At 38.9% G+C, this 109302-nt stretch overlaps 1 protein-coding gene and 1 long non-coding RNA gene across 2 annotated transcripts; one reads left to right on the forward strand and one right to left on the reverse strand.

Moving 5' to 3' along the window:
- Window positions 1–5116: 5116 nt before the first annotated feature.
- Window positions 5117–102184, reverse strand: PHEX (phosphate regulating endopeptidase homolog X-linked). The gene is made up of 22 exons (XM_027645828.1): window positions 101637–102184; window positions 97418–97486; window positions 96087–96248; window positions 81108–81194; window positions 79264–79490; window positions 75984–76052; window positions 73680–73796; window positions 69266–69349; window positions 68470–68615; window positions 62094–62187; window positions 56842–56970; window positions 53230–53331; window positions 37129–37206; window positions 35434–35537; window positions 28921–28979; window positions 18055–18109; window positions 14854–14921; window positions 12964–13094; window positions 9959–10024; window positions 9757–9861; window positions 7909–7985; window positions 5117–5466 (listed from the first exon to the last, which is right to left on the reverse strand). Exons 1-22 carry the CDS (start codon window positions 101746–101748, stop codon window positions 5364–5366), a joined length of 2244 nt encoding a protein of 747 aa, XP_027501629.1. The 5' UTR covers window positions 101749–102184; the 3' UTR covers window positions 5117–5363.
- On the forward strand, window positions 38762–41404 carry LOC113948331. The gene is made up of 3 exons (XR_003528105.1): window positions 38762–39010; window positions 40035–40097; window positions 41225–41404. It is a non-coding gene; the product is annotated as an uncharacterized LOC113948331 (long non-coding RNA).
- Window positions 102185–109302: the final 7118 nt, after the last annotated feature.

Genomic DNA, 109302 nt, shown 5'->3' on the forward strand with positions numbered 1-109302 from the left:
ATGGGGCACTTAGCCCAAAAAAGCCAAGTTGGTCATGTATAAGGCCTTGGCCCAATCCCTGTGCCCAAACAGCCCTTGACAAGTGCCCGGTCAGGCTCATGAAGTACACGGTGTGCTGAGCTGAAATTCAAACTCAGGTATGGCACAAGGGCTACCCTATCAAAAACGCTTCAACTGAAAAGCAAAGAATGGGCTGAGACAGGCATGGACTTGGGGAAGGCTTTCTGGCCTTCTGCAATTTTTTCAGCATGTATACAGCAGCTCATCATATGTTCATTTTAATTGCCTCCAGCAGGGTAATGAGGGCAAGTAAAGGAGCTTAATAAACACCGGCTGAGGATGACTATGCAATTCTCTAAGTGAGGAGGTCCTTCTTAGCCTGTCAAGCAGTAATAATAGCCTGGAGAACCTGGGGCCACATCATTATGCTTCTTATTACATTTTGTTAAGACAATATATTACAGAAGTAACATTGTAGAGTTGGACAGTGCCAAGCCAAGCAGCTCTTGCCATACTGTGAGCATAGGAAAATTCTTCATCACTTCAGCTTTTATTGGCTAACACAATTGTCTTTAAAATGGTCAATCAATACAGTATGCAAAAAGAAAAATTAAAATGTACAATAGGTTGACTATCAAATAAAAATCCAGATTCAAAAGAATTAAACAGAAAAGGCCTTTTAACTTTGTATAATTCTCCATATAATACTCAACAAAAAGTTGACATAACAATGCATATAACAATAAAAACTTATATGCAAACCTATCTGATTATTTTATAAATAATTCAACCAATTAGAGTCATGATAGCATTTCAACATAAAGAATGGTGAAGTCCCCCTGCACAGGGCATGAGGCAGAGCTTTATAATGCACCTGAATTTTTTGGTCCTTCAGCATCCAGACCCAGCTTGGACATTGTTTATGTACCTAAGCAGTTTACACGGGTGAATAGTACAGCTGCCTTTTCAGAGAGCAACTCGTGTAAAGCTAATTCCTTCACAATAGGATCATAAGAAATACTCACAGTGTATAAGGTGGTGGTTTTGCATTTCAGGATTAATGCAGAAAAAGAAGGAATAGACTAGACTAAACTAGAATAGAATAGAATGTTTCCATATTTCTAGGACCTGAAGAAGGGGACATGGGACAGGAGTGGAGGTTGTTTCTTTATGTATACACAGTAGAAAAATATCTCTTCAAATTTACACAGACAAAAATGTTTTGTTCATAGGTGATCCTTCCCCTCCTGGTCACTGAAATAGAAGATTATTGAGCTAACAGGAAGAAGCATTTCACAATATTACTGGCAATTGAAAAAATTAACAATTTAAAAGCTCTAGAAAAAAAATATGTATAATAAGTGAACCTGAGTGCAACACAGCAAGGCACTGATAGCATAGACCCAGGAGGCACAACAGGAAAACAAAGCATAGCCAAGTAGTCTGATAAAAGAGAGAAAATGGGAAGAGCCCTCACAAACCATCACTAATGTCTTGGCTGTCCTTGGTGATAAAAGTTTTATCACGTTTAATTACCTTCTGCTTTGCTTTGCAAATGATATGAAAGTATCTTACTTCAAAGTGAACTGTAAATTGCATAATCAGCGGTTTGGTTTGAGGTAAAAAGCAGGCAGGTGAGGCAGACCAGGATCCTTGTGTGGACATATGCAAGACCTAAGCCCAAGGCACCGAAAACCTGAGTCAACAGCAAGGATTCCCCAAACTAGGATACTACCAATGAATGTGCCAGTCAGCAGCAGGGACTTCTGACTTTCCTGGCAGTGTGTAGGTGCCATCTCAACTGCTAAAATCAGGGTACAAAATCTGGTCATATGCTTTCTTCTTCTCTTCTAGTGCATTTCCCTCAAACCCTTCAGCTTCCCAGAACCTGCCCCCTGCCTCCTACAGGAGATGTCCTAGCAAGGATGAAAGAGTTTGCAGTGATTCCTTTGCTGTTGGGAATACACATGCCACAGTTCAAAAATCCTTGGTATTAAACATGAAAGACCTGAGCCTAGCAAGGAGCAGGAGGAGTGACATTTAAGGCAAGAAATGTCAGACATTTAGAAGAAATCACTATCCAATACAGAGAAACAACCCTATAAACAACAAAAGACAGAATCTATCCCACTGGAAAATAACCATGAGAGAGGAGTTCTTGCAAGTGCATCTCTGATTTGAGAGATAAAATTAGAAAATTTAAAGTCAACTGTTGTGAAACCATCTTTGCATAGTCCAATAATTTAGCAAATTTAGATAAGTGTTTGAGTTGATGTCCTGACTTTTCTGAGGACAACGACCGAATTGGTAATACCTTTAATGGGGCCAGGATGTCGACCCTGAACTTTGTGCTGTTGTTCCAAAGCAATCAACATCAAGTTGTGTCAGTGTTCATATCAGCACAGAAATGAAGTCACTACAGCACTCAATTTGCTAAGGAACTTTCCCATTACCAGGCAAACAGTATCCCTTTGCTGAAGACCAATACCTGCTTGTTTGAGGAAAAGGTCTATGAAAATACTGCCATCACAATTTATGTTAAAAATATCTCTAGAAAAAGTGGCAATTCAAGTGATAAATTGTCATCCATGGAACTCAGGAACAGAGCTAGCATGAAGGAAGCAAAAATGCTTTTCCTCTTAAGAAAACTTTGACTTTTTCAGGGAAAATTGATAAAAGAATGTTCTGATTCCAAACCATAATATTTTGTTTCCAAAAAGGGTCAATAGATCCTTGAGTTTAGGAATGTCTGCTTCTTTCGCACTAGAAGGTAGTTTGAAATTCTGTCTTTTTCCATAAATTATGTTTCCATTATGTCCCACTTCTTTCTAAAGAAACATAAGAAAATAATCCCTTTTTTTTCAGTTACTTAGCTTCAGTAAACCTTCCTCCACCATGATTGATGGACAATCATAAAATCATAGAATGGTTTGTGTTGTAAAAGGCCTTAAAATTCATCTAATTCCAACTCACTACCTTCCACTAGACCAGGTTGCTCAGGGCCCCATCCAACATGACCTTGAACATTTCCAGGGATGCAGCATCCACAGCTTCTCCTAATATCTAATCCAAAATTGCTTTCTTTCAGTTTGAGACTATTCCCCCTTCTCCTGTCACTAAATGTCCTTGTAAATAGTGTGTCTCTATCCTTCTTGTAGGCTCCCTTCAAGGACTGGAAAGCTGCAAATAGGTCACCCCAAGGCTTTCTCTTCTCCAGGCTGAACAATCCCTATTCCCTCAGCCTTTCCTCATAGCAGAGGTGCTCCAGCCCTCCAGTCATATTGGTGACTTCCTCCGGACTCGGTCTGACAGGTTGATGTCCTTCCTGTGCTGAGGACTCCAGAGCTGGATGTAGTTCTCCAAGTGGGATCTCACCAGAGCGGAATAGAGGGACAGAATCCCCTCCCTCAGCCTGCTGGCAACACTGCTTTGGATGCAGCCCAGGATACAACTGGGTTTCTGGGATGCAAATGCACATGGCCGGGTCACGTACAGCCTCTCACCCACCAGCAGCCCCAAGTCCTTCTTGACAGGGCTGCTCCTGATCTGTTCATCCTCTTATATTGATAATGGGGGCTGCCCCAATCCAGGTGCAGCACCTTGCACTTGGTCTCGTTAAACTTCACGAGATCTCCATGGGCCCACTTCTTGAGCTTGTCCAGGTCTCTCTGGATGACATCTCATCCTTCAGGTGTGGCAACCACACCACTCAGTTTGGTGTCATCTGCAAACTTGCTGCAGGTGCATTTGATCCCTTTGTCTATGTCATTAATTAAGCTATTAAATAACACTGGTCCAAATATGGACCCCTGAGGGACATCACTTTTCAGTGATTTCCACCAGGACTCTGATCCATTGATCACTACCCTCTGCATGTGACCATCCAACCAATTCTTTATCCAACAATATTTGACAACTCCTTGTAAAAAAAGTTTATCTTACTAACATTTCTATACTGATAAAATAAACTTTAAGCATATAAAAGAATTTATATTTTTTGTATATATATATATATATATAAAAGTACGTACACACAGAGACCTATATGGATTTGCAGTAATTAAATCTAAAGAAATTCCACCATGTAAAAATGAATTAATGCACAAGGTATAAATATATATCACTTAAATAAGTATCTTTCTGTTAGAAAAGAAAGAGTTGTTTTGTGTGTGTGTGTCCCCCAGTAACAGTTATGTGTTAAAGTTTTTCTCTTCAATAAAATGTGTTTTCATGAATATTGTTAGAAATCAAATTAAAGACTCAACTGGCCTGCATTTTTAGTGTATTTATAAGTCCTCTATTCCTAAATTGCTCTTTTTATCCAGACAAGTCAAATGCTGCTGGTAATCTGTTTTTCTGTCGCATATTCTTCTTTCTTTAAAATCACAAATCATCCTGCTCCATCCAGAACATGAGGGTAAAGATGCACACTACTTACAATCCTCTGTAAGACCCAACACCAAAATACCCGTAACTTACAACTGGTATAGTAATTCGGGCTTAAAAATAGATGTAGGTAAAGCTATCTTCAGTACAAGGTAAAAACCACCCCCGGGAAAAAAACTACCCACAGTGTGAACAGGAATACATGCTGCAATATTCATGAGCATCATGGTGTTGGGAATTCCCTCTGCAAGCCTTTGATTTTCATCATACATTGATTTTTATCATAAGCTGTTCTAAAATTAGAGGAGGCCACGATCTGACAAGTATCCTTTGTGTTTTAGTTGTAGCAGATGGATACTACGAGGTACTTTCTCAGCTTGGAACTGTTCCAAAACCTGAGGTGCTAATCTGACATATTAAACTGAATTTATATAAAGTCTTGGGTCTTTACATCACACAACATCGTTTATGGCATGCTGGGCTGTGACAGTTTAAGTTATGAAAATGTTGTATCACTCAGCAGATCAGATCTGACTTTATGGCAGGTCTCATGAATTTCTTCATCCGGAAAGAATAAATTTTGTGTAGGAGCATTCTGCACAGCACCCCTGCAGAGCAATAGATTAAAACTAGATTTTAGCATTTACCTCTTGCTCAACTATAAATCAGGAATTAGAATTGATAATGGCAGTTATCCATCAAAAGCAATGCAACTGCAGATGAGCAGGAGTAGTTTTATGGATAAAATGAGTTACTTTTTATTATTATCATTAAAGGAAACCTCTTCTATTTGGAATGTTTCTAGGCTCTAAACAGGGATGATTAGATCCATGCTGGTCATCAACATGGATAAGGAAGATGCATTTGAAGTAACACCTCTCCAGGTTTCAGAACATTATTCTGAAACTCTAGCAGTGGTCTTGAGCTCAGCAGTTCACATTGTAGACTCCTGTTGACAGAAGACCTGAAAGGGACATCTACCACAGCCGGCAGGATTGTGCTCCTCGGTTCATCGTCGTATTCCTCGGGCAATTGAAAGCTTTACGGAACTCTTCAAAGTTGCTCATGGCTCCAATAACTCTGCAAAGAGAAAAGGGGTGACCATGCAGCTTGCCTTCTGTTAAACACCACAGGTCTGCAAGTGTTTTGGTGTGTTCACTTCAGGTTGAATTTTCAGGCTTTCATATAATTTTTCCATAAATGGAACCAAAAAGTTCAGGAGAAGCACTGCCAGTTAAAGCTAATAGGAAGACAATCTTATTTTGTTTGGTGCTTTGAGAAGCATCTTGCTTTTCTAGAAACTTAATGAAAAACAAATGCATTTTGTAAGACTATGTCCTCTAGAACAATTTTCTAATCTGACCCTTGGCAGCAAGGGTGGGAGATCAGCAGTAGCCTTGCACAGTGAAATCCTTCTTCCAGCACCCGCCAGATGCTGCAGTCCAACAGGCATGTGCATGTAAGCACACACTGAGGTTATGCTGGCAGTGGTTTCATTTGGATCACGTCAGCCAGCTTCCCATAACAATGCGCTCTGCCCACCATGGACACACACATACATTGGGACTTCACAGCTGGAGGGGGAAATTAGACCCTCTTATTGGGCAGCTCAGCCTCACACCCGTCAGCATCTCAGCTCCTCAGCTATTTTGGAAATGCAATTTCTGAGCCTTCTGCTCTGACCAGCTTCCCATGCTCTCTTGCTTCCACCACAGGTGGTGTGGTACTGAAAGCACAGCACATCTCTGCCTCACACAAGATAGACAATGTGTCTGCATCACAGACTGGCACCTGCAGGCATAGGGGAAGAGCTTGCTCTTTGTACGCAATCATGGCTCCTGCTTTCATGTCTTCATTATTTGATGCTCTCAGAAATTATTATTTTACCATTGCTAGATTAAGATTGCTGCTTTTTCCTATGCCTTTAAACAACCTGGAACTTACTAGCCTGAAATTTGCGATGGTATTAAAGAGTTTTCTGAGGTAAGAGCAGAAAAGTATCTACTGAACTATTAATTGTATGCCTTTCTATTGTCTTTGTTAGGCACTGAGAAGGAATTTTTCTATATTGCAGACAATCAGCTTCTCAGCATAGCACAGCATGGTATAAAACATTCTTATTACATTGATTAGACTTTCAATGAGTAAGAAAATTTGCAGTCATCTGGCACAAAAATGTCTAAAAGTCATTTTTGTAGGGAGGATTACAAAATGAGGATAGGCTTCAAACAATATATACAGTTTTACTGTAAAAATATTGCAGATACATATTCAGGGACTGGAACAGCAAGAGCTGGTCATGCAGAACAGCTGTTGAAGTTGGTGGGAATTCTGTCTGCCATGTCAGGGATTTCAAAGTGAAATTGGCCTCCAAAAATAGCTAAGACACATGTTAATACTGAAAATCTGCCAATTAAAAAGAAATAAAACCAGAATCTATCTAGTGAAATATCTTTATGTGTGCATGCATGCCACTTTTCTACCCAGGTTTGATATTGCCACACATTAACTGTAAAATCAGAGTGGGCTGTCTGGATTTCATCCCACTGAATTACAGTACAGGCACCTTTTCCTGAACAGGTTACCCTGAACTCCCTTGGTAATCAATAGAAAGATGTACTTGCAGAGTCTAAGTAATTTAAATTTATTACCTGATGAAAGATTATATATATGTATATATATACATAGAGAGAGAGAGTACTGTATTGGAGACACTTCCACTATGAATCAGCTTGTGGAGTTAAGATCCTTCCTCCAAATAAAGAGGTAATGTAGCACTTGACTGAGGGCAAACACACAATTCTTAGTTAAGTAAATACGACTGACATGAATCCCAACAGAAACAACTTGTTCTTGGTCACACAAACTCTGTGAAGAAGATGAGAAATAAACTTTGGCTTCCTAATTCCTATGTAATCTTTAAAACTTCCCCCTTCCAACCTCTCCTTGGAGTTCATGAGTGTCTGTGGTTAGCGGAGTCTGTGGGAGGCCTTTTGGGGAAAGGCACAGTTACTCTGGACTATCACAGCTCCTTCAAGCAAAGTGTCAGTTGAAGGCCAATGGAAGAGTATAGTCTCAAACTAAATTTACAGGGCATGTTTTGCTTTGCATTATCAATATAATTCAAGGTAGTCACTTAGAAGCTTTTAATGAACTCAGGCAGATTAAATCAAGGATGCTCCTAATATTCACTGTTTTCTAAACTAGAATTGCTTAGGGAAAGAAAGTGATAGATGAGGCATTTTACATACTCAGGCCATGATTACAGGACATCACAGGGATCAGACTGCATTCTGGTTCAAATGCTTTTGAAGGTAGATGCAAGCTCCTCAATTTTACAGAAGAGCATTTGTAACAGTGAAAGACAAGCTAATAAAACCAGTTCAATTTCAATCTAATCCAACAGCACTGTCCAATTTTGTGTTTGCTCTTACTCCCCTCTTAAAATGCTAAATTTCAGCACTTCTGTTCTGCAGTGATTGATTCTGTATGTATACTGAGGAAATACATTATTTGCACTACCTGAATTGTGGAGGGCTGTGAGCTCCAGTATATATTTGCTCCCTCGCAGATTCTGGTCTAAAGGAGTTGCATCTTACCTAATAAAATATAAAAAAAAGAAACAGGTACATTATCTGGGATGACTTTGTAAGTAAAGTAGAATGTAATGTCACTGTTCTTAAGATGCCTATTACTGATAGAATGCATTAAAGGGAAAGACACCATAAATTCCTGCTTTGTCTCACCTTTGCTAACCTGCGGTTTTCTGTTGGTATATTCTCTTGTTTTTCAAATCCTCTAATGGATCCACCCACTGTTTTTCTCTACCCACTCTATCCCATCATCTAATCACAGCCGCTTTACTAATTCTTTTTTTGAAGTTCTCTATAATGGTAGCTTGCTTTTCAGCTTATGCTGCAGCATATCACACCTTAATAATTACCAAGCCTATTTCTTGGTCTCAAAGCTATGTCATTTTTATAAAAGGTACATATAATGATGCTTATCATCTCTAGACTTGAAGATATATTACCTGACATATTTATTTCACGCTGAAATGTCAGTTTCTTTTGAAATTACATATTTTCCACATTTCCATCAGTGTTCCCTAATTCACTAATTCTGATAAGATACTTAACCCAATTGTAACTAAATACAAAACAGGGTGGGCAGAATATTTGCACAGCTGAATAATCCCTCTTATGCTGTATCCATTGCATGAAAAATCTCATTTAAGTTGCCCCTGCCTTACCCAACTCCCTGCATTGAATGTTCCTATCGACAAAATCCTTTAAGCCAGATAGCCCATAGGATTTCAGTGGACTTCAGTGCAATTTTGTCTGGCTGAAGACAGCCCTGACAGTTTGAATAAGTCTATTCAGTTTCTGGAGCTCTGTGGAAATAGGTTGAGCTCAAGGGTACCTTGCATACCCTGCTCTCACTGTGCATGTGCCTCCCCTATGAGGGTCCACTGGACACGTAATTGCTGCAGTGGTCCTGTAATACTCCTACAGCTTCGAAAATTTCTTGGAGAAAAATTCACACAGTATGAAACTTAATTCAGCATAAACTACCAAAGTGGAATCCTTTCTCTGCTCAGTGTTGTCAAACTGAAATTGCCACAGGCCCATAGGCTGCTACACTGACTCTCAGAAGAGAAATGATTTTCATCCCGGACTGGTTGCATTGGGTGCTGTTTCCTCAGTTTGGGATGATTGCATTCCTTCAACTGGTGTGCAAAGTTTTATAGTCCAACTTTTACTTCTCATGTAGGGAGTTTGTCCCAACTTGTTTAACCAAATAAATAATTTCTGATCCTCTCCTGTTCTACATTTTTTCTAAAAAAATCACACTCCTTATCAAAGTTTTGTTACAACATATTTAGTGTACATATGGGAAAAAATAAACTAAGACTCTCTTCACTGCTGCTTAGTTTCATTGAACAACATTAACAGTAACAAATAGTGGTGATACATTTTCAACAGGAATGTGTGGTGGAAGCAGTTAGAAACTGCTGTGTATTGCAAGCACCAGAAATCTGGGAAGTTGAAAAATGGGAAAACTGAAGGAGGCTAAGGACTCAATAGTCACAAGAAGACCCTTAGTGGAAGGAAGTAGCAAGAATAAAGAAAGCTGCTGTAACAACACTGTGCAAACACAAAAATAATTTCAGCAGTTCTGGCACAATGGATAGATGAGGACAAAGAGAAAAAGAGAAAAGAAATAATAGTCCTGTGAAAAGTCTCTGCTTATATTCTGAAAAGTCTGGGTTTGGATCATGTGGATTGTTGAAACAAAGCAGGCTCATCCCTGCACTGCACATTGTGCAGGTTAATAAGTGGGGACTTGGAAAACATTTGTGCTACTCACATGGGCATAACTCAGAAAGAAAAGCTGGTTGTGTGTGAACTCAAGGCCTGGCAGTAAAGGCTCTTCTTCTCCTCCCCTCTTTTCTGTAATCCATTTCCTGTATGCCTGATAAGAAAGAGATACTAAGTGCCTTTCAGCAACATGAAGATAACCACAGCTTTTTTTCATACTACTATGTTTCAGATATTTTTCGTCTGCTTACCCTGAAAGCTTCTCTCAAACCTCCATTATCTGCAATGTTTTCTGCCAAAGTCCTCTTGCCTTTCACCTGACAGAACGAAAGAACATCAGTCATTTGACCTGTTTCTGAACTTCCTTCTTGATCAACTTCAAGAATGGGAAAAAGTAAAACAAGGAGAGAATGACCTCAGCCAATTTCAACAGTCATAACTTTGGTTAAGAAAACAGGGTTTCAATGGGAAAACTGTCAGTAAAAAATTTTCTGTGATGAGTTATCCTGGCTCTGGTCCTAGATCTATGTAGCACAAAATATAGTAGATAAAATGCACTCAAGAATCCAGACCCTGATCTTTGATCTGATCATCAGTAATTTTCCCCCTGAGGACTGTTTTTATCTGGTTATATGTGAGATCCAGTAGTCCCTTTTTTAAACTTTTATCTAAAAGGTTATATTTATTTCTCTACATAACTCTTCATATAATACTGGGATACTAAAATAACTTTTAAGTTGTAACGTAAACAAGCATAATTAAAAATAACTGTCAGAGACAGAATTAATATTGATAGTATATTCAGTGCTCTAAAAATATCTGTGAAGAAGATTCCTGTTGCTTCTCTCTGGTATTGATTCCAAGAGCAAGAGTAATAGCAACAAGGATATATTTCAAGAAGCAGCACTGCATAAACTTTGTGAGAAATCCAGCCTTCTGGCACTACCAAGTGCAATATCACTGTGAAGAAATCCTAATTTCTGCTAGATCAGCATTACCTCTGCTCACCCAACCTACTAAGGTCTTAGTGTTACCAACTGTAATTGTAATTAAGCAGTTTTGCTCTCTATTATGCCTTGAATAAGCAAGATAATTGAGCAGAGTTTTGAACAGAGCTATGAAGGTCAATGCTGGCCTGCAGCTGTAGGCTTTCCCATGCCACAGGGATCAGTATAGTGGGCTCACCTTAGTTCCAGGATGCTAAAAGGGGGGTAAACGGAGCAGAAGAAGTAAAAAGATCCAGGACATAGCTACGTATCTGTGCCCCACCACTCTGTGCAGATGAGCGCCCAGGTTGGCCTCAAAACAAGTGGCTTGATGCCTTGGGTACAATGTTACACCCAAGAGTGCAATAAAGGAGAAAAGGGAGCATTAGACGAAACGCCAGCCCTTTCCTGTCAGCTCTCCCCTCCCCTCAGGAGGCTAGAGATGGAGGTGAAAGAGACGTTTTTAGGAGAAAAAGTGCTGGGACACCAGGGAACTTTCATACACACCAGCTACCTTCTTTTTTGGCCTTTCCTTGCAGTGGGCTTGTGAAGCAGACTGATTTAGAGTGTAAGATGAGAGTAACCTCACAGTGGCACTTGGGCCACAGGTCATTTTAATAAGTGGAAGAAGTCTTTCTGCTGACCTCAGGCATCTCTGGATCAAGTATTTGAGACTAGTCTGTGCAGACAGTTTGTGACAGGGCTCAGGGACCACGATAAGCCCTTTATTTGATGAGATGACTTTGTGTGATTATTGCACTCTGAAGCTATTTCTATATCCACTTTTTCTGTCATTACACTTCTCTTCTCCAGACATTTTTATTGTAAATCAGAAGAGAAGGAAGAAGAGTAAATAGGCTTCTTGACCCATGAAAAATATTCATACAGAGGTAAATACCCTGCAGACTATTGATGTGACAGGTAAAAATAATAAAAAAAAGATCTTTACTTGCATAGCTCTTCATACAAAAGCTATAAAATATGGCAGAAAATATGAGGATTTTTCTATCATCTAAAAAGTTCTTTTGGTTATCCTGTGGAAATGGGATGACAAGGCTGTGGGTAACAGGATCTCTCTAGTAAGCCCATTCATGGACTTCAAAGGCAGTAGCTACACTGGAGAAGAACTTCAGACCTACCTCACCTCAAGAGACAGTGCAGGAGATGAAGGGGATGGCTAAGCCAGTGGCAGAGGCATGGAAAGGGCTCAGCCACACCCCTGGGGAAGGTTTTAATGACCTTCTTTAAGTGGCACTTTTGTATTGACAGTATTTTGTCCTACATATATCCAGGAATGAGCCTGAGAATTTTTATTTGTTGCTGGACTTCAGGCTGGACCATAACACGGCTTCATTTTCTCTGAGACTAACACAAGCAGCCTGGGAAAATGTTAAAATTATTGCTGAGCATTCTATGTGACCTCTCTATCCTTAAAAGGCAAAGATGAAATAGTATTTCTAAAATGTAAATAGAGGTGATAGAATTGAGTGGGGATTTCAGTATGTATTTTTTCCTGAAACTTAAGATTAAAATCATGTCCCAGCCAGCATTACTGGAATTTCAGCTATTCATTTCTGAAAGTCTGGGATTTATCCTATTTATCTTCATTTTGGACATATATATAATGTGTACATTTTCAGGGAAGCCCATAGCTCTGATAAAGAATCAAACAGAAACCATTCGCTTGCACTTTCTTTCTCAATCCTTTTCTATGACCTACTGCTATCATACTCCTTTGATTAGACATACAAATGGGATCTGTGTGCATGCATGGAAGAAATTGCCAGAGTTCAATCTGAAATAAAGTAGGGTTTATGCGTCCATTTTATAAGCACAATAAATAACAGGTAGAAGTGTTAAAGAAATCTATAAAACATGCTACTATATTCTTTCTAAAAAGAGTGACTGCTCAGTTTTCATTACAGACCTCATTTTCAGAAGACATTTAACATGCTCACAATAATTAGACCAGCCCTGCTGAGTGGCTTCATCTTCTTCCTCTGATTCCAAAACAATGTGATGGGGAGAAGTAGTTTAACCCTGTCACCTGGATGTGGGTAGTGGTATTTGACTGGACTAATCAAACCTGACAGACAATTTTTAACACAATTATTCACTTCAAAAAATCATTTGTTGTGAGAAATGAAGTTGGGAGCCTAATATCCCAATACACTGAGATTTATAAAAAGAGAACTTAAAAAAAAAAAAAAAGGCACAACAACCAAGACTCCTAATGTACGACTGTTTTCAGTCACTGGTGGTTTACATACATATAAGCCAGCTCGTTTCCAGTAGTAATTGTTGTATTGATCAATCATGCACTTTGTTTTCTCTTTAAATTTTTCTTCAGAGTTAGTTGTCCACCAAGGGTCTAAGTTTCCATTTTTGTCATATTTCCGACCTCAAAAAGGAAAGAAAGAAAACAAATGTTTTTGCAGGAGAAAACTTTTCCAGTTTAGGAATCTGTCACCTGCACAGAAATGAGAGGTGAATGTCTTCATGCAAATGTGTGTACAAAATGGATAGGATCAATGAGCAAAATCTTGACCCCACTCAAGTAGAGCAGTGAAAATCTGGCATTCTATTTATTGTCATCATTTCCATTTTTAGAAAAAGATAGCAATGACTAATGAGTTCTATAGTACATTTTATAATTACATAGTGTAAGAGGCATTTGAGCTTTCTCGTAAGTCTAATTGTATTTTTCATCCTCAGTTCATATGTCCTTGATTCCGTAAATGTGATGATAACTAATTTATTATTAATTAATTCTACACTTGATCAGAAAAATAACCCATTTCATGGAAAATTCTAAAGTTTCCATTTTTTATTTTGGAACAAAACCAGGACATTTGAACCCTATTCATGGAAACAAGGAGAATACCTACATCCCGTTCCCCAGGCTGATGGTTATAGTACTGGCTCATGGAAGTTGCAGCGTCAGATCCCTGCTCCCATCATTTGCAGAAGAGTATCTAATCTCCATCATGACTCCAGCCAGTCAGACACAAGACATGTTTGGACTTCTTTGAAAACAGGTTTAGCTGCCCATGTGGATGAAGAGAGGTAAGGAGCAATGATAGATGATATCAGGTACTGAAGATGCTTTCTTTCATCTTTTTATTTCTTTTCTTTTTCCCTGTGTGCTCTCTTGTTCAAGATGACAAATTCCCTAGAGATGTGTTTATTTCTATATTTGGAAAGTAAGCACCTGGTAAAAAGTCGGGGTCTGCTCAGGGAATCAAACCTTAGGTTCCTTTCTGATTGGCAGCAAACAAGATGGAGATTAGATACTTACCTACTCAGGAGGTGGGAGTTTATGAAGAAAAATGTCTTCATTCTGGAGTGTTTGCTGACACAAAATGTTGTAGAGCAGTGCCAACAGGATACCAGGATACAAGGCTTTATTTTTGTTTTGGGGGGAGTTGTTTGTTTGTTTTTGTTTGGGGGGGATTGTTTATTTGTTTGTTTTCTTTAGTTAAAGGTGTTCAGTGTAGCACAACATAAGCCAACTCAAAATTTCTCGCTGGAGGAGGTTCATGTTTCTCTCCCTCTGCCCCACCCCTCCCCACCCTCTTTCTCTCAGGAGCCTAATTTTTAAAAGCACTTTACTGAGATAGCCAAAGCTAGATAGTGGTAATGCCCCACTCCATCCAGTTTGTCAGGACAATTGGATTGACATTTTCAGACCATTCTTCTTTTTTCCCCCTCTCTCTCCTCTTTTTTTTTTTCTTTAAATTTAATATTTTTGCAACACCTTTTTTGTACCACTCTTGTTCCAGTATTGTATTTTAAAAGTTTCATATTGTCTTCTGAAAAATGTCAAAATTGAAATGAAAAGTTTTCTTGGAAGTAATTTTTATGAATCGGAAGTTATCCTTTTGCCCTTCCCACCTCCCCCCATCAGGACTTTCTGAACCTGTTGCTGATTTAGTTTCCATTCAAGACAAACAGAAAGAATCAAACTTGTTGCATTTCTTACCAAACAAAATCCAGTTCAGACAAGCAAGATTCTGTGTAAATAAATCTAATAAATATAGCTTTATAATTTTTTCACACAACTCAGCACTGTTAAAAAAACCCCAAATAATAAAAAAACTAAAGCACCTAGAAGTCAGCTTTCTAATCTCTCAGCTCTGTAAAAAAAAACTATCACTCACCATTGCTATCAAATCCATGGGTAAACTCGTGGCCAACAATTACTCCTATGGCACCATAACTTAATGACCTGTAACATAAAGAAAACATTTTCTCAGAAAGTGTCCACACTCATGAACATCAAAGGACAAAAGACCTCAGGAAAGATAATTATTTATTTAAAAGGTGTACAAAAGGAAAATCACACCTGTACAAAATTTTTACTTAAAGTTGTTGAAAGTCTTCATGTTAAACTCTTTCTTGTTTAAAAGAAACATTTAAACTAAAACTCTGAAAGCATTGTGATGTTTCACTCTTCTAACCAAATCCCTTATGAGCATCATATGAGCTCCAAAATATCTCCTTCAGCTGACTGCATTGTGCATATTCTAACTGAGAACAGGATAAAGTTATAGGTGTAACTATTCTGTCAGCATAACCATGAAAAAGAAGACATCAAAAGCGACAGTGGGCTTCCATCCTGTTGGCTCCAATCATTCTTCCCTGGTATGCAACAAAGACTATACTTTGTAGAGCACTAAACAGATCTCCACTCAGTTTTAAAAATAAAGGTCATACAATTTCCTTGCACCTGTCCTGGAACAGGGCATGATACATAGTCAGATTTAATGTACTGGAGAAACAGAATAGAAAGAAATATTTTGTATTCCTGATTGGCAATTAATTATTTTTTCCTTGTTATATCCAAATAAAAATGCATCTGAGAGAAATAGGGATGAAAGGGAGAAAAGTTCAGTCTTTTTAACACCAAATGCAGTGGATATCATGTGTGTAGGTGATGTACTAAATGCATCTTTTATTTGTTAAGTTGGTTTTTATGATTTTAATTATTTCAGTTATTGACATGCTATACTTCAAAGTGTCTTACAGTATTTCTAACACATTGTATTGAAATAGGAGAAAGGCAGAGGGTTTTGAAATAACGTGTTATTACTGGACCTAATGATCCATAGTACACTAGTTGCTCATCTCAGACATGCCCAAAAAGTATTATATCATTTAATTCCCTCTGCTCCCATGACAATCCTTCACTTTGTTTTTTACTTTCATGAAAGGTACTTTCAAGCATGTGATAAAATCTTCGTACTGTTTTTTCCCCCAAGTGCTATTACAAACCTTCTCTAAAAAGTGCTGGTTAAAATTATGTATTTCAGCAATGGAAATATCATCCTTTTGTGCAACAAATTTGTTATTTTGTGTAGCACACAGTGATAATTACCCATAATAAATGCACTATGTTAGACTTGTTTTCCACATCTGAAGTGAAGTGGTTATATGGGATCTTTTGTAGCTGGAGAAGTATAAATATAATGGCACAAAACCCATAATGAGATCAAGAACCAAGCCCTATTACTAAATACATCTTGTTTTTCCTCTAAAGTTCTCGGTCACCATGAGTAGCAGGGACAAAGAACAGGCTGGTGTTCTGGCACTCCTACATCTTTCCATACCTTCAAAAGATGAGGTGAAGTTTGGGGTGAATTTTGGCCTTTGCTTCTGGGAACCCCCTTCAGCATTTTGTCCATCTCAACAACAATTTTTGCCAGCAATTTTCCCAGTACTGTTCATGCTTTTTGCTTCTGGGCACAGTTGGATAGAGATGGAGGGAATAAAGCGCAGCCCAGCAGATACTGTATTAAAGAGGAACTTTCTGGGACTGAGGAGGCTCAGAGAACTGTAAGGAAGCTACCAGGTCAGGTAGTTTGAACTCTCTATTTCATTGTATCTGACAGTGAAGGCTCATAACTATGAATGATGGCATTTGAATGATATGTTATTTCATGTATTGAGATGTAAAAGTGATAACTAAGCTTCCCTTTATGCAAATATAGATGTAACTGGTTTTTGGTGGTTATGCTGGAACTGGACACTAAAATGCCACTAAATGTTAAATATTTTCTAAATCAGTTTTCCAGCAAGCGCTGATGACTTTTTGATGGTTTTTCTGTTCCACTGCCATGTACTCTTTCCTCTAAACAGACAGAAAACATCCAGAATATTTCAAGGACAAAAGCAATCTGTTGTCTGATATAAACTGGCTAAATTTGTTTACTAAATTTCATTTTGATATGTACTCAAGCAAAACCAATTTAAGCTAAGATAACCTTTAAAGATGAGAAATGAGTAAAGTATAATACTTCGAAAGAACCACAATTTTATCACTATGGTAGAAGGTCAGAGTACAGAGAAATCTCTTCAGAAAGCAAAGTTGGAAACAGGCCTGCAATAACCATAACAGAAAAAGGGTTCACCTTAACAAGAAAGGAGTTTCTCCTATCCCCAATTACCACTTAGAAAGTCAGCTGGCTCATAAGAATTCTCTTTGAATGCAAATTATTTTGTTCCTAAATTGAAGTGTCTTTCTACATATATTGCTAAATTTTCTGTTTACAAGGACACAATCCAGATAGCAAGATGACAAACCCAAACTCTTCAAAAAGTTTGATTTTTTTAACAAAGATTTATTAAGGATATGTTTCACCAGTAACTGCCTTTATAAAACTCCAAAATAACTTTCAGAAACTGCCAATAGAAACTTTGCATGGTCTTATCCTGCCCTAAAATAGAAAGTTATTGAACTGCACAAAAGCAGTGATTTTTCAAAATTAAATGTGTGTGACCTATAATTACTCTTCCTCAGCTACAGTAGCACATGGGCCAGCTCAGGCAATCATCTATGCACATGGACATATTCTTATGCACCTGAACAAGCACAAATGAAGGCTCAGTGTTAATTTTAGATATTAGCAGAAAGTGAACAATAAACTGATAATAATTGGCTTCTCAGGGTATTCACGTCTGTTCAGGAAGTGTTAGTTACCTGATTTACAATTCTTTTTAATACCTGCCATGTGCACACTGCTGCATCTTCATGCTACAGCATTGAAACACTTCCACTTGGGTGCACTTAATTAGCAATTCCTGTGAGAAATCAGTCATCAGTTTAAGACAACTGACTGCAACACATATGGCTCCCAAGGGTAAGAAAAGTTATCACACAAAGTAGCACTTCTCAAAGTCAGTTCTTTCAATGGTAAAAGCAGGACACAGCAGGTGAGAACATACAACCAAGGGCCAAGCTAGCCCTACAGCAAGAGTAGCCTTCTTCTCCATGCCCTCTTCTTTGTCCATGTGTATCTGCAATACTTTTCCCTGTTATTCCTCATTCTCAGGTGTATGAGGGTCCCTGGTGCAGAACTTACCTAGGATACTCTGTTCCCCAAAAGAAAGGTTTTTGTAGTTCTCCTGCTGGGAACCCTGCAATAGTAAGAAAAAAAAAATATATATGTATAGTGAGGTCAATTCAGTACAGCTGAATAACTGTCACAGTGCCCAACAAATGACCTCATTTGTTCAGTTTCAGAAGGTGAATCTTTGAGAGGCAGCAGAGATCCTCCTTCCTCCAGGACCACAATGGCAATAAGATTCTGCACTGAAAGAACTTTATTTTCATTCATAGCTACACACATTGTCTGTGTGAGTAAGTCATGTGTTCCTGTGAAAAAAACAGCTAGTGTTTCTTGTGAAGAATACTCAGATGTGGTAACAGATCAACAAACAATATATAGATAAAATGAAACAAGAATTCAAATAGTGTTAGCTTAGTGAGGCTTCAGTGCAGCAAAAACATGAAAGCAATAAAATGCAAGTGTAATTTTATTTAGTCTATGAAAATCAAAGGTAAATTAACATAATTAGACACTTTGGTAAAGGAGAGCTGTAGATTATTAAGGCTATAGAGTCAGTCCAGCTACAGGAATTACCTGGCTGCTTCTGGTAGACTAACTAATTATGTAGGAATCAAAATTGCTCCTCAAATTCAAAGTTGCATGTCTGTTTTTAATTCCAGGGTAATATTTCATTGACAGGGTACTGAAGACAGTGGAGCTGCACGTGGTAAAAGTTTAACACCTCAAAGAACTGCTAAATAAAGCAATCAAAGTTTTTATAACATGGTAAACAGTGCTACCCTTCCAGTCACAAATGTGGAATTTACTGTCTTGGGTCACAAACTCCCATCTGTTAAGCACAGGCACACACCTACTTTGAAGGTTATCCCACACGGACATCACCTTGTTGAGGAAGAACAGATTTCCACAGGTGATTCATTTGTTTTCCCAGGACCTTGTTCAGCCTATGGGTCTCTCTTCAGTAAGTCACCCAAACACTGAGGTCAAAACAAAACCCATATTCATTCCATTCTTACCCTAGTCAATCTTTTGTTGATAGGTAGCTCATGGATTTCTTTATATGTGATAAAGTGTCAGGCACGATCTTTGTCTTTTCCTTACAAAGTCTTTAAAAAACATACTTTGAAATAAAAAAAAAAATTAAAAACAAACAAACAAATAGAACAGTATGCTGAGTGTAATTCATGTCAAATGATGTGGCAAGTGACATGTACTCCAGGCCTGCTTTTTTCTGTTGCTCCTCTGTGGCTTCCATGATTACCTATTTGCAATCAGCTTACAAAAAGCATGTGTTTCAGACTTATTTTCTGAATGTTATTTGCGTCTTTTTCTTTTACTTCTCCAGATGCTACTTTGTTGTTTCAAGAATATTATCATTTGCTTTTCCATCACCTTTAAACACAATGTTACCAATATCAAGTACGAAGTTTTCCTGGTCTAACTCTCCTTGCCTCTCCTTGCACAGAGAAGAGTATTTACTCTGCATGTTTTTAAACATCTCACAGCAATGGTACATCCATTCAAACTGATGAAAATGGCTTGTTAGTGCACTAAGTTAAGAGCTGGAAAGCTAATCTGAACTGGTTCCTTCCAAACACTGAACCTCAGAAAAGGTTTTGGAATTATTAGGTTCTACTAACTCTGAATGATTCAAATGGTCCTTTCCCCACAACAGCAGATGAGAGGAATCATGGCCAAAATGAACAAATGAGCCCACACTGAAAATGGTATGAACCAAGGTAGCACAATCACTCCACAAATCATGTTTAATGATCACACAATCCTGTGTGCCTGTCACCACACCAAGAAGCTATCAAGATCTTTTAAGGAGCTGCAATTATTTTGTTCAGGTATAGAACTGAATATTGAATTTGCACTTGTCTGCAGTAGAGGTAACATACATTATTTACAGAAGGTGTAAACATTCGCTCAGGCTCATCCAGCTACGAAATATGATCAGCTGCGAGTTAAGCCACGAGACAGTTTTCACTGAATAAGTCATGTGAATGAATGCTAAGAAGCTCCAGCGCTGAATCCATATAACAGGTTGGTAATTATTTTACTCAGAATCAGGATCCATTTTAGGTAAGACATCACTGAGCAAAATGCTGGTTAAAGGAGTGGCTCCTGCTTCTAGGTATCTATGTGAAACATCTCTGTAGTTTGATTGCACTAAAGGAAGCTTTGGAATTATTGTCAGGCCAAAGCAGAATGAGAAGCCAGTATAATTTAATACACATCCCAGAAAAGTTCAGGAAACTGGAATATATTACTCCTGAGAGGTTTTGGGGTTTTTTTAAGAAAAATAATTATCTAGTTTTGAAACTAATTCTTTGGCAGCTATTATAGCAAAGGAGTTTTGTTCTCCAGAGGTTAGTAGCACTAAATGAGGGACAGTCTTGTCCACTATCACAAAACTAGAAAGAACAAATTTGGAATTGGCAACACATGGCATCCCTTTTTATGCAATGTCTCCCTCAGGCAAGCATCAACTGCATTATCCTTGGATGGAGCAAGGATAGCAATGTCATAGACCCAGAAAGTCCTTGAAATTGTAATAGGAGATAGATCACCTGACAGTTTCTTATTTTGTGCTGGTTTGAATTCCTCAATTTAAGCAATTCCCTTGTGAAGTCTGTTTCTTTTTTGCTTGGCATATTGCACCTAAAAGAATTAATGACAAAATTCAGAGAGCTCATAGTAGGCTGCATTTGCAATAAATACTAATGGGATTATTTATATGCCACTGGAGTTCAAGCAAGCTAAGAACTGATCTGAAGGAGTAAGACAGACAGACTTCAGATTATTTCACATCTTAAGGAATGGGTACAGGCACTGGGAATGTACTTTGAGCTAACATTTCACCATAAATTTAGTCTTTAGTACACCTTTCTCCCTCTACACAGCCCCAGAGGAGAGACAGAGGCTGAAAGTCTCTCTCTTTGTGCACTATATTGCTAGTGCAGGCTCAGAGCCTACACTAATGGCTATTACTGACCAACAGTGTTGTTTTATTACAGACCCCACACAAATCTACCTGTTATAATTAGGACATGGACTTGCAGAATCTGCCTTGACTGCCCTCTTACAACCTACCTACTTTTGGAGCAATGTCATTGGATATCATTCTGAGAGAGACACTGGTGTCACCTGCCACAAGAGCACTGGTCTGTGGACATCTGAGTTCCGTCTGTCATAGCACAGCACTGGTGCCCTACATCCATGCATCTTACCAGTGGCAAGGTGGCACAGCCAGGCTAGATGGACTTTGTGCCACTGATTGCAACACTTTAGAGCCCAGGTGTTCTGATCAGAGCCCTTTAAGCCCATCAGTTCAAGCAGTTTTCAGTCCACCTGACTATCCACTTGAGTAGCTCACTGTTCAGCAGCTTGAATTTGAGAATGTTAGGGGAGACAATGCTGATATTCCTGCTAAAGAACGAATCACATTCACATCTCTCTCCACATCCACTGAGCTAGTAATCTTATTGTAGAAAGCTGGTCAAGAAAACTGCATCTAGGATTTACTTTATCATGTACACAGAGATTGATGTGAGGCTTACTAGCTTGTAATTCCCTAGATCTTCCTTCTTGAAGATAGGAGTGACATTTGCTTTCTTCCAGTTCTCAGAAACCTTTCCTAATCACCACAACCTTTCAAAGATTACCAAGAGTGGCATCACAACAACATCGGTCAGCTCATAGGTGCACCCTGTCAGAGACCATGGGTTTGTGTATGCCCACTCTGTTTAAATATTCCCTAATCTACTCCTCCTCCACTGAGGGTAAATCTCCTTTGTTACCAGGTTCTCTACCCTCATTCAGCAATGAGACTACATTTTCCCTAGACTTTCTGCTGCTACAGGTACACTTCCGGAAATGTTTCTTGTTGCCCTTTACATCCCTTGCCAGATTAATCTCCAGGGAGGTTTAGCTTTCCAAAGCCCTGTGTCTGGACCCTTGGACAGTGACTCTGTTGAACTTTCCTCTTACTCATCTTACTGCTCTGGAATGCAGGGGCACTTCAAGCAGTGGAGTACATTCTGGCTTACTGCAAATATTTCACTCTGAATTTATGCTGATCTTGTAGCTCTGACAGTGCTCTACCTGCACAGACTACTTTTAATGTAATTGAAGGTTTCTAGCTTCATTTTATCCATTGTATCATTTTCAGCATCTCCCCACAGCAAGGTGCTATAAAGCTTGTTAGAATGTATTTAAATCTTGAAGTTTTTCTTTTTCCAATTTTACAGGGGCTTTACTGCCATTAATGAATATAATGAATACCTTTGTGGTATTATTATACGCATTTTGCAGATGAATAACCTTAAACTCAGTATAATACTGTTAGTTCACATGCAATCACATTTGATCTGACAGTTCACTGAAACAATGTAGACTAATAATGGATGATGTAACTAAAAATATGAGATGACTTGCCATATCATGAGGAAATTTGGAGTTCAAATCTAAATATGAATTCAAATGCTATAGTTCAGTTACATTATGCAGTTATATTGCAAGATGTTTTTAACCGAGCAAGGCAAGATCTAGTAAAACCTTATTCCAAGTTAGTGTCTTTACAATTTCCAATAATTAGATTGGTTTGTTTAAAGTAACTTCTGACAATCTAGTGAATCCCATATGTAAGTAACAGATAGGGCAGACAGCTGTGCTAAACTGTGTGATATACAGGGTACTCTGCCAATTGTTGTACTGGCAATTCTCAGATGTGTTTAAAAGCTGTAATTTGTTTTTTCAAGTATCACTGAAGGAAATGTAGAATTTTAAAGGGATAAGATACAAGCAGAAGACTAACTGCTAGTCAGTAATCAAAGGATATTGAATTCACATATGGAATTAAAGGTGAAGACAGCTAGTGAGTTGGTTAGTTATCTAAAAACAGCACAAAGCGCAGGATACATTTGTTTAAAATGGTTCCACAGACTTGTATTTGGACAACTGAATCTCATCCCAGTGATGGCTTTGCATATCCTGCTTGGCCTCTAGCTGTCAGTCTTGATGGCAAGGGTCTCCTGCAAGTTCTCTCTCAGATACAACACACATGAGAAAACATATCAGACACTATCGAGCACCACAGACAGCTTTGAGCATCTATATGTAGGTGACAGAGATCAAACTCTGTCATAACATGGACCCAAATCCTACACTTAATTTCAAGTTTTGTCCTGTGGACAAGGAGAATAGAAAACAACAATTGTGTAGGAATAGAAAATATCAAATGTGTAAGGCACAGTAACTGTTCCATGCCATGCAAGAATACAAAGCTTAACTTTATGAAGAGTAGTGAATAAATTCATTGAAGAGGTAAAGGGAAGTGATGATCTTAAAGCAAAGGACTCAGCAGCCTCTGGTTTAATTCTTGGCTCAGTTTCTACTTCACCTGACAAGAGGCTTTTTGCTGCTCATGAAAAAGAGAGAACCCAGTATTTCCCAAACGCAGTGGGGCAAACATGAGGAGAAACATGAGGTGGTCTGTGAGAGGCCAATGAATACTTTGTGCTAAGAGACTAGAAAACTTGTGAAAACATCTGTTTTTTCAAGAAATTTTAATCTTTATCTTCTGAGGGAAAAAACCTGACTAGATTCCCCAGGAGGGGGGGGGGGGAATAGAAAAAAGAAAAAGTTCTTCTATTTTATCTATTCATAAATAAGAATTTTAGGATGAAAAAATAAAGAATGGATGTAAGGATCATGTGTCATCTCACCTGTGACCATAATTAAATAAAAGAGAATAGTGGTCATTAGTAAATAGGGAAAATTGAAAATGAGGGCTCACTTAAGAACATTTAAAGCTTACTTAATAACAGGGCTCAGAAAGTGTTCAGATCAAATCCGTTATGTTCATTAACCTCCTGGAAACTAACGGCACACTTGAAACTACTTCATCAATAACCTTCCAATTAGTGTGGTTCTTAAGGGAAGAGAAAGTGCCTCTATGTGCAGGCCCCTTGTCCTCCCCTGGCCACGGCACCGTGTGCTGTTTGCCAACACTCCCCTGCCTCCTGGCAAGATAAGAGTTCTCCCTTGCAACTCACAGCATCAGCAAGCTGCCAGCATCAATATCTACCTAATGCTTCCTGTAAAGATGATACTTACTGGCTAATATGAACTCTCATCTCTGGTTTTCTCTATGGATGCTAATTTGAATGCAATTTTTAAATTCTGTTGTAGATTATATCTCCTTCCTGTAACATGTAATGAAACCTCTCTCTGAAGAGGCCTCTTGACTTTCACTAGAGAACTGCAGTACCAGCACAAATGACTTAGAAGGAGCATGGATATAAACTTACAGAGATAATATCAACATTAGTTAATTATCCAGTACATCTATTCAGACTTACACCTCATGTGTTGCTTATATTTGTCTCAGTTCATTGTACATCTCCTTTTCATTACTGTTCACAACCCATAAATGTTACTTTTTTGATATATTCTAGAGGCATAAGTATGGGGAAAAAAATTAAACACACCAAATGTCTGATGCACAGTTCCCTTCTATCCCTAACATATTCAAGGGGCAATATTTTAGTGCTGTAATGGAATAAAACCTTTTCTTGAACAGAAGTATGCTAGTATACTTTGATCATCACTTGTATCTATTTTCAGCACATATTTGTTGACTGCTCTAGAGTGCATTAAAATAAACTAATCCTTTAGGAATGTGTTTTTGGTGTTCCAATTATGATAATTAAAAAGATAGTATTCATGCTGCTTAGATTATATGAAGTGTACTTAGATACAATTTGAGACTCTAAAAGCAATGACACATACCTGTTGTCCCTATTAAGTACCTATAATTGAGTAGAAATTGACGAGCAAATGAATAGAAAATTGAAAAATTATCCAAACTAGGATTGAAAAGTTATTAACAACCATTAGAAACATGCATAGTAATTACTCTAAGTCACTTTGAATTATGGAAAAAGAGGAAATAAATAAATAGAACTCATGTAAAGAGAACATCAGGACTAAACTTGCAATAAGATAAATTATATGTACCATATTTTTAAACTCTGCTCTTTGCAGGACATCTTACCTAGATACAGATACTTATTTTTCCTTATTTATTCTTTGGAGATATTCACAGAATTTTTGGTCATTCAAGCTATCAACAGTTTAGTAATGGAAATTAAATAAAGTGATAACAAACATAAGGCTGTGTGCACTAAAGTGCAGCAAAATTCAGCACATGTACTTTATACATAAGTTTTGCTGTATTCTCACAAATCTAAATATTTTCCAAAATAATCTAGTTTCTATTCTCTATTAATTTTCACTTTTAGTGAAAAAAGACCTTTTCTTCCAATAATTGAGTAGCCAAGTGGTCAAATTGAGAACACTAACAGATTGCATGTATATGAAGATCAAATGGAATTGTATGGAGATTGTGGTGATTTTTTTAATGCTTATGTCAGTGATACAGACTACAGAGACAGAAGAATTTGTGATCCTTCCATCAGGTGTGTGTCAGAGATCTTCCTGTGCTCTGAGCTCTGAAAGCAGAAGCATCTGCCTAAAGTTCAGAAGTGATCAGGACCTTCAGATTCCTCTCCACCTCTGCAGGTACCTGATGATTGCTCCTTTTCAGAATCCATGGGTTAAGGCACTGATATTGTTTTTCCTCTAAACCCTTTCACAAAGCCTTCAGTGATTAAACAAGTTGGGAGTTGCTGTGATTATGTGGACATTATTAAACAGTACATTTCCATTTTGAAACTAAATAGTCTTAATTTTTAGAATCAACTTTTGCAACCAAGTGTTTTCCAGTCAATGTAGAAACACTGTTTTCCATAATCAAATTCTATTATGTATTTTAAAATTCTTATTTCTCAAATTCCCCTTAGAAAACTCACTTACAAAAAGCAAAAATAGATGACCCTTGAACACACTAAAATCCAGCTGTTAATTTATGAAAGGGCTTCCTTTGTTGTCCCATGACAACATCCAGGTAATAGCACTGGGAAAGAACTTCTTCAAAAGTGTTCTATGGAAATAAACATAGTATATCAAGCATACTTACTTGGATTCTGAATTTCAAAAAAACTCTAGTAGACTAAGAAACCATGATTTTTTTTCTAAAAGAAAAAGCAAAAAGCAACTCACATACTCACATTCACTCTTCACCATTATATCACATGCTTATTCATTCTGTCTATTAAATCATGTTGTAGTCACGATCAGATTCCTTCATATAAGGGTAGAAAATTACTTTTTATGCAGATCCCCATGAATTCTTTTTTGAAAAAAAAAAAGGATTTGACACTTGCCATACCTATTCTTCCTGTGCTGAGGCCACTATAAGTGATAAGCTATACATCAAAGCAGGTTGTTCATCAATGTCATGTCTAAGTTCCTTTGAAATACCTGGAAGAATATTATCTGGTCCTTATATTTGTCACAGTTCATTGTATGAATTTCTTCTACAGTGCCTTCCACTGACACTAGATTTTAAACACTTTCTGGGACTTACCTCTCATAGGAAAAAAGCTCCAGGATTAGAAGTTCCCAAACTCTTCCAATGAAATGAATTATCTTACTTTTATGTCTTAGAAACTTTCCTCTTTCAGTGTATTTGAAAGAAGGTTCTACTATTAGTTCTTATGCTCTTAAAAAGTTGGTCCTCAAAATCTCTGTGGGCTTGCTATATGACAACTATAAATTTCATTTGGTAGAGCTCATGCTTAATTCTTATTCTCAAATTATTCTGGTTAATAGAACTTTTTTTTTTCTGTTGTTTAACTAGGCCTTTAAAATGCTACAGCTTTTGTAGCGTGTGACCAGTCCCTCTAAACTTTGTTTGGATTAGTACTGAAAACACAGCTGCAAAGCAGTAAGGTAGGAACTGCTGGATGTGAGATTTGCCCAGTGAGATTTACCCAGCAAATATATCAGGCAATACGAGTATGCATGGGCTTGCAAACTTCATTCTCCAGCAGAGCCATTCTTTCCCAGCAGCATTAATGGAAACACAGTAGTGATGTGTCAAATATTTATCAGCAGCTTCAGACCTGAGAATGTTCCTCCCACATCTCACAGGGCCTCTTCCCCAATAAAAACACACCAGCCAGCAGTGAAAGACTGTGCTGTGCCTTTCTATGACTCTTCCCTCCTATTGCACATCATTTTTAGGGCATGATTACGTTTGGACCTCTCTCTCTGGTAGGAGAGGGTTTTGCTCAGAAAGAGCCACATTAATCCTTTTCCTCTTTGAAACAGTCGTAAAAGGGCTGTGAATAGCACTGTCCATGCTTCCAGGCCATGTGCTAGCAGAACAAGAAGGTCAGCAGTTGCGACAGAAAATACAATTGCCTCTACACCCACGAGAGATGGGTTACATTTGAAAACTCTCTGCCTCGTGACACTGTTAGACACAGTGAGTGTGAAATTTTCAGTGACCCCAGCCTCTCATTACAGTTTTCTCTAATGTGCCATGGCAGAGAAGCTGAGAGCAGAGCACTGCTGCAACTTGAAAGAATACAATGTTAAAGAAGCTGTAACAGTGATGGTTCTCATTTTGTGCTGACTGGGCTTCCTCTCCACTCACACAATGCATCGGTGGTGTCTGGTGCTGAGTTCCTCAGGAAGAGCAGCTGTCATGCTTCACGGGTACCTCAGAGCTGTGACTGGCTTAGGGGAGCCTCAAGTGCTCCCTCAGATGATCAGCAAAAATGTGACTGCTTAATGATGGCAGGCCTCTAATTAAGGCAGAGCTATCTAAACCTAGAAATAATTTTAATCAAAAGAGCTGCCTAATTATTATACACACTTTACAAATGAGGTCACTTAGACTTGAAAGAATTTGAGTGGTTTGAAGGCAACATTGTTTACAAAAATTGGTAGAAGCAGATACCAGCAGACTAAGATTGTCAGTCCCCTGCTGTAACTTCTTCAGTGTGATATATTAATTTTGTGCCTTTCAAAAACTACTTCTCTTCTACCAAAAGAGATCCAGGAGAAAAAGGGGGAGTCACCCAGCAATTTTTGATAGTCCTGTCTCTGGAAACCAAGATCACAGAGAAGATGGCAGCCAGCTTCCAGACCCTGATGGCATAGAACAAGAAGGCTAATTCAACATCCAAAGCTAATAAGAGCAAAGAGAAGTGCCAGGGTAAAGGTGACTCTGTTGTACACTGAAATACTGGTATAGAATTTTAAAGCCCATTAGAAATTTGCAATGCAAAGTCACATTAAAGCAAACAGAAATGAACATCCAAATCCATACACATCTTTTAAGAACTCTTTTACCTTATATGTTTCCACACCTAAATTTATGCTATCTAAAACAACCAGTAACTAAAATTAGAATAAGATGGTAATGTACACACAAAATAATTTCATCAAACTATAAAGGTAAGAATTTTAAGTTAGCTACAGATACCACTCTTTGTGCTTGAATATCTTGAACAAATCCACTGGACACCTCTTCTTAGGTTTTCTGGTCTATATCACAGTCTCCTCTAGTCATTTATTGCTACATATCTATCAATACTAGAGGACAGAATTGCTATCACTGTGTATTTATGGAGGTATGTATACACATGTTTTTGTTACAGAAAATGGAAGACAGAAAATCTAGGCCTTAACAAAAGTGATTTAAGCTATCATTTGCAATGGAAAGAGCACACACACATAGTCACTGCAACTCAGCTGACATCGAGCAACAGGAGTTCAAATCTGTGAGAGCCCTAAGTTTTACAGAACTATCCTCTCACTTAAGTCTCACAGCTGAATTACCATGTTTGAACTTTTAATTTTCAGTCACAAACAACAAAAATGGTACAGTATTATCTGATGGTTGATACATGCAATCCCAAACAGGCACTTCATAATTAGGCTCAGAAGTCAGATACTCACTGATCTGGTTGGTAGATGCACTATAAAAAGCATTTACAGTAGTTGGGCTTGTAAACCACCTGTAGTAAGAGCAAAAGAATATATCTGTCAGTACACTTACTCATCTCTATAAATAAAAGGAGTAAAGATAAAACTTGAACTCAGTAGAAGGAATCAAAAATATTAAGGATCTAGAATACATTAAAGCTTGAGTATTTATCCATTTCAACACATGCTACCTACACTTTCTAGAACATTGAAATCTACCGTTCACTGAGTTTAAGTGCGTACAGTCAATGAATGCTCAACTGGAGTGATTCTTAAGCTTTCTATTACCTAATCTGTTTAATTTCTAGGTGACCATTGTGCTTGAGAGGTCTGCCGTGCTGATGAACTGAAGTTCAGGCAGCAGAGGCTGCCACACTGACAGCAGCTGTGAAAACTCTCTTGGGTGGATTTTAATCATGTGTGGAGAAACTCCCTGTTGAAATTAGAGAGCATTTTGAAACAAGTGTAGTGGTTTCAGAGGCTTTGCTGAACAACTACTTGAACAATTAGGTTTATGCCAGCAACACAAGCTGGTACTTTCTGGGAATGTAAATTCAAAATGAACAGTTTCGTGTTCTGTACCCTACACAATAAACATGGCCATGAGTGTGCTCCTAAACAAATAAACCTAATGCAAAGAATTTCTTCACGTAGTTTGATTTCTCATACATACTGGAGGAAAACCTAGATTTGAACAGGATTGGACTTTGATGATCCTTGTGGGTCCCTTCCGACTCAGAATATTCTATGATTCTATGAATGGCAAATGGGATTTAAGAATCTCCTTAGTTTAAGCTCATATATATTGACAGTGGCTTCAACCACAGACTGGAAAATCTCAACTGACTTCAGCAAGATCCAAATCACCTCAGATGAAAGCCTGACTTCAGTGAGCCCAAGATTTCACCTCATGATTTCGTAAGGAAGAACTGAGATAAAAGTAATAAAGATGATGAGAATTAGTGGTTAATTCATAATAAATTAGAAGTGAGTCCAGTAAATCTCCAAACAGGAACATCCTGATGTCTTTAGCAATGCATTACTCCAAAGTTTCGTAAAGCTACATGAATGCAATATACTTGCTTTGGAAAATTTCTTTCAAAGAGAAGAGATAGGAGCTGCAAAACAAGGAGTAAGACGAAGGAAGATCTACAAGAACATGGAAAATGTGCGATATCGGTAACAATCACGTACACAATCTGTGTTTTAAAATAGCACCATCAAATAAATGAGTCATCTGTAGATCCTGACTCTTTTTCTGACAACTAATGTCCTCACATAAACCATGTAACAAAGGGAAGAGTTTTAAAATGGCAGCATTTTGTGTTTTATCAATAAATTTAACTGCTTCTCTTATTCTTCAAGCTGAGCAGCTTATTTTACAATGCATCAAATAGAAAAACTAATCGATGAAGGCAACAACAATGCTATCATGTACATATCTTAACCATCCATCACATTATAGGCTCTAATTGCCACAGATGACTCTCCCTGGTTTGTTTATTAGGAGACTGTGAATGGGAGGAGAAGGGTGAAGTTGTTTTCTGGTGTGTTTTCTGTTTTTTTCCATAATAAGGAGATTAAATGTTAGAGGTAATGTAATGAGATAATGGAAAATTGAAAGAAGAATGTGTATGGTGAGGGGATAAAGAAAAAAATTAGGAGGTTTAATCAACTACATTTCAATGTCATGTTTGTTCAAAGCAGCAATTAGCTGAACTGTTTTGAAGGATGCAAGCCTGCCACATATGCTCTGGGACCTGTTCTCCAGGCTTAACAGTAGATCTGGGGGACTGCCCCATTTCTGACAAGAAAAGAAACAATCTGAAAAGGATCCATCTGAAACACTCAACACTTTACATGTTACTGTAAGTCTGATCAAAGACACATAGTGTTCTGACTTCCACCTCACCCTGTTGGCTTGTTCTACCTAAAATAGCCTTTCCGGTCTCACAAACAGCAACTTTTAAGCATGAAAAAGGCTTCTGGAACAGCAAATCCTCCCTTTTTTCAAATTTTTCTTAGTCTTTCATTTCCAGTTAGAGAATCAAGGGCCTGAGACGGACAACAGATACTTCAAAACACACTAATGTGCTTTGCTCTTCTCCCCATCCTCTTTGCTGCTGTAGCCCTGGGGGCTTACCACAGCTAATTGAAGGCAGGAACCACCACAAGCAGTGGTCAAAGAGCTTTTCATTGACAAGTGACACCTCTCTTAACAGGACAAGTTTGCACCCATTTTTATTGAGTGAGGAGCTAGTGACACATGTACTTGTCACCACAGGAACACCTCAATTTGCCCAAGAACAAGAGTGAACGCTGTTGACATTTTGTCCACAGTTACTGAGGGAGGACATCACACCATCCTCTGGCCATACTTTCATACCTGTAAATTCACAGACTTGGAGCTTGTAGACTACCTACAAAGACATATCACAGCATCCCCATCCCGAGACAGCTTCTTTCTTCATGATCTACCACAACAATAACAGAGCCCATCCTGTTTCCCGAGCTTGGTATGAGCCAAAGACCAAGAGCAGCCTTGATTTTCTCATTGTAAAACTGAACTAAGTTCTTCCTAAGTTGCTTTTTCATAACAAGGCCTCAAAAATGACCCTGTATGAAGTTCTTGTCTTTTTAAGCAGCTAGGAAAAAGAGACTTAGGAGCCATACAGAAAGAACAAGAGTTCTCTAGTTGCAAGTAGAGTATAGAGCTTAATTTCATATCTAACACTTTGAAAGGAGCATATTTCCATGCCAGTATTTTGTTGTACCATTCTGAGCCACTCTCAGAAAGATTTAGGAAGTATTTTCCACAAAAGAGTAGAAATAACCAAGAATGCTTCCATTCAGACTAGCAGAACAACTTCACTTCTCATCTATTATCCTCTTTCACTGAGCTGCTTGAAAAGTCTGAGCCTTCAGTGCCACTTCACTGTTTAAAACAAGGTTCAAAGACCAGGACAAGGCTCCAGGAGAGACTCCTTTCCAGCCTCTCCTCTCCAGGGCAGGTCCCACCCATACAATTTCTGAGCTCTCCAGCAGTGTCTCTCCAACAGACAACAACCTACCCAGTGTTTTTCATGGCTGCTTTTCCCTTTTTGCAGAAGGAGCTTTTACACTGTCCTTAACAGCACCCAACACAGCCCCTCTCAGAGCTGCCCTCCTTTGTGTCAAACCAAGAGTCAGGGCTTACCAACAACAGTGTGTGGCGAAGAAAAATAGGAATAGGTCCTGGAGAAGACTCAGGAATCCTCTCATAGCACAACTTCTTTGTGTCTTCTGATAGGGATACCAGATGTCTACATCCCCAGCACTGAAAGCTGAGTGAAAAACGAATGATTTGTCCAGGTCTAAAATCTTACATTATGTCCTCACTTCAAAGGACAGAGATGAATGAATGTTGATATGATGAAGCGGTATGCCCAAGAAGTCCTCCAATGCTTTGTTATTTACAAGTATGATATCAGTGTTAAGAAGGACAGATTCAATCACTGATAAAAAGGTGCATCAGGTGTGTGTTTGCATATACATACACATATATGTATGAATGTGTGTGGCTCCATGGATGGAGAAGCAAATGCAACTAAAACTCTGACTCTCCTTTATTTCTCCCTTCCATATGGCAATCACTTCCCTCTATACTGTCTTTCATTTCCCTCTGCTCTAGCTGTGTCTCACCTGGGTTATAATCATTGTCTTCACACCTGGTGCTCATCCTCCCACACTACCCCCTTCCAGCCTCACCTCGTCCATCCACCCCCTCAATGTAACCAGTGCTGGTTTGTGCACCATATTCCTCAGCACCTGCACAAATCCCTTTTGTTCGTCTCTCTGTTGATACCTGAGCACTTTTTTTCTTGTTCAGTAGAGCCAGCTGTGAAGATGACAGCCATCTCCCCAGCCAGCTGTGACGATGGCAGCTGCATCCAAAGCGGGTGTTGAGGACAGCAAGTTACACCTCCTGCAGCTGTGGAGCCCAAGAGGAACCTGGCTCCCGGGATATGCAGAACAGGCAACTTCAGCACCCCAATACCTTGTCACAGCTCTTTGGTACCAGTAGCTCCCCCACCCACACCCTGAGCAATGCCTCATCTGACTTCCTACATGCTTCTTTTTCCTGTCAGGCAGACAACTGCTAGGGATGGAGGGAGCAGAACAGAAAACAAAGAATTTTGATAATTACTCCTGCTAGGTTGTTGGTTTTTTCCTCTTTTTAGATTAAAAACCTGTTTAATTTCCAAAATAATTAATTTCTACTTTGATACTCACATTCCCCCTTGTTTTATCAAATTCCTTTATCTTGTATCCCCCAGCTCCTCTGTCCATCCCCTCATGGGGTTTCCCTGGTGCTTTGTGTGAACCCTCATTTTGATTTTCCGTTAGTTGACAGTGCTGAGGAAAGTCGTTGCAGTTTGAAATAATATTGTTGAGAAACAAGGACCGTCTGCTAAAAGAATATTGTGGTTTACTTTTTGGGTGTAATTACTTTATTATCTGGTAACTTATTTCCTTAAACACTCATTTTCTTATTTATCTCTTTCAGCCCACAACTTTGACAATATTGCAGTATCTATCTCTAAATATAAATGCTATGCTAAAAGCTACTAAAGTAGGGAAAAGAAGAAATGAACTAAACAGAAACAAAATCCCGAGGGTAATTATCTACTAACACAGCACCAAGCTTCACCAAAAGATCTGTGGTGTTCTATTAAATGTAAAAGTTTAGAAAAACAAAATCAAACAAAGAAAAAGAGAGAGAGAGAAAGAAAGAAAGAGAGGAAGGGAGAAACATAAAGAAAATAAGATGGCAAATGGCTAAAAAGTGGCTGATATTTTTGAGGCCATGCCTCAGACTGGTGAGTGGGAGTCATTTGTTTATTTTAACAAATTTTAAAAAATTTATTGGAGGCAGCAGTGACTCTCATGCCTCGCTACCCCGCAGCAGACAGAGTGGCACCACTTTCAGGGACCTTTTCTATCACTGAGTAGTTGCAGAGACAGAATAATCTCCCAGCAGGAACCCTAATTATTCCTCCCCACCAGAGCTCAGGTGGAATTACCTCCAGTCCTACAGAAGGCAGAGCACATAGGTGTGCTAACAAAGGAAAGAGACCAAAAATCAAACTGCCACCCCCCAGGCCAGAATGTGCCCTGAGGGATGACGAGAAAAGCACAACAAAGGTGATGAGGGGGTTGGCTATTACATGGTCCTGGTAATAAAATGGTAAAGACAAACATGAGAAAGTGTTCCATCTTGGTAGTGAGCAATCGGATAAAACCTTCATTTTTTAAGCATACTCATGCCACAGTTCTCATACTGCAGTCCTTGAGTCAGGGACTACCTACCAGTTAATTTCCTTACAGGGGAGTTTTCCCACCGTGCCAAGAATCTACACAGTCTGTATTAGTGCTGCCCCAATGCTGATTGCGAGGAGGAGGTTGCTGATCACAATTGCCATACAGTGGCAAGTGTTATTTCACTGTTCTCATGGAACTGTTGCTCTGAAGAGAATATACTATCATGATCTAGTCCTGACACCCAGGAAAATCCCTAAAATGATCCCCTGGGATTCACCAGTGCAATGTCAGAGAAAGCTGTGATAAGAAGGTAAAATTCAAAATTAAAATTAAGGTATAAATAGTCCCTTCAATATATGGGGCCAAATTACAGCACTCTAACTGGCATGTCCTGCTAACATTCTCTACCTTCCTCACGAACAACATGGAGCCACCTTCAGAACAAGGTATGGCTCAGTTTCAGTAGGATTTTCTGGAGTCCTAAGGAAATACCAGCACAGGAGCTCAGCAGTAGCACCAATTTCAAAGTATGTGTGTAGATGGAGTAATTTTTAAGTATCATGATTACACTAATTAGATTCTGCTTAGGTTTTAATTTGCATTTTAAGGATTTGATTACCCACCAGTAAAAAAAGAGACTGATTCTCTCATGTATTTTATGACAGTTTGTGACACAATCTGCACTCTTGTGTTTACAAATAAATAAAAATAACATATGTAAATTAAATTATGTTTCATTCTGTACCATTGCTATCAACAGCAGGTAACTAACAATGCTGATTTATATTACTAATAATAACATTCTTATAATAACATTCTTACAAAATTTATTTCATAAATCCCTGCTGTACCATTTCAAACTCTAACTGTGACCAAGAGACATAATCCATTTTTAATTGCGATTCAATTACCCCTTCTTTCATTAAATTAAGTTTAAGCTGCAATAATATGACTACTGTGCATTCAAACAGGGATACCTAGAATTAAAAAAAAAAAAAAAACACACGTCTCCCAGGAGTTTCTGAATAACAGGAGGGTTTGCCCATAGGCTTTTTGTATCATAATATGTTGCCATGTATATAATTCTATTAAAATTAATATATAATACTATTTGTCCTATAAATTAGATAATATAAATTAAAACATTGTTAGAAGTGTATGTAAATTTGCCTTTTGTCTACTCACTCTGTTTTTGGAACTTCTTTTCTAAGCCAGTAGAAATCAGATTGGGCTACGTATTTGCGAGTTTGCATTACATTGCCAAAAAAGTCACTTTCTGTAAACTTCAGCTGTATGGATAAAGCACAGACATTTTAAAAGCATATCCAAAGAAACAAAAGCTGTCATAAAAAGCATAACTTCTATTTTTTACAAGATAATCACCTAATTTTTCAGCAATTATGGAAGCAATTAGAATTTTCACATTTTGGTAGGAAGAATAAATATTTTATGATCTTAGTTAAAACACAGAAATGGAACAGATATACACAAGGGTCTGGAACGCTGGAAAGGCTCTTTCCTGTGCAGAGAGGTGTTGAAGAAATCATAAGCACCCAACAATGGATTGCAGATGGAACTTCTCTTTTCCAGGAGGAAGTAGACTTACTTTTATTTTTAAAAGTGCATTTTAAAACCACTTCTAACAATGTCACAAAGTCCCCTTTCTCAGTTTGCTTTACATTTTATAACAAATACTTCATACTCTGTGCCCTCTGAGGGTTCTGCCACTGCTTTCTTACTGTTTCTCACATTAAATATATACACCCATAGGGCTCTGTGCTTCCATAAATTTCCAAATCCAATAGCAATTACACATACACATACAAATAACCATGCAGGCAAAAGGGATGTTAATAGTTCATAAATCCAGATGATATCCCTGTCATCAGCTTAAAGCAATCCTAGGATTTGAGAGGAAGTTGTATTTCAGATGTAAACTATGGTTTTGCAACCACGATTTTTCAGTATTTTTCACCAGACATTGCCACTTATCTGGGCGAATGCTTTGTCTCATTACACTGTCTTCACAGCACCAGCTCACCATATACTTCCCACAAACAAGGACTAGGTTGGTAGAGTTGGTTCTTCAAAGTTTTCTCAATAAATTAGGTCTCTGTTTAGTGTTTGTTCATGTGTTCTGGCAAAGATGACCGTGTCTCTTTGTTTTACTGGCTCAGGATTGAATTTATGGTTCTATTTTGCTTGTGACTTTCAGTAATACAATTCATCACATGCATGCCACAGTCAGAAAATGGTGACATATATTGTTATTGTTGTCACTGATGATGATGATGATAATAATAATAACAATAATAATAATAATTTGCCTTCCTGCCTTAGGCTGAACAGGTCAGGAAGGAGTCTCCCCATAGTATCTTTGCCCAGCAGCCAGCACAATAGGCCCATACATTGATTAGGACATCTTGACAAAACTATAAGCAACAATCATAAATAAAATTCATAGCCTGGAGAGCCTATATAGGGCATCATAAAGTGTGATATTCTGAGGTAAAATGCTTGTTGTGTTTTTGAAGACCATTATTTTGAGAAGAAATGCTTTTGGTTTGTTTCATTTTTACAACTAAATACCAATTACAGTGTATGTTTAACCTTTAAAATGCTTATTATCAGGAAGGTTCTTTGCACCCAGGTGCATTTTACTCCCCACAAGCCTCATGATCTCATTTAGGCATGCCAGCATTGACAATTTAGACACGAGAGCTAGCACACTTAATTAAAAAATAACACAAAAATAACCAGGCAAGCAAAACTCCAGGTGCATGCCAAACAAAAGACAAGCTTTGATTTTAGACAGCAGTGAAACAGAGCAAAGAATAGCTGCAATATGTAAATGAAGAAAGCAGCAAGTCTGACACTTACTGTTTTGATGTCTTCATTAATATATGTGTCATTCATTATAAACTCAGGGTAACCAACTTTCGCCATAACTGCTTTTGCCTTTGAAAAAGAAAATGAGAAAAAAAGTGTTGACAGATAAAACCACTTATCAACATACGGCTTTTTTTTTCCCTTGCTCTGTTTCCATTTTGCATTATTATACTTCCCTAGAGGCATCTTAATTTAACTTCAAATCAACTTGCCTACAAGGTAAAATTGGTGCCACAAATGAGCTCGGCATCACAAGGCAGAGGGTCCAGATTCTGTTGTCAGATTATCACAGTGGGTCTGTTGTTGCCTGCAGAGCTTTTGCGTAGTTACAGCTATGTGAGTGCAAAATCTCAACAGCTGACTTTCCCTACCAGTTTTTGTGTTAATCAAATGGTCAAATGCCTGTTTTTACAATGTTTTCCAAAGGACAACAGAAAACGGTCCGTTTTGCTATGGCACAGTAGCTGGTACACATTCAATGCTTAAAACAGATTTGATACACAGATGTGAATGAACCTTGGTCCCAGCAAATGCAGACTGATGTATTTCTACTGAGGGCCATTTCTATTTGCATCTGAAGATGGGCACACACTCTTCTGAAGGACATTGTGCTTTCCTAAAACTACAGGACTAATATTTGCCCTTTCACTAATGTTAGTAAGGGTGTTAAAATAAAACACTTCACTTTTCATTAACTTTGCTTTTTTTAACTCTTTTAATCATGACTTGGTCCCAGTATTTATGCACAGCCTGTGTAAACACTCCAGTGTGAAGTGATAGTAGCTGTAGATGAGTATTACCACTTTGTAAATCGTGGTGTGAATGTATAAACAGCCTGAGCATTCTTCTCACAAAAACACCAGCAGGCCACCCTTACACCCAGAATCTCTGTGGAAACAGAATTTTCCAGAAGAAAAGCAAAAGGATACAAAAAGATAAGACTACACACCAAGATGTGAAATGTGACAATCTGTAAAATAAATTAAAGCTATGATGGACTAGGGTAGCGCTAAGCTTTCATTTTGTATGTTTTCAGGATGTTGAGTGTATTTTCCCCATAAGTCTTTGGAATTTCCTCCACCCCTCAAAAAGCACTCTTCTGGACACTTGTTCTTCAAACTCAGATGTCAAAACTCAAATGAATATTGCAAGATATGAAATGCAATAAATTAATTGGCCTCTAAACCAACTGCAGACGTACCAACCCCGCATTCTGTTCTCATGAGCAGAGCCTGGACCCCTCTGGGGTCAACCAACTTCCATTTCCCTCTTCAGAGGGTGACTACTCAAAGGAAGATTCCCCTTCCTGCACAATTATATCCTTTGTCCCTTCTGCCCCTCCATAGTATCTCAATACAACAGGGCAGACAGCCAGAATTAGAAATGGCTGTTCCACTACTGTAAGAAGGAAGCTGATGGAGGACTCTGCCCATTTAACCAAAATAATTCTGTCTCCTCTTTTATTTTTCAAGAAGAAAGGCCTCTTTGCTTCTTCAAACTCCTTCAATTTCTCAATCTCATTTCCAATCCAAAATCATAATCCTCCATTCATGACATCACAATTAATTGTGGTTGAGATAATTAAGATGTCACAAACAGACGATAACAACTTCAGGTAGGAAATTAGCAGCAGGAGTAGATGATCTCTTAAGCAAGAAAGATCCCATTGTCATGCAAATTGCTCTAGTGATAAAGAAAGCAATGGAAGAAAAATGCTGAATGGGAAATATGAAATGAGCCAAATAACCTCTCAACAGAATGTTTTCTCAGTTTTCTAGAAGGTTTAGCAGTCTTTCAAGATATTTTAAATGCTGTGGGGAGGAGGGAGAATAAAAAGCTGGGGAGGGAGCACTGTTCATCTGCAAGTTTGTAGGTAATGAGGAGTGTCTAATTTTTTTCCTAGTAGTAGTGTCAGGTCCAACTGACTGAACTTTGCAAGGAACCACAAAATTTTCTTTACCATTTCCGATGTTTAAATCCCAGTTAAAACTATCCTTGAAAAAGGAAAGAGCAAAACTCATCAGTTTTAATTTCTGCTAAGTCAGTTGCTTAAATGAGTTTGGTGAATCTCATATGTTCTGCATGAGTTCCAGAGTACCTGTCTGAATCACAGTAACCTTTGTGTGGAATCTACTTAATTGAACACCTTAAGATTTGAATTAAACACATTTAATTTAAAAAATTGCTTATATGATGAAGAATAAACCCTTTAAAAACAATTTATAGTGCAACATTTAAAAAAATCAACAGTGGTTTTAAATCAAATATAAGGATTAACTGTGTCAGTACAATGGCATTTTACTAATGATTTAGTCAGTACAATGTCGATCAAAAATTTTTGATCCTGTTTTGGCATATAAAAGAACATTTTTTGTTTAGAGCTAGATTACATCCTTTAAAAGTGCTCTTAATTTGTATACTGTCTTCCAAATAGAAGCAAATAAATTCATGCCTTACTGGCTGTAAACGCAAAGGAGTATAAAGCCGGCCTAGATTTGGCAGTGCTTCTTTGCTAAGAGATGGGCTCTGCCCTTAAACACATGGTGCTAATCGTCTGGTTGTTACCAAAGTAATGTCCATCTCCACCACATGGACATTTTGGGATCTTTGTGGAATATCTGCCACATCCCTCTCACTCTCTTCTTCCACAGCAGCCCCCTGAGGGCAGCAGCTTGGGACTGCCAAATTTTGGCCCTTTTAGACCTCACTCTTTAACCAAGCATCTCTAAGGGTGAAGATGAGGCCTCCAGGCTCATTAATAGCTGGTCTAACATAGGTTGAGCTAAAGATCAAATATAATCACATAATCTCACAAGTAACCATATAATTAACTTTTTTTAAATTTTATTTTATTGACACTTAAACCCTTTACTCTTTTCATAGCCCTGCTGCATTAGGAAAGGAAGATGGGAAGACTTCTTCAGCCAGACTGCCTCAGGAGAGCTGGGCACACTTGTCAGGTGACACATACTTTTGCTTTGTGACATGAAATTGAGATTTCTAAACATGAGAATAAAATAGTTGGGCACTACTATACTATGAGGTATTTTTTTACAAAGGCTATATAAAACCCTAGTAAATAACAGAGTTTGTCTTGGAGAGATTTTTGAAAGTAAACTCAAAAGGTAATGCTGCTTCCAGTACTTTGATGTTTTATCAACGTCTAAAGCTACCTGTATTTTGTAGTATAGATAGATAGATAAGGGGAAAACGTTATTTTATTGCATTTGTTACTTAAAAGTTCTTAGCACAATATGTGTAGTTTAGAGATCTGAGCAGATAAGACAAAGCTGATGCTGACAGCGAAGGATGCATGGCTCTTGGTTGGGGAAAATGTTTCCTATGGCCAAAGCAAAACCTATGAGAGGACACAGGAAGCCCTCTGAAGTCCTTGATAATCCCTCCAACTGGGATTTCTCCTAGGAGCTTTGCATCAGGTGCAAACCTGCTCAGCTGAGCCCCACACACAGCCCAATTTATTTACACAACTGACAAGGTAGAAAGTACCATACTGGGAGCAGGTTTCTGAATTTGCATGTTGGAAGTCTTGTTTCTGTGCCTATCTTCTCTGTTCACTTGTGTAATATTTAACAGCAGTTTGAAGACTCCTTATTTATACAGCACAAGAAAGTGGAAATCTCGTCTACAATTGGCTTGCTCTTTGATAATGATGTCAGTATTTTCCCCTTGATAAGATTAAAAGTATGTTTAAGGGACCAGCATTCCCAGAGGCATCCATATGCATACAGGGAACTCAAATGAAATGTGACAAATGTACAGGAACCAGCCATGTGGCAATTGCACATGAATCCACCATAAACACACCATGCACAGTTTTATGGTGTAAAGGCTCATTTAATTCCTTTTTCTAATTTGCATATTAAATAGCCACATGTACAGGAAGAAAAAGGGTGATGGGGTACTTCCCCCAGCTATTGTTAAGCGCTCAGCCTAAGTTGGGCTATTGAGTAAATTAAGAAAACTCATCACTGCAGTACTCTTCTGTCACTGACAGCAAGAGGCACTCACAGGGGGTGACACAGAGAAGCAGCTCACTTTAGAGTAAGTCATGATAACTGTTTTCCAGCCCAGCAGCCAGAGAGAGCAGGCTCTGAGGCAGAGGACCCAGAGTGAGATTATTCCCTCCACCTCTCATTATGCATGGAAGTTTCCCCACTGACTTCAACAGAGCTGAGATTTTATCATCAGTGCGTCTTTCTGTCACAATGAGAGCACTGCTATTCAGTTTACTACTGAGACAATATAATAAAAGACCTTTCACTCTTGACTTAACAACTTGCCAGTGTGGGAATGCACAGGTATTTCAATGCTCCAAAGCATCCTAGTTTCCAGTCTATTCAAATTCTCACTTGACAACCAAGTGTGTGAGCCATCTGAGAGCCTTTTTTTGCCACGCAGAGTATGATCTGGATATTTTATATGCTAGCAACATTAAGTACTGACATATTTTACTTACTGTAAAGAAAAAAAAACCCGCAACACATCTCACCCCTGACAAAGTTTTATGAGTCTGACACAGATCTTTTGTATATCAACTTGACTCAAAATAACTTTGTGAAGATCATTTTCAAGCTTCTAAATATATAAAAAATTAATACAATTACAGTTCACTGAAAAATTAGCATGAAATACATTCTGAAAGCTAAAATCATTCACGGCAAAGTAATGTTCCATTTAATTACAAAGATTAATTCAGCCTTTATGTACTTGTCTGGTCATTTCATTTTCCATTGAAAACAGATAATTCAAGAGCCATCTGGTAAAACTGCTGCATAAATACTACTGTATCTAACTGGGTCTCATGTATAGAAAAACTAGGAAAATGGAGTTATGGATCTTGGCAAAACACAGAAAAGTTCCAACACAGGGCTAAAGCCCAGTCCTACAGATGTCAGTAAGAAGTGACCCACTGATTTGACTGAGAGATAGACTGGGCTCACCTTAATGATGCATAGTATTTCCTTTGTGGGGCCACATGAAATCTCAGGGATTTGCACATTTTCAAATACAATCAAAAGTGAAGTGGCAATTCAAACATGAACACTTGGCCTGAAATGGCAATTTTTAACAGTACTTGATCTGCAGTGAACTGTCTGTAATCCATACTCCAGAATATAGATAATCATTAAACTATTTATTTTTAAACCTTGGCTTTAACTGTCCTCTTTTATTTGCATGTCACAATAATAAAATAATAGAAACTGAGTAGACTTTTAAGGAGCTAGTGTTTCATTTAATAATAATTCACATACCACCACCTCACACTGCACCATAACCATCCCCTATGTACTACAATAATTGTTTTGAATGCTCTAAAATAATTGATTATGAAGACAGAAAATACAGTTCTCATTCCATTCTTGTAATAGCTTGAGGTCGGGGAAAAAAAATATATCTAGTGACTTAAGTGAATAATGACACCCATCACATACACATAAAATTGCTTTCAGTTAAATACACATTGTAGTTTCAAAACCGAGTCTAAATAACAGCTTTGTGCTACCAAATGAAAAAATGTGTTAGTCCTCACCCTTCTTCCCTGTTCCTCTCATCTCTGTCCATACTTCTGCTCATGCTGCTTGCACCCACAGCCTCCAAAGGCTGCCTCAGCTCCTTGCCACATCTTTCCGTGAGACTGCTTTCTGTGAAATTCACTACCACAGCAGGAATCTAACCAAATATTTCCCCAGCTAATTTTCCATCAGATCAGTGAGCTGAATTACTCACTACTGCATGGAAAGACCCAGCAAGTGCTGGAATTGCACAAGAAAATTTCTGGGGACACACGATGTGGGAAAGGGGAGAAGACTTATGTGATACACTAGTTACCTCCTCCTCTGAATCACATTTTGAAACCAAAGCCTCACTTAGAGAAAACTTACTGACAAGAAAATACTACCTAATACACTTAAAATACCATACAATACATTATAATCCTAGGAAACAAAGAGGAAAAGGGACACAGCAATTCCTAAGCAAACTGTTCACTGGGATTATATGTTCAGTCATAATAGCTACTATCTAGCAAGACAATATTACTATTACTAAGCATAAAGATACAAGCACTTAAAAGTTTAGTAGGACTATCATGGACAGAAGAGCCAGAAAAAGCAACAATCTACCTCCGTGACACTCTTTCCTGTCCTAAATCCCTTTCGCTTCCGGCTCTCTGGAATACTAAGACTCAGTCACTGGTTCCAGCACTGTGATGATAGTTTCACTGGAATTAATTTTTCAGTTTAAACTAATCCCACATTAGATTATCTTTTCTTTTTTTTTTAGCAATAGAACTGGACCAAGTCACAGAAAGTGTGAAATTAGTATATTTATTTTGGTTTTACTGATATAAATATACTAATTGACTGTGATATTTTCACAAGCGTTAACTCCTCAGTTCAATGCAGCAGTACAATTAATAGACCTACTCCTATTTTCTCCTACCATCTTGGTTCCAAACCCATTCTGCTGCCAGCTTTGCTTTAATTTTGCTAGGAAAAAGAAGTCCTTTGCCCATTATATTTGAATGCCATTTTCCATTTGTAACCTCTGTATGACAATAATGATGATTCCATTATTTTGTACAGAATATTATATATAACAGACATAAATTCTGTCTTTCATTAACATAATCATAAGTCTGTAAATTAAACACCTTTCTTTGTGGCATAAAAGAAACACATAAAATATCTTCATCTTTGATTATACAATACATAAGAGCACTTATACTGCAGACCATGACAACCAAGTTCCTGGCAAAGGATGTGTTTAACACCTTATAACACCATTCCTGTCCAAAGCACCTTGGTCAGTTTTAAGGGTCTTTGGATTCTCAGTGGAGCTGAAATGATGTTCATGGTCCAGAAAAAAAGGATGATGTCCAGATATGGAAACGACTCAGCTATGGCATCATGGCACCACACCAGTAGTGACAAGTCTGCTCCAGCATGGGGATTTCTGCACTGGATTCCCCTCTGCACACCTGTGGATCACTTAGGGCATGCCTATGTGTGGACAGCTAGGAGCTCCTCCAGCTGCACGTCAAACAAGCCAGAAGCAAGCGTTGTGGTCTGAAGGCACAGACTACTGTTAGCATCCTGCTGGTATATATATGTCTCATGGTATATGCTGCTAAACTGCCTTTGACAGGGCTCTAACAGCTTGTGCACCAGAGCTAAGCTTGGACACACAATTGGCACTTTAAAAGGCTGTACCTTCTCATGTCTTTATTTTCAGGAAATACTCTATATGTTTTAATACAACTGTGTCTTGAAACAAAAAAAAGCATTAGCCAAATACTCCTCCAACTGAAAATTCTCTTTGTGTTTTGAAATTACCTGAGATATTCTTACTGAATAAATTTTGCATCAGAATCCTAAGGATTTGCAATGGCACAAAAAAAAAGACACCTTTGGCTGGACTTTATTATGTTGGTGAGCTGCAGGAATTATTATGTTGCATTTTTAATAGAAATTCCTTCCTGGATTTGTTTCACTGCTCACCACCAAAGCACCTCATGAGTTGACCCACACTCCCACTTTCATGCCACCTCTTGCTAGAAAAACACCCACCTTGCTGCAAAAATCTTTTCTGCTGTTTTTGTATTAGCTCTGGGCAAGCAGCAAGCTTAACAAAAACCACAGCGCTGGCAAAATGAAAGTCCCCAGGGACCCAAAACCCCTAGTGTGCTGAAGAGTGCACCAAACACTGAGAGAGAGGCAGCCCCAGGGATCGGGGAAGGGCAAGGAAGCTCTCTCCCCATCACAACTGTATGGGATGTGATTTACCACAGTGTTTCTTGTTCAGTTCTATGCAAAACTTTGAATAACCTGTTCCAGAAAGTGACAACTTCTGACCTTAGCCTCTGCTTGCATCAGTTCATATTCATTTAATATTTTCAAGGTTAAGCAAAGGTTGCAGGGCAATTATTTTTTTTTTTTTAATAATGAAAAGCACATGAAAAATTCCCTTTTCATTTCTCATTTCACAAGAGAGCTTCAGCTGCAGTTTAGATACAGCTGGGACAAGACAAGGCAGTGACTCCTTTTAACACTACTCAAACTGGCTCAGGTAGCAATATACAGGACATGGAGATCACCACAGCCAGGAAATGCACGTTTATCGGAAATGGACAGGGAATGCTAATTAAAAACCTGAACGTGCCCTTGTAGACTTCTCCATACAGAGAATGGGTCTCCCATATCTCAATATCTGTTACTGCTGAGCTGGGGAACTACACTGTCTTTGTAATTGTACCTCTACAGGAGACAGGTTTACTTATCAAAACAAAAAAAGATAATGAAAGTTAAAGCTTAAACTGTCTAAGACTTCTAGGGGTGGTAGAGGATCTCTTGCCCTTTGGAAGAATGAATCTGTCTTTCAGCATACCAATGCTTTCATGTTGCATTTCTGCCACAAATCTTCAGATTCACTCTGGTCCCTGAGCATCTGCAGGTGTGTCTGTCCATCTGTCTCCCTTCTTCTATTTCAAGCATGAGATTTGTCACAAGTGTTTTGATGTCACACACCCATTCTGGCCCTATGGAGTTGTGGCAGAGTCTGAAAAATGACAGCTGTGAGATCAGGGTTAAATACAATTTCCTCTCCCTTCACCTGTTTTCCACTATCTGTTTGCACGGTGCTCAGGTTATTAATGGAACTGACATCCCTGCACAACTGAGTGAGCAGTAGCAGCAGCCAGATAACAAGGGAGAAGCTGACAGCAGCAATCTAACCCCAGAGATAAGAGATAAGCAAACATGCCATGGCTATTAGTTTCAACTCTGGCCAGTGGAGAAGAACATCTCCTGTTGTTACTGAACAGGAAAGCCCAGTCCTCCTGAGAAGGTTAAATTAAATTCAAGATGTGAGAGATTATTCTTCAAAAATTAAAGTTGTGATAAGAAATAAATATTTGACTTGAAAAAAAAAAGGCAATGTTAATCTGATGGAAAGCGAAGACCTATATTTATTCAGACAAAAATACTGAACACTTCTACTCTAGAAGGAAAATACCCTACACTCTCTGTATCTTTCAGGTGAAAAAATATCACTCTAAAACTTGGCATTTTCCAAACAGCTATCTCAGTAATGGTACAGGAGTGGTAGCCTAAAAATCCTGACCAAATTCCAAACTAGGTAAGTAGTGACCGCCTTTTCTGAACTTCAATATATTTCAACCTTATGAGGAGACTTGCTCATTGCTCCTTGCAATGCAACTACAAGCAGAGCCTTAAATTTTCGAATACAGACAGAGATTACCTCAGAGGTCTTTTCTAACCTAGTTGATTCTGTGATTCTGTAATTTCAGAACACTCGCTTCCACAAAGGAAAAGTGTGGCCAAGATTCCATTGGCACTCAACTAAAGTACACTTTCCAGTTTAGAAATGATAAGGTTGTTTCAAGAATATATGAATCAAACTTTCTAGTAAAACCAGTAAATTTGGAAGTCAGCAGTCAGCCCTATTGGCTTTTGAACAGGAATGAAGTGTCTATATGCAGTTAGAGCCTTTGGAAATTTCTCCCTCTTTTCTTAGTTCTTCTGAAGTGTGTCTGGCAGCTTCTGTAAGTGCTCTGAAGCAGTCTTACACTTTGTGAAGTTCTCTAAGAAGTGCTGGCCTTCATTCCTGAAAAAGTCTACTTGAAATAAGGGAGGCATTGAGTCTCAGGGCTGGTCCTCTGTCATATTTTCACATTATTTTTCATAGGATGAGTACACAAACCCCACAAGAAACAAAAGGCATTTTTAATTTTTGCAGGGCACCCAGTGACCACTCTCAAGATTGGATGATTTGTCATCTTTTTGAAAAATTAGCATGGCATTGAGCAAGACTAATTTCAGCTCCTGAAGCTGTGGTGCCTGGCCTTTTTGTCTGGGCATGCCTCAGGTCTTAATGAAATGTTATTTTTCAGAACTGTATCTAGTGCATGCCCTGGACAGGCTTTGTGAAGAAAAGCAGGAGGCTCCATTCCGCCAGCATGTATTTCTTGTGCCAAGGTTATACAGAAGCAAAAGTGAGAACAAGCACAGAACAGTCAATGAAGATTCTCTGGTTTCCCCACTACAAGAACACGGGGGGAAAAGGTGACATTTTCCAGACCAGCAAAAGAGATGCTTTCTCACACAGAGCACAGTGAGGCAGTGGAACTCATTGCCTTGGGAAGTTGCAAATGATAAAAATTGTTGTGGGTTCAAAAAGTCATTAGACAAACTCAGAGCAGGAAAATATGAATAAATACAAAGAGATCACTTCTGGCTTAGGAAACAACTGAGCTGCAGATTGTCAGAGGCCAGGAAAGGATAGCAGGAACATGTCCCTTTATGCTTGCCCTGTCCTTACATTTATCTCTAAACATCTGCTAATGCTTGGCCACTGTCAGAAGCAGACATTGGACCTCTGGTCTGAGCAGTATGGCAGTGAAATCACCCAAATGTGAAGAGAGAGAGACCATAGAGAACTGGGAAAGATGGCAGGGATTCAGATAATAGACTGCAGGGCTGGATACGGCCAGTAAGTTCCATCTGAGAAACGAATGGTTTCAGTGGGAGAACCCACGGACACCTACCTCCTTTAAACTACCTATGCTTTGTTAAATCGGGGCTTGTACAGATGGCTCTTGATTTCCTAAGGGCTATTGGCCTAAATTACACTGTGTTATTTAGGGAGGTTTGCTATAGCTCTCTGAAGCAGCAGAACAAACCCTGTAGGCTAAACAAAGGCACCAAACACTGCCCGAGAGAGCCACCTATAGCTGAGTACTGTCCATGTATTTTCCTGTGCTCCTCTTGACTCAGAGAGATGTGAAGAAAACAAATGTTGCATATACAACTTCCTTAGAGAGAAATAAAGCAAAGCAGCATGCAAGTTCAGTAGGGAAAAAATGATTGCACAGTGACCTTGGGATTTGTGCTCCATGACCTAAGGAGGTTAATAATGTTACAGAAAAATCTTACTACAGGAAAAACAAGCTTTTTTGGCTTATCATCCATGTTTTAAAAATAGTACTGCAAAGCAAAAAAAAAAAAAAAAACCAACAACTTCCTAATCGGAAGTTATTCTCTTGCCATATCCTAACAGAATATTTTACAAGAGAACTACAACCTTTCAGAAAACAGGCTTTTGTGTAAAAGTCTTTTTCAAGCCTCCAGTTAAACTCAAGCACAAAGGGCATTTCAGGAAGGAAAAATAGTGATTAATAAAATAATGGTTCCTGCCCAGGAGTGGGAATAATTTAACATCTGAGGGATGATCTTCCACTGAATTATCCTTTGAAGAGAAGCAGCAATAAATCATCATTTTAAAGATGTGAGCCCTCATCACACAAGTTATGTCAATGGAGTTTCAGTTGTGGGTTCTCCATTTTCCCTGTGGCCCACCATGCCAAAACACAGTTGTCAATACTGTTTGGCTGCTGTAGCTGGCTGCAATCTGCACCTTCATTGTAAGGGAAACAAATGGCTATCCCTTCTCTCTCCCCCCACCTCTCATCTGTTATCCCTCTCAGAGGCTGCAAGGTGGCACAGAGATCACCAGGTGCCTGGGCAGCGGACCAGGGATCTCTCTGCTCAGCTTTGGTAACTCACAGACCACATACTCGAAGACTGTTGCCAGACCCACCCTTGGAGCTGCACTCAGTTGAATAATTTCTCTGTTCCTCAAATGAGGATAAAATTTAATGACCCTTACAAAAGTGAGACATTAAAAGGGTGAGAAGAGGAAGCTTCCAGGGTTTTTTTTGTTGGTTTCTTTGTTTGCTTGTTTGTTTATCAGAGAACTCCATTGAAAATTCGGGAAGTTAACAGGTACACTTCAAGCAAATTTGAGATGATAGTCAAATACAGTACAATAAAGCAAGGCTTGAATAGAGCAGAGGAGGAAGGACAGGACAGAGAACATCACAGTGAAGAGCCAAACGCTTGTCTCCGACTCGAGCTCCTTTGGAAGCAGCGTGAGCTCCATCCAGAGAGCTAGGTGAGAACTGCATGTAAAGGCAGAGTCACCTAATCCTGATAAAAACCTTTTTTGTAAGATTGGCCTTCAGATGCTCTGGATTAAATTCATGTTTCAGTCACAGAAAGGAAGGGACAGAGGAAGGATAGAGATAAATTATTAGATGTTATCTCATTATATTGTTTTGTTACAAAGGGAGTGTAAAACCTTAACTCCAAAGTATACAAGGGCTAAAGGGATGATTCTCAGAAATCAAGGCTGCAAGACAATTGTTCCCTATGTCTCTTGGAGTAGCAGATTTGATTCTTTTAACATGGTTTGACTCATCAAATTAGTAGTGTCCTCTCTGAGTAACTTAAAACAACAGGACAGACACAAAGAAAGTCAGACAGAGAAACATCTTGGCGATTAGACGGAGCTGACAAGCCGCCTAAAGCCAAATTCAAGAATCGATTCTACCAGAGGGTGTTTTGTAAGTCCTTTGGAGGTCGATGGTTCCTTTGGTTGCAAGGCATCAGGCTGACAGACAGGTATACAAATCTGGCCTCAGCCAAGCGCAAAAGAAAGGTGGGCATCAGTCAGAAAACAGGAAGCAGAAAACACAAAACAGTGAGTATCTGAATCACAGAGAGGATTTGCAATTAATTCTCCTTCAAAACTGACATGTCATTTACATTACAGTGTTGCCCTCTAAAGATACAATTACCACAAGGCTCTCTATGATCACTGTACAGACACCCAAATCCTGCATTGACTTTATTCTTCTTTCAGAAAATGAGTAAAAAAATTCTTAATGATCCAAATATGCCTTTAGTTAAAGAAACAGCTAAAGACAAATTAAATAGATCACATGCAGCAGGCCCAGTAAACAAAATCACTGCAGGTTTCTGCAGTTCTTTTCTTTTCAGAGCATTTGAACATTTCAAGAATGCAGTGAGATTAAAAATACAGAGGAAAAGCAAAATATATGAATTATGGTCATTTCCACGCAACATATGGTTCTGCCACAGCACTTAGGGCAGGAGCTCTAATTGGCATTGTTATAAGGGATAATGTAACAGTTACTGATGAAAACAATAAAGACCAAGACATTGTTTACCTAACTAATTACTTCCTTTCTTTACTTAATTGATAGAATATAATAGGATATAGAACATTTCAATTGGAAGACACCTACAAGGAACATATAGTCCAACAGCCTGACCACTTCAGGGCCGACCAAAAGTTAAAGAACATTGTTAAGGGCATTGTCCAAATGCCTCACACACACTCACAGGCTTGGGACATTGACCACCTCTCCAAGAAACCTGTTCCAGTTTTCGACCACTCTCTAGGTAAAGAAATGCTTCCTAATGACCAGTCTACACTTCTCCTGATAATGCAACTCTGAACTGTTCCCACACATTTTGTCACCGGATCGCAAGAAGATGACATCAGCACCTCCCTCTCCACTTCCCCATCTCAGGAAGCTGTAAAGACCAATGAGGTGGTGTCTCAGCCTCCTTCTCTCCAAACCAGAACACCCCAAACTCCCTAGCTGTTCCTCACAGGACATTCCTTCCAGCTCTTTCACCAGTCTTGTTGGCCTCCCCTGGATGCATTCAAGGACCTTTAGATTCTTCTTAAGTGGGAGGGCCCAGAACCACACACAGTACCCCAGGTGAGGCTGCACCAATGCTGAACACAGTGGGATGGTCCCCTCTGGTCGTGCTGTGTTTGATGCACCTCAGGATGGGGTTTGCCCTATTGACTGCCAGGGCACACACTGCTGACTCACACTGAGCCTGCTGCTGACCAGCACCACAAGACTCCTTTCTGCAGGTCTGCTCTCCAGCCTCTCCCCTCCCAACTTACACTTGGTGCCTGCTGTTACTCAGTACTTGGTGCAGAATCCAGCATATGGATGACATCAATAAAGAAACATCACTTTTACAGATCTATATAATAAAGTAATACTGGGGGGTTTTTTAGCCAACCAATCTCTGCCACAGAATTCATGTTGTCTGTGCTGCTTTATTAAAGCTTAAATAATAAAAAAGTAAGCATAAAGTGCTGGGCTCATGAGATTTAATTAGAACAATGTAACAGATTTTGAAGTGTCTGTTGTACTATAAACTTTAGAGTTCCCCAGTGAATTATGTGACCATACATGTAGTAATCTATTTCTTGAATTAGAAACATGCTCATCCAAGTGTTCCAGTATCTATCATTAGCAATAAATAATATTTAATAAATATGCACACACTCCATGTCTGGAAATCTACCAAAATGTCTCTCTAGACTCTTTTCTTCCAGACAAGTAGCTGTTTCTGTGAATCTGAAATCAAACTTATAGTTGTACATGCTACCACATAATTGTTGCTGCAACATCTAAGACCTTACATAATACTTGTATCTTACAAGCTTGACCTGGTTCCTAGGTCATTAAACTATAAAATGGTTGTTCAAGTCAGTGAGAATGGATTTAAAGCATTTGCTATTCATTTGCTAGTAGTATGGCTCATAGTATTATTTTTGCTGCACTTCTTGAATTTAGTTTGTCCTACATTATTCAGCCCAGACTCACCCCACTAACTTCAGAAACTTCAGGGAGATGCCTAAATTGGGCGTAAAGTACCATAAGCTTCCAAAATGTGTGTCAGCAGAGGGAAACAGGCATCTCTACTGACCCAAAACCTAACCTACCTTCTGATGAAAACCCTCCTTAAAATGGGAAAGGGAGAGTTTTTCAGGGAATTCATTAGTTTGTGGCAATATTTGTGTTGTTTCCCTAATGAAAGGCAGGTAGCAAATGTTGAACAAAATCATTAAGCAGATTGTTATATAGAAATATCCTTATCAGGGAAATTATTAGAAAATCTTCCCGCTCTTATTTTGCACCAATTTTAACAAATATCTAAATTACAGATCATTATATTTCTAAGGGTATTTCTAGTAAAAAAACCAAGCATAACAGCCAGTAAGAAGTAATAACTGCAGTCCATTTACCACCAGGATAGCAGGAAATAAATGGCATTTTACTATTATTCTCTTGGTATAGAGTTTATTGGTGCATTTATGCAGCTCTATTTCATTTGCACATATATGAAGAGGACTGCTGTATAAAATGTAAATGGCTGTATATGAAATCTAAATCTTTCCAATGATAAAATGTCTCAACAACCTTTTCTTTAGGATTACTAAAAAGCTTTGAAGGCTATGTTTGCTTTTTAATCAAAACACTGCTACTTTCATTCAAACACAGTAAGCAGGAACAGTTCAGCTGCCCTTGTATGTCAATTTTTTCAGAGGGCTCTTACTAATTCACTGATATTCCATTGCCTCAACAAACAAGGACACAGACTTACACAATGCCCTCCACTTGGCTTTTTATATTCTTCTTCCAGTTGCTGCTCTGGGGACAGAGCTCTGCTTTTGGACAACTTTTTTTTCCACACATCACGTGCTGTAAATGTGGGAAGAGAGTGAAAAGGAAGCTCTGAATATATCCTTCGGCCTTCACCTTTACCTCCTGCATTCTGTTGTTCCCCTATCTGAAAGCAATGGGGACAAGTAATGCCATCCTTGATCATAGCACTTCGTAACTGGCATTATTCTATTGGGAAATGGATGTTTAGCTGTGATGGCCATTACACTCTTAAAAGATGGCTTTCAAGGTAGGCACTGGAGAAAGTATGAAACCTGGACTATTCTCATATCCCCGTATAGGCTGGATCCTCTGTCTCCACAGCAAACACCCTCAGCTGTCCCAGATGTTTTAGACACTGTTTTCTGTTTGTAGATTGGTGTGTCCCTGATATCCCACTCAAGATGAAGACCTTGTCAAGAAAAGCCACCGTACAGGTAAATCTGAAACAAGCTCAGAGTCTGCATCAGCCAGAGCTAGATGGGGAAAAATGGAGGCAAGGAAAGAAGAACAAGGTAGGAAAAAAAACATCTTCAGAGAAGTAGGAGCTCAGATAGCTCAGCTTCTAGCAAAACAAATGTGGCACACGTGCCTTCACAAACAAAATGATGAGTAATTAACTGGAACTGCAAGTACAGTCCATGGCATTCTGTTGTAGCTCAAGTCAGATCTTTACCGTAACTGGATTTTACTCATTCAACATTTATATTTGTTACCTTCTCATGAGCTTTTCTTTTTGTTTCAGAGTCCATCCAGTCATTTTCTTTTTCCAACATGTCAATAAAAGCCCAGCGAATTCCTTCTGTCAACTCCTCCATCTGCAAAACATTTAATAAATCCCTCTCCAATAAAATACGTCATGTCAGAATCATTATAAGAAAAGATTTGGTGTACATAGGAGCAATAGATTTGGTTAGATCACAAATGATTTCAAATCAGATGGTATCTGCTGTCCTTTCTTGAAGCCTAATTTCTGTTTTCTCCAGTTCTCAGACACTTCTTCTGAAATTAAGGTTTTTTTCCGTGTTCTTTCCCTTAAGGAGTACCACACAACTAGTTCATTGCTGATCCTTTCATGTCACATTTGTGAGAATATCCATCTTGAAATCATTAAAAATACTGAGAGATTTGTAGTCATTGGGGGAGATTTCTGACCCTTAGGTTCTAGATCACTGGCCCATGCAGAAGGAGCCAGCTGCAAGGTATTTGCACAAATAAAGCCTTTTCCGCAGAGAGAACATCTGTAGCCTTGTTTGGTTTATGTCAGACTAAGAAATGCCTTATAAATACTGCCAAAGAACTGAATTTGGACTGACAGTGCCATGATCCAAATGCAAAGAAGTATCCAAATATTTAGCCTCTATTTAGCTGTATTTGTGAAGTATTCCTACCATTAACTTACTGCAGGGATAGAAGCCCTGGCTCCCAACACTGAGTAGCCTTAACTGCTTCTGTGGTCTTGAACCACCAGTGACAGCTTACATCTGTGCAAAGCTAGGAAAACCTGCAACTATTTTAGCTTGGCTGCTTCTTCAGACAACTCTACAAAGCCACAAACATGTCATAAGCAAGTAAAAGAAATAATAATAGAACTGTTTAATGAGAACACACACTAAGAAAACCTTGAAATGACAGAAAACAATAATTGTAATGGCTAAGAGATGAATTATATGAGTATAAAAAGCCCTCATGCCTATGCATCAGTCTGGAAGTCCAGAAAGGTGTACACAACCAGCTGCCTCTATTTATATCAACAGATGACCCTCATGACAGACAGCCACTGAGAATACCATGAGAGTGAGGCAGTTAGGGGGATCAAGCTGTTGCCTGAGTCCTTTAGCACAAATCAAACCAGAGCTGCAATAGCATAAGATATGACAGATAACCATTAGATGAAGACTTATTGGAGTTTTGTGTTACCAGTTCTGTTACATTTAAAAATAATGAAAGTAGCAGAGATTTATATAATTTTATTCTATAAATCTAGTAGTTCAGAAATGTCATTAAAAGCAGGGACTAAACCCTGGAAAGTAACATTACCTTTAGCTAAATTGTCATTTATGTATCAGATGTGTATTTTAATCTGGAACTGTCCTTTATCTGTGGTGCAGTCAGACAAAACACAGTAAAATTCCTTTGATTATTCATTTTTTCCTACCCTTTTCAAAAAAACATTTTCTTATGTTTAGTGGCAATATGGTATAACTGGAGCAGGTCTAGCATTAAATATGACTAAAGAGTCAACATTCACAGTAAACTGCATCCCAGGGAATAGGGCAACTTGAAGATATTGATGACAGAGCACTGACTCAATTAACTTAGTGCACTAATGAGGTGAACTCTCTGTATTTGGAGCTTACAAGTTCAAACTCAAACTCTGCAGCTGGGCACTAGTGTATACTTAGGCTTTATGCAGCAGCTGTAGCTGCAGGGGGCAGGGGGAGAAACCTATTCCTGCTATCAAAGTTATTACTGAAACTGCTCAGGCGTATCTGTAAGAAACACTGCAGGCATTCTGAGTTAGAAACAGTGCTATATTTAGACACAAATAATGTCTTTCTTGATAAAAGGAGAGAAGTATCTAAGGTATGAAACATTAATCACAAAACATGGGGGGAAAAGGATCCATATTATCCATAACTGAGGATTTGCTTATCACAGACAGATATATGCCATATATGCCATGAACCAGAAAAAAAAAAAAAAGAAAAAAAAAAAGAAGAAAGAAAACCTATACAAATAAGAGTGCTTTACTCACATGCTTCCTTAAGAAAGAGAAATAGAACTGAAAACCAGTGAAATGAAAATGATAACACCACAAACTATTAACTTGAAAAGCACACTTCTAAATGGAATGCAACAAATTTCACCTGTATCTAATTTTATCTCCATGGGCAGTTCACTTTAAGGCTGAATGTTGTGACCTACACTATTAATTTTATATGCACTTCTCTCTGTGGATGCTACTGTGAACTTAGACTTGATAATTTTTCAAAGCTTTGGTCGAAAAGGAATATACATGCTAAGAAGCATTCCAATTAGGTCACGTTTCAACAGAAAACCATTCTCTTCTCTATCTGCTTCTCAGAATTTTACCTCACATATACAAAGATGAAAAAGTTTCCACTCCCTCCATAAAGTGTACATTTCTTACACTCCAACTCTTCCCACTTATCCTGTGCAGATATCGTACTGTATATTCCTGACATATTTTTGCCATGAAATGGCCAAATAGCACATTACAAGCTATCAAGAAGCAGAAGATTGAAAAGCTGGATCTCAGAGAGGAAGCTCCAGCTGAAGGCAAGTAGCAAAAGAAATGCAGAACCTGAGAGGAAAACAGACGACAAAGATTTGGACAAGCCAAACAAGTGTGTGCTGTCTAAAATGGAATCCTTCCCTGACAAAGCAGCCAAAGTAGATAAAGTCAAACAGACAAACTTAGGCTACTTAGCCAGGGCAGTGTGGGGCTAGCACAGAGCTGTTGCTCCCAGCACATGATGCTATTTTACATGTTTCCTAAATGGTTTTGCCTCTCCTGCACGGAGAGCTAAGTTCAATGACTAAATTAGTTAAATTAAAACTGATTATTGTTGGAAAATCAATGGCAGTAAAAGCAAATATTGGAAAACCTCATAAGAAAAACATGAACTGAAAATCAGTCAGAAACTATTGTGAAGGGTAATTAATTTGAATGTATTATTAAAAGAAGGGATAAAGGAGCTATCTTTGAAGTTTAGAATGAAGACGAACAATCCTCTGGACTCAACAGTGTGGAGTTCAGTGAAACAGATTTGATTCACTCTCACCATGTGGCTTTAAGCTTCCCTTAATTGGGCCAGACATCATTTACATGTTTCTTGCTTAGATTACAGGTGTAGCACAGTCACAGCTTTCAAAGAGTAGCCCTGAAGCAGAGCAATCTTGACCAGTTTTTTAATTAGTCAGTAAAAGCTTTACCATAATGAGTTACTCTAGCTATACTAAACCATTTTTCATCAATGCTCCTCACTCCATTCCTGAACAGCCTGGCTGTCATTTACACCATTTAACAGTGTTCAGCCTGGTTTTGATGTGGCTACGTATTTGTCTGAAGGGATGCAGATGGAAAGAATGGACAGTACCCACATGGGCAAAAAGTTAACATTTCATCAAATTTGTTCCACTTTCTCATTTTCTCCTTCTCCTTCTTTTTTTTGTTTTTTAATTCAATCAAAGCATTTTTAGGAATCTTATCTCTTTTTAAGCTTTGATCTAACATCAGAGGCAATTTGTGAGGAGGAAGCCACTAATCGAAAGTTTCTAGACAGATGTTGCAGAGGACTCACCATCTCTTTCTTGTCTTCTTGAAAATGGGCATTCACAAACATCTTACCCACAACGTAGGGGAGTGCATTTTCAACAAGGTCCACACATTTATCCCACTGAGGCAGCAAAGTTGTGGTTCCATGGATCACCTGTTGGCAGGGGCCATAACATCATACAGTTTAAGAAGTCTGCACTCACATACAGTATAGTCTAAAGCATATTTGTCAAATAGCTACCAAAAGGAAAAACAATGATACATTACAGTTATTTCTACTTTCATCAAGTGGTATGGCAAATCTTTTGAACACCCCAAAACAGCTGTAAGATTTTAAACTTAGGAACGGTACAATGGTAATGACTTAGAGAGGCTAGACTTAGAGGGTTAGTTATAGGAAGACATTCCCAAGTGCTAAATTTAGACTAATCTTGGTATTCTTTCTGTGTCAAGTAGAGAGACACTTTCCTATAGAAAATCCCTGCTGTATCTCCTGGAAAAGGTTCTCTCTTCACTGCCTAGGTGAGAAGCCTAAGGAGATTGTCCTCATGAAAATTAGGTTAGTCCTTATGAAACACCTCTTTCAGAGCCCTCACTGCCTTGAACTAATGATGTCTAGCATCAGTAGGTACATGTCATTTACCTGTCCAAATGCTTTCACCATAATTCATGTAAAATAGTTGTTTTCAGTTCCTTTCCCAAACAGAGTATTTACAGGAAAAAAGGAGGTTTGAGCCATCAAGAACACTGAATATATGTCTGTCCCTCCCCCCAAAAAAATTAAACATCATTCCATATCGTAGTAGAAAAATGTGGGTAGAACAGCCTGCATATTTTACTAAAGGAATGGTCATTAAACACACACTTTCAGGTCTGATGATGTCCCTATACCACCACACATGAGCTTCAAAAGAGGCATAGTCAAGAATGGTCAGCACACCAATGAACAAAGCAAAATAGAACTCAAGAACATTTGCTGTCTTGGTTTCTGTTTCTCACAGGAAGAATGTTGTTGCTGTGGATGCTTACTCAGTTACATTACATTTGTTTGTCAAGGTAGATCCTGTAAAAAACCCTACACACAACAAAATACAACATGGGTCATGTAAGCAATAAGCAGCATTGATTTAAGAAATTTTTGTTATTTTCAAGGTTCAAAGTGTTCCCTTTCCACTTAAGGAACTTATACTTTTCCACAGAGAACAAGCAAAATTCCAGTCTAGTAGTAAACACCTGTCAGCTGTGTAAAAGGAGAGTATAGTCAACATCAGACCAGATCACGTAGGATATGAATTTTGGCCTCTCACAGATTATACAAGCCTCTTAAGCACTTATTTTGCAGTTTCTGAGCCTCTTTTTTTCCCCATTATTCTCCTCCTTCGAGCACAAGATTAGATATCCAGCAAAACTGAAGGGTTTAGATTTGTTTGGTTTTTTTTTTCAACAGGAAAAGATTTCATTGGAAAATTCCAAAGCAGCTTAACCCTCGGCCACTGAAGGTGAGATATTTTGGTTGTTCAGAGATTGATTTTCCCTATCATATTGTCTGTAATTAAACTTAATCAATGACTCACTTAAATACACTAGTGCATTGCATTTTCAAATGATTTTTATTAATAGTGTATGTGAAGTAATAGATTTTCAATGACAGAGAGTACACTGCTTCTATAAAAAAACATATTAGCCAAATCAATATATAACATGATATTATTTTCTAAACAGAGCCAAATTTGAAAATCAACTCCTTTTCCAAATTCTTCAACCTTCATAAATAGCACAACACTTGAAAAACATATAAGAAAAAAAGAGAGAAGAAAATTTCCTTCTGGGGTCACAGTAAACCCACAATGGAGCTTTTTCCTGATGCAGGGGGAAGAAGGGGAATTATGGCATTAGTCATCAGAGCTTGAAATTCCTTTCAAAAGCAGCCATTGAAAGAGCCAGGAGACAGAGCTGGCTTTTAGACTGTGACATACTATTATTACAACATGATAATTATCATCATTTTGAGGGAGGCTTGACTGTAAAGAGGACATAAAGGCAGCACAGGCTGTGAGACCAATAAAAATAGAGCTGAGAGGAATAGATTATATCTCACAGCTGGTTTATTGGTATTTATGTTACAACAGCCAACAAGAACTCCCTCAAATGGTCCTCCTAATATTAATGTACCACTCTAAAACACAGTACTCCAGGTAGTAACAGTGACTATAAATAGCAGGTTTCAAGCCCTCCCAGTCAATTCAATGCTTCACAACACAATTAACCAATCTCTTCCCCAGGTGCCTCTGCACATTTACTAGGTCTCAAAGCACCACTGTAGAGGAGCTGCTGATAGTTGCTGACGTGGTTCTCAAAGCACTTTCTCTGGAGTCAGCAGGTTTGTCCAATTTCTCAATCCGAAGCTTTTTTGAAGTTTCATCGTGTCTTTTCCCTCTCTTTGCAAAGATTTTAAGGTCTTGATGCCATAATTTCTACATATAAGTTGTAAAAGCCACTAATAGAAAACTAAAACCTGGTGAAAAAAAATATTATGCTTATGATAGGTGTGGCTGACTGAATTAATGAAACAATGCATGTATAAAATATATCCTTTCCTTTAAGGGTCACTGATTCATCTCATGGTCATGTCTTTTCAATAGCCATTCAATCTTTCATTCACTTAACTGGCAAGAGGTTGGTGGGTCCTTCTTATGATCCTAAAGTGACTTTAGTTTTCCATACTCTGACTGGACAAATCTATTCAACAAGGCCTTTGCCTTGGACTCCATTTCTCATGTTATTTCTGCTGACCTGTGAAGTCTGTTCCACTGAGCTGTTTACTCCACTTAAATTTAGCTATTAACTATTAGCTACTGCTGTTTACTGTACTTAACAAAATCTCCATCTCCAGGTCCCAGGGGGAGATAATGGGAATGAGCTGCTGACTCACTGCCCTTAGGGTGCTGTAAACTTTCACAACCATTTATGTGGTCAGAATTGTTTAATTTATTCATCAATGACTTGGATGAAGGGGCAGATGCCTCCTCATCAAGTTCACTGATGACACAGAGCTGGGAGGAGTGGCCAATACCCCAGAGGGCTGTGCAGCCCTTCAGAAGAGCCTTGACAGGCTGGAGAAATGGGCAAAGAACAGTTTGAAATTCAAGGGTAAATGCAGAGTACTGCACCTGGGGAAGAATAACCTGCTGGGAGCTGACCTGCTGGAAAGCAGCATTCTCTGTGGAGAAAGACCTGGGCATCCTGGGGGACAACAACCTGTCCATGAGCCAGCAGTGCCCTTGTGCACCAGAAGGCCAAAGGTATCCTGGGCTGCATTAGGAAGAGCAGTGCCAGCAGGCTGAGGGAGGTGATCCTGCCCCTCTGCTCAGCCCTCGTGAGGCCACACCTGGAGCGCTTTGTCCAGTTCTGGGATCCTCAGTACAAGAGGAGCGCCTGGAGCAGGTCTAGTGGAGGGAGACAAAAATGAATAAGGGAATAGAACATCTCTCTTATGAAGAAAGGCTGAGGCAGCTGGGCCTGCTCAGCCTCAAGAAGAAATGACTGAGGGGACCTCATCAGTATCTGTAAGTATCTGAAGGGAGGGTGTTAAGAGGGTGCAGTCAGGCTCTTCTTGGAGGTGTTAAGAAATAGGACAAGAGGTAACAGGCAGAAACTGATACACTGAAAGTTCCACCTGAATATGAGGAAGAACTTCTTTACTGTGTGGGTGACCATGCACTGGAACAGGTTGCCCAGAGAGATTGTGGAGTCTTCCTCACTAGAGATATTCAAGAAGTGTCTGGATGCAATCCTCTACCATGTGTTATATAGGATGGCCCTGCTTAAGCAGGGAGATTGAACCAGATGACCAGCTGTGGTCCTTTCCAACCTTACCCATTCTATGATTCTGTGACAGCCTTGATGAGACTATTAATAACCACTGAATCAACTTGAATTAAATTTCTCCCTAAACTTCTGGAGAAAATACCCAGAGAAGTGACAGTTCCTAGTCACCATATTAAAATGCACAGTGTTCAAAGCTTAACATTTCCTTTCAGGAATTTTTCTGGCCATTATATAATTCAATGTAACTCAGTATTATGCTGCAGACTGGCTGATGGCCAGCATCAATCTATCTTACCTGACTAGCAAGGAATGTCCCAGGAGGGGACACACTTACAAACATGTCACTGTGGTTCTGACAGCCAGTTTCATTTTACATGAAGGAAACAGCACCTTTAACAAGACTGATTTGAATATGATTTCAGAAGTATAAGGGACTGCCTTTCCTGTGCAATTTCTATCAGAAATCTCTTGGAGTTTATTTTTAGGTATGTGATCAGCTCAGAACAATTCCAGTACTATCCAAGGAAAGACATTACAGGTGCTTCAATTAGTCACTTTCATGCCTCACCAGGGAGGACAGAACACCCACACCTCCTGTACCACATCACTGCCAGCATCACGCCAGCCTCCTATTATCATGATGTCACCAAACAGCTAATTTTCATAATAGCAAACAGAGTTCACCATCTAAAGTGGCTTGGAAACGAGACAAAGTACCAATCCGTTTCAGTTTCATTTTTAGTTTACTTAAAGAACCCTCACACTGCCCACAGGATTACCAAAGTGGCTTTCTATTCAGGGTTCACTCAGGCAAATACACGTGTTTTACATAAATGCCCATATTACTTAATAGATAATTAGTTCTGCTCTCATAGCTTGTGGCAGTCTTCTGGTTCTTCCTCATCCCCAAGCTGGAAGACAACTGATCACCTTCTTTGTGGAAATTGCTCATGTATGGATGTGCTAGAGCTCATGTAAAGTTGGTATTAGAGCATGAGAGAGGTTTGAGCAAGCTTAAAAATGACCTGAAATCTTAAGATTTCTGTTTTACCACAGCTATATTCACACATGGACAAACAGTAAGTTTATCAAAAAGTTAAGGTTTTGGCCAAATGGTTTTGGCCTGCAGGAATAGCATAGGTCACAGCCCACATGACCTAAGTCAAAAATGTTCCAGCTTTCAAGTTTCTGCAAAAGAAGACTAAGATTTTTTAAGAGTAGGTCCCAAAAGTTGTTTCACTTACTCTAAAAGACATTTCTTTTAGTGTCATATACAAAAATACGTATGTCAATTGTTTCAGAGTTAGTCTTCAACAAAAAAAAGTAAATTTGAGAACTTCATCCAGCATAGAAAACATTTTGTGTTTTACAAAAATATAAGCAAGTATAAGGGTAACCAATAGTGTCAACACTAATACCATTTTAAATGCTATGAATGCATTAACTTACCCGAGAAAATTCTAGCCACCGATACTGGAAACGTCTGCTGAGATTAAATAACCTTGAATAAACCATCCTCCACACCAGGTAGTTGGCAAGAGTCCTGTTAAATCAAAAATATTTTTATCAGACATCTAAACACATATGATATACCACATAGCACTCAGAGAAATATCTCTACAAACATTTCACCTCAGTGGTGGAAATTTCACCTTGGAAGTTAGTGATTGATGACCAAATCGATAAAGCCCAATTACACAGGAGAATCTGTATGATTGCAACCAGTTATTATGTAATTTCACCATGATAACCATGTTCTAGGGGTTATTTATAACAAGTCTATCACCTTTTATGTCATTTTTAGGTAGTCTTTTCCAAAAGGCAGCTTTCATTTTCCTTAGAAGTGACAAGAACTGTGTTATAATAATAGTTGCATAAAAGTTCTATCCACAGATAAATGATTTTTCTTTTGTAGATCAAAGTGAATGTTATCTCTCCTCATTAGTAGGGCACATAAATGGTAACAGAGTAGATAACAGTCCATCCCAGATACATTATCATTATCTCATATTTGTATCTTTCATTAGAAGTTATCAATATGCTTTAAAATTTCCACTCCTCTCAGAGTTATTAAAGTATTACCACTCTTATTTTGTCAGATAGATAATTGAAATACCAAGAAAGAGAAGTCTCAGTAACAAAAATCTCCTAAGAATTGAGGCCGAGAGAGCCAGGAAGAGCTTGTTTAAAATTCCCAGGAGACCTGACATCCATGCCCTTCTCTAAAACTTCAAGCACCTGACTGGAGGATTTATCTAGTCTAGACTTATCTCTTCCCCTGTTCAGCAGTGGCTGTATGAGGTAAAGGTGCATTCTGAAATATGCAATTCAACTCTAAACAGTCTCGAAACAAATCCAGTAATGGCCTACACATATTATTCTCATCTTCTCTTTTACATAACATGTTTTTTCAAGGATAGTCATTGTTTTAAAGCTATGGATATCCAAACATCATTTGCTCTACACTGGGATATACATAACATTTTGGGTAGGCCATAGACTTTTCCATAGATAGGAAAATTGCTTCTTTGCAACCAAAGATGCTGTTATGGACCGTCTGAACAACACCCCCACCTCTAAAAATCCCATTTCTGCAATCTCTCATTGCCAGAGGTGTGGGGCAATGTAGCTGTTGCTACACTGTCACTCCATTAGCTTCATTCACAGACACATCCCATACGTTTCCCTCCTCTGAATCATAACATGACATAATAAACACACTTCGTGGGCATGTTGTGTTTTCCTGAGACATAACTTCAGTTCTCCCTCTAACCAAGCTCCAGTCCACCCACACAAAGCCTTCAGCTCAAGATGCGTTATTGCATTTCTCACTATGGGCATATTCCCTCTTTTAGTATACAGATATATCATATAGTGCACCTAAATGCCCACAATAATCATAAAACAGATCTGAAAAAGCTTTTTAGCATGAATAATGTACATTTATAAGACAGTACATGTTGCAAAAGCCAAAATAGTTAGCTCTGCTTAGACGATCAAACCATTTTGAGATAATGCTTTGGGTCATTAAAAATTCATTTCAAACTGTGAAATACCAGAAAGTACAGAATTTCCCCTTAACAAATTTGTGACAATGTGGAATTTTCTCACTCAATGGCAAGTGAAGCACCCTAAAAACACTCAGCTCTCATTTTTTTTGTAAATTACTCAAACTCTATAAACCTCACAACTATCTGCCTCAGATACTTCAACAGAGCTGTGAAGAGCATCCATGCTCCTGCATCAACTACTGTGTGTATCTGAAACAGGATATATGCAAGTCCTACAGATTAAAAGGTTTAAAGATTTAATTTTTATCAAAAGTCTTAGGTAAAAAAACTCATCTAAACAGATCACTATCATAGACAATTATGTATTACAATTTGGTGCTTAATTGCAACCAAAAAATCAATTCTCTCTTCTATGTGCTTCTTGTTCTCATATAGTGATGTTTGTCCTTACATTTGAGTTGGGGAACCTCTCCCAGATTGGTAGTGAATGAAAGACTGAAATTTGTAAAGGATGAGTCTCAAAAAGGTGACTTATTGAAAGACAAAAATATCAACAAGAATTCAGAAATGTTTGTGCCAGACATAAGTAATGAAAGCAGCTGACAGTTGCAGTAAATATCTCACAATTAATTGAGGTTTGTTTTAACTTGAGAAGGAAAAGGCTGACACATCCTAAAGCCAAGCTGTCTGATGAGACTAATAATTCCTGAATGTAATCACACTAGGATCCACTGATTCATACAATGCATAAAACAGGAAGGTTTCACTTCAAAGTGCAGAGTTATGTTTATTTGCTGTGTGGGTGGGCAACAGGGGGAAAGGTTGAGGGGGTTTGTTGTTGTTACATGTCTGAGGGGTAGTGTTCTTTAGTTTGTTTTTTAGAACTATATAAAATTTATCTGAATTTGTTTATGAATTTTGGGGATGATTAGTTTACCTTTTAGGCTGACTGTAAAATTTCAAATCATGTTCATCTTCAGTTGGTTTAAGAACTGACACATTTTGTTTACAAAATGCTTTCTGTGCTTATCTTTGGGTGATTTCCATCCCAGTTTCACAAATAAGTTCACTGAGGATCAGATAAGTTAACCTTTACATATGGAGCAAAATCCAACACAAAAATAAAACATAAAAATCCTCTCTGCTCTTTCAATGAGACCAGAGCATTTGTTGTTATAACCTTTCAGAAGAGTACATAGCCCTCTATTTTAACTTCCAAATGGCTGTTACAGAAAGTGTAGGCTCAGTCTTAACCAATATGACCATTATTGTGACACACACTCCCAAAGGAAGTGGTAGGGAACTTGTTTGTTGGGACAGTTAAATTTGTAACAGTGCTTATGAATATTTACTAAAGTACTCTATGTCCTGTCTGGGAATAAAGTAGGTTACTCATGTAAAATTCTGTGAGTTTGCAACATTTTAATCAACAGTCATGGTAGCAATTAAAGAGGACAGATTTAATATGAGATAGATGGGCAAATTAATTGACATTTTAAGAAAAAGATTCCTTTCACAAATTTTAGATCTGTTTGAAAATTGTATTTAGAATTGAGTCACTAATCAAATTACAAGTACTGAAAAACTTCTGCCTTATTGCTAGAGGCACTAGTTCAAGTTAAATTATTTTAACTTCTCTCTCTAATTTTATTCAGAGGCTGGACCAGAAAGGAGATCTAGTGCCTCCACCCCTCTCTAAAGACAATTCCTCATATGCTATAGGAATTAAAGTACTTGTCAATTAACAGTATCAGGCTGCAAAGATAGGGTAAGGTAAGACAAAGGAAAAAGGGGCTACAAGCAAACTGGAAAGGGACTTTTCACAAGGGCATGTAGTGATGGGGCAAGGCTTAAAACTGAAAAAGGATAGATTTATCTGATAATAGGAGGAAATTCTTGACTGTGAGGGGGATGAGGCACTGAACAAGTTGTCCAGAGAAGTTGTGGGTACCCCATTCCTGGATGTGTTCAAGGCCAGGCTGGCCTTCCCCTTAAGGGTGGGTCACAACAACGGGGTTTTGAGCAACCTGGTCTAGTGCAAGGTGTCCCTGTCCTCAGTAAGAGGGTTGATACTAGATGATCTGTAAGGTCCCTTCCAACCCAAACCATTCTATGATCCTATGAAACTAGTTATCCATTCCGATATCTGTAAGAATGATAAAGCTGTTTCTTTCAGCAGCTGCAAACATCTTCAAAAAGAATGCAATTTACAGTGTCCTATTTATGGTTCACATAAAGCACCAGCACACAGATAACAGGGGAGGACTATAAGGGGCTCCTAACTGGTGCCAGCACAGCTCTATCTCCCCCGTCACATGGCACAGCTGTTCCGGAGCTCTGCTGTTGCTCATTTATATCACAGCTACATACATACACCTCTTCCTCCTGTAACAGAGATAAACCCCACTAAAAATTAGTCAGTACCCCAAAAAAATTGAAGGAATCCCCGAAGACTTCTTGTGAAGAAACTGTGACTTACTTCAGCACTGAACACATGACATGACTTAGGATAGCTATCCCAGAGCTGATGAACACTCCTGCAGGCTAGTTGCTCAGCTTCTTGGGCAGCTTGTTATGGAGAGCCATGCTCCTTGACTGGAGTTGCAGCAGTACCCTGGCTTGGGAACTTCAGACAGATCCCTGAACCACACTGCTGCACCAATTTCAAGCTCCACACAGTAATTTGGTTATATGCAGTTAAGTAAAATTCTACTAAATTCACTCTACACCGTGCCAATGTACTACCTTCTAATAATATTGCCATATGAATGATTTCATGATTCAAGATTGCTCAGCAGGTTCTCTGAGGGAGAAATTTTTAATACAATGATTTTGAGTCCATATGACTTAACACCTCCAACACAGAGAATTGCCTCTGTAATCAGACAATTTTCACTCCATTCTTCCCTCCACTTGAAACAAACTTCATGGAGTACTTTACCAGATCACTGGGGCATGAACCATCTTTTTGTGACATTTTGAATTGTACCCATGCTAGTAGGATGCTCATCTGGGAATAGGATACACAAGGCATTGGAATAAAAGTATAGTTTAGGGATAGATTTGTAACTGAAAAGAATATGAACTTTGTGAAAGTACCTGTGTTTCATAATGACACTGCATCTCCTGAAACGATGAGAATTTAATTCACATTCTAAACACTGAAGCAAATCTAAAGATTTACTAGGAATTTGATTGGTATAGATATTTACAGTAACAAATAAAATTCATAGGTGTTTACATTTACTTAACCTTTAAAATATCATATGGAGAATGACAAATGAGATTACCTAAAAGAAAATATCCTTGTTAAGCTTTCAGAGTTCACCCTGACCTCATCCTTAGGAGTTCACATTAAGATGACTTCCTAATTTTCTTAGGCCAGATAACAAGGTTACTTCTGGAGCACATTCTGACATTTGAAGTAATGAACATTATCACCTAATAGATAAACATGATCTTTGTTATCACGCAAGGGCTGTTGGGATGCATTTTACACACAAGAATTTGAAGCCTGCTTGGGTTGAGTTTAAGCACTATTTGCCATTTCTAACACTTTAGGATGCAAATTGCTTAAGGTAAGACTGGACAGAAAATGCCTAAGCCATTATCTGCTACAACATATGCAGTGGGAATCTACTGGAATGAGAGATTACTTTTGCCCAATCCCTTTCTCCCAACCTGTGGGGCCAGAAAGTTGGTCTCCAGCTTTGCTGAAGACAGATGTTGCCATTATTTCTAGCCATTACTACGGCCTCCTTCTGCCATGACACACAGGATGGCTTAACTTCTCTTGAATACTCAGATTTTCCCTGAATAAGAAATTACTGGAAAAAAGTCTCCAAGTATTTACTCCATAGTTACAGAATATATTTGCACGTAACTCTACCTGTATACTGGGAATAACTAATTCTCTGCTGTCTTGCTAGATGTGCATCCTCTAAATCACTGCTTTATCCCCACTGGTGTAACTAACTTTGAGATAGAAAGCATAGACAGCCCAAATAATTTAAAAGACTTTCTTCAGTAGATTAAGATTGGTGGCACACTAACGGTATTTGTCTGAATTTTATAAAGAAAGGATATTTGATGATCTGTACTCAGATCAGTAATTTTTATTTTTCTTATTGTTTGATGTGTGTGCTATTTTTACAGGTACCATGAATTGATGTAAGCATTCCATCACTAGAGACATAGAGCAACAATATAAGAATAACTCTTCTGAATAAGGTTTTTTGGTGGTTTTTTTTTTCTGAAGCATACTTTTAGTTGTGATATTGTACAATCAGCAAAGATTGATATTTGGAGACAGCAGCTTAACAATATTTTTTTAAAAGTTCAGCAACATGCCTCAGCAGAGAACAAATTATCACAGAAATCCCTTAGATGTCATCAGTAATGATGCTTCAAATGGGGTGTTGCTTTTTCATCACTGCTCAAAGCTGTCTTGCTTCCCCGTGCAAAGTACATCTAATATGTTTAATCTGAGATATCTGCATTCTACAACTATGTTCTACAGATGTAAATCATTTCACAAGATACAAGACCCTATAAAAGTAGGAGATGCTGAACGCATCTGGAAAATGCAGCTTTACTGCAACCTGAGTTTTCCATAGAAGACGAAAGGTGTTGAAACTACAAATTCTCCTGCTACACACAAGGTAATATCTATATCCTCATTCAGACAAAACCAAACAGACCATTTTACTAGAGATTTGATTCCAAGAATATCTGAAACTCCTGAAAAATACAGGAAAAGCCCAGCATTTCATGTAACCTTATAAGTGTGGGTGAAATCATCATAGGATCCTTACTTTTTCCTTTCATTTTCTAGTATCCTGAATAAATCTTTGAAGTACTGCGGAACACGGACAATCACATTTTCTGAAGGACCTATATCTTTAAGCTCAGGATAGAGTTTGGTGTCAATCACCTTCTTGATGTATCCCAGCCAGTCAAACTGCAATGACAAAGAGAAGGCTGGTTAAATCAGATTATGAAGAGAAATGATTTATTAACTAAGTTACACCTTTAAAACTAGTGGTTTCCAAGCTTTACTTATTAAAAATTTAGAAACTATTACACTTTGTCATTACATGTGTTTTCAATCCTCAGTAAAGTCATAACAGTATTTAAAAGAACATATGTTGTAAATGAGCACACACATTCCTAATGATATTCCTTTAACATGCTTCTCTGCACACTGCATGTATGGCCAGCCTTTGCGAACGAAGATTTGGGAAAGGTCTTTACCCTTTGAGCCTGCGCAGTGGATTTTTTAGGTGAGACACAGTGTGCGCTGAACTGAGCCTACCTTTTAATTCTAAGGTTCATCTACTGGGGCTGAGCAAGCTTGGACAGTGGCAGTGAGGTCCTCAGGACACAGGTTTGTTTAGAGTGACCTTCTCTTAGATGGATGGCCTTACAGGGCTGACAAGCTCCATCTGCCCGGGGGAGTTTCCCTGACTGGGAATCGAACCTGGGCCACAGTGGTGAGAGTGCTGCATCCTAACCACTAGACCACCAGGGGTCCCCTCTGCACACTAAAGGCAATTTTAATTACATAGGTCAGATATTAAAAGAATAATTTTGCAATTATCCCCCACCAACCTGTGGAATCATGGCACTAAGCTCCGATATGTTCATTTTATTGTACATCACCTCACTTGTTCGATTTTCATATGGAATCATGATCTGGGAAAGAGAAAAAAACCACAAAACCATCAAAACAAGGATTATCTTGCAGGGACCTGCTCTTACGTCATTACTGTCCATCATAATCCCAGTGCAGAAATATCTCACCACTTGTTTTCCAAGAATTTAGGGCATTAACTTCCCTTTCTGAGAATGACATTTAACTGGAAGAAATGAAACTTAGTTCATTTAAAGTTTAACTCATTACTGGGGAATTTAATGAGGTACATGTCTTCTTTGAACATATTAGACCAATTTCAGCTCTGATTATACCAAGGAAAGACATGTTAATTCATAAGATATAAAAGTACACCTAAACCATTAATACTTATTCATCCCATCATATCAGGTAGAAGTCAGCTCCAACCTATATGGTTTAAAAGGCTGAACCTGAGATAGGCATACTGGAAGTACAGCTCATGTCTTGGATTTGAATATGTTCTTGCTGTAGCCTTACTCCACCTGAGGGAAGAGCAAGATGCATACAAGTTTCTCCTCATTTCACCCCACCATCCTGATTTCCATAGCAGGAACCCAGGTACATAGGCCAGACACAAACTAAAGCATTCCTCAACCAGGCCTTCCATCTGGGTGACCAGAGGAGCCAGACCTCAAGTTCCTCTGTAGTGTCACAGCAAAGGAAATCCTAAATATAAAGCGAGTCCTTTTATAACTAACAAGAGGGACATTCAGACTCCAATGTGGCCCTACGGTACATAATAGAAAAACAAACCAAGTACAAGACATAGGTCTAATTTTTCTCAGTGCTGAAGAGAAATAAAACTTCTTGATTGCAATTCCAGCCCCACTCTAAGGTAAATCCTATGCAACAAGCCGTATGCTGTGGAGTTTAAAGAGGACAGAGATTGACGCCAGACTAACCAGACAGCTGGCAGTTCTCCAACCAAAATTCTCCAGTAAGTGTCTGCGGTTTTACTATTGCTCAAGCCACACAGGAAAATAAAAAACTACTTTCTTCTCCCTTTCTGCAAATTTGATTTATCTGAAAAATCTTTAAACTCTTCTTGAACCCATTTACTCTCTTCCTCTCAGAACTTTCTCTCCTTCTCCAGTCATTCAATCCTAATAAAAACCATCCTTGTTCATAACAAGTTCTCTTAAAGCATGCCAGTCTTTTTTATATTCAAAGTATTCTTGCTGTCTCTTCTTTAGCATACAAGTTCTCCATTATATACGTTTACTCAGAACAAATACAGGAGAATACAGGATACAGTAAAACCTTAAGTGACAAACAGGACTACCTCCTTTGAATCAGCAAAATGTTTACATACATATAAGCATTGTGCTCATTAGGGATTATGTAATAATTCATATCCCTGGACTCACACCGAATATCTGGACAGACACAAGGAGGATTATTCATGCTAAAGGAAACCATGAGCAAGCATGGTTTGTCACATAACAATGTGCATTAACGATCCTGAGGATTTTTACATGATCTGTATCATCTTATATGGCAACTTCACCTACATACTTTGTCCTCTCTGCAAGACATTCGTTAAGTAAAGCATTAGAGCTACCAGAGCTAGCAATGCATCTTCTAATCACATCAACAATAAAATGAAGAAATGTTTACTGTTTTTCAAGTCTACTGGGTCACAATGAAGTATTTGCTCATTAGTCCATCCACGCTAGGTAACTGAAGCTGAATATTGGGCTTTATTTAGAGGTTTGGCAAATTTCATCCCTTTCAGCAGAAAAAATGGAAACACTGACTTACTACTATTGCGGACGGCCCTCACTTCTGTACAAACGCACCATTAAGAAGCATCACTGCCTTTCCTCCTGTAGACTGCAACTGCAGAACCCAGATAAAAGTCATCTATTGCATCACCTGTCCTGTGCAATAGGCTTCTCTGTTAACAAGAGACCACCATTTCAAAGGGAATAGCCTCTCAGCTCAGCTGGCCGTTCTGAAAACCAGTCTGTAGCCCTAAACTTTGCTGTTTTCCCAGCACTGAGGCTAACTCTTCTCTCTAGCTTTAGAAGTTGAAATGATAGTGGAGTTGCAGCTTCCAGGGATGGGATTCCTGTAGTAGCCATACTGAAGGAGGGATACACAGAAACAAAAATGCACCTTCAAACAGTAACAAACCTAATGCATAAATTAAACTCTGTAAGGGGGCAAAAATGTCTCCAAGTAAATGCCAGAACCAAGTACTAGATTTAAATAAATTTAGCTTTACTAAATTCAGTTGGTCCCCTTAAATTAAAACTCATGTTGTTTCTCATCTACTCTCCCTGAGTACTCCAGGAAAGCACCTCAGGAGCTAAGGGTGGTGTTACTGTAAACACCACCCTCTCACTATCACCTCCAGTATCCCACCTCGGTCTTGCACTGCTTTTAGCCTGTTCTACAGAGAATCAGCCAAGTCTGCTTATTGAACAACAGCGTAATATATTCGCAACATGGATGCACACCAGGGATTCAAATTCTACCCAGCTTCACAGTTACAGTATCATAAAATCTCTTAGGTTGGAAAAGACATGTAAGGTCACTGAGTCCAACCATTAAACCCATCACTGCCAAGTCCACCACTAAACCATATCCTCAAGTGCCACATCTACATGTCTTTTAAATACCTCCAGGGATCAAGACTCAATCACTTACCTAGGCAGGTTATTCCAGTGCTTGACAATCCTTTTGGTGAAGAAATTTTTCCTAATACCCAATCTAAATCGACCCTGACACTACTTGAGGCAATTTCCACTTGTCCTGTTACTTGTTACTTGGAAGAAGAGACAGACCCCCACCTCACTACAACCTCCTTCCAGATAGTTATAGAGAATGATAAGATCACTCCTGAGCCTCCTTTTCTCCATGCTAAACAACCCCAGATCCCTCAGCTGCTCCACATAAGACTTGTGCTCCAGAGCACCTCAATGTTTTTCTTGTAGTGAGGAGCCCAAACCTGAACACAGGATTTGAGGTGCAGCCTCACCAGTGCCAGGTAAAGGGGGACCATCACTGCCCTAGTCCTGCTGGCCACGCTATTTCTGATACAAGTCAGGATACCATTGGCCTTCTTGGCCACCTGGTTCATGTTTATCCAGCACCCCAAGGTCCTTTTCCACCAGGCAGCTTCCAAGCCACTCTTCTTCAAGCTTGGAGTGTTGTGTGGGGTTGTTGTGACCCAAGTGCAGGACCTGGCACTTGGCCTTGTTGAACCTTGTACAATAGGCCTTGGCCCATCGATCAGGTCTGTCAAGATCCCTCTGTGGAGCCTTACTACCCTCCAGTAGACCAATAGAGCTGCCTGACTTGGTGCACTCTGCAAACTGACTCAATTCCCTCATCCAGATCATTAATAAAGATATTAAACATGACTGGCCCAAATACTGAGTTCTGGGGAACACCACGTGTGACTGGCCACCAGCTGGATGTAACTCCATTCCCCACCACTCTCTGGGCCCAGCCCCACAGCCAGTTTTTCACCCAGCAAAGAGTGTACCCAAGCAGCCAGTTCCTCCTGGAGAATGCTGTGGGAAACAGTGTCAAAGGCTTTACTAAACTTTAGGTAGACAACATTCACAGCCTTTCCCACAACCTCTAGGTGGGTCACTTTGTCATAGGGGATCAGGTTAGTCAAGTAGGACCTGTCTTTCATAAAACCATGGTGACTGGGCCTGGTCATTTGATTATCCTGTATGTGCTGCATGATGGCAACGGCGATGATCTGTGCAACAACATTTTAGAGCACCGAGGCCAGGCTTACAGGCCTGTAGTTTCTCAGATCCTCCTTGTGGCCCTTTTTGTAGATGGGCATCACATTCGCTAACTTCCAGTCAACCCATTTGGTTTCCATGACAGCTATATCACAGTTTTCCAGCTGCACAAGGGGTACCAGTGCATTGCTGTAGATGCACTTCAGCCGGGATATTGATCCCATCACCTTTTCAGGGGGAGAAGCTGTGATTCCTACGGGACCAGCTGAGCTTCCAGAGTTTCTAACACATCAACAATCCCTGCATCTTTGTTGCCATATGGATCTCCACCCCCTACTTCCACTGAGATGGCAGATCAAAGGACCTCGCTAGCACACCGGTCCTTAAACATTGCCATGCTACCCGCAGGCTTATCTCTAGTGAGCCTGGCTCACATTACAATTTAAGAGACCAAAGGTATTTGACTAAGGTTTTTTCCCCTGAGAATAAAATAATGAATTTAACAATCAATTAAGGGAGAAATATTATTATTCCTTTCTTCATCAGGATCTGCTCCTTTCCTTCAGCTTCTAAAAAACACTATTGCTACCACTGTTGATATAATGGATTTCATTTTGAAAAAGGATTGCATTAGATTACCAACCTCTGCTATTTTAACTTCCAGTTTTAGAACTGATTTCATATCAGATTCAGCTCGTGAAGCATTTGCACCCAGAAGCACTGCTGTATCAACCATGAACTGCAAAAAGGCATCTCGGTACTGTAAAGAAGCAAAAAGAATGATGTCACTACTGGATTTGCTCTTCAGCAGAGCTGTAGCAGTAAACCAGAAATGCCCAGCTATAGCAAGGAGTATAATACTTTCATGCTTTAGCAACCAAGGTTGTGCTTTCCTTACCTTGAATGTCTGCTGTCAGCAAGTTAAAAAGGAGAAATAACACTGTAAAAATGCTTTGTATGACAGACAGAGATACCTGCTGTGGTTCAGGGAGTACAGATCTCAGGAAATGCAAATGACACTTCTGGATTAGACTAACACTTTCAGCTATTATAAATGGATTAGACAATGTGTATGACTGTACACAAGTATTTTAGGCCAACTCATACAGTAATCACTATAGGACAGTAGAAGCACTTGCATACAAGTGCAAGCTTAGTGCCTGAGAAGACAGGGAGATAAAGGGATGCTCTAATGAGTTCTCTCCTCTGTTCCTGCCACACACTACAACACATGTGTCTGCTACAGTGCTTTTCTTTGCTCTCCCCAGGATATCCTAACAAACCATATTTTAATCTCTATGTGTACACAGATTTTAGCAAAATACACTGTATGTAATGATACTGTAGTGATTTCTGTGCTGCCTCCCCCACAGCATAATCTTTCAGAGATTTTGGAGAGATCAAATTGCTCCTCATCAGCTCCTACCAGTCCACAGTCCAACAACAGCAAAAATATATCCCAACACATTTCCACCTTTAATCTTTTAGCAGGTACCATTCTTTGTATCCTGGCATCATCTAGTCTGATAGAGGTAACTAAAAAACTTACTAACCTCTCAGGAAACTCAAAAGGGAAGTAAAGCTGTAAAAAATCAGTAGCAATGACTTGTCCCCCAGATAACCCCCGAGGTTGTTTTCTTTGAGTTTTGGGCTGCACATGACAGATACTTGCCCACAGGTCTTCACTGAACAAGGGGGAAAAAGGTGTTGTTGTCATAGTCAAGTATTGATATATTAAAGCCGTTGATAAACACCATTATTTCACAACTGCTTTTCACAGAAATGCTGCAAGAAACTAAGCTGTATACCCAGGAGTTGCTGACAGATCTTGCAGTGATATGGCTAGGAAAGCCAAGGCTGACCTGGAGTTCAGTCTGGCAAGGGATGTGAAGACCAATGGGAAAAAACTCTATAACAGGAAAAGGAAGAGGAGGGAGAATGTGTATCTACTACTAAATGGAGCAGGGTAACAAATTACACTGAAAAGGCCAAGATACTCAATGCCAACTTTGCTCTAGTCTTTACTAATAAGACTGACTTTCAGGAATCCCAGACCCCTGAGTCCAGAGGGGAAGTCTGGAGCAAGGAGGACCTATACTCAGTGGAAGAGGACCAGATTAGGGAACAAAGTGGACATAAGTAGATCCAGGGGATCTGAAAGATTGTGCTCATGAGTCCTGAGGGAGCTGGCTGATACCACTGCAACTTCACTCTGGGCAGTATTTGGAAGGTCACAACTATTGGGAGAGGTTCCAAAAGGGTGGAAGAGACCAAGCATCACCCCTATCTCCAAGGAATGCAAAACTGAAGACCCATGGAACTACAGACTGGTCGGCCTTATATCAATTACTGGGAAGGTGCTGTAGAAAATCCTCCTGGAAACTATTTCCAAACATATAAAAGATAAGGTGATCACGGGTAGTGAGCGTGGATTTATGAAGGGGAAATCATACTTAACCAGGCTGATAATCTTGTGCAATTACATTAATATCCTGGTGGATGGGGGGACAGCAGTTGTGGTTGATCACCAAGGTTAAAAAGTACAGGGCAGGGGAGTGCACAGTAAGGTGGATTGAAAATGAGCTGAGTGACCAGGTCCAGAGGGTTGTGATCAGCAGCACAAAGCCTAGTTGGAGGCCAGTCACTAGCAGTATATTCCAGAGATAAATTCTGCTTCAGCAGAGAAGTTGGACAAGATGAACTCCAGAGGCCCCTTCCAAGCAGGAAGAAAAGTAGGGGGACCCCAAATCTTACAAAAATCTTCGTTTAGGAAACTTTGCAAAAGTGTTTGTGGTAGCGGTGGTGTTTTCTGACAGAAGATACCTGAAAAATCCGAATCCATACAATGCACAGCCCTTTCTCAGTTTGGAGCTCAACAAAACAAAAGCAACAATGAAAAAAGCTGAGGGAGAAAAGTGGTCACTAATTTCCATTTGATAGTACTTACAGATTTGGCTTCTGTGGTGTTTTCTAGGTAATCCTCTCTAGATGCCAGAGAGAGGCTTGCTTGGTCAAGCTGTTAAAAATAACAAGAAGTAGCATTTAATAGCTAAATTCATCAGAAATCAAAGGTAGAGTGATAAGCAACCTCGGAAGAGTTTCTCTGGCAGTTATGGTAGATGTGTGCAAATATTCATACACAACACACTGCAGCAGACTGAGCTCCACAGGATTTCAAAACAACAGAAAAATCTTATGCTGTGCTGACAGATATTAACTAAATCAGATTACTGTGATCTGGGGAGCCTCAGATCCCCCCTGTAATATCTAAGCCACCTACAGAAAAGAATTACCTATGCGATGTAGGTGTTTATGGCTCCACTAGTATTAGATAATGCAATAGGACTGGGCCTACAGGATCAAAGAGTTGGTGCTGATGACCATTCATCCTGTGCACATTTCAGGGGCACAAGAGTCAGCTTTGGGACACACTAGCCTAGTGTATGGACCAAATGTCCACGAGGTGCTGGAGCATGTTAGCTGTTGTGTATCCGGAAGGCACTGTTAGCCTTTCTTGACTGAAACTGAGATTGCACTTTTGACCTTCACCCCAGACCAGCACTGGGTGCTGTATTTAGCTTTTTGAACAGATATGAAACAGCTGGATACCAGCCAGGATTGCATGCATGCCCAGGATGTTGTTATCTCTCCAATACATTACCTAAAGGTGTCTGGTAGGTCCAGAAAGATCTTTGACTTTCACTTACATTTTTGATCTAAACATGGATCAAATTTGATGGTCTACAGTCACCCTAATATTGGAATTAGGGCCTCAAGGTAATTTCTAAACCAGACCTCAAAGTTTGAGATCTGCGCTTAGTGTTGAGTGAAATATCTACATGAGAATATATACACATGGTTTCAAATTCCTAACCAGGCAAAACTCACAATACAGCACATATTTTAGAATTGATACTAGGAACTGAGATTTCCCAGAACTTTTCAATGCAGTGAAGTTAGGCTAGGGTGTGGAAGCCAAAGCTGAAAACTTCATTCAACCAGCTTCCAAACTCTGAATAAGATACTGATTGGAGCAGAAACAACAGTTTTGATGTTCTAAAATTATTGGTTTGATACTGTAATTGTTTTTAAAAGATAAGTCTAGTAAAGAGAGATCACATTGATTCATACAATTTCATGTGTCTTTTTTAATCTAAATTATTTAGGTTAAACCACTTATATTTCACATTTTGCACATTTTTAAAAAATGTTCCAAATAAATAAATCTTAGAATCTAAAATGGATGAATAAATGTAATCTTTTCCTCTACTAGCTGATGTTCACAATCTTTAAAATACACCATAAACAAATAAAACAAATCTTCCTCAAAAGGGAGAGTAACTGTGATGTTCAGTGCAAATCTGGTTCTTTGAAAAACAGTATCACCTTCTTTTCTCAGCATATTGGAGGAAAAATAATATACTCATGCTTTTTGTACGTGTGTCTTGGCAATAGTTAACTTCAGACTATTTGGTCTGTTTCAGTTATGTGACTGGTACAATAAATGCTTATCCAAATTTCCTAGGCTTAAGACTTAGATCTGACAACACACAAAACCAAGAGAGCACAAATATGAGAAAGAAATAGAAAAGTTACCCAATTTCTTTAGCCCTCAAAAAAAAGATCATGTTGAATGCTGAACAAAGTTTTATTTGGAGTTTTTACTTTTTTATGATCCGTTGATGATTTTGCAATGCTGAACAAAAAGAATTTTGCAATAAGTTATTCTCACAAGCAGATTGAAATACTCCATGGTACATCTACAGCCCTGGGAATTTGTTAAAACACAGACAAGGAAGAATACTGACCGATGCAATCTGTAGATCAAGATCTTAATAAAATTAACAACAGAATACCCTACGGAATAATACATTATTCATAGCATGTAGTGCTTCAGTTATTCAGATACTTAATTCTTAGGCACCACTAAGCATACCAAGGAAAGGTACTGATAGTTATAATTCATTTTCAAGAGACCAGTGGTAAGGATATCCCTGCCCAGCCCTTTGCTAACAGGCGACTTGGACTGAAATATTATGACAGGAGATACCCAACTAAGTATCTCTCTGATTCTACTGCTTCAGTTCATTTAAACAAGTCTCAAGCCAAAGAAAACCTGACAGGATCTTAAAAGCATCTTAGCAGAACGACATCTTATTTACAGCAAACTGTTGGTCTGCTGTTGACTATCCAGGAAAATATCCCAGAGATGGGGAAAAGTTACCCTTCAACTTTATACCGGTTAAATGCCTCAGTCAGAAGACATTTTGAAGAACTGACTCAGAATTGACATCCACTCCAGCACCAACACAAATTAACTGTTGTTTGATCTCTAGATACAATGTATTCTTGGCTACATTCCTACAGCCAGCCCACATGCCAGCAAAATAAAAGGCCATAGATCCTACTTTGCTGTGATGAATGGCATCATAACTTTCTTATTTGCTCCTTCTCTCTTGCCTTCATAACCTATTTTCTTATAGCAGTGGAGGGCTGGTCTACTCTGGCTACTTATCTGTAGTTCTCAAACAGCAATGCATTTGGCCAGGTACTCAGACTTGCCATGGTGACATCTCACAGTAATACAATTTTCTCTGGAGTTTTGTCAGACTACAGGGAGGCAACATTTCTTGAATCTTTTTCTCACTCAACTGTTGTGCAATGCCACACACTGTTAATAAAATGGTAACGCTTTGCTCTAAATGTAATAGCATTTCAGGAAAAAAGGTAAATTCTGTATTTCAGGTCTAAAAGTGCTTTGGATACATCTGTGTCATAAGCTGCTATGTAAGAGACAGATTATGTGTTTCCATCTTAAGAAAAATAGCTCAAGTTCAGAATATCTGCTACTGATGCACCATTCTTCATCTTCACAGACAAAAAAAAACATTCTTCATGCAACTAATGAGTCATAAGCAGCATCCAGAACTAGATATTGACCTCTTATTCTCATGCACATAGACCCTGGAGACTGGTCTACTGGGAACATTATTTGTACTTTTTTCCTGGCATTGGAAAGAAAAAAGCAATCTGTAGGAGATATTTTTCAGTAGCATATGGTTGCTAGTGGCTTCTATGTTCCCATAAACTGGTACCTATGAACATCTGTGCATCAGTAGATCATAACAACAATAATCAAGTGTAAACATTTGGCATGTAAACATGTTTTAAAAAAGAAGACCATAAAATACCATGCAAAGAAACCTATCAGATATGCTATATAGTACCTTCAGGATATACCGATTGGAGATTTTGTCATCAGCAGCCACATATAAACGGATGAAGACAGAGTTACTGTATTGGCCACGAAGAGTTGCCAAGGCTTGGAGTAAACTAAATCTCCTTTCTGACCACAGTCCTTCAGGTCCAATATTGGATTCCAACACAGGCCAGCGGAAAGGTGAGTGCCTCAGGATACTTAAGAGGGGCTTCACATCGGCTTTTTCAATTTTATCTGAAATGCCAAAGTGTGACAACAATTACATTCCAGATAATTCAAATGCAGCAGCAGCCACACAAGACAAAGATTTAACAGCATCAATTGATTTCTAGGCAAACCAAAACACAATAGCTGAAACCCAAAGCCTCTGCTCTGCTTGTTAGCACAGCAGCACAGGAGTCCAACCCAGCTTATGTATATTAATAATAATAGGGGCAAATCAGTACCTTTCAAAAAAGGCAAAGGCTGGAATTAAGTAAATGTAAAAAAAAAAAAATCTGATTTAGAAACTAGAACAGAAACTTCACTGTTTCTGTGGGGCCGAGGAGGGGCTGGTTATTGTACATGATCAAAGCTAGAGGGGCAGTATCTTGGCACCAAGGCTGCAGGGTAGGCTGTCTCAATTGCTGGCAGTCAGTCTTGGGCTGTGCTGGAAGAAAACTGTCCAGGGAATAACAGAATCACAGAATATGCAGAGTTGGAAGGGACCCAGAAGGGTCACTGAGTCCAGCTCCTAGCCCTACACAGGACCACACCCAAGAGTCACACCATGTGCCTGACAGTATCCTCCAAACGCTTCTTGAATTCTGTTACCCTTGGTGCTGTGACCACTACCCTGGGGAGTCTGTTCCACTGCCCAGCCACCCTCTGGGTGAAGAACCTTTTTTAAATATCCAATCTAAACCTCCCTTGTCACAAATTCTGGCCATTCCCTTGGGTCCTGCCAGTGGTCACCACAGAGGAGAGATCAGTGCCTGCCCCTCCTCTTCCCCTCACGAGGAAGTTGTAACTGGAGTGTAGTCTCTCCTCAGTCTCCTCCAGGCTGAACAGACCAAGTGCCCTCAGCCGCTCCTCGTTCAGCTTCCACTCAAGGCCCTTCACCATCTTGGCTGCCCTCCTTCGGACACTCTCTTAGAGCTTAATATCTTTCTCATATTGCAGTGAGCAAAACTGCACACAGAAGGTTCGGAAGAAACCTTTGTCCAGAAGGACAAAGGGCACTTCTAATTCATCTTCCACCTGTGTAGCTACATAAGGGCAGTGATGTGTCCCAGACTAGTGTACATCATCTGACAGCAGCATTTACGAGCTGAGGAAAAGCACTGCAAACAGGGCTATGGGGCTTTCCATACTAACTTGCTTGACTTAAAGCAGGTAACTCAAAGAGTCCAGGGCTGTCTATACCCAATCTTGAGGAAGTGTTTTGATTAAACAGATTTAGAGAAATATAGAAGGTGCTGAGCTACAGGCTGTTGAAAATATCAGTATGAGAATTTCCTCGGAAGCTCCTCATTTACTGACCTCAGGCACTAACCCCACAACCCTGGGACACTGTTTTAGCATTCTTTTGCATAGATAAATATCTATTCACAGTTCCCTGACAGTCAGAGGTCTCTCTAAAACTGATTTCTTGTGCCTGGGTGTACCTCAGCTTCAGAAATGTGTAAAAGACCCCCTGCAGTCACTTGAATCCATATCAGCAAAATCCATGCATCTGCACAGAGCTCAGCAGAGAGAAAAAACCCCTGCCTTTATAAACACAGGGAACTCATATGTCTTAGAATCATTGAATATGCTGCACTGGAAGGGACACATCAGGATCATATGTCCCTCTCAAATCAAGCCACTTACTCTCATTCATGCAGGATGCGTAAAGGACCTTGGCCTTCTGTACAGCTTCACTGTCTCGTCTTTTGCTGATGGGTTTCTCAAGTAATGCTGAAAAAACAAATAAATTTGGTTTTCAATACATTGGAAAATGTAGAAACTGTTTGCTTGTTTCAGCATTTGCTTTAATCATGGCATTTGTTTAATTAAGGATGAGGTTCCACATATATTTTTTTAAGCAGTAGCACAGACATAATTACAACTTTTTCAAACCCCAACGGAGAAGGATTTTTTAATTTATTTATTTTTAAGAGGACTGATTTAAAGCCAGGTGACAGATGCTGCTTATTATCTGTCCTCACAACCAGCCACCCTCAGCAAACGGAGGGGACAGGGAATTATGAGGTAAGTGGGAACAATCACACAAGGCAGGGAGTCAGGAATTCTTTCAAGTAGCTCAGTTTCTGGTGCTGGTACATTATGAAATCAGGATCTAACAAAGAAGGTTAAAGAATCCCAGGAGCAAGACTACCGGTGTTCACTTTTCCAGTTCTGCTGCTGCTGAAAGAAAGCAGCAGAGAACTGTCTCGTTATCTGTCAAACACAAACAACCTCAGTCTTGGTAATGACACAGAAGACCAAATGTCCAAGTATTGCTTGTAAAGCTGCACCATATACACACTCATATCACACTATAGGTGTAAACATCCTTGGTGTTCAGCTTTTTTTAAGCTGTCATCTCTCTACGTTCTTCGCATTCCTCACGTTATGTAATGAAAGGAAAAGAGCATGAAAAGTCCATCTGAATCTCAGCAGTCCCCTCTTAGCTGCCTTAAACTGTTTCATCCAAGTTGTACCTCAGCCATGATGCAGCTGCAGACACACATAACTATGGCTAAATGCAGAGGCATTAAAAAAGAAAAAAAGAATCAAACCAAAACAAACAACACCAAACTCATTTTCTTGGACCCTTAAGAGATTTAATGAGATAATTCCTTTTTAGTTATGGATAAGATTTTCCCTAAAAATATTTCTGGACAGGATCCCCAATACTTTTGATTTCAAATCCTCAAATTGCTAATATTTTTCAGCTTGTTAAATACAATATAATGCCAATCACTGACACATATCTTCAGTGTGCACAATTCTTAGTAGAATAATCAGACCCGGTCATGTTTTAAAAATGGCATTTTAAAAGAAACGATACATGAAGCCTAGATAAAACTAAGGATGAAAAAATACCCTCCTATTAAAGCCATTACAATAATTTCTGTCCTTGCCAGTGAGATGTACAAACATGAAATTTTGAAGCTAACAAAATCCAGTGGCTAAAGTCCAGGTAAAGATCAGGAGAGATGAAGAGGATGAGAGTCAATAAAATAAAATCAACTCTAGAAATACACCTGCATCAAATTGTGTTAAAATCAGACCTGGTGTTTTCCCAGTATCCATCTCATTATGTGACAGAATGAAAGAGTAACACTCACTGTACTATTGCAGAGTGAGGTGGGGTAGGTGTTGCCAAGTGCTGAGAGTTCTTTTATGAAGACAATTCTTGGTTCCAATAACAAAAAATCCAGTTATCAAACATGAAAGACTTAATAAGATGGTTGAATGCTGTGGATACTGAAACAGGGGATGTGATCCATGAGTGTTCCTTAGGCTATAACGGTTTCTCAGCTCTAACCTCAAGTTTTCAGAAAGGTTTAGAAGCTCAAACATGGAGCACTGCTCACATCCACGTGATTTCTACATTAGCTGGTATAAAATCCAAATACAAGATTTACAAATTTGCTTCTTATTTAGCTCACAAATACATATGGATTTTACGTGTCCTTGAGTATTTAAACTCTTAAACATGAATAGCAAGAAAAGGCAAGAAGCAAAGCATATTGATCAAAAATATGTGTAATCAATTAGTCTGTCTCCAGGTTGCTTATTCATGGAAAGAAAGTCACTACTGTGATTGAAATCAATGCAGACACATCAGGCTATCTTTATATTGGCAATGTTGGGTACTGTGAGTAGCCTGGCCATAGCTGCAGGCTCTGACAAACCCACTCCTGCACTGAGCAAATCTGATCGTATGGGTCGATGCACTCTGTGCTTCTACAGGGCAGCGTTTTGGAGGCTGCAGCTCAGAGCCTCTGCTCTCTGAGGACCTCCACAGGTTGATCAAACCTGCCTCAGGGCCATCCCTCAGTCTCCCCAGCATGGAAAGGCACTCTCTGAACAGTGTTCCATCTCTTGGCACAGGACATGGATTTCTGGCAATACTGAGGGAAATGCCAGTCAGGGACACAGAGATAGCAAATTCAGCCCCTCTGAAAAAAAATCAGCGGAACTGTAGCTGTCTGGGAGGATTTTATCACCTTGAAAGACAATAATAGCTTCAGATATTTTCTGTTTGGACACCAAAATGTAAGCAAAACCTATAAGGTCTTTCAAGGTATAGGAAGAGAAAGACCACAAGAAATCAAATGTTCAGTTTCATAAGCTACCCGCAGACCTGTTGCTTGGTTCCCTACTTTGCCTTTCCAAACTGCTAATCTCATCCCTCACTAAGGAATTGTGTGTATTCATATGAATCCACTGAGAAGTTCAGCCTACTAGGCTTTTCTTAAAGTATAGTTTTCTTAAACTTTGACCTAGTTAGGGAGATGCAGACTAACATTTTGACTAAAGCAGCTCACTTAGCACTGAGAAGGACATTGAGTTTGTTCTTCTTGCAGCTTTCTTTCTTTCCATTTTTTTTAAACTCAGTTTTCTTGTTTCTAATTAAAAGTTCTAATTCCCTAAAGCAACCTTCCATTTTAGGACATCAAACATTTATCTTTAAATAAGAATTTTTAGGAATAAATGATTTTGATCAGACTAGGAAATATACATCACTCCAACAATATCAAAAAACACCCATATATAACAGCCCATCTGTCAGCTCCCTATTAAATGTTACAGTGCTAGGCAATTTGGCTGCAGAGGTTAAAAAACCCCCACAATCCAAGCTGATTTGCAACCACCTGAAAAGGCATAGAATTGTTATTAACGTCAACTAAAATTTAACAATTTATTGCTGCTACTGAATTACAACACTATCCTGTCACAACTGCAAAGTAGAATATCATAACCAAAAATCACCAGAAAAAGCAAAGTGAACCAGCATAGCTTAGGCCACTAAACATAACGTTTGGATCGTGTTTCTTTGGCCAAATATCAAGTACATGTTTCAGTGGTTTTTCTAACAAAGCAGCTCTTCTTCACTTACATCTTTTACTCTCTTCACTTTTAAATTATTTCCAAAGTCATTCTCTTGGCAATAAAAAAAGATCTTGGCCTGTGGCACTGATCTCAGCACCTCATTGTCCATGTTTCCATATGCACAGGATGCCCAGATGCAAGATTTATATTTCCCTTCACATAAAACTTAGTTATGGCAAGTGTCAAAACCTATTGGCAATTCCACTCTATAGCACTGTAATAACATATCTCATTAAGCAACTACCACTTGAACAGTTAGAAACTGTTTAAAGGTGTTCATGATATCCTAAACTTTCTGAGATTGCAAATTGCTTCATCATTCGGTTTCTTCTACCAAGGGGCTGAGGGTGGGGAGGTTCCCATTGCAATCAAAGTTCTGGTACTTCTGGCACCCCAGGTCAGGCAGGTTTGAATCATTGTGCTCCCTGGCTCTTCTACAAAACACAAAGGCTCAGCACCACCAACAAACAAACCCACTCCATAGCTGGGAGTGATCCTCACTTGTCTGAACTGGAGATGTTCAGATACATAGTCAAGGAAAAAAGCCACAGTTGGGGGTGGGGAGCTGAGAAGGGAAGGAAGAGAGTTTATATTGAGTTGCCTTCACATAGTTCTTTTCCAGGGCAAGAGGGCTAAAAAAGGCCAACTTCCTGTGGTTCACTACCCTCCAGTAAACAGCAATCATCTGCTGTTAAAAGTGAGAGCAAGGCACATTACAAAGTAAGCTTTGCATGAGTGTTTATTTAACTGCATACTATTCTGAAGCTGCTAAGGATAATCTTGTGGCCAAGTGTTACCTTTAATCTTACTTTCCATTTCCAGCCCTCGTTGATTTTCCAGCCCACTGTCTTGCATAGCTTCACTTTTCAACCATCGTATTTTATTTATGGCACCAAGAAATCCTGTACCTTTCTCTCTTCTGACATGGAGTGCACAAAAAAGGGATTGTAAAGCCAGATTTGCAGAGAAAAGAAATGTGCATGCCATTTATTCCAATTAGAAATATTGATTCAATTTATCAGTGTCCTGATCAGCAGATTGTATATATTCTTTGTGCTATCAGATAGTTTTCTACTTATATAGTTGAGTTGCAATCCTGAGAAACACTATGTGATTCATGAAGCTTACTTCCTATTCTATAGAGAAAGTACAAGTTTTCTCTGCACTTTCCAACCCAAGATATGGAGAATACATCGTGCTAGTAAAGATAGTAGCATTTTTTTCCACTAATTTCTGTCCTTATCCTTTTACAAACATTTGCTCTATGTGGAAAATGCAAACTGAAGTGTTTGCACAGTGGTATCTGACAATGATCTGAAATATATTATAATGCTTTGTATCTTGAAGAAAAACAACTGCATGTGCAAACATCCCACTGGGAATATGCTTGGACTTTATAAAAAACAAAGATTATACAAGAACCCCAGGGGACATCCCATTTCCTGGAGAGTTGTAACCCTGGAAGAGTGAAAAGCTAGAAGCAGACAAATAAATCAGCATGAACTCCCAGGGCAATTCTAGAACAGACAGCAGTCTTGGACTGCAAAACCAGAGAAGTACCAAAGTGAGGAGATGATCTTATTGTTGTGCAGGCTGGTGAGACAGACTGGAACACTCTCTGCCCTTCAGCTGCCTGTGTTTAAAAACAATGTTGAACAGCTGGACAGAGGGCAGAAAAATATCAAAACAATTGGGTTTTTTCTTTGGCTTGAGAAATAGAAGGGATGGATTAAAAAAAAAACAACAAACATGCAATGAGGAAACATGATTTTTCTCACAAAAGATGTGAAAGGGTGATGGAATCACAGTGTGAAAGCACCAGCCGTTGGAAGATGAAGACAAATTCAGCAGTAACAGTGATTAACCACTGGAACCAGCAAGCAGAGGAGATAGTGGCTTCTCTGCCTCCTAACATTTTCAAGACTTGAACCTTTTTTGGAGGATAAACTTTATTCCAAAGTGAATTATGTTTTATCCCACTGAAAGCTATTGAGCTGCATTACATGGGTAATGTAATTGTCTGTGACACAAGAAAGGTCATGGGAAATAATCTAATGGTTGCTCCTGGAATTGCACTCTATACATTTAAGATACAGATCTCAAAGCACTCTTAGACATGAGGAGTCAAGGAGACAGCCATTATCCATTGCTGCAGATAAAGTGAGCCACAGATTCCTCCTTATCTGATTCATGCCAGACTCCTACTGATAGCAATGGTGCTCCTTTATGAGTATAAAGCTTGCTGAACTTGATCCAGACACTCAGAGAGCTTGATCTTTTGGAGATGGTGAACGTCCTTCAGTCCCTTTAATGTCAGTGACAGTGGGAGTTGCTCAGTATTGCCCAGATGATGCTCAATACTAAAACTAAAACTTATAATGCATTCTTTTTGGGATTAGACTCAGAAAGCAGCCCAAGGACCTATTCATTCAGTATGCCACAGTCAGAAGATGCTTTCATGAGCTACATCCACAGAAAGGCTCTATCACAGCCTCACACAACAGCATGCTCTCCCTTTGGTAGCAGCAACTAGTAGCCAGATATTTGTTCCATATTGGATACTTATGAGCTTCACTTTCTTAGACCAAAATGCAGGAACTCTGCTTGTGGAAAGGGAGTTTATTTGCAAATACCTGATGACAATGAATTTATCTTTCAATAAAGACTCTGTTCTTCACCTTCCCCCCTATGCTGCTCTACAGCTGTAGGGATTAGGCTTCTAAACTGATGAGAAGAATAATTAAAAGAGCTGTTCAACCATCTCCAGCTATCACTGAGAAGCTTTGTTTGCTCCCTACGTTAGCACTATCACATGCTACCTCTGGAAAGAAACAAAACACAAGTTATCATTTGGAAATTTGCAGAAGATCCTCTGATGCCAGCAACAGGTTGTTTTAAGGGTATTCTGTGAGGAATTACCACCTAAAAGTCAAGAAAAACCTACTCGAATCTTGGTTTGAGTATGGCAATCAAATCAAATGCACACCACCTGTGTGCAGAATGTAATTCCGTGATGCCCCTGAACTATAACATAATTATGATTAACCTAGTCCTCATTAAGAATGTCTAACCTTTAATTCCTGTATTTTCCTCACACTTAAGAGCAAAAGAGTTCCTGGGAAGCAACTGCAATGCCTGAAACCCAAGTAACCAACTGCACTGTGCCACAAGGGTTATCCAAGGATTCCAACAGTGTCATGGAGGTATCGCCCTTTCTTCAAACTCTCAGCACACTAGATTTAAAAAGTCAAGTTCAGTACAGTTCACAGAGCAAAGATTTGGCTAGGATGCCAAAGGGCACACAAAAAACCTTTAGAACCACGCTGCTGTTACGGAAATCACAGCTAGATAAACGTATAGCCTTAATTAACATGAGCTTACATGTTCCAAGAGTGATGATAGAGAATGGTTTGGGGTCAGCTGACGTTCATTTAGAATATCTGGTTTCCAATTCCTTTTTTCAGAACCCAAAATGAAGTGAAGGAGAGCTGGCAGTGGTAAGTTTCATAGTGTCTACAAGGGACACAATGTTCAACCCCAAAATAAAAGCACTGGCCACAGTATCCAAAATTATACACAAGACTGTTGAGATCACTCAACCAATGGTAACATTCCTGTCTTGCTACATGAAAATATGAATTTTAAAGACTGCAACAGTTCAGGTCGCAAAAAAGTCAAAGAAGAGAATCTGATACATATATTTTATTCTCATCAGTTTGGAAACCTATAGCTGGAGAGTATAGAAGGGAGAGTGAAGAATATATATATATATAATGTATTTTATATATATACATACATGCACATATATACACATAGACATATATATATTCTAAAAGGAAGTGACAGACTTAACTGACATTTCCAAGCTGCACATATTTTTTGTGAACAAAACAAGTATTGTCAAGCCAAGATTATTCTCAGAGTTAAATCTGTTCTCGCAGAGCACTCTCCTGAAACAGACTTGCACATCTCCTGCTGTAAGATGCAACATTTAATGCTTCCATACAACTTTATCCCTCCTAGCAGGTTTATTAGCACAGATCAAACTCCCACACAAATGCACCTGTCCAGCTTCCATTTCAGAGCTGCTTTGCATCTGGAAGCCTTGGAAGAAGAGCAAAGCAAGATCTCGTCTGCTGCAAAATACCACAGAGATAAACCCCAGTGGATGTGCAGAAGCCTACTTACAGTTCTCTTCTGACACCAGTGTAACCCAACTTCAAATGCATAATTTCAAAGCCTCAATAAATTCCTTTATGCCTTTAAAACACAAGTTCTTCTGAGAATTTCTCGTGATATGCAACTTTAGTGTACAAAACAACTCATTTCCTCTATTAACAATTGATAGCAATATTTGGATTTTGAGGCTTCCCTAAAATATGAGCTAATTTAAATTTATTAACTTTTGTAAACTACTAGTTCTACTAATTGCTCTGCAGTGTTTCTTGTTATCTCAGGTGTCTTATCCAAAGTCTGACGAGCAGTCTGGAGTCCTCTTCCCTGCCTGACTCTTTACAAGAAGTGAGCTGCAAATGATTGGTTTTCAAACAAAAGTTTGTTTCCAGAATTCCAAAATATGAAAAGAGACTTTTTAAAGATACAATTTTCACTCTCTCGCAACCAAAAAAACAAGCAATGAAAAATTTTCTCATGACTGTAGTTAAATAATTGTTAAAAGTACTGACACCTTACTGACATTAAGGCTCTTCCTTTTTTTTCCTTGCTGGCTGTAAACAATTCTCAGTTTCAGAGGACAGGAGGGGAAGCAGTCCAAGCCTAATGCAGTAAAAATTATTTCACTGCATGTTATAAATACCTTTTTTGAGTTTCTGATGCATTATAGTCTAGATTTCTCTACTGTTTGCTAAATATATATATCTATATGGAAAACCAAACTCACATTAAAGACTTGCAAAAGTCTTTCTCCATATGCTTAAAATTATCTTTGCCTAATTAAAGCTTTTCACTTTGAGTCTAAAATAAATAAAATAGCAAGTCAATACACCTTTCTGGTGCTTACAATGCAGATTTACATTTCACCAAAGCATGTATTATTTTCACTTTCATGTCTTTTCCATTCTCTTCTTAACCAGCCTTTCTTACCTTTTTTATCTCAGTTCCCCATTGCAAATACTCAGTCACCAGAATCCTCTTACTGGAGTACATAAGTACTTGAAATAATCACTCAAAGCAACTTTTGTAAAGGTAACTTCCTTGTTCACACAGGAATATGAAGTAATGCAGAGTACTAGACACCACTTAGATTGCCCTACCACCTGCTGTATTGTATGTTCCCACCTCTTGCGAAGGCAGAAGCATCCAGGATGTCAATGAATGGGGCTAAAAGTCCCTTTTGGAAGGCCTTGTGTTGGCTTACATAGCCTGACATATACCTTAAATATAATAGTTTCCATATTTTTCCAACCGTTAATTTTTTTTCTTTAATAAAAATCACAATGTATTCTGCAGCTCCATGAGCTTATTCATCAGAATGGTCTTTGTGGCGCTGATGCCTTAATCTAGGCCTGCCTTGTTTTGATAAACTGCATCTCCCCCACCCACTTCATGATCTGGGGGGAGAGGGTCGTTTGGTTGGTTTGTTTCAGGGGGGTTTTATGTTTGTTTGTTTGGGGGTTTTTTTTAAAAGCCTTTAATAATCATCAACGCATTTCCCTTATCAATTCAGGGCAATATGTTTTGTATTTGATACAATTAATGTCCCTCAGCCTATTTCTTGATGGCAGCATCTGTCTCACCATGGATAGAGCAGTGACTCTTGAAAACAACCAGCCCATCATTACTAATTCTTCTGACATTCGGATGGAACATTTAATCATTATGAATTAATTTTGCATTAATGAGGACATAATTAATATGCATTTCCACAAGAATTCATGAAGATCTTGTAATTAATCAATACATGTAGGTTCTAATTTCCAAGGAACATAAATAAAGTAAATCAAACAAATGTTCCCAAATACCAATTTCATGAAAAGATGCTGTATTTACACAAATAAACCCAATCAATATACTGACATTTTAGAGTTCCCCCTAGAATGAAAAGAAATTCTCCAGTTCTCTTTTTGAATATCCATTTTAGCAATATGGAAGTTCTCACGGAAATGGCATTGACACAGCTGTGCTTACATAAATGTTTCCTAATGCTGTTCAGTGCCCTAATATACAGCACATTTCCTAAATGGAAATGTTGTTTGTTTACAGTTTCAGCATTTTGTAAATTCTCTGAGTTTTGTATATCAAAAGATAAGCCCATCATGTGAGTTCCTCCAAAAGTCAACATAGCTGCACACAAACTGTAACTAAACCAAAAATCATCTTATGGGGATTTGAGAGCCTCTGTTCATAAATCTGATTTCAATAATAGATCTTACTCTTTTGAGTAGTATTGCCCTTTTCCCTGCCATGCCCCTCTAGCCTCCCAGTGTTACTTCATTATAGTAATACTTTCAACATGTACTTGCTTTTTGTCAGAAATGTACTTTTTTTTTTTTTGTCAGAAAAAGGGAATCACATGTCACGGACTGCTGTGTCTTCCAAAGTATGAATCCTCATTCTGTAAAATTACCAGTCCTAATACAGTCATCAAACAATTTTGAAATTCAGTATCTACAGATATGAACATATTATCCAAAACAGAGGTTCACTGTAAATAAAGGGGAAATATTGTGCCACACGTGGAACAGCAGTGAGCAGTGTGCCCCACTCTGGTTGTAGCCCAGGGCTCAGAGGAGGATGCCATTCTAGCCTCCCAGTCAGGGAGTTGCTGTGGGAATCCTGTGGCTCAGTTATTGTGTTGCCTTAAAACCTCATTCAGGAACCAAAATTATCTCCTTTCTGTATTCATGGTTTCCCAAAATCACCATTACAAATACAACTTTCATTCTGAGCAGCCTCAGAGCCTGGAAAAGTCCTGGCTCCTCCACCTTTGATTTAGGTACTTCATTTTACCAGACAGCTATAACTTCTTGCCCATAGAGATTTACCTGACTTGTGCCACTTGTGCCACTTATGTTTTTTCTCACATTCAGATGAATAGACCATTGTAGGAAAGATCTGAACACTGAAAAAAAAATGTCTGTGCGATTGAAAAGAGATGCATTTATAGCAGAAAAATCCAAGTAAAACAGCATTAAATGCTGTTGCTGTTTGCTGCTATCTTGTTATCCAGGAGCAGCTATCCAACAAGATACTGGAGACAAAACCATAAATATCCTCTGAAGCTTTTATTTTAATTACTGCTGGTATTCTCCCTCTTACTTGGGACAGCTTTCAACTAGCTACCTTTGAAGTAAACAAATCACAAAAGATGGGTCAGCTAATACAGAAATCTGAGGATGAGTGTCAGCAGCTACATTACAGATTTCATGGGACACATCCAAGTTATCCCAGTGGGTCCAACTGAGCACCAGCTGGACTGTGGGAGAAAACAGCCCTAAAGGAGCCCTATGGCACAAGGTCCTCTGTCTAGGACAGCAACCACTCAACAGCAACTTCTCAACACCAATTTCTGGGATAAGTCTGAAAGGAGATCACCCTACAGATAAACAGTATAAATTTCCAAACTGAGATATTCTTACCTTAATGGTTTTACTTATAAAGAATTCATTTTCCAAAGAAAACCATTGCAGATTTTACTGGGAAAAGTTGTCTACACTGCCAAGTTATTTTGTTTTCTGTCTGTCTCATTTTTTTAAAAAACCCACACACCATGTTCTGCTAAAAGGCCTCAATTTCTTTCTCTTTGCCATGATAGAAATTCCTCATTTTAAACAGACTTTCAGAAAACAATCACGCTACAAAGCTTAGCACAGCAAATCAGTCTGAGGTAGGTGTCTCACTGGGCTAGGAACAGTATGGAGACTTAATTTGTAAACTGGTTTCCACAGACATAAACTAAATTTAAAAGGCCTGGAAGACATGTTAATAAACGATTCACCTAATTTAAATCAGCTCCTTTGCAGTGTTGAGATTGAGGAATGTTTGTGTTGTTATATATTTTTGTTGTGGTGGGTTTTTTTAATTTATTGCTTCCTGCATGGTCACTCAGAGAAGAAAAAAATAATCCAGCTGTACACCATTGTTTTGCAGACTTCAGAGAAAGGAAAAGAAACTATTTGTTTCATAACCGACATTCACCACAGGTAAAAGGTACTTATTTACTTGCCTTAGATTTCCAGCTCTGAATTATCCACAGAAAGCCACCTCCATTTCAACAGTAAGACAATAGCACTCCCAAAAATCTTACTTGAGATCAGCAAATTAAAACAGAAAAATTCATCAAGAACACAAATAGCTTTGCAGAAAATATTATGGTAATTGAAGAAACATTTACTAACTCACAGAGACACTGCAATCTTGACCTTACTGAAACTGTTGCAGTTTGAGATCACTCTCACTCATACAACACATGCCAGAGACAAACCATTTTTTCCATTTTGAAGGACTCCAAGAGTACCTCAGTCCTCCCCAGGACAGTTCCATAAGGAACCAAGAAATTCTAACCCAAATATTACATATCCATTACCTGGATTTGGGTCATAACCAAAACCATAACTCTCTGCTTTTGACATATTTCTGTCTATCTAAAATTATCTTCTCTACCTTCCTCCACAAAACATGAAATCTTCCTGTAGGTCACATCCAAGGAAAGATCTAACACTTTTTTATTTGCTAATATTTGCCAGGATAGGATTTTATTCATTTTGTATAGCCAGGAGATCAAAGTAAGTTACACATGTGGTTTGTGGATTCCTCTGAGAGCAGAAAAAGAAATCCAAGTGACCCTCAAACAAAGAATGGAAAAGAAATTAAAGGGTAAATGATGACATGGTTTTAGTTTGAATCCATTCTAAGCTAGAGAAAGTCATGGGAGCACTATATATATATATTCTTAGTCCATTATAAATCCAAATCTTAAAAAAAATATTTTTAACTATCATATTAAGTTTTACAGATCTAGAGAAACCCTGAAATAAATGTTTCCTATCCTGTTCCTTCAATCAGCCAAAGATATGAAGGCAAAAAATCTACAACCCAGTAGTTCTTAGCTATTTTCCATTGACCCATTGCCATTCCACTCTTTGTAATTCCTTATTAGAGCACCACAGACCTTATTTAACTACACAAACCCACTACACCGATACAGAAAATGTTCTACACTTTTTTGAAGCTGACATCTGCAAAGTCATATGCTCTTCTGTGTCTATAACCTCAAAAAAAACCCCAAAACCCCCAAAAGGAATAGAAAAAAAATTTCTTTGTTCTCAAATCCAGTAATACCTAATGCAAGGTTCAGGATGTTATACAGCTACACCTACCTTTTTTTGGCAAGACAAAATTAATTCTTACACGTGATACCCATTATCAACTGGAAGATCTTCTTCTGTAGCAAAAAAATATTAAGCTTCAAGAATATTTAAGATACACTTGTGTAACCAAGGCCACAGGTCTTTGCCCAAACTCCCTTTCTCAGAAACAGGAACAGGCTTAGGAACATTCAGGCACCAGAAAACAGATTAGATGTTCAAATAATTTATTATAAGTAACATCATTTTTTAATATATAGCCTGAATAAATGCTTCCATCTATATCACACCATCAAAGAATATCAAATATGAAAAATGTGGCTTTCTGGCAGAGCCATGTTATCACTTCAAGATTAATTGTTTTCTTTAATATGATAAATATTTCACAACATAGAGCTTGCGTAATAATCAGCTCTTTAAAGACTGGGGCTTTTTTAATCTACTGAGTGTCAAACAGGGACATTTACGATGAAGTACAAAGTTCCACTAAGAGTTCTCAAAGAAGGAAAGATTAAATTGGCTTCCAAGGTCTGGTCAGCCATATAACTGTTTCTCTATGCAAGAGTTATTCCTCTTCCTAGAACTTTTTCTAGCAAAACTGTGGTCATACACAAATTAATAACTCAGTGTTGAGCTAATTTATTGAAATAACTCAAGTGAAAACACAAAAATACCTAGAGGTTGAAATTATACCTTGTAATTTCAGCTGCCAACACTGATATCCAACACTTTTTTTCCCTTTTCCTTTTTTGATTACAAGGAATATGTTTTGAAAAGTTTATTAAGTTAAGGAGAAGATGGCAAATGTTGTATTAAAAGAACCTGCTGTACACCAACCAACATTTCAATATCTTTGTCTCTGTTTCATGCTAAGGAGCAGTTTAGGTCTCCTATTAAAACAGTTATACACTCTTTTTTTGATATAAAGTTTCCATTAAGCAAATATTTGGCATTTGGGTGTTTCTTTCTTGATCTTGTGTTTTTCTACCTATGGATTAACAACTTCTAAAGGGACGGCAGAAAAAAATCAAATAAAAATGTGGCTTAGCATGATGTCCTTGATTAGGCTCTGTAAAAGAGGAAATTAAGAATGACAGTCACAGTTTGCTACTCTATATTCAATTAGGACGGGCTTTTTGTGGCTGTGGTTCATGCAGGATATGCAGTTATCTAATACAGCCCAATTCTGGCAGCAGAACAATTAGAATGCAAAGCATAACTTAAAACAGGCTCTGGTAATATTTCTTTCCCTTTGGTTGTGACATCTTCAGCAGACTTTAAACAGAAATCTTGGGATCATATCCTACCCTAACAATCCAAACCCATATTCTGAAATCAAATGCAGCTTTTAAAATATTTAACAATGTGAAAATTGAATACAATATGACTGAAGAAAGCAAGTGGAGAAGGGCTTTGATGCTTACACACATATATAAAATTCAAAGAAAAAGAAATCCTATATTTAAGCATAACATCCTAAAACTGACCTCTATTCTGTGGTGAGCTCAGGGCAGGCTCTGATGTCAACTGAGAGGTCAAAAATGTGCTCTAGATGCACAATGCTCAAGCACACCAACAACAATATTAAATCTTGCACATCTCCCTTCCTTCGTATGATTCACTTTTAGCAAAGACTGTAAGAATCTGGCTGGGTTTTCCTACCTAAGAATAATCACCATCCTTTCTTCCCAGTTGGTCTGCGGGGCTTCCTGAAGAGGTGGCTGCAGCGCAGAGTATAGCACAAACTCAAGTCACACGAAGATTAAAATACCTCTCTTCCTACACGTTTCCACCTTGAGGGTATTTTTTCCTCCAGAAACACATTCTTAAACAGCCTTCTGTTTCACTGATGATAGCTCAGGTACTCCAGTGGAAGCCTGAATGGCAACATGAAGGAAACCCAACACCCAGCTAACCTCCATCTCCAGAAGTCTGTGAATTGCCTCTGCCAAGAGCTATGTAAGTATACTGGAAAATATCACTCTGGTTTTGCCTTATTATATTATTTCCTGCTGTTGGCCACTGTTAGAGTGCTGTACCAGACTGGCAACTGTCTGATTCTGGGACATTCTTAAATGTGTGTGCTGTGCTCCTGCACTCTGGTCTAACCATTTACTGAAAAAGGGAAAGAGTTAAATGCTGTCATCTTTCCTTTTGGTATAATGAATATCATTTCACCCCTCCATTCTTAACTGGTAAAGTTTCCAGCAGTTCTATTCTTTCTCCCAGCTTCTGTTTCTATTATAATTCACTATCTCTCAACGTGATTTTCAATAAAAACAACAAAAATACACTTAAAAGAGAACATCAATTGGGCTGTTGGATGTGATCCAATGATCAGAAGTGTGCAGACTTTTGGTCATTTCAAAACCAGCCAATTAACAAGCTACAGTGATACTTTCAGAAATGACATATTTACCCTTTAGCTTGAGGTCCACATTATGTCGCAGCCAAGGATAAACACCATAGTTTGTCATATCTTCAGGAATGGGGTTATTATATATCCAGCCATCACATGCAAATCGATAGAAGTTCTCACACGGATCTACAGATTGATTTATCTTGCTCAGGATGCCAGCAGCTGTAAAAAAGACACCACTTAGATTTTGTGGAACACTTTTTCCTGAACAGAAAATTACACAGGGTTACAGTCCAGAAATGATGATTAATGAGAAACAAACAACAACAACAACAAAAAAGACAAAATATCTACAGTGAATCTTCTTGAGTGCCATACAGCAATGATGACTGATTAAGCACTACAGGAACATGAACTGCTGTAGCCAGACACCTGAAGACAGGCTTTCTTCATTGTTGCCATGATAGAATTAATTGCCTGAGGAATTTAGTAGCAAAACATATTAAGTAGATTGTGATTAGCATTCCAGAAATTATGCACTGTTTACCTTTAGCTGAATAACTGTACAAGAAAACAAATAAAGTTCTAATCTACCATACATTGGAAAAGACAATTGTGGTATTTTCAGCTCCATCCTGTGACTGCATCCCCACCAGTTTCTCTTGCAGGCCAAACTGGTAAGAGAGAAATCAGTCTGACAAGCCAGAGACAGTAGCTTCTGAGTACCTAATCATCAAATCATAGAATAGTTCAGTTGGAAGGAACACTTAAAGGTCACCTAGTCCAACCTCTTGCAATGATCAGGAACATCTTCAATTAGATCAGGTTACTCAGAGCCCCATCCCACCTGTCCTTGAACACTTCCAGGAATGGGGTGGCCACAACTTCTCTGGGCAACCTGTGCCAGTGTTTTACCACCCTCATCATAAAAATTTCTTCTGTGTAACTAGTTTGAATCTACCCTGTTTTCATTTAAAACCATATAAAGTGCGTGCCAGACCTGGCCCAAAAGCATCTCTGTGCTTAACAATTGACTTGCTAGTTTTCTGACTACCAGAAAGGAAGCAAAAAAATACACCTGAAGGTCCAGTCACTCAACATTTTGTTTCCTATTAAAAGAAAGAAATGTAAACCCTATGGGAAACTTTGAGTCAACCTGGTGAGACTAGCATTAGACCAAATTAAAGTATGAATTTTAATTGTACAAAATAAACAGAACTGAAGCAACTTTGACAGTGGCTTTTAAAAAAGTTTGGGGTTGTTGTTCTTTCCCTCTCATTAATTAAGCTTTCTGAGTAAAATGTATAATGGGTGAAAAAATTAAATGGTATAAATATCTCATTAACATACTATAATCATGATATAATTGAAAGGATAAAATTGCTGCTTACCAGCTTCAATGCATTCTGCAGTCAAACAGTACTGTTGCTTCGGATGAAACTTTATAAGACCTTGGCTAACTGCAAAATGGAAAATCATAATGAGATCATTTGCAATGAATTTTGACAATTGCAGCCAAATGTTGTGTACTCAGTCATTCAAATGTCAGTGCAACCTCTGGTCCCAATGCATCTCTGACTACATTGATTTAGAGCACTTAGAATGTATATTAAGTAAATCCTGCAGCTCGTAACAAATAATTTTCCCTTCCTGGGCCTACTTTCTCCTTCCTCTCTCTTTGCTCACAGGCAGCACAAAGTGTGTATCCCAGTGTAAGTTTGCACAGTGCCTGGAGCAGCATCACTTCAGCCCTACTCACTGAGAGTGAACAACACACGATACAACAATCATTGTTGTTATCCTCCTCCAGAGATCCTAGAAACACAGAGTCATCGAATGGCTTAGGTTGGAAGGGACCTTAAAGGTCCTGTAGTTCCAACCCCCCTGCCATGGGGCAGAGCCGCCTTCCACTAGACAAAGTTGCACCTTTTGCAGCTGGCTATGCAACACAGAGCTCAGCGGCCACCCTCTGCAGGGCTTCCACAGCTCCTCCAAGCTGTGGGGTTCACACTGCCCTGCACAACCCAGCACTGATGGGAGGTGTTCAGCAAATAGTAACAGGCACAAGGATAGTCATGGTTTATAAAGCACAGCCCAGTTTCTGTCTGAACTGTCTCCCAAAAGTACTGTAATAGCATTTGCTTCCAAAAACCTTGCTGAGAAGAACTATGAAATTGTCAGTTAATTTTGCTCATCTTTTAAAAACGTGTGTTACGACTGCCACGGAAACTTAAGCACAGGAATTGCTAATCTCAGACACTGCTGTCAGGCAGCAAATATGCAGATAATTCATACTTGGGATTAGGAAGGGAGAATCTCAAGTGGCAGGTGAAATAGTACTCACTAGATGTGCTCAGTAGACACAATGAAATGTCTCATTATATTCATTATCTTGATAACAGTCCATGGTAAAAACAAAAAGGCAAAAAACACCAAACAAAAAAAACCCAACAATGGAATATATTATGGTTCTGTAACTTTAGCAGTGCTGACAGTCATAAAGCAATTTCTGGTGTAGTTATATATTGTTCAAAAGTGACAGGAAAATGTGAAATGGTATTTCAGCCCAGGAAAATTTTATTATAAAAAAACCTAAAGCTAGAATTGAATATAAAGCTGTTTCACCTCTTCCAACCTCACAGCTTTAATGACAGAAATGGTTGGATTTCAATCAAACTTTCTTAGAAGTTGAGAAAGTAAAACTATTCTGGACAGCTTTATCAAAGCTTGCACTGGCTCAGTGAAACACAATACCTTAACCACCTTTGTAAATTAGCCAAGAAATACACGAGATTTTGAGGCACACAAACACTGTAGATGGAATATCGAAGAACAGTAAAAAATAGAGAAATGGAGATCTCCAGAACATGATTTTGAGACATTACAAATAATGAACTACAAATAATGAATAATGTCCCTATTAGCTAAGTGTTGCACTCCACTCAACTCACCGTTTTCCTCACTCTGAATTTAGCCTTCTAGAATCCGTCCAGGTCTTGAAAGTTTGCTAGACTTTTTGTCTTAACAAAGTAGAGAAAGGAGGGGAAATCTCAGACCTCGTTTCATTCTTAATCTGAAGCAGCCCTTTATGGATTCAATACTTATAAACAAAAGCAAAATACCACTTCAGCTGATTTTGTTCCACTTACAACTTTATCACTAGAACAAAATTAAAAAAAAACCCCAAACCTTTGGCAGTAACATTTCCCTTTTAATTACCAGCTAATTTTGATTGAAAAAACTTTGCCTGGTTTTATTCTCTTGTCTTTTTGTTGCTAAGAGAATTAAACATTACATTATTACCTATAGTTTTGGTTATAACTCCCAGTGAGCCATCTTCTTCCTTTATAAGCCTGTTTCCAGATTCTTAAGCAAATACAACTGTATTTAGTTTCAAAAAAAATCTAAGAGGAAAAGGTATACAAACGTGCAGACACAAAGGAAGTGAATAATCCTATAATCTGAGAAGCCCAAAGGGCTACCGAGTCAGGAAGAGAGGCTATCAAATTGAACTTCAAAGCTGCCTGACTTCTCACCCAAGGGAACTAGAGAGTGATCGTCTTCCCTTTGCTCTGGCCCCAGCTCCCAAGGAGGAGGTGACTCCTCCCTGCCATAGCCCACAGCACTGACAAGAGCACAGCAGGCAGGACCCTCGGGATGCCAAGTGATTTCCCTGGTAGCTCCCCACTGAAATCACAGTGAAGTCACAGCCCATATGAGCAAGGAACAGTAAATAAAAATAATGATTCTCCCATATTCTTCTTAGAGATGTAGGAACTCCGAGAAGAAGAAACAAGAGAAGTGGGAGAACGTTATGTTTCACTCCTCAGGTTGGAAAATTGATTTCAGGTGTACCAGAAACAGCAAGTTTTGAAGACTAAGTGAGAACTGAAGAAAAAAAGAACATCTTGAGGTGCCTGAAATGACAAGAAATAATGATCTCCTTTTCTGCAGTCTAATAAAACTAAAAAAGAGTTAAACTCAAACTTACAAACAAAACACAGTGTCACAATGAAACATGGGAACACCTAATTGACAAAATGTTAGACCAAAACAATTTAATTTTTTTCCTTTATTCTTTTGGTTGAAAATTTCAGACAATTTCCAAAAAAGTACTAAAAACATTTTGGTTGACCCAAGGCCAGCATTTTTATTTTCTTAACAGATATGCCAGTGAAAATTTTGACACTGAATCCCTGGCTATGGAACACACCACAGCTCACTTGGAAAGCTGATTGTAAGAATTAATATATTTGCTTGGATTTTCACACCTAGTCTGTGGATAAAGCATTAACTGAGAAGCTATGGTGGTAAATGTCTATTGCTTTTTAAAAACAATAAACAAACAATCTAGTGCAAACAAAAAGAAATAAGGTCTCTCCATTATTACTCCCTGGTGTTTATACTGCAGTCTCAAAGTGGAAAATGTTTTGTTTGTTTTTTTTCCATCTAGAAAAAGTATTTTGCACTAACAAGCTGAAGATTCAATCCTGCTCACATTCATAGAGAGTTTAGTTAATTGACTGGGATTACTCACACAGAAGTCACTTGCCTGCAAATGTTGTAGAATTTGCTCTAGAACAGACAAACACCAACTAAGTGTGAGCCTGGAGCATTAAATATTCTATAGAAAACCTGGCATCATCCTCTGTGTTGTGATTATAAACGAAGGAGACCGTTCAAACAAGATCATAAAGGATTGGAGGGAAGCAAAAGATACACTAGAGGCAAGGTTTCCTCCAGCCTAGGGGTATCTGTGTTGGTCTAAAGAAATGACACGCTGGACTGAATTAGCCCAAAAGAAGATCCATCTCTGCAAGTTCTTACAGGATAAAACATTTCTTCCTCTTCTTTGCTTGGAGTTTCTGGGTACATTTATACTTCCTCATATCGTTTCAGAAGTGTAGGCATATGCTTTCATTTGATATTGCAACAAAACCAATCTACATATGATTCCAAATCCAGGAGAGGAAAAACTAATTCCTTCTCTATTGCTTCTAGTTACAGCTTATAAATCTGATCAAAACATTTTAATTTCATCCCAGATGCACTCTTTATGATTTTTGCAAAGGCAACTTTGCAATTCATCATAGAAGAACGGAAAGATCTAAAAAATGTGCACACATATGCACTATCTGAAGCTTTCTACAGGAACTTTAGTCAAGCCCTAAATGAAAACCAAATGTAGGAAAACCCAAAAGATTCCATAAAATGTGTGCACTACAGATTAAATTTCAGGAAACAGAGAATATTGCCCCACATTGGCCACAACCTGTGAATTCATAATCAGCATTACTGATATGCATAATCTTACTCATTTCTGGCCATTCTGTCAAAGAACCCAATTCTGGCTAGAATACATTCAACTGAGCATCCAAATCTAAATTCAGCATTCAGAAAGTTACATGAGCTCACATCGCATCTTCCAGCTCTGGCATTCCCACAAGAAGAACTCCTTTCCTGACACATATCCCCTTCAGGATAGACAATATAAAATGGGGGAAGAGGAGATCAAGATTTTCCCCAACACGCTGTGAAGCACAAACACTGGCACCAGGCAGACAAGCTGGGGAGGGTTGGGTTCAGGTTAGTTCCAACATTTTCACTTACCCAAGAAAAGCGCAGTGCCAAGCACAACAGTGCTACTCACAAAGACACCGAGGGCGATCCGTGTGGCTTTGCTGGCTCCTCTTCTGGCCTCTGGTGCCGTCTCTCCTTCCATCAGGATAGCTTGGGGTGTGCTTGCTGTCGCAGAAGTCTGGTTTTCCCCTGCTGCTGTGGTGTCAGTGTTTCAACTGTTCACAAAATGTGCCCATGAGCTCTTCTCCTCCTCCTCCTCCTCTCTCCTATTTAAAACTCCATGTTTCTGTCATGAACCATTTCCTAGGCACTTCCTGCTCTCTCCTTCTCAAAGGAAAATCACGTGTAAAATTGTAGCTGTCTCCTATGTTTTCCTCTGACCAGGAGGAGGGAAGGCAAGCGGTGACCACTGTACGTACAGCCCTCGCTGCTGTAGAGCCTCTACGAGCCAATCGCTCAGCAGTCCCCCTTATCAGGGGTTCTGAACATGAGGATTTCACAACGTCGCTGAACAGATGTTTTAGCTATTCAAACATAAAGCTGTAAACCCTTTACAATCAAAGCAGGACTGCTGACAGCTTCTACAAACACAAGACTGATGGAAGGTTTTCTTTTTTTTTCCTCCTTGCACTTATTTAGAGAAGACTAATTATCTGCTGACTAAAGTTTTCTCCTTTTATACCATTCCCACTGCATCGTTTGGCTTCACCAGAAGAGGTACCCACTCAGCAGACAAATCTCTTTTTAAAGTTTCCTAAGAACTCTTAGAATATCATGTAGCATTTTATTTTGGGAATTTGGTATGTGACACTGTGTGCCAAAAATCACAGTCATGCAGCACAAAGCAATAATCAGCACAACCTACAGAATAGTCCTGCTCTAAAAGCTAGATATGTTTTTTCCAGGCAAGATATTTCAGTCTTTGCTGATGCACAATACATTTTAAGAGATGATCCTACGCTTCCAAGTCAAGTACTACTATAAGCTTAGTGGAAATGTATCTATTTGGCACTTCAGGTTGGTGGGGAATAAAAATATACATTTATTGATTTATATGGGTTTCTCAGTGTCTGATGTACTCTTAATAATCCTTTCTCCATGTGGCAAATTTTCCCAATTCAATCAAGTAGTCATTTCAGGGTGAATTCTCTGAGCTGAGTGTGACACTCAGCCCTCTGAGGAGCTCTTGCTTTCTCCAGAGCTGGACTATCATGAAAAGTATAAGGATGCAGGGAGAGGCAGCATTATGCTCATGCTCTCAATAACAATTTATGTGCCTGAGTTACTTTTTTGTGGACTTACAAGTTCTTATCTCAGCCCCCAACCATCCTGATAAAATGCTGCACAAGCAGAGAGAAAAAAGACATATGTACGTCACAAAATGTGCGTGATGGCAGTCATCAGTTTGCAGACTAAATGTTTTTTCCACGTGAGTATCTGTACAGAAGTTGTCCTAGATGTCACATGGATACAAAGGGAAAACCCACTCTATTTAGAAGACACAGAGTTTGAAGGTCCTGAAACCCGCACTCCTCAACCTCCTCTATGGCCTGGCTGGTGTCCTGCAAACAAAACTCCCTGAGTTCTTATTCCTGTCCCTCTTTACCAGGAAGCTCCAGGAAGAAATTCTCGTCTCTGCTTGGTGCAAAACAGGAAAGAAGTATTTGTTTCTTTTCACTTGCCCACTTGTCCCACATATAATCCATGATTTTTGACATCCATCAGCAGAGGAAGGAGAGGGAAATGATGCCACGGAACCAGGAGGACCACATACCTCCCAGTACAAAAGTTCCCACTTACACATGAATGACTCCCTGGATATGAGCAGATCTCTGATTATAAGCAATACCCAGTACAAGACTGTTACCAGCACAGGTTTGAGAAGGTATTTAAGCAATGTTGGTGCAACTGAGTCTTCATATCAGAAGTCACTATGGGTCTCAAAGGGGCTGCCAAAAGGGCAGGGTGTTGACACAGAAAATGCACGGACATGGTGTGATCTCAACACTTAATCCACAGTGCCCACAATCTGAATGCTGAGTACAACTCAAAAGGTCTCTTTGACAAGAATTTGCTATTGGCTGCCTGATGGTTTTCCTTTTGTGTCAGTACTGAAACCCTGACAGTACAAATGCTGAACAGTTATTAGATCTGTGCATACTGACCATCAGCTTGATATCCCCCCAACCAACATTGCATTATCACATCCCTACTCAATTCCCTCATACTTTATAACTTTCAAGTTTTGCCCCCTTGTACTGACTATCATGCTCTATCAGTGTTTCACTAACAAGACTTTGCTTTCAAGGCATGATCTCTTTCTAGGACAACATCAGGCCAGAAACCAAAACCAGCTTTCAACAGCACAAAGCAGCATCCAGTTATTTCTCTTCAGAAATATGGTTTGAGGGAAGAGGGAAAGAAATGATAGGGAAGCAGATAAGAGGGAGAGGCTGGACAATTCAGTCCCCTCTCCCAAATATCAAAAAGAGAAGGTGAGAACTATGGGAACATGGAGCTATACCAACAAAAACCAGAAAGCTCCAATGACAGGACTCCTCTGGAGAGTCAGCCCCATGCAGCACAAGATCTTTGTGACAAGAAAAATCACAAAGCAGCTGTCAGCAACACTTTTCTTGTGTTTGGCTTATTTACACTGTGGCATAGCATAAATGTCTAGCATAAGCGTCCTTCCCTCTGGCTGTAGAGCCTGGATGTAGTCAGCAACGCATCTTGGTTTCTCCAGCATGTACAGAACTACAGAATTAGGGCTAAACCATAAACAGCTGCAGGCAACAGCTGCAGAGGTCCATTTCTGGCAGGGTTTGAAAAGGTACATGGAACACATGCAAATAAGTTCCTGAGCCTGCTGATCTGTAACAGAAGTCTGTGGAATTTAATACAGGTTTCTGATGAGTGTGCTAGGATTTGGTTTCCTCGCTCATCCTACAGCTCTTTGGCAGGTACAGGATACATGGCCACGCTTGCTGCTGGAACTGCTAACAGCACTCCTGGCCATTGCAGCCCAGTGAGGCACTTAATGAGGCTGTGCAAAGACTGCACTAAGCATTCATAAAACATTGAATAGGCAGAGGGGGAAAAAAGTAATAACTAAATGCTACATGCTCCAAATCACTCTTCATTCGCTCAGATTTGCCTCTGACCAAGATCCCAGCCAAACAATGGGATCACTCTGGTTCTTATAACAAAGTCAGGACAATGACAAACAACTCCACCCAAAGCCATATGCCAGAGTTGGCAAACCTTTCAGAACACGCTCTGGGCTGAACCACAGCAAGAGTGTCCCAGTTTCTAGAAAAGGTCTGTCTATATATATAAGCGTGCATATACATGAACGTACACACAAATACACACGTGTATTATCTTGCTGTTTCACAAGCAGACACAATTCTCACTTCTATTCATTATGCCAGAGTCAGACAAGAGCACTTGATCAGAGATGAAATCAATAGTACTGTGAGCTTCTCACATAGCTGGGTTCAAAAGAAGTTTCCATTTATTGAGGTTTGATTATTCAATAGACACACAGAATCACACGTTTTGCCTAGTTTTCACTGTAACAGTCAAAACCAGTTACACAGGTGTTGCTGAATGTCTGGAACAGCAAAACTGCTTAAGGTCAGCACATGTTCAACCTAAGCTTGCTGAAAGAACCTGCCTGCAAAGAGCCTGAGGCTAATTGGTGGGTTACCTTAGTGCAAGTAGAGTTTAACAGAAGCAGTCCACAATCACAGCATCACAGCTTTGGTGATGACTTATTGAGCATTTTTAGCTCATGGTAAAAGAAAGAACACAGCCACTATCACACTGATGGAAGCAGAGCCACCAGATACAGTTTGAGTGGTTTCCTCAGAGAACAGAGGTATATGCCAGCTTCATTGAAAGAGACTAATTAGTGTGGGACAAAGTAAAGGCTGTGTTCCATTCCATTTCCAGGGTTCCACCATGGGGCCTTCAAGTGTTTTTTTCAAACTATGCAGATGTTGGAGCTAGAATTGGCCAACTGGGCTTTATGTACACAAAATGTGCTTGAGAAAAGCCCAACATGTTGCATTTGAAGACAGCTTGACCAGTTGTCATCAGATCTCTGAATCTTATAAATTACACTCTCTTGGCTGCAAAAGCCCCCAAATTTCTGTGCTGAAGCCAACAGCAACCACACTCTGGCACAACTTCATGTCCTTTATTCATGTGACAGATACAGCTGGAAATAAATGACTCCATTGTTTTCCACTGGTACAGCCACATCACAGAAGATCTCAGTGCATCTATGAGAATGTGGGTCATTAATTAGGAGTCAATACTGAGCCAACAGGATTTGCAGGACTCCAAACACTGCTGGTGGCAAGCTTTTCAACTAACTATGACTGCAACTGTGGGAAGAATACTCTGCAAAGCAGAAAACTCTGTCCTCTAACACTTAAATCCCCAAATCAATTTTCTTTTCTTTTTCAATTCCAAGTAGGCTAGGCTATTCTCATTACTCCAAGAAAAATTTGTCCCTGCTGCTGGAAACATTGCATTCTCTGACCAAAAGGTGCATATATCTAACCTAAACAACAACTGACTATGAAAACCAACATCTGGGATGATTAAAGTTAAGCCACTCCAGTCTGCAAACTGTTTTAGAGCTGCTTTTGAAAAAGCACTTTAATGAAAGAATGCATATGTTCTCAAGCAGAAAGAACTGCTTTAGGTCTTCTAGTGATTTTTCTTCAAGAAGCACATTAAATTATAGCTAAACAAAACACAACTTCACCTAAAGATCACATTCACACCACAACGAGAGTGTGTTTACACATATACATCACATGTGCATACTTCTCATCTGTCATCCCCCTGTACAGATTAAACAAGCATGTATGCTGACATGCACTGTAGAAAAGTATGTTACTTGGGGATTAAGAAATTTATAAGATACCCTTGGGTAACTCAGAGCAAATTTTTGCCTTTTTTTTTATATGATCTAACTGTGAACGCAGGCTGAAAAGGCATTTAAAAAGACATTGCCGGGAAACGTCACTTTTTCAATGGCCATGGTCATAGGTGCAGGGATGTAGACAGGACAAACTGTCTGTTGTTTCCTTCAAATATTGCATCAGGCCACCAGAGCTTTACCCACTTATTTTGCTTTGTCCAGATGGTCACTCACAGCTGTTAAAGACTATTTATATGAACAGTGGAAGCAAGGAAGCTTGGTTAGCAGCGAGTTTGTGTCGCGTGGATGAATTTTCAGGTGTGTAATGAGACATACATTCACTGGTATTTTAAATTAAAAGGGGAGAGCCACCAGACTTGCATGTGACTGCCTTCAGCATCTACTAGAGAGAGATCCACTTACTCTGACCTCCTGTCTCTCAGAGAAGCACGACTGCCTCTGCAAAAGCAATGGCTCCTTCCTGCTCCTTCCTGATCTCAAACAGTTGGATCTTCAGCAGCACAAATCTGTCTTTGACAGCAGCAGAGCTCAGAGACTGCTGGAGCCAAGAGAGAGCAAAGGTGCCACTGAAGAGTAACAGGCACTCTGTCACTGCTGTCTACTCACTTGCTTGTGCTAACTTCTGTAGAAAACCAGAAAAGGTGGAGCAAAAAGTCCTCCATATGCTTTACTACCCAAGGCAGTAGAGCTCAGCAGTCCCATAAGGTGCCAGCTCTTCTCACACAAGGGCTGTTGGGTCACATCCCTCTGCACAACAAATGCACCTGCATCTACCAAGGGCTACATTCACACTGAATAATGACAACCAGCAGCCCCTCAGGAGAGTTTAAACGCATCAAGTTCTTCAGAAAAGGAAAACAGAGTCAGATCAGGTTGAAACCACAGCATGAGGTCCCACAGGACATGATCCTCAAGACCAAACATATGCTTTCCTGAAGCTGCAGAAATCCTCAAAAACCAAACAGTTAGGCACCAACTATAATTATCTTTACAAGTCAAATTGCTATGTCTCTGACAGTCCTTCCCTGAAGCTTCCAACATCTCTATTTAAAATAAAGATCTGTTGTCTTTTTTCCTATTAACACAAGGCTGTAAAACATACACAGATTTGGCACTGCTTTACATCTTTATGGATTTACAACAAAATGTGACTAAAAACAAGAGAAAAGAGTAAAACCTGCTGACAAATGTACTATATACTGTATTCATATATATTTCTCCAAGTCAATGTTTCAGATTTTCACTAAATCAGAAATTATTAGTGCATGAACTTCAAGCTTATTGCAATGCTTGTGTAGAGGACTTATCTAGGACCAAAGGAAAATATGTAGTGATTTTCTTCTTTTGTGACTTATCTGCATACACTGGAATGGAAAAGTAGGTGTTTTGGTTTACTTGGTTTCAATTTCTGTTATTGTAAAAAATTTGCATGAGGAGAGCACACATCTGAAAAGGGTTTCAGCAAAATGTCAAACATGGTTTCTGCTCTGAGCAGAATAATTAGAGAAAAATAGTCATGCCTCTGTAAAAGGCAAAAATGGAACAGAAATTTAGCAGTAAAGTTAAAAATAGCATTAGAAAAGGTGGTTGCAGCTTGTAAGGGGACCTAAAGAGTCAGGCATTGTATATTGCTGAAGACATCCACAACTTGGCTTTTTTAGCCAAAGGATGAATAAATGAAACAATGAGAATTTGAAGAGAAGCTCTGACAAAGAAAAGTGTGAGTCTGCAGCTGCTGAGTAGCTGCAGGATGAAAAAATCAGTGGCTGTCGCTGTTTTCAGGTACCCCAAGGAAAAGTAGAAGGTAAAGCAAGCATTAGAATAAGGATTTCTGTACTGTCAAACATACCCAAACTACTTAGATATCAAAAGCTGCATCACTATGTGGTATTGCTCCCCATAAATTTTCATGAGACCCTAAGAACAAGTAGCTGGACTAGAGACCCTCTGATGGAAGGGCCTCAGTATGACTCTAACTAGCTACTCTTGGATATTCAAATAACTAGGCAAGGAAATTAGCATTGCTGTTAGCAAAGTTAATAACTATGACAAAAACAATCGTGACCAAGCTTGCTTACAGGGAAGGAAAATCATGTTGCTCAAAGCTAAATCCTTTTCTAAAGCTTGCAGAAGACATCACACTCTTCTGAAAAAGTTTCCTTAGCTTCTTCAATATGCACTTCCCAAGCAAATGACAGAATCATAGTCCACTAAAAGATGCTGGTCACTTCACAGATCTTTAATAATTTAATGCTATTTCTGCTGATAGTTCTTTGAAATTACTGCAAACATGATCAGATTCTTCCTTGGCTGTACTGGTTGACTGAAATGGGAAATTCATTACCCAACTTTACTACCATATTCAAGTCAAACTTTCATGAAGATTGTGGTTGCAATAAAAAAGTCATAGATATAAGTATGTTGCAATTTTGATTACAAACAGAAATAAGATTGGCCAGAACATACTCATAACATCTGCTTTACCTAAGCAAAAGTCTGCAGGCAGGCAATAGGTTTCTAAAAAAAAACCCTAGGAGTATCATAGCTTTTGAAGAGCAATTAATGAGAGAAAATAAGATCCTGTAGAAGTATATTCCATCTCCCCAACCCAGAGAGAAAGCACTCACATCCAGACTACATCTGGACAAAGACACACAAGAGAATTTCCTACTGGCTTCCTAAACATTACTTGAGTCCACATGTGGGCAGCCAGGGACAGAAGAACACTGATAAGAT

Source organism: Corapipo altera, unplaced genomic scaffold (assembly GCF_003945725.1).
Source record: "Corapipo altera isolate COAL_440 unplaced genomic scaffold, ASM394572v1 0, whole genome shotgun sequence".
In the NCBI taxonomy this organism is placed as follows: domain Eukaryota; kingdom Metazoa; phylum Chordata; class Aves; order Passeriformes; family Pipridae; genus Corapipo; species Corapipo altera.

Coding starts and splice junctions, on each gene's coding strand:
- PHEX (XM_027645828.1), bottom strand. CDS start 101,748: ATGGAAGGAGAGACGGCACCAGAGGCCAGAAGAGGAGCCAGCAAAGCC. Junction 73,797..75,983: donor ACACCACAGAAGCCAAATCT/GTAAGTACTATC, acceptor GCTTCTTTACAG/TACCGAGATGCCTTTTTGCA. Junction 28,980..35,433: donor AAAGAAGTTCCAAAAACAGA/GTGAGTAGACAA, acceptor CTCTTACTACAG/GTGGTTTACAAGCCCAACTA.